This window comes from Drosophila nasuta, unplaced genomic scaffold (genome assembly GCF_023558535.2).
Source record: "Drosophila nasuta strain 15112-1781.00 unplaced genomic scaffold, ASM2355853v1 ctg39_pilon, whole genome shotgun sequence".
Taxonomy (NCBI): Eukaryota; Metazoa; Arthropoda; class Insecta; order Diptera; family Drosophilidae; genus Drosophila; species Drosophila nasuta.
Genome location: NW_026869556.1, coordinates 1 through 144,179, shown reverse-complemented (window position 1 = coordinate 144,179; position 144,179 = coordinate 1). Strand labels below are relative to the sequence as shown.

Below are 144,179 nucleotides of genomic sequence, written 5' to 3'. Positions count from 1 at the left end.
GGACCACTGCTTTAACTGTGGAGGAAGAGGGCACCAGGCCAGGAACTGCAAGGAGGATAAGGCCTGCATGCTGTGCACAAGGAAAGGAGAAAAGGATTGCAAGCACGCAACAAATAGCCCGCTTTGTCCGTTTTTTAAGAAGGCTGTCGCCCAGTCACATAAATGATGCGCATATACCAATTGAATTTGAATCACTGCGCAGCGGCACAGGACCTGCTAGAACAGACTCTTAGGGAAAGGAAAATCGATGTTGCCATCTCTATGCGAACCCTACAGACAGAAATCCCCAATACGTGGGTCGGGGACAGATGTGGTAAGGCAGCGGTGTGGAGTTGCGGAGTCAAAAGCGGTAGCTTTTTGTTCGAGCCAGGATAGGCCCGATCTATTTCTATAGTTGCTATCTGCCTCCATCCATGGATCTACAAAGCTTCAGGGCGGCTACGGATGAACTTGCGGATGACGCGAGGTCAAAGACGCCATGCCTCATTGCAGGGGACTTTAACGCTTGGGCCACGGAGTGGGGGAGCGCGAGGACCAACGACAAAGGTCAAGCTCTGCTGGAGGCGCTGGCGACCCTGGATGTAGTGCTGCTAAACTCTGGCAACCAGTACACGTTCAGTAGGGGTAGTATGGGATCCACCATCGATGTTACTTTCGTAAGTAGCAGCCTTTCACGCAGAGCATCCTGGAAGGTATGCGGTGATTACACGCATAGCGACCACTCTGCGATTATTACGGAGATTGGTGGAAACCTGCTACGGAGAAGCACCCCCAGGAGACTCTCATATAATATGAGGTCCTTCGATAGCGAGGTCTTCAATTATATGATCAGAGAGAGCAGAGCTGGATGGCACGGCGGAGGTTATGGCCAGCAAGGTAATGGCAAGGATAGCGAGTGCTTGCGATGCCTCAATGTCCAGGAGAGTGCAGGAGGAAGTCGTCTTCCGCAAGTCCACTGGTGGAACGACGAGATAGCGGACGCAAGGAGAGAGTGCCTCCGAGCCAGGCGGAACTACCAGCGTGCTGCCCTGGTTCCGAATACGAGTACCGGAGAGGAGTACACAACACAAAGAGACGGATTCTGGCGAAACTTATCAAGGAAAGCAAGAGGGCGTCCTTCCAGCATCTGGTGAACGAGGCGGACAACGACCCGTGGGGTATGGCCTACAAGCTGACGATGAAAGAGGCTGAAAGCGTTTAGGACTCCCAGTCCATCCTGCCCAACCCTCCTTGGCAGGATTGTGCGCGAACTATTCCCACTGCAGAGTAGAGTAGGAAGGCCAAATACGCTACTGCAAGGACATCGTATCAGCTTCCCGCAGTTACTCGGGAAGAGCTCCGGGATGTCGCTAGAGGCATCAAGGTGAACAAGTCGCCCGGCCCCGATGGTATCCCTGGTCTGGCCATCAAAGCCGCCCTGGAGAATTACCCGGAGGACCTGATGAGGCTGTACAATACGTGCCTAGAGGAAGGAGTGTTCCTGCCCGATGGAAAAGCAGGTGCTAATCCCGAAAGGGGAAACCTCCGGAGGAGCCTTCCTCGTACCGACCGATCTGTTTACTAGACACGGCGGGCAAAGCGCTAGAAACGCTAGTACGGGAGCGCCTGGAGGTCGCTATAAACCGTGCAGGGGGCTTATCACCATGGCAGTTTGGGTTCCGGAAGGGTCGCTCTACGATTCAGGCTATCAGCCAAATTATGGACAAGGCGGAGAAGGCAATCGCGGGGAGCGCTGGCTCTGGGGCAGTAAGGAGTACTGCCTCATCACCGCACTGGATATAAGAAATGCCTTTAATTCTGCCAGCTGGCATAGGATCTTGCACGCGCTGCAGCACTTCAATATCCCGAGCTACCTCACCCGGATAATTGCAAGTTACCTTAGCGACAGGAAGCTCTGGTACACGACCAGTACAGGCACTGAGAGCTACGAGGTCACTGGAGGCGTCCCCAGGGATCAGTGCTCGGCCCCACCTTGTGGAACGCTATGTACGACGGAGTCCTCCGCCTAAGGATGCCGGACGGTGTGAATATTGTCGGATTTGCAGACGACATAGCGATCGTGACGGTCGCGAAGCACCTGACGGATATAGAGGCAAAGACGAATACTGCAGTCAAAGCAGTACGGGATTGGCTGGAAGAAGTAGGGCTCCGACTGGCGGAGCATAAAACCGAGGCCGTGTTAGTTACTTCAAGGAAAAGGTGGAGTTTGTTAATATCGTAGTTGGGGATACAACGATACGCTCGCAGGCCACTATGACCTATCTCGGAGTCAAGGTGGACAACAGACTCAACTTTCGAGCACACCTCATGTACGCGGCGAGTAAGGCAGCAACCGCATCCACAGCCTTAGCCCGAATAATGCCGAACACAGGTGGCCCTAGGCAGAAAAGAAGGTTACTGCTCACGAACGTGGTCAGGTCCATCAGCCTTTACGCAGCCCCGATCTGGCTAAAGGGAACGGAGAGCGGCACCTTCCTGAGGCAGATGAACTCGGTGCACCGGATCTGCGCGCTCAGAATGTGTTGCGCATTCCGGACGGTATCGGGAGAAGCTGCAATGGTCCTTGCGGGAACAGCGCCATTCGATCTACAGGCAGCAGAGCGCGCGAAGGCCAGGATAGAGCCAGTATCATACAGGAGTGGCAGGCAAGGTGGAACAGCGGCACGAAAGGTCGGTGGACACATCGCCTGGTACCGGACATTTCAAGGTGGTTAGACAGAGGTCACGGAGAGATGAACTTTACCTAACACAATTACTAAGTGGTCACGGGTGTTTCAAAGGATACCTGCACCGTTTCGGACATGCATCAGATCCTTACTGCGCCCACTGCGAGCCGCAGGTGGTGGAGGATGCAGAGCACGTCTTTCTGCACTGCGGACGCTTCGCAGGTGCTAGAGAAGAACTAGAAGCCCGCCTTGAGGGGCGTGTCGAGACGGAGTCCGTAGTCGAGCACATGATAAGCTCGAGGGAGAAATGGGTGGCGGTGAACACGATGGCAGTGGCTGTAATGAAGCAGCTAAGAAGAGAAGAGAGAGCACGAATCCCAGCCAACCCAGAAGAGGGCCGATAAAGGCCGAACCCTCCCCTGAAGTATTACCTCACGGCAGTTCCGGGGAGTGCGTTAAATGCGGGAGAAACAGGCGTTAGCCTGGTTTCGCAGGACCACTTGAACGTACTGCGGTGCGTCAACGTCCATGAAAACACACAGATACCAAATAATCAGGATGAATCCATCGTTTGAGGCTAGCAACGGAGAGGAGATTGACTTCACCGAAGTTAATCTTCCTCTTATTACCCCTCTTGCTGAGGACATTCAATTCCTCGCCAATGACATGGAGATTGAATCAACAGTGAAATATTTGAATGCAATCAAGAAGAAACAGAAGCTCCCTTTCCGCGCTCTACCAAGGAATACGGAATTCAGAATATATGGAGCGTCTAAGGTTCCTAGTAAATTTAATAGCAATTCGCTAAAATTAACATTGAAAAGTATTTAATTTACCTCCCGAAATGGTATGATGAAGTTAAATCTGTATACATTAAAGAATTAAATACTGGTAATTATACCATAACAAAACAGGATGATGGAGAAATTGTATTCAAATTGAAAATGTAATAAAATATATGCAAAACAATAAATTATATTAACAAAATAAAATAAAAAAAAATTTTAAATGGGGACTGGTAAATTTGGGGAATTTCAGCCTTCTTTTCAACTTTCTTTTCCAGCTTTATTAGTTCTGATACTTATTACAAATAAATGTTATTGAAATATAAATTCGAAATTTTCATTAGGGAATGGGAAATTGGGGAATTTTCAGCTTTCTTTTCAGCCACTTTTCTCCTTTTTACATTGTGTGAATAAATGTAATTGAAAATTTAATTTCATAATTTTAAATGGGGATATGGGAAATTAAAAGAGATCTGTTAACAGAAACCGGATACCTGATCTGTACAACCAGGTCTGTTTAAAAGAACAGCTAGCTGTTCGATACAACCAGGTACCTGATCTCTACAAACAGGTCTGTTTAAAAGAACAGTTACCTGGTCGATACAACCAGGTCTGTTTAAAGAGAATAGCTAGCTGATCTATTTAACAGTCTGATAGCTGATCTGTACAACCAACTCTCTTCATAAAAACATGCTAATGTATCTGTTTATTGGTTATATATGATTATGTTTCGTAAAATAGATCACAGTACACTAATGACCACAAGACTGAAATAATCATTAATCCACTAACAGTTGAATGAGATAAATTTGAAAGAAAATGAATCAAAAAGTTTTAACTCAATTAACTAAAAGCCGAAATGCTCTAAAAAAAATTTTCTGATCTTAAACAACTCAAAAGTCAGAACAGTATTGGTCTGGAGGAAACATTTAAACCTATAACTGAACCACTACATGAACTTGTGAATGATAACAAAAAATTTCAGACATTGAGACCATCAGAGTTTAATAATGTTGAGACTGGAAAAAACTATGCAAAACTACTCCAATCGACCGAGAGAGAAACACACCACCTAACAAGAAAAAGGAAACTCACATTTCACAGTGCTAAGAGTCAATTCTCAAAACCTAAATATGATATTGAGAAGGCATTGAATTGAGGAATGGATAGTGTTAATACTCAAGATGATGATGATGATGATGATAATGATGATGATCAATTCTATTCTCAACCAGCTATAGAAGACACATCGTTTGAAGGCTTATCTCATACCTCGAAATCGTTAGCGAGAGATGGTTCTCCTTATTCATCAACTAAGTTTATGAAACAAATATCCCCACACTTCGCTTCCATTACCGGTTCAAGACTCACCCCATTCATCATTGCCGTTAACGAGTCAAGAGCCCTCTCATTCATCGAACGTGTTATCAATTGAAACAGCTATACATTCAACGTCTTCGATAACGAGTCAATCAATCCAACATGAAGACAACTCAAAAATTTGAATATCAGTGAACTGGCACGGGAAGATCTTTTGATAAGACATATGGTCCATACAAAAATGCAAGTGGACAATTAATGTTGGGGAATTCACACATTAATGTGACTCACAAAAAATTGAATTGGATGATAGAAAAACTGGCGTCTTACAAGTGGATTATATTTATTAATATTCCACCGCCTACCTCAAAATTATAATTCAAATGATCTAGAAATATATAAGGAAATTTTATTGATAACTAATGTGCACCGGAGAAATTTTGATTCCGATGGACAGATCAGAGGAACAAGGGCAAAAGAAATATACAAAAATTATTAAACCACTCTTAACAAAATCACGTACTGCTGAGTCTACACCTAAATTCTCAAAATCAATTGTTTCTGGACTGGTTTCATGTCACTCGCGACGATTAAACCCAGTTATGTTTATTGGGACGATCCAAATGAGTTGGTTGAACGATTACAACTCTTAATTGCCTCTCAAACAGCTGGAAATACTAATGAAATTACATCAATAATTGAAGAATTGAGAGGCTCAAATTATACGCTAAATTCATATATAATTGATTGATAATATTGAAATGAGCTTATAATCATCATGTCTGTTGACAAGTTTGGACGTTATGTAAATGATAAGCAGATCTCTATTCATTTAAAACGACGTGAGAAAATACCAGGACTCTACATTGATAATGATGGAAGTTACAATATACAAGGAAGACGTTTAAAAATGGTCGCTTACCAATTGAGAATGCCGACTTGGCGATAAAAGAATATGTGCACCAAGTTGTAAACGATCTGAGAAATTTTCTAACATCAATGATTTCAAGTCATCAAGAAAGGAATGAGAGATTATTATCCGATAAATTGACTACAGTTGATCAGCGAATAATCAAGACTGAGAAAATTACATCAGATATTCTTGATAAAATTGTACGCTCTCATATTCGAAAGTAATAAATATGTCTAGACGGGGAATAATTAATGAAATACATGCTCCTTCACGTAAGCATTTTCTTAGACGTAGAGTTATAACAAAAGGGATAAACGAATTATGGCAAGCTGACTTGGTTGAAATGGGGAAGTATGCACACTCAAATGGGTATCGCTACATGGTAACAGTGATAGACACATTCTCAAAATTTGGATGGGGAAGCAATAAAGTCTAAAAATGCAAAAGACGTTGCTGAGGCCATGGAGAAAATATTTCGATCAGGGAGAGGATTCCCAAAAATCTTCAAACAGACGATGGAAAAGAGTTCTTAACACCCAATTTAAGATATTAATGAAACGATATGGAATCAACCACTATTCAATATTTAGTAGTCTAAAGGCCTCAATTGTTGAACGATTTAATAGATCATTAAAAGACCTAATGTGGCGTGAATTCAGTTTCAATGGAACATACAAGTGGGTTGATATATTCAAATCACTAATTTCCGTTTACAACAATAGACATCATAGAACTATACGAATGCCACCCGTTAATGTAAACACTAAAATGAGAATCATATTTTGAAAACTGTCTACAACAACATTAAAATGTTTGCGGGAAGCAAATTGAAAATGGGTGATTATGTACGCATCAGCAAGTACAAACACGTATTTGAAAAAGGCTATACTCCTAATTGGACAACTGAAATTTTTAAAATAAGCAAAGTACAAAATACTTACCCAACAACATACTTACTACAAGACTTCAATGGGAATCTAATTCAAGGTGGTTTCTACAAAGAGGAACTGAAAAAACAAGTTTTCCTAACACTTATCTGGTTGAAAAAGTGTTAAAAAAGAAAGGCAATAGAGCTCTAGTGCGCTGGTTGGGTTTCCCAAAACCGAAGACAGCTGGATTCATAAGAATGAAATTTTGTAATATTATAAGATTGAAAACAATTTTGTGTTTTGTATTTTTCTTTTTTTTCTTTTTATTTTATCTTCAAGTTATTTATAATTTTTATTTTTCTTAATTTACTAATATGTACACTTAATTTTAAACATTTTTATTTTTTATTTTATACATTTTAATTTTCAATAAAGTATTGAATTATTAATCTAAACATCTAGTTTTCTTTCTTTCAACCTATCCATTAACATGAAATATAATACTAATTGTCCTTCGTAAATGTTGATCGCACTTTCATTATTATCCAACTTTCTTTTAAGATTATTTATTTTCTTCACACTAGTTTGAGCACTGTGTGACTTGACTCCGCTTCTAGAATTGATATGGAACTCTCAATTTCAAAGGGAATTACTAAATAATGTGCTCTTGCTATAGTTGAAATCTTATCTTCTTCTATTATTCGCTTATCATCCTCACTATCTAATGTAGTTTTTGTTACTTCGACTGTAGTGATTTCATGCCCTCTAGACCTAAACATCTGCATACTAGAACGTTCTTGCTTTCCTGTATACAAAGTATTTGAATAATTTGATAATGAAATGCCCATCAAACAACATGCCTTTACCCCTTATTTTTTATGCATATTTAGTTATCGAAATTTTCATAAGTGTACGCATTGTTATTTTTGAGCGTAAACCAACAAACTCAGTCATTGGTTTACCATGCAACTCATCCTTAAAGAAACCTAATCGTTTCTTATTACATTTCTTAAACTTATACAACTCGGCCAATTCATCTGGATATTCGGATGTATCAAACTTTAACTCCACATCATCCTGAATATCTGCATAAAAATCATTTGTTTTATGCTGTAAATAAATGAATCCGTATCCATATAATTTAATTTGAGTGCTTTCCCAAACTTAGGTTTCATGTAGTCATAATGGAAGTCATACATTTTGTATTTTGACATCTCCAAACTACAAATCCTAAATGAATTGGTTTATCACAAATGTTGTGTAACCTCTTCATTTGAATTGCATACATAGTTTCACTGAACCTTGATGCACTATGAAAATTAGATTTTGATATTAAATCCCTGGCACATAATTTGGGTCGTCCTGACTTCCTATTTACAATTGGATACTCCCACCCGTTATTATCCGTACATCCACCCTTTTTTCACTGTTTTCCATGGTTTTTCGATAAACAGCATTGTTCAATAATTTGAAAAAATCTTTTCAAAATTATTTTTTGGCTCTGGTCCTATGCTCAGTATTTATATCAATATATTTCTTGAGCCAGGCTTTCTGCCTAAATTGAAGGATGGAGTGAATTTTCTTTAATTCCAAGCCATGTCTCATACACTGTTTTAAAGTCTTATAGTATATGATATATTTCTTCTTTTCAGCGAGATCGGCTATTAACTTTTTGTTTTACAAGTGCTTGATGGTAGCTTGTTATCCGGACAGAATGGTAGATCATTATATTCATCATGGATTGAGTAAGGGTAATCTAGATCAACCTCTAGAATATACCCATACTCACTATTTTCATGAATATTTTCTAGATTAAAACTCTTAACCTGATTAGTGTCTAACCATTTGAACTCACCGTAAGGTAGTGGTTCAGACATAGCCCATCCATACAAATTGTTTGCATCTACATACATTAAAAATTCCGATTCTTTAATTCCTTTCTTTAAATCTTTTAAGTATTTGTGGTTTGCTTTTGTATGCCTATGACTACATTGCACCAACCCACCCCGAATTCCACTCTTAAAATATGTAATCATATCATGAGTAACTCGAGTTCAATGGGCGGGGTCAAGATTGTAAATTGAAGAACAAATTGCCCTAAAATTTTGGAAAACGTCTGTTAACAATAAAACATCAGTTTTCAAATACAATTCTAAGTATTCCTTCAATGAACGACAATTAAAATGATACCATACTTGGATGGCATGAGCGTAATCCTCTTCTGAACATTCTGACTCTGTTAAATTACTATAGAACTTGGATCTTGGTGGGAGAGAAGTTTCATCTAGTTTTTCAACAGAATCTAAATATTCGTAGGGAAAACACCTTTCCTGCGAAGTAGTTCAAAATCTGACTTGTTTTTGTACTGTGATTTCAGCACAAATTCTCCTCACTCAAATTCCCGCTAGTGTGTCTAGACTAGAGGGCATGAATCTGATAGTATCCAAAACCTGAATTCTAGCGTATTTTTCCTTAGAGGGAGATATTTAGAAATTGAAATATATAATTCCTTATTCAAAGGAATAACTTTTATTTCCCCTCAATTTCTCCAAGTTCTTTAACAAACAAATGAGAATCGTATTTGGAGAAATTGTGAAAGAATACGGGGATAAAATCACCCGTCTTGTATTTAAGGTTGCATGAATTATGGGCTGCACCTCTATATCTACCTGTAAAATGACAGTGATCTTTCACTCTATCATTATTTAAAATACCCTTACATATGTGGCAAATGGTTGCTTTCCTAAAATTATCTAACTCATTATGACTCATGTGCATTGGAACCACTATTTTCATATGGTTCTCATACAAATCGGACAAATCTGACGTTAAATTTTTAATGAAAGTGAGAGCGACATCACCTCCTGTCTTCGAAACAACTTATCTAAGCCAGAGTCAAATGCACACTTTATGTAGTATGCAAATGCTACTGGCACATGCTTATTAATAATTTTTGTGTTCGCACTTACATCTAATGTTACTGGTTCCAATATGCATTCAAAGTCTGCATACACGACGAACGGAACCTCCAACTGACGGTGATGGTTTTAAAGGTACTCTTCTGATCCTTCCTTGGTCCTCGGTAACCACCCGACGACATCTCAATGTATGTTGAGCCGCCCTCTCCTCACTCGTTGAGTATTGTAAGCATTGATTACAGAACCAACGCTTAACTCGATGTTTACCCAGTTGTTTGGCAAGTAGACTGTGTATGAAAATTGAAATTGTAAGGTGATTGTGATATTTTCAAATTTAATGAATGTACTTACGATGAAATATTTTAATCCACACATAGTGTCCATGAATACCCGCCGTTGGTCCGTCGACGAATAATAAATTAATGTGGATTCTCATTTCCACTCCATCGCAGTAAAGCGGTCCAATTATTTTGTCAGAAACCTCATCATACCCGAAAACATTTAAACTTATGTGAGGGTTTCGTTGAGTGAACTCTTTTATTTTTCGAATTTCCATCGGGAATGCTAATCCATTGAAGTCAATCTTTATGTTGTTCACCTCAATTATTGGGGACGTGATCTCAACACCATAACTATTGCAATGGTATGATCTACTTATTGGTTTGAGGGCCGATATAATTGCCCACTTAAAACAGAAGGCATCTTTGTTATGTACATTAACAACTGCCTTTCTATTTTTTAATTTAAGCGGAAGCTCAAAATGGTTAGATCCTTTTGTCGGATCACATTTGTAAACATTAAGCTCCAGCCTAATAATTCGTGTCAAGGTCCATCCACTATCCTTTTCCTGAAACTCACTCATTTTTGCGTCTATCACATTTTTATGCGATTCAAAGAAGCGGGAGTTATATATGTTTGACATATATATACATGAGTTGTATTTCAATAAATAAGAATGTACACAGTGTCGTAGATTTGAACTGGTTTATTCAGAGAATTGATACAAACTGAAGTTAAGCTGTGCAAGAAGTGCTATTTTATACTTGGATGTTGGCGGCAGCCAAACCGTCTGAGTTGTTTATAATTACGTTAGCATATTCTGACTTTAGAGTGCAAGCTTGGCTGTTTATGTTTACGTTAAAGAAGCTAGCAGTCCCAGTTTGGGTTATTAGTTTATAGTGGAAGCTTGAATGTTCATGTTTACATAATTGACGATCGCAATCCCGATCTAATGGAATGCTTTGTATGTGTTAGTGTTGGGTAAGTGGTAAGTGGTGACAAATGAGATGGGGAAGTGGTAAGTGGTGACAAATGTATAACTCCTCCATCGCCAGAATTTGAATTCTCCTGAATTCTTTTAAAATTAACATGAATATTATTAGGTCTTAATTTTATACACAAGTAAAATATTAATATTAATATAATAATTGCAAAATGTAATTGAAATGCCATAACTTATTTTTTTATGAAATTTTAACTCTGTGATTTCTTGTAAGTTTTCAAAGTTCTGTATTGAGAAGTGTTCAAAGTTTATTGTGTTTTTATAAGATTGGTTCAATAAGTTTGTTGGGTAAAAAATCTATCATAAAATTCTATTTGTTCATTTGCAAAGTTTTCAGATAATATTTGAATTTTACAGTTAACAAATTGTATTAAGTAGTTTCCATTTAATGTAATATTTCTTTGATCGCAATTTTGTTTTAATTTTTCGTTTTTACTGTTTCTTACAATTATTGTTTCATCATCTATTTGTTCTATACTGGATTTATTGTTGAATTTGAATTTACAATTGTTGTTTATTGTGCAGCTTTTACTTAATGTTAGTTCCCTTAAAAATTACATTTTCTTTATAATCGTATATTTTATTACAAATTTGAGTAATCAGTAAATTTTCTTGATCAATTTGAATATTGTTGCTGTTAGGTATTGCAGTTATGAGTTTGATGTCTGTTTTATAAAGTTTTTGGGTAGCTTGATTGCCATGACAATTGCGTTGTTTTTGTATTTTAATATGCCCATTCTGATTAATTTAATTTTATAAAAATCTATTTTAAATTTATTTATTTCGTCTTTTGATAATATTTCTGGTAAAATATATTGTTTTTGCTGATGCAATGGTTTCTTGAATATAATTTAATTTTTCTTCAATATTTTTAAAGTTCTCATTTGATCATTGAATAATATGTTTTTATTGTTTTCTTTTGTTTGGTTATTCATTTTGGCTGAAAGAAGTTCTATCATATTTCTGTCTTGATGGATTATGCCTGCTAGTGTGTTAATAGTATTATTAAATGGTTGTTAATGTGAATTTGTTGGTTTAAGTTAGTGATTGCATTGTGATTATTTTGATCTATTATATTTAAGTGTTCTATAATTTCTTCCCTGTCCTCATTGTTCATAATGCCAAATAGCCATTTATGTACGGTGCCTATTCCATTAAAATACCTCTTTCTGTTCGTGTTGATGGAGTGATAGAACTTACTTTTGCCCTTAGTAATTCTATTTCATCAATTAATGTTTCCTTATTTGCTATTTCGATATTCTTTATATTGTCGTATATTTTATTGATTATTATTGTGATTTGATTAATGTCAATAATGTGCAAAATTATAATAGTTTCATTTACAATTTCTGTAGAATACATATGTATAGGGACATATCCTGCCTCCTCTTGAATTGGGACCACATGCAGTCTAGCATGTGTCATTGATAAAATCATTAAAGTGATTAATAAAATATTCTGAAAGTGCGAGTAAAAGAAAAAATGTATATATATATATGTATTTATTACTAAAACTGTTAATGTATATGTGCATGTATTTTAATTTTCTTCCATTTTTAATGGTCTTTTGATATTACATGGATGAATATCTTCTAGTTTGGCGTATCTAAAATACGGCTCATCTTTATGTCTTAATCTTTTGTAATTTTAATTGGTCCTTCCTCTCTTTTTTCTTCATACTGTTCTCTTTCTTTATTTAGTTTTGTTATGATTTTTTCTTTTGTTAGCGCTTATTATTTCTTTAAGGTCTTGTGAGTTCTTTGTATTTTTAGCTTCGTTTGGGGAGCATTTTATAGTTGTGTGATACCTATTATTGTAAGTGTTGACAGCAATTTGAATTTTGATTCTATCGAGATGTCTTCATCTATGCTATTGACAATTTCTATTAACGTGGAGTGAAGTCTTTCAATGTCTGCGTTACCTGTGTGCGAGTTTGGTTTTGTTAAATGTAACTCGACTTTTTCTTTTATTTAAGAAACTTTGAATCTCTTCTGATCTAAATTCATTATCCATAATAATTTTGTTGGGCTTGCCAAATTTTGTGAATTGCTCTATTATAATTTGCAATTTTGCCCTCCAATTCCTATCTTTTATATTGTATGCAGCTACAAATTCTGTAAGTTTATCTATGATTGTAACAAATGATCGGTGTTTGATATGGAAAATGTCTATATGAATTATTTCATTTTTTTCTTGAGGAGTTTCTGTGATATTGAATTTTGCTTTGATCGGTTTCCTGTCATACTTAATTTCTCTACATTTTGTGCAGTTGGATATAACTAAGTTAATGTACTCTCTAAGTTTTGGATAATAAATTTTGTCTTTCAAACTATAAAATGTCTCGTTCATGCCACTATGTAGGGATTCTTTTGTGTGATATAAAGCTATTTGTTTGTGGAGTTCCTGTTCGTCATTTATGTCTACTGCTCGTTTTGTACATTTTAAGAATTTTATATTTTTCGTGTCTTTAAAACTGTCTATTATAATACATTGTACTTTATAATAAATGGAATCTGGTACTTCTGAATATATGCCAATAGTAGTTCCCCTATTAATATTGTTTAAGAGTTTCTGTTCTATTTCTAAATTGTCGTCTGCTGGATTAATTTCAATAATTTTTCTGCCTTTATTTTTAATTATACTGTCTGTTGCTAAATATGTGATAATGATTTGAGTTTTGAATTTATTAACTATATCATCTGTTATATAAAAATCTATTGGTTCGTTCTCGTTTGCTGAGTGAATTGTGTCTGTCAATGCTAAATTTGATTCATTAATATTTTTTTGTCTATAAGCGGGGCTGTTTCCTGCCTACTGAGGAAATCCGCCACTTTGTTATTTTTCCTTTTAAATATTTGATATCACAATCAAATTCTTGTAGTTTCAATATCCATCTTTGATGTTTGTCCTTGAGGTCTTTCCCTTTGTATTTTTATTTAGATACATAATTGGTTGGTGATCAGTTATAATTGTAAATTGTGTGCCATATAGGTAATGCCTAAAGTAGTCTACGGCATACACAATTGCCAGAAATTCTTTATCTGTCGCGCTGTATTGCTTTTCGTGTTTGTTTAGGGTCCTAGATACGAATGCTATTGGCTGAGTTTGCTGTGATAACACTGCTCCTATTGCAAAATCACTCGCATCTGTCGTTAATGTAAAAGGTTTATCGAATTCTGGGAATTTCAAAATTGGATGTGAGCTTATAAGTTCTTTTAAATTTTCAAAAGAATCTATGAATTCTGGGTCATTTTTGTTAATATTATTTCCTTTTTGTAAATATTTGATCATAGGGTATGCAATTTTTGAGTAATCTTTTATGAACTTTCTATAAAACCAGTCATGCCTAAAAACCTTTTAGTTGTTTTTCTGTTTTGGGATTGGAATAGCTAAAATATCTTGTATCTTTTTGGATTTGGTCGAATTCCGTCTTTACTGAGTACATGTCCTAAAAATTCTGTATCTTGTTTCATAAATGAGCATTTATTTACTTGTATTTTTAATCTGTGTTCTTGGAGTTTTTTAAAATTTTTTCTAAAGCATGTTTGTGTTCTTCGAGCGTTGTTGAGAATATTAAAATGTCGTCTAAGTATACTACACATATTTTGTTTATGTAATCTCTTAAAGCATCATTCATTAATCTTTGAAAAGTTGCTGGTGCGTTTTTAGTCCGAATGGCATTCTAACGTATTCATAAAGTCCTAATGGTGAAACAAACGCTGTCTTCTCTATGTCTTCTTCAGCCATCAAGATTTGATGATAACCTTTTGCTAAGTCCAATGTACTGAAATATTGATCCCTACCAAGTTTGTCTAATATTGAGTCCATGAGAGGTAACGGATATTTGTCTGGTATTGTTACATGATTTAATCGACGATAGTCTACACATAATCTATATTTTTGTACTCCTGAATTATCTATTTTCTTTGGCACCATGCATATAGGTGAGCTGTATTTACTTCTGCTTTTTCTTATTATGCCGTTTCTTTCCATTTCTAAAATTTGTTTTCGAATTTCTTCTTCATATTTTGGAGAACACCTGTAAATTTTCGAATTGATCGGTTGGTCCGTTATTGTTCTTATATTGTGTACCACTGTATTTGTATTTGTCAATTGGTCGCCTTCTTTATAGTATAACTTGTTAAATCTTTTGTTTAGATTGGTAATAATTTCCTTTTCTTCTAAATTTAAATCTGTTAAATTAAAGCTTTCAATTTCACTTACTTCCAAAACACAAAGCCTCTTCAGGATGCTTGGAATGGAATGGAATTTCAGCATCATTTATCAGTTTAATTGTTTTGTTCTTGAAATCAATAAATTGAACGTTTCTTTTGGATGAAGTCCATACCCAATAGAAAATCGTATGATTTATCCAGGGGTAAAGCCACCCATCTTGAACGAACTTGTGGAGAATATTGAAATTCTCTTGGTGCTTCTGTCATAACTAAGTAATTATTAGTTTCAAACTTTGCATTAATTGTATGAATTGTTTTGAATATTTTCAATTATTTTGTAAAAATTTTCCTGTACTCTATTTGTGTTTAATATACTAATTGTGGATCCAGTATCTAACAAAAGTAAATTTACAATCTTCAATTGTTCCTTCTATTAAAATTTTTCTTTCATCCGAGGCTACTGGGTAAAAAATCTTTAGGGATTTCACTTGTTGTACTTTTATTATCCTCATCAATTATATTATCAACACTCATTGCCTCTGGGGATTCTGTCTAACATTTTGACTTTCATTTTTATTGTAATTATTATTTGGATATTGATGTGGATTATTGTTAGTATTCTGATTTTGTTGATTATTGTTATAGTTATGATTGTATTGTGGATTAGTATTGTTATTCCTATTTTGTTGTTGATTGTTATATTGTCTCCTAGTATTTTGACTTTTTGGAAAATTGCCATTATTATTGTTGTTTTATTATTATTGTTGTTGTTATTATTATTATTATTGTTGTTATTATTATTATTTCTTTGATCAATATTGTTACCTGAGTCATTCTCGGTATTTTTACGAATTAACAATCTTTTGATTTAAATTTCCAAAATTTAGACCGATATATTTAGCAATTTCATTTCTAACCATTTGCACTGTTGTTAATGGCATTAGCGAGACTGCCATGGAGCCTGCAGCTAATTCTTTTATTCGTTGAATCAATAGTGAACTTAATATATTTACTAAGCTTTCATTATTTTCAAATACAGCAAAGTCTGTTATTTCTTCCACTATGTACCTTACCTTAATATCTAAATCTTTAATAGATGTCACTCTGAGATTGTTGATCTTCCTAGTCAAACCCATTTGGTCCATTCTTGGCCGGTAATGATGTCGCAATTTCTCCTTACATTCCTCCCACGTTGTCGGTGTATTGATGGTGAGAACTGTTCTTGCCTGTCCTTGAATCTTCGTGTTGAATATAACGCTGAAAACCTGATCCGCATCATCTGCATATTCCTGCATAATCTGGTCCACTGAAGCAATGATTCCATGGAGAGTACCATCTTGTCCAGTAAATGTTGGAAGATATCGAGTTTCCTTTTCAATCTGGTTTCTAGCTCTTGTTCTTGAGTTCACATTTGGTAGTTGCATTTGTTGAACAACAATTTGAGTGAGAGCCTGAATGCAATTCTGCATTTCGTTTATATTTTCGTTTTCCATTTTAAAGTTTATATATTTTTTTATCTTTGATTGTTAAATTGCCACTGGATTGTTTAGTTTTAGTTTAGTTGCACAATTATGACTTTGTCCTTTTATGCCACTATTGTTTTACACTTTTTCACTTTCGGCGATAATTGTTATGCCTTTTCAGCTAAGTTCAAATATCACTTCTTAGTGTGTGTTTTGTTTTTTGTTTTAACTTTTCACTTTCGATAACACTTGTTATGCCTTTTCAGCTAGTTCAAATGTTACTTCTTAGTGTGTTATTAATTCATCCGTCCGTTCAGACCGGCTGCGCCAGTTATATATGTTTGACATATATATACATGAGTTGTATTTCAATAAATAAGAATGTACACAGTGTCGTAGATTTGAACTGGTTTATTCAGAGAATTGATACAAACTGAAGTTAAGCTGTGCAAGAAGTGCTATTTTATACTTGGATGTTGGCGGCAGCCAAACCGTCTGAGTTGTTTATAATTACGTTAGCATATTCTGACTTTAGAGTGCAAGCTTGGTTGTTTATGTTTACGTTAAAGAAGCTAGCAGTCCCAGTTTGGGTTATTAGTTTATAGTGGAAGCTTGAATGTTTATGTTTACATAATTGACGATCGCAATCCCGATCTAATGGAATGCTTTGTATGTGTTAGTGTAAGTGGTAAGTGGTGACAAATGAGATGGGGAAGTGGTAAGTGGTGACAAATGTATAACTCGGGTGAAGTCGGATCCAGTCGTAACTAGAGACATTGTGCTCTGGAACGATTTTATTTCTTGTTGAATATCATACTCTTTTATTAGCATGTACTCAGCAAACAACTCAAAATTGCATTTGGATGATAGGTGGGTAGTCATCACGCATTCCAAGTGAGGGATCAGTGCTAATCCAGCCTCATTTAGGAATTCAATAGGCGTTCTCAAACATGTATTGGAGAATACGTCCCTTGTATCCATTCACAATCTGCTTGATTCTTCCGTCCACCGGACGGATAGACTTGTATTTATGTATCTCGGTGCGAGCGTGGAAATGCCATTGCATACCTGCAGGTAGGTAATGCTGGCAGGAATAGCAATACTCCCCATTGATGGTGTTGGTGGTGTTGTTGAAGTTGTTGGTGTTCTCGGGATTCATGTTGATGTTTTTGTTTATTTTTTATTTTGTTGATTGAATGTAATAAAGTTTATTTTATTTGTAGTATTGTTTTTAAAGTATTTGATTATGTATTGTAAAATTGATTTTTATAATGTTGATTAAGAATAATTTTTGAATTTTACAATTTGTTTAAACAAACTTTCGAAAGTTATTATCAATTTTCACTGCACAATTATAATTTGTTTTCGACGAGGGTTTTATTGTTAATATTGAAGGTTTAAACAATTTTTCACTACACAATTATTCACTTAACAATTTTTAAATATTGTTAACTTTGGAGAATCGCGGAGCCGATGTGTACCTTCGAGTCACAAACTAGAAGTGATTTTAAGGATTTTAGGTTTTGTATGAAAACCGAGGAAAATTGAATAGTGGGCGAATATCTATGGGTATTCATGGTGTGCTACCCTCATTGCATCTTGGTTATAATATTCGGTTTTCTTTTAGATTTTCTATTTTATCTTCAAGTGTCTTGGAAATGGTGTTGTACTCTCGTCTGAATTACATCACGTTCCCATCCTTTTAATGTTCATCACATCTTCCTTCCTCCGCTCCGATTTCGAATACATTCGAATTGACGAGACAAGTGGGCGTCACACCTTCGTCCGTTTTATAGGTAGCGTGGCGTCTACGATCGTTTTACAGCTAGCGATGTGTCACGTGCAAGGCGCCTTCGATCTACGAATCGTTTTCGACTGCGACCTCGACCCCCTCACCGTCTCGTCTCGGGACACACGACCTCGAGAGCGTATCGTAGCACGTGTTCGTTGCACGTTTTCGCCCTCGATCTACGAATCGTTTTCGACTGCGACCTCGACCCCTCACCGTCTCGTCTCGGGACACACGACCTCGAGAGCGTATCGTAGCACGTGTTCGTTGCACGTTTTCGCCCTCGATCTACGAATCGTTTTCGACTGCGACCCCGACCCCGATCCCTCACCGTCTCGTCTCGACCTCGAGAGCGTATCGTAGCACGTGTTCGTCATACGTTTTCGCCCTCGATCTACGAATCGTTTTCGATTGCGACCCTGAGTGCGAGACCGAATGCGGTCATACGTTTTCGCCCTCGATCTACGAATCGTTTTCGATTGCGACCCCGAGTGCGAGACCGAATGCGCCCCCGACCCCGATCCCGATCCTTTCATCGCCCCGTCTCGGGTCGCGTACGATTCGTCACACAAATCCCACACTTGTCATTTCCACAGCTAACCCTAATTAAATTGCATCTTTATTACCTCACACTTGACATTTCAATAGGTGACCCTAATTAAATTGCATCTTTATTACCCCTAAATTGACATTAATGAGATGTGACCCTAATTAGCACTTCCTTGCACAGAAACTTGATTTGTATAGAAACGTGATATTCCAACTACTCTGGCACCCGGCATTTCTTGTTATAGCAGACCAACATATTGCTAAAACAAATATTAATAAACCAATTAAAAAACAAAAAATCAAAATAGGTAAATTATTTGCAAACTAATATGATCTGTACTTACGAAGAGCACAAAACCCAGAGAGTATGCACAGGTCGAGCGAGACGCAAGATAGATAGGCAACTACAACACCAAGAGAGGGAGAGTTAACTATTGTAACAGCGTTGAGCGCAAAAGAATAGCAAGTGAAAAAAGAAGAGCGCGAAAGTAAACAAAAATACAAAAAGCGGCAACGAAAACAGAATTGTTTTGCTAACAAAGCAAAGAAAAGTTTGACCACACAATTTGTTGTTATATTTTCAGAAAAATGATAATATTCTAAATACAAGAAAGCACATAGCGATTTAACGATCTGTAGTTAAACACAAGTGAAAGAGTAAAATTAAGGTTATATTAATTGTAAATAAATATGAAATTAATAAAAATCACAAAGTTTAAGAGGGAAGAAAAAACACGTCCGACTGCGACTGCGAGAGCGAGCGAATTTAAAACGACGTGAGAAAATACCAGGACTCTACATTGATAAAGATGGAAATTACAATATACAAGGAAGACGTTTAAAAATGGTCGCTTACCAATTGAGAATTCCGACTTGGCGATAAAAGAATATGTGGACCAAGTTGTAAACGATCTGAGAAATTTTCTAACATCAATGATTTCAAGTCATCAAGAAAGGAATGAGAGATTATTATCCGATAAATTGTCTATAGTTGATCAGCGAATAATCAAGACTGAGAAAACTACATCAGATATTCTTGATAAAATTGTACGCTCTCATATTCGAAAGTAATAAATATGTCTAGACGGGGAATAATTAATGAAATACATGCTCCTTCACGTAAGCATTTTAAGGAAGTATGCACACTCAAACAATGGGTATCGCTACATGCTAACAGTGATAGACACATTCTCAAAATTTGGGTGGGGAAGCAATAAAGTCTTAAAATGCGAAAGACGTTGTTGAGGCCATGGAGAAAATATTTCAATCAGGGAGAGGATTCCCCAAAAATCTTCAAACAGACGATGGTAAAAAGTTCTTTAACACTCAATTTAAGATACTAATGAAACGATATGGAATCAACCGCTATTCAACATTTAGTAGTCTAAAGGCGTCAATTGTTGAACGATTTAATAGGTCATTAAAAGACCTAATGTGGCGTGAATTCAGTTTCAATGGGACATACAAGTGGATTAATATATTCAAAACACTAATTTCCGTTTACAACAATAGATATCATAGAACTATACGAATGCCACCCGTTAATGTAAACACTAATAATGAGAATCATATTTTGAAAACTGTCTACAACAACATTAAAATGTTTACGGGTAGCAAATTGGAAATGGGTGATTATGTACGCATCAGCAAGTACAAACACGTATTTGAAAAAGGCTATACTCCTAATTGGACAACTGAAATTTTTAAAATAAGCAAAGTACAAAATAGTTACCCAATGCAATGGTCGCAAATGGGAAAAATTGTGCGTAAAATCTCTTTCTCTTAACCTGATTAGTGTCTAACCATTTGAACTCACCGTAAGGTAGTGGTTCAGACATAGCCCATCTATACAAATTGTTTGCATCTACATACATTAAAAATTCCGATTCTTTAATTCCTTTCTTTAAATCTTTTAAGTATTTGTGGTTTGCTTTTGTATGCCTATGACTACATTGCACCAACCCACCCCGAATTCCACTCTTAAAATATGTAATCATATCATGAGTAACTCGAGTTCAATGGGCGGGGTCAAGATTGTAAATTGAAGAACAAATTGCCCTAAAATTTTTGGAAAACGTCTGTTAACAATAAAACATCAGTTTTCAAATACAATTCTAAGTATTCCTTCAATGAACGACAATTAAAATGATACCATACTTGGATGGCATGAGCGTAATCCTCTTCTGAACATTCTGACTCTGTTAAATTACTATAGAACTTGGATCTTGGTGGGAGAGAAGTTTCATCTAGTTTTTCAACAGAATCTAAATATTCGTAGGGAAAACACCTTTCCTGCGAAGTAGTTCAAAATCTGACTTGTTTTGTACTGTGATTTCAGCACAAATTCTCCTCACTCAAATTCCCCGCGAGTGTGTCTAGACTAGAGGGCATGAATCTGATAGTATCCAAAAACCTGAATTCTAGCGTATTTTTCCTTATAGGAGATATTTAGAAATTGAAATATATAATTCCTTATTCAAAGGAATAACTTTTATTTCCCCTCAATTTCTCCAAGTTCTTTAACAAACAAATGAGAATCGTATTTGGAGAAATTGTGAAAGAATACGGGGATAAAATCACCCGTCTTGTATTTAAGGTTGCATGAATTATGGGCTGCACCTCTATATCTACCTGTAAAATGACAGTGATCATTCACTCTATCATTATTTAAAATACCCTTACATATGTGGCAAATGGTTGCTTTCCTAAAATTATCTAACTCATTATGACTCATGTGCATTGGAACCACTATTTTCATATGGTTCTCATACAAATCGGACAAATCTGACGTTAAATTTTTAATGAAAGTGAGAGCGACATCACCTCCTGTCTTCGAAACAAACTTATCTAAGCCAGAGTCAAATGCACACTTTATGTAGTATGCAAATGCTACTGGCACATGCTTATTAATAATTTTGTGTTCGCACTTACATCTAATGTTACTGGTTCCAATATGCATTCAAAGTCTGCATACACGACGAACGGAACCTCCAACTGACGGTGATGGTTTTAAAGGTAATCTTCTGATCCTTCCTTGGTCCTCGGTAACCACCCGACGACATCTCAATGTATGTTGAGCCGCCCTCTCCTCACTCGTTGAGTATTGTAAGCATTGATTACAGAACCAACGCTTAACTCGATGTTTACCCAGTTGTTTGGCAAGTAGACTGTGTATGAAAATTGAAATTGTAAGGTGATTGTGATATTTTCAAATTTAATGAATGTACTTACGATGAAATATTTTTCATCCACACATAGTGTCCATGAATACCCGCCGTTGGTCCGTCGACGAATAATAAATTAATGTGGATTCTCATTTCCACTCCATCGCAGTAAAGCGGTCCAATTATTTTGTCAGAAACCTCATCATACCCGAAAACATTTAAGCTTATGTGAGGGTTTCGTTGAGTGAACTCTTTTATTTTTCAATTTCCATCGGGAATGCTAATCCATTGAAGTCAATCTTTATGTTGTTCACCTCAATTATTGGGGACGTGATCTCAACACCATAACTATTGCAATGGTATGATCTACTTATTGGTTTGAGGGCCGATATAATTGCCCACTTAAAACAGAAGGCATCTTTGTTATGTACATTAACAACTGCCTTTCTATTTTTAATTTAAGCGGAAGCTCAAAATGGTTAGATCCTTTTGTCGGATCACATTTGTAAACATTAAGCTCCAGCCTAATAATTCGTGTCAAGGTCCATCCACTATCCTTTTCCTGAAACTCACTCATTTTTGCGTCTATCACATTTTTATGCGATTCAAAGAAGCGGGTGAAGTCGGATCCAGTCGTAACCAGAGACATTGTGCTCTGGAACGATTTTATTTCGTGTTGAATATCATACTCTTTTATTAGCATGTACTCAGCAAACAACTCAAAATTGCATTTGGATGATAGGTGGGTAATCATCACGCATTCCAAGTGAGGGATCAGTGCTAATCCAGCCTCATTTAGGAATTCAATAGGCATCCTTCGTTCTCAAACATGTATTGGAGAATACGTCCCTTGTATCCATTCACAATCTTCTTGATTCTTCCGTCCACCGGACGGATAGACTTGTATTTATGTATCTCGGTGCGAGCGTGGAAATGCCATTGCATACCTGCAGGTAGGTAATGCTGGCAGGAATAGCAATACTCCCCATTGATGGTGTTGGTGGTGTTGTTGAAGTTGTTGGTGTTCTCGGGATTCATGTTGATGTTTTTGTTTATTTTTTATTTTGTTGATTGAATGTAATAAAGTTTATTTTATTTGTAGTATTGTTTTAAAAGTATTTGATTATGTATTGTAAAATTGATTTTTATAATGTTGATTAATAATAATTTTTGAATTTTACAATTTGTTTAAACAAACTTTCGAAAGTTATTATCAATTTTCACTGCACAATTATAATTTGTTTTCGACGAGGGTTTTATTGTTAATATTGAAGGTTTAAACAATTTTTCACTACACAATTATTCACTTAACAATTTTAAATATTGTTAACTTTGGAGAATCGCGGAGCCGATGTGTATCTTCGAGTCACAAACTAGAAGTGATTTTAAGGATTTTAGGTTTTTGTATGAAAACCGAGGAAAATTGAATAGTGGGCGAATATCTATGGGTATTCATGGTGTGCTACCCTCATTGCATCTTGGTTATAATATTCGGCTTTTCTTTTAGATTTTCTATTTTATCTTCAAGTGTCTTGGAAATGGTGTTGTACTCTCGTCTGAATTACATCACGTTCCCATCCTTTTTAATGTTCATCACATCTTCCTTCCTCCGCTCCGATTTCGAATACATTCGAATTGACGAGACAAGTGGGCGTCACACCTTCGTTCGTTTTATAGGTAGCGTGGCGTCTACGATCGTTTTACAGCTAGCGATGTGTCACGTGCAAGGCGCCTTCGATCTACGAATCGTTTTCGACTGCGACCTCGACCCCTCACCGTCTCGTCTCGGGACACACGACCTCGAGAGCGTATCGTAGCACGTGTTCGTTGCACGTTTCGCCCTCGATCTACGAATCGTTTTCGACTGCGACCTCGACCCCCTCACCGTCTCGTCTCGGGACACACGACCTCGAGAGCGTATCGTAGCACGTGTTCGTTGCACGTTTTCGCCCTCGATCTACGAATCGTTTTCGACTGCGACCCCGACCCCTCACCGTCTCGTCTCGGGACACACGACCTCGAGAGCGTATCGTAGCACGTGTTCGTTGCACGTTTTCGCCCTCGATCTACGAATCGTTTTCGACTGCGACCTCGACCCCCTCACCGTCTCGTCTCGGGACACACGACCTCGAGAGCGTATCGTAGCACGTGTTCGTTGCACGTTTTCGCCCTCGATCTACGAATCGTTTTCGACTGCGATCCCGACCCCGATCCCTCACCGTCTCGTCTCGACCTCGAGAGCGTATCGTAGCACGTGTTCGTCATACGTTTTCGCCCTCGATCTACGAATCGTTTTCGATTGCGACCCTGAGTGCGAGACCGAATGCGGTCATACGTTTTCGCCCTCGATCTACGAATCGTTTTCGATTGCGACCCCGAGTGCGAGACCGAATGCGCCCCGACCCCGATCCCGATCCTTTCATCGCCCCGTCTCGGGTCGCGTACGATTCGTCACACAAATCCCACACTTGTCATTTCCACAGCTAACCCTAAATAAATTGCATCTTTATTACCTCACACTTGACATTTCAATAGGTGACCCTAATTAAATTGCATCTTTATTACCCCTAAATCGACATTAATGAGATGTGACCCTAATTAGCACTTCCTTGCACAGAAACTTGATTTGTATAGAAACGTGATATTCCAACTACTCTGGCACCCGGCATTTCTTGTTATAGCAGACCAACATATTGCTAAAACAAATATTAATAAACCAATTAAAAACAAAAAAAATCAAAATAGGTAAATTATTTGCAAACTAATATGATCTGTACTTACGAAGAGCACAAAACACAGAGATTATGCACAGGTCGAGCGAGACGCAAGATAGATAGGCAACTACAACACCAAGAGAGGGAGAGTTAACTATTGTAACAGCGTTGAGCGCAAAGAATAGCAAGTGAAAAAAGAAGAGCGCGAAAGTAAACAAAAATACAAAAGCGGCAACGAAAACAGAATTGTTTTGCTAACAAAGCAAAGCAAAGTTTGACCACACAATTTGTTGTTATATTTTCAGAAAAATGGTAATATTCTAAATACAAGAAAGCACATAGCGATTTAACGATCTGTAGTTAAACACAAGTGAAAGAGTAAAATTAAGGTTATATTAATTGTAAATAAATATGAAATTAATAAAAAATCACAAAGTTTAAGAGGGAAGAAAAAACACGTCCGACTGCGACTGCGAGAGCGAGCGAATTTAAAACAACGTGAGAAAATACCAGGACTCTACATTGATAAAGATGGAAATTACAATATACAAGGAAGACGTTTAAAAATGGTCGCTTACCAATTGAGAATGCCGACTTGGCGATAAAAGAATATGTGGACCAAGTTGTAAACGATCTGAGAAATTTTCTAACATCAATGATTTCAAGTCATCAAGAAAGGAATGAGAGATTATTATCCGATAAATTGTCTATAGTTGATCAGCGAATAATCAAGACTGAGAAAACTACATCAGATATTCTTGATAAAATTGTACGCTCTCATATTCGAAAGTAATAAATATGTCTAGACGGGGAATAATTAATGAAATACATGCTCCTTCACGTAAGCATTTTTAAGGAAGTATGCACACTCAAACAATGGGTATCGCTACATGCTAACAGTGATAGACACATTCTCAAAATTTGGGTGGGGAAGCAATAAAGTCTTAAAATGCAAAAGACGTTGTTGAGGCCATGGAGAAAATATTTCAATCAGGGAGAGGATTCCCCAAAAATCTTCAAACAGACGATGGTAAAAAGTTCTTTAACACTCAATTTAAGATACTAATGAAACGATATGGAATCAACCGCTATTCAACATTTAGTAGTCTAAAGGCGTCAATTGTTGAACGATTTAATAGGTCATTAAAAGACCTAATGTGGCGTAAATTCAGTTTCAATGGGATATACAAGTGGATTAATATATTCAAAACACTAATTTCCGTTTACAACAATAGATATCATAGAACTATACTAATAATGAGAATCATATTTTGAAAACTGTCTACAACAACATAAAAAATGTTTACGGGTAGCAAATTGGAAATGGGTGATTATGTACGCATCAGCAAGTACAAACACGTATTTGAAAAAGGCTATACTCCTAATTGGACAACTGAAATTTTTAAAATAAGCAAAGTACAAAATAGTTACCCAACAACTGTAATGGTCACAAATGGGAAAAATTGTGCGTAAAATCTCTTTCTCCTTGAGATTTTAAATTTGCCGCTCAAAGTTAGCTGAGACACAAACCATTGGACGATAAAGGGACAATACACCTCTGCAAATTAAATTTCCCTCCGTGGTGAGTTGTCTAGCGAAAGATCGTAGGAGAAGGAGACGAGCTTTGTCACTTTGGCAACGACAGTTCTCATTTTTTCTTATTGGACTACGATCAGAGACGGATGCAAAAATTCTGGGTTGCTGGTGTTTAAAAAAATTTTAAACACATGCATCACCCGAATATAAACGACAAAACTAATCTGTCAATATCATCAGAATCCATTTTTGCAAAATAAAATATCCAACTCGTTACGCTTGATAAGCGAAGGTAATTATTCTATGAAATAATCTGATTTTACATTGGCCCTAATTTCGACTTTTTCTCATGTGTAGATTGGAAAATTCGTCTAAGCCGTCATTGTTTTCTTTAAAATAATACGGATAGACAATAAATTCTACCCTTATAGGGATTTGAATTCCACAAATCCGGCGCATGTTAGTCAGCGGAGGCCGACTATTTCGTGCCGGAAGACTTTTTGTATTTCTGGTCTGCCGCCTGCAGAACCAAAACAGCAACAACAGTGAAGTGCAGTGCATCTCTGGGCAGATCACTCTTGCACCACTGTGCCGAGCCGCGCAAGGCTCTAGTACCTTAATCGCCGCTTCACTTGTTCGCCGCTTCTCATATTCGCCGTTTCTCTTCGTCGCAGCAGCAGCCGCAGCAACCGCAGCAGTTCAGTGCCAGTGCTAGTGTAGTGCAGTTTGTGAATAATATTATGACCAAAATAAGATTGTTAAAAGTTAAAAGGTCATACAATGGTTGTGCGCAGAGGCAATAGTAAAAGGGGTAAAAGTCAAATAAAAAGCAGTAGTTGGAATATCAAGTTACTATCAAATCTAATTCTTGTACAAGGAAGTTAATTAGGGTCACCTGCCATTAATGTCAATTTAGGGGTAATAAAAATGCAATTTAATTAGGGTCACCTATTGAAATGTCAAGTGTGAGGTAATAAAGATGCAATTTAATTAGGGTCACCTGTTGAAATATCAAGTGTGAGGTAATAAAGATGCAATTTAATTAGGGTCACCTGTGGAAATGACAAGTGTGGGATTTGTGTGACGAATCGTACGCGACCCTAGACGGGGCGATGAAAGGATCGGGATCGGGGTCGGGGCGTTTCGTCACACAAATCCTTCGGAGTCGGGGTCGGGGTCGGGGTCGGGGTCGAGGTCGTTTGTCCCGAGACGCCCTCGGGGTCGGGGTCGAGATCGCTTGTCCCGACACGCCCTCGGGGTCGGGATCGCACTCGGGCTCGCACTCGGGGTCGCAGTCGAAAACGATTCGTAGATCGAGGGCGAAAACGTGTGACGAACACGTGCTACGATACGCTCTCGAGGTCGCGTGTCCCGAGACGAGACGGTGAGGGGATCGGGGTCGTGGTCGCAGTCGAAACGATTCGTAGATCGAGGGCGAAAACGTGTGACGAACACGTGCTACGATACGCTCTCGAGGTCGTGTGTCCCGAGACGAGACGGTGAGGGGATCGGGGTCGCAGTCGAAAACGATTCGTAGATCGAGGGCGAAAACGTGTGACGAACACGTGCTACGATACGCTCTCGAGGTCGTGTGTCCCGAGACGAGACGGTGAGGGAATCGGGGTTGCAGTCGATTCGTAGATCGTACTCGAAAACGTGAGACGAAGTCGTCCTACGAAAACGTGATACGCTCTTTAACGAACGTAGCGTACGAACGCGAGAACACCCACCTCGAAAACGTAGGTCGTGGGGCAACGCATCATACTAGATCGAAACGTTACGAAACGAAAGGACGGAAACGTGACGCAGCGCCACATCCAAGACGATCGAATACGTGAACGTTTAACACGAATCAACGTTACGAAACGTGACGAAATATGATCGGAAGCCCAACGCTACCTGAAAACGATCGAAGGCGCCTTGCACGTGACGCATCGCTACCTGTAAACGATCGTAGGCGCCACGCTACCTGTAAAACGAACGAAGGTGTGACGCCCACTTGTCTCGTCAATTCGAATGTATTCGAAATCGGAGCGGAGGAAGGAAGACGTGATGAACGTTAAAAGGATGGGAACGTGATGTAATTCAGAAGAGAGTACAACACCATTTCAAAGACACTTGAAGATAAATAGGAAATCTGAAAGAAAAACCGAATAGTGCTGTAAAAATTCCATTTCCCTTAAAGATATACTATTCTTCTTTGCATGTTCTGTATGTAACATAATTTTATTTCCAAATACATTATTTAAAATCGATTCTCTAAAAGTAACATACATTTTATAAATTTTTTTGATTTTTGTGAGCGAACAGTATAGAAATGACAGGCACATGTATCGACTCCATCCTCCACATCGTTATGAGCCCAACAGCAGGATGCGAAATGTTGACCATGAACATTAGAAACCAATGGTCCATCACATATTCTATTATTAAAATATTTCAATGATTCTGATAAATATTCCATGTGTTCAGGAAAAATGTTATCCTTAAACATTTTCATAAAATTATTTATTCCAGTTATAAGTTGTTCTATCGAAATATGAGTTGTGGAGTTGGTCTTGTTTTCAATCAATATCATTTTAAATTTCTTTCGATCCGTTGACTTGAAGTCTAGTGGTGATAAAAGTGGACGAGGCTCCCGGTTGTAGTAACTCTCTTGGAATTTCATGTACATATCATACAAGGCAGCAAACCGATTTTCATTGAATTTTACATTTAAATCTTCATATAGATAGACTTCAGAATTTAAATACACTTTTGCATTTCTCAAATTGTTTGTAATTAGATTACCATTTAATGTAAACGCAATGACTGCAAACCGTGGACGTTCTCTATTTGCAGCTAGCTTAACGTTCCATACATGATGAGTCCCCTGTACCAACGAGGGATTTATATAACAATCCCAGCTGAGGAATGAAAGTGGAAGTGTAGCTCCACTTTTGACTATATTGAACATTTTAATTTTAGTAGTATCGCTTGGAACAATGTGGGAACTTTCCAACTAATGCTCTGTATAGCAATTTTATGTTCAACACCTCCGACTGTTTTTCAAACATATCATTCATATTTTTAGCTAGCAAGAGAATGAGTTCATGTTTACAATTTAATATAACTTTTATGATCTTCAGCGAATCCCATTAGCATTTTTAGTGGTATTGAAAAGCTGAAATGACCTCCGGAAGATATACTCTCTCCTCCACTCCACCCGGCATTACGATAACATAGAGACTCCTGTCGACCAATAGAAAGAAAGTTTTTCAGAGTAGATGTGATTCCAGTAAACCGTGTTCTATCCAGTTCGCATCCGTTCAATTCATATCTTATTTCATCCAAAAATAGGCCATGCAATTATTTTTAAGCAAGCCGGCAACATCATTTGTTGTACTTGTGCCCGAATTTTGGTTAGTAATTTTACTAAGTGTCCCTTCAAAGTGGAGGAAACTTTCAGACGGCAACACATACAAATCTTGGTTTTGTATTGTAATACGAACTTCATCATTTGTTTTGAAGTTCTGCTGATATGATTAATAAGTGTGATATTCTTTTTTCGTGATACTCTCATCATTGTGAGGTTTATCTTGCACAAAAATTTCATTCATTTGAAATGAAGGTATTAATTTTACTGAATATTAAATCCAAGTGATTTTAAAATCAGTTTATTTTTAATGATACCGTGGATATGATGGTCCTCGAGATGATAATGATGATGGTGTTTTCACTTCACCTTATTATATCCCGGAGGAACATTGATCCCAAATTCATGAAGCACATGATTTGGTCTATTACCCACATATGAGCCACTGATAATGTTGCATTCCAATCTAATTGTATTTACTTTTAAAATATTCACAGGGTTATCTGAGACATAAATTTCAGTATTGTGCGGTTTTCGAATACGTGCACCAAATCCAAATAGCTTTCAAATACTTCGTTCACGATTAAAATATACTGTTTCTTTTTAGTGGTAACTTGAACTTTCAGCGTATTGTTGTTGGTTTCTATTTTTAACACATCATAAGAACCATACCCCTTTAGGACATCAATAATATATGTTGCAATCTCTTCGAGTTCATACGATCCAACAGGTATTTCTATACATTTATTTCCAATATGAAATAGATTGTTCCGTCTATCTACGTTTGGTATAGAATTGTATGTGTGAAAGTCAATGAGAGCACACTCATAATTTCTATTTAATTCAATTTGTGGGAAAAATTTTCGGTTATAACTGATGTGTTTCCATTTAATGCAAATGTTAGTGATGTAGACATTTTGAAGGCTGAGTTTGGACTGTTGTTTAATCATCATATCATTAGTTTTATATTCATATTTTTAAAGTATAATGAATTGATCAAAGCCTTTTCTGTATCGCCCATTTTTATATCATCATCTTTAGAGATTAGTAGAAATCAAAATTTCTCCTCCCAGCATTTTCGTGAAATTTCCATAAATGATTCATAGTCCATGTCACTGTTTACGTGATCTCGATATATATGACGCATGTTCAAATCATCTTGTTTAAACATTATAATAAAATTAGCATTGTCACGTATTAAATGCTTCGGTATATGTGTGTATGTTTGACATAAATACAATGAATCAATATTCTTATGTCTTCCCATACAAAAATAGTTTCGGATATTATCCTGCTTTTCACATGCCACATCATCGAATATCATAATGGAATTATTTTTAGCTTCGTGCGGTGATAACACTGCATCGTTTCCGGAGAATGTAAAATATCCCATTCCTTGAATTGGTTTGATAAGTTTTTCCAAATATTCATATTTGGGTTGGTATAAACTGTTTGAAAATACATAAATATTTTCAAGTTTGAGACCATTGGGACTCTCTATAAGACTAAGCATCACATTGGTTATTCCACAATTTGATGGTCCAACAATTAATGCTCTAATTGTATTGGGTAGCAAAACACTATGTCGAGGTTGTTGATTATTCTCTCCATGTCCACCACCCTCAATGTTTCGTACTAGTATGCTTTTCTTATGTCTTAAAAACGCATGTTAGTGAGAGAAGTACTTCATTCAATGGGAAACGTTTGTTGATTGAGGTTGCTACAAAATGGCCAAACGTTTTTATAATTTAATTAGTTCAAAATCAAAATTCAAACAGGGTAGTGGTCTTTTAAGCAATATAATAGACTCTCTACCTTTTGAGGCTCATATACCTGGATACAATTACTGTGGACCTGGAACAAAGTTAGAGAAACGATTAGCACGTGGTGATCGTGGAATTAATGGTTTGGATGAAGCATGTAGAGAGCATGATATTGCATATTCAAAGAGTAAAGAGTTGAGTGAACATCATAAAGCTGACTCAGTTTTAATTGAAAAGGCTTGTAATCGTGTAAAAGCGTTAGACAGTAGTATTGGAGAGAGCAGCAGCATACTTTGTAACAAACATGATGAAGACGAAGAAAAAATTTGGAATGGGATCAAATCAGGAGAGAAAGAAAAGAGTGAAAACATCATTGACTACAATAATCAAAAAGGCTACAAAGGAATTGAGAAAGAATAAACCGCTTGATATCTTGAGTGCAATAAAAGTTGCACGTAAAGCAGTATCGAACTCGATGGGATGTAGGAAAAATGTTGTTATTCCACGTGTTATAAATTACCCAAGATAGGTGGGTTCTTACCACTTGTCCCAATTTTAACAGCTCTGAGCGCTGTGGGTAGTTTGGCGTCAGGTAGTGCAGCAATAGTAAAATCTATTAACAATGCAAAGATGGCTAAACAACATCTAGAGGAAAACAAGAGGCATAATAAAAAATGGAAACGGTTGCATTGGGAGCTGGCTTGTATTTACAACCATACAAAAATGGATATGGTATATCATTTGCTAGAAATAATCAAAGTCAAAAACGCGTTCAAAAACTAATAGGTAAGCTACCCAAGAGAGCATTATCAAACTTTGATATAATGAAGTTTACTTTAGAAAGATTCCTCATTTTCGAGGTGTTTATATGAAGGATCAATTACCCAAATTTCCACATCATTTCGAGTGTGGAATAATAAATGTAGCAGACTCAATATCGAATGGAACGCATTGGGTAGCATATTACAAGAGAGGATCAGATTCTTATTATTTCGATAGTTTTGGGAATTTACAGCCACCATTAGAAGTAGTCAGATATTTAGGAAAAACATTAAGTACAATTATGAACGTTTTCAAAATTTTGGGACTGTAAACTGTGGACATTTGTGTTTAGAATTTTAATGTGGTGTATGTCGGTGCAAGGGTAGGGAGACACTTATCAGTGGGATGGTTGTCCTTCTCTTGCACTTGAGAAGTCCTACAGGTAGCAACAGGTAGAAAGTCAAGCAATCAAAGGAAAACGTCCTTAGGTAATGAAAACCTTTGAAAACAACAGTGGAAGGGGAAAGTGTCAAGTATAAAATCAGCTAGCCACTCGAAGGAAAATATCATTCGGTCATCAGCACTCATCACTCAACAACACCAGCAGCAGTATCATCACCACCAGGAGCACACACGATCAACACTGAAGAGCAGGAGCAGTAGCAGCACACACACACACACACACACACACACACTCATATCAAATAATCAGGATGAATCCATCGTTTGAGGCTAGCAACGGAGAGGAGATTGATTTCACCGAAGTTAATCTTCCTCTTATTACTCCTCTTGCTGAGGACATTCAATTCCTCGCCAATGAAATGGAGTTTGAATCAACAGTGACTTATTTGAATGCAATCAAGAAGAAAAGAAGCTCCCTTTCCACGCTCTACCAAGGAATACGGAATTCAGAATCTATGGAGCGTCTAAGGTTCCTAGTAAATTTAATAGCAATTCCCTAAAATTAACATTGGAAAAGTATTTAATTTACCTCCCGGCACGCTATGATAAAGTTAAATCTGTATACATTAAAGAATTAAATACTGGTAATTATATTATAACAAAACAGGATGATGGAGAAATTGTATTCAAATTGAAAATGTAATTGAAAAAAAATAAGCAAAACAATAAATTATATTACCAAAATAAAATTAAAAAATTTTTGAATGGGGACTGGTTAATTTGGGGAATTTCAGCTTTCTTTTCCAGCTTTATTACTTCTGATACTTATTACAAATAAATGTTATTGAAATATAAATTCGAAATTTTCATTAGGGAATGGGAAATTGGGAAATTCAGCTTTCTTTTTCAGCCACTTTTCTCCTTTTACATTGTGTGAATAAATGTAATTGAAAATTTAATTTCATCATTTTAAATGGGGATATGGGAAATTGAAAGAGATCTGTTAACAGAAACAGGTCCGTTATCAGAAACGGATACCTGATCTGTACAACCAGGTCTGTTTAAAAGAACAGCTAGCTGTTCGATACAACCAGGTACCTGATCTGTACAACCAGGTCTGTTTAAAAGAACAGTTACCTGGTCGATACAACCAGATACCTTATATATACAACCAGGTCTGTTTAAAAGAACAGCTAGCTGGTCTATTTAACAGTCTGATAGCTGATCTATACAACCAACTCTCTTCATAAAAACATGCTTATGTATCTGTTTATTGGTTATATATGATTATGTTTCGTAAAGTAGATCACAGTACACTAATGACCACAAGACTGAAATAATCATTAATCCACTAACAGTTGAATGAGATAAATTTGAAAGAAAATGAATCAAAAAGTTTTAACTCAATTAACTAAAAGCCGAAATGCTCTAAAAAATTTTCTGATCTTAGACAACTCAAAAGTCAGAACAGTATTGGTCTGGAGGAAACATTTAAACCTATAACTGAACCACTACATGAACTTGTGAATGATAACAAAAAATTTCAGACATTGATACCATCAGAGTTTAATAATGTTGAGACTGGAAAAACTATGCAAAACTAATCTCCAATCGACCGAGAGAGAAACACACCACCTAACAAGAAAAGGAAACTTACATTTCACAGTGCTAAGAGTCAATTCTCAAAACCTAAATATGATATTGAGAAGGCATTGGATTGGGGAATGGATAGTGTTAATCCTCAAGATGATGATGATCAATTCTATTCTCAACCAGCTATAGAAAACACATCGTTTGAAGGCTTACCTCATACCTCGAAATCGTTAGCGAGAGAAGGTTCTCCTTATTCATCAACTAAGTTTATGAAACAAATATCCCCACACTTCGCTTCCATTACCGGTTCAAGACTCACCTCATTCATCATTGCCGTTAACGAGTCAAGAGCCCTCTCATTCATCGAACGTGTTATCAAATGAAACAGCTATACATTCAACGCCTTCGATAACGAGTCAATCAACCCAACATGAAGTCAACTCAAAAATTTGAATATCAGTGAACTGGCACGGGAAGATCTTTTGGATAAGACATATGGTCCATACAAAAATGCAAGTGGACAATTAATGTTGGGGAATTCACACATTAATGTGACTCACAAAAAAATTGAATTGATGATGGACAAAACTGGCGTCTTACAAGTGGATTATATTCATTAATATTCCACCGCCTACCTCAAAATTATAATTCAAATGATCTAGAAATATATAATAAAATTTTATTGATAACTAATGTGCACCGGAGAAATTTTAATTCCGATGGACAGATCAGAGGAACAAGGGCAAAAGAAATATACAAAAATTATTAAACCACTCTTAACAAAATCACGTACTGCTGAGTCTACACCTAAATTCTCAAAATCAATTGTTTCTGGGACTGGATTCATGTCACTCGCGACGAATAAACCCAATTATGTATATTGGGACGATCCAAATGAGTTGGTTGAACGATTACAACTCTTAATTGCCTCTCAAACAGCTGGAAATACGAATCATACTAATGAAATTACATCAATAATTGAAGAATTGAGAGCGGCTCAAATTATACACTAAATTCATATATAATTGATTGATAATATTAAAATGAGCTTATAATCATCATGTCTGTTGACAAGTTTGGACGTTATGTAAATGATAAGCAGATCTCTATTCATTTAAAACGACGTGAGAAAATACCAGGACTCTACATTGATAATGATGGAAGTTACAATATACAAGGAAGAAGTTTAAAATGCCGACTTGGCGATAAAAGAATATGTGGACCAAGTTGTAAACGATCTGAGAAATTTTCTAACATCAATGATTTCAAGTCATCAAGAAAGGAATGAGAGATTATTATCCGATAAATTGACTACAGTTGATCAGCGAATAATCAAGACTGAGAAAACTAAATTAGATATTCTTGATAAAATTGTACGCTCTCATATTCGAAAGTAATAAATATGTCTAGACGGGGAATAATTAATGAAATACATGCTCCTTCACGTAAGCATTTTCTTAGACGTAGAGTCATAACAAAAGGGATAAACGAATTATGGCAAGCTGACTTGGTTGAAATGGGGAAGTATGCACACTCAAACAATGGGTATCGCTACATGCTAACAGTGATAGACACATTCTCAAAATTTGGATGGGGGGAAGCAATAAAGTCTAAAAATGCAAAAGACGTTGCTGAGGCCATGGAGAAAATATTTCAATCAGGAGAGGATTCCCCAAAATCTTCAAACAGACGATGGAAAAGATTTCCTTAACACCCAATTTAAGATATTAATGAAACGATATGGAATCAACCACTATTCAACATTTAGTAGTCTAAAGGCGTCAATTGTTGAACGATTTAATAGGTCATTAAAAGACCTAATGTGGCGTGAATTCAGTTTCAATGGGACATACAAGTGGGTTGATATATTCAAATCACTAATTTCCGTTTACAACAATAGACATCATAGAACTATACGAATGCCACCCGTTAATGTAAACACTAAAAATGAGAAACATATTTTGAAAACTGTCTACAACAACATTAAAATGTTTATGGGTAGCAAATTGAAAATGGGTGATTATGTACGCATCAGCAAGTACAAACACGTATTTGAAAAAGGCTATACTCCTAATTGGACAACTGAAATTTTTAAAATAAGCAAAGTACAAAATACTTACCCAACAACATACTTACTACAAGACTTCAATGGGAATCCAATTCAAGGTGGTTTCTACAAAGAGGAACTGAAAAAAAACAAGTTTTCCTAACACTTATCTGGTTGAAAAAGTGTTAAAAAGAAAGGCAATAGAGCTCTAGTGCGCTGGTTGGGTTTCCCCAAAACCGAAGACAGCTGGATTCATAAGAATGAAATTTTGTAATAATATAAGATTGAAAACAATTTTGTGTTTTGTATTTTTTCTTTTTATTTTATCTTCAAGTTATTTATAATTTTTTATTTTTCTTAATTTACTAATATATACACTTAATTTTAAACATTTTTTATTTTTTATTTTATACATTTTAATTTTCAATAAAGTATTGTTTTATTATTCTTAACATCTAGTTTTCTTTTTTCAACCTATCCATTAACATGAAATGTAATACTAATTGTCCTTCGTAAATGTTGATCGCACTTTCATTATTATCCAACTTTCTTTTAAGATTATTTATTTTGTTCACACTAGTTTGATTACTGTGTGAGTTCTCTAGCGCAAACATTTGGCTGCGCCAAACTCTTGACTCCGCTTCTAGAATTGATATGGAACTCTCAATTTCAAAGGGAATTACTAAATAACGTGCTCTTGCTATAGTTGAAATTCTATCTTCTTCTATTATTCGCTTATCGTCCTCACTATCTAATGTAGTTTTGTTACTTCGTCTGTAGTGATTTCATGCCCTCTAGACCTAAACATCTGCATACTAGAACGTTCTTGCTTTCCTGTATACAAAGTATTTGAATAATTTGATAATGAAATGCCCATCAAACAACATGCCTTTACCCCTTATTTTTTGATGCATATTTCACCAGAGTTATCGAAATTTTCATAAGTGTACGGATACATTTTTGAGCGTAAACCAACAAACTCAGTCATTGGTTTACCATGCAACTCATCCTTAAAGAAACCCAATCGTTTCTTATTACATTTCTTAAACTTATACAACTCGGCCAATTCATCTGGATATTCGGACGTGTCAAACTTTAACTCCACATCATCCCGAATATCTGCATAAAAATCATTTGTTTTATGCTGTAAATAAATGAATCCGTATCCATATAATTTAATTTGAGTGCTTTCCCAAACTTAGGTTTCATGTAGTCATAATGGAAGTCATACATTTTGTATTTTGACATCTCCAACACTACAAATCCTAAATAAATTGGTTTATCACAAATGTTGTGTAACCTCTTCATTTGAATTGCATTTCACTGAACCTTGATGCACTATGAAAATTATATTTTGATATTAAATCCCTGGCTTCCTATTTTCAATTGGATACTCCCACTCCGTTATTATCCGTACATCCACCCTTTTTTCACTGTTTTCCATGGTTTTCTATAAACAGCATTGTTCAATAATTTGAAAAATCTTTTCAAAATTATTTTTGGCTCTGGTCCTATGCTCAGTGTTTATATCAATATATTTCTTGAGCCAGGCTTTCTGCCTAAATTGAAGGATGGAGTGAATTTTTTAATTCCAAGCCATGTCTCATACACTGTTTTAATGTCTTGTAATAGGCCGCTTGTCGTAGTTAAAATTGACTAAGCCTAAAAGTATGCAACATTTTTTCTTCTTTTTCTGCACTCATACATAATTATACCTATTATTTATTTATTTGTTTATTGTCCTAGTTAATTTGTATTATTTAATTTGTTTTGTAGTCTGAGAAAATGGTACTCAATGTCTTGTCATGTTTTGTTCTGAGAAGCGGAGCTTTATTTACAAATGAGACTGAAAGCTCCAAAAATAGCGCCATCTATTGGTGGACCACGATACATGCAAGCATGAATTGCTAGATCAGCTGATCGTGTTAAGTCCAGACCAAAATAGACAAGCGATTACCTTTTTGAGTAAGATTAATTGTCAAATTTCCTAAAAAAGGTTTTTGTTGTTGGTTTTTGGCTGGAAGAAAAATGGTTAGCAGGTTATGTGCAGAACCTAAGTAAAAATAGTGGAAAAGTGCATGTGCTTTAATAGAAAAAAAGTACATCAGTGAAGTGGTTGGTGTAGTAAGATGCTTAAAACGTACTTGTGAGTATACAAAGATACTTCATTGTATAATTGTTATACTGAGTCGTTAATCTGGTCATCTTCTTTTTTACAAAAGTGCACCTTGCCGTCCACTTGTAGCTGTTTGTCCACTAGAGGAATTTGCCAACTGGCGTAAATAAACCAAGTGCCGTTTTCCAGATTAGGGTAAATATTTGTTATACGTATATTTAGTTTTTGTTGTTCTAAGTTTAGTTTTGTCTATATATTTTTAGATTCGGCACCCAGCCATAATTTATATAATAACTCAGTCATAAATTATAGTAACCCAGTATTAATTTATATAACACCCGGTATAAAGCTGAATATAATGACCCAGTCATAATGTATATAAAACCCAGTGTGTAAATTATAATAACCCAGTGGTAGAATTTTAAATTAATTTAAAATTAAACTTCAACACACACAACTGCTTGATTAACGGCCAACCACCAAAAGCTCCAAGTCGCAGCTGTGCTGGACACATCAGCTGTCTGGGCAACGCAAACATATGAGCTGTTGCTAGCTGCATACGCTCATTGAGCACAGGAGAATTGCTTCCCCGCAGGTGGTGTTTCTACTGCAAAACACCTGCGTCCGGCAGCCTTGCGATCTCCGTTGGCTATTTGCTACGCACTTGTGGTGGCATCGAGGCCGAGTATCTGCGTCACCCAGGAGGAAGGCGAACGGCAGCTTATTTTTTTTTTTTTGTTTGTTTGTTTATTATTGTTAATTTACGTTATGTTGTTTAACTATGCATCTATAAGTGATAGTCCATCAATGTTGTAAGTGCAATATGATGTGGCGAGAAAGTTGAACCAACAACTTTTCTGGGTCCTTCATAATACAAGTACCACTGTACTATTATATAAAATAGAAATGGCAATCATTTAAGAAGGCATGTAAGGCAACACCTATAGGCAAAATATCTTTGTAAAATTGTATTTAGTTATAAAATTTAATGTTTTGTATTGCCTGAAAAGCATGTAAAACCATACCTGCATACCCTTGTATGTATGCATGTTTGTTTTGATCGACGCTACCGGTCATAGCAGTCAGCTTTCATGCAGGCGCAAAAGCTCGCAATTATTATTATTCCCCACAGATACACCACAGACAGGCACCAACACAAGGAAAGATCTTTCTGCGTGGGAGTCTCTAATGTATGTAAGTCTGTTTCACTCTAACTAATTAATAATCTATGAGCTAGAGCTAAAGCTTCCCTGTTGATGGTGGTCCATCTGACCATAGCGCTGCTACAGCTGTCTGCAGTCCCAGCGGTCAATGACCTTGCGAGACTGGCAATAGCAAAACATTTCATTGAGTGACAGCCATCAGCTGATCCTCGTTTTTACTTGCATCTAGTGTTTGCCTATATTCGGTGTGATGGTCTAACATTGCATTTCTAAATGAACCCAAAACTAGTTCATTTTATCTAATTTTTTCCTTCTCTTAATTTAATCAACATTGTTGATGCCAGATGACTGCAGGTGTGACCACTCAGGCCAGCTGACAGTGTGGTCGCGATCGAAAGTTATCGATAGCGACAAAGCTAGTATACTGTGCGTGTGACCGTGTCATACGCACAGACACACTGTTCTTGGTTTTCCTCTGAAGATGGTCACCCTGCCTCTTTTAGTGCTTTTCTGCTATTCCGCCTTCTATCTTATGTTTTCAAATCGACTCAAGCAGCACATGTATATTATCAAGTGAATAAATTCCATACAAAGTTACAAGTTGTGATAATTTGAAAAAGTGAAGTGTTATTATTTAACCCAACGTCGCCCCCCTAAACATTTTGGTCCTTCGAGCCGGATTGGATATCGCTCGACCCCAGTAAGCAATTGGTTGACAAGATAAGTAATACACTTTTTTTCCTTCATACATTTGTGCAAGTGTCGTGTTCGCGCCATATTTTTTTTCCTTGTGCCTTATATATATGTGACACAGCATATATATAAGTACATAAGCGTTCGACCGGCATTTTCTCAGCCATCTTTTCTACTTTGTGTATACTTGGCACAGTATATATATATATATATATCCTTATATGTATATGTATGTGTAAGTATCTATAAAGTTTAAAAGAGTTCGCTAATATTTTCCGTTTTTGGCCGCGGTTGTGTGTACTTTGCTATTTCTTTTTCTGTCGTATCGCGTTTGTCTGTTTTCTTTTAACACACTCCTGTGTAGGCAAGCGCTCTTCTATTGGTTATATTCAAATAACAAGAGAGTTGCTCCTCTCATAGCAAACGCGCGTAGATCCACTACACTCCATATATATATATATATATACATATATATATATATATATATACATATATATATATATATACACATATACATACGACATATGTACATCCACACACAACACACATACACACACGTACTTTTCCATACACGACACTTACACACTCCGTATATGGTCCATACATACTGAAGTCCAGTATTATTCATATAATATATATATACTATATACATATACATACAGATACGTATACTGCTTCACATACATATACACTCCGTATATCTTCCTCATATATTGAAACTATACAGTATAATCAAATCCATTGTTGCATATAATATATATATATTATCCATTATTACACATATATATATACACATATATACACACACATATATATATACACATATATACACACAATTATATATATATAATCCATTATTACACATATATATATACACATATATACACACACATATATATATATTATCCATTATTACACATATATACACACATATATACACATATATTATCCATTTCCGTATACGTATATAAGCAGCAGCAATCACACCGAAAAATAAAGATTCACGCTGCTGTTTGTGTTTTTACTTAAACATTTTTGGTTTTTTCCAACAGCGATTTTGTTCCTCGTCTGTTTTCTTGTGTCGGCTTTGCTCACTATCCTGTGACAGCCGAAGTTCCTTTCCATTTGTGCTTGCTTTCGGCTGTCCGCTTTACCGTGAGTCTTTGTTGAGAAAAGACTCTAAAGTGACTGCCGAAGCATAGTATGTCCAAGAGCCAAAAGAGCGAAAAAGACTCAAAACACTCGTTAAAGCTTCCGACCACATCTCCTCGCCTGTCGTCCGCTTCGCCCGCTCCTTCGGGGTCCAAATCCGCCACACCTGCCGCTCAACTCCGAGTAAAGGTCGATCGTCCGTCGCCGTCTGCTTCTGCAAAGACTCCGCTGTTGCGTACATCTTCGACTGCTCTACGTAGTCAGGCAACTACCCGTTCCGTCCAAGCTAAATTTAGCAAAACCCGTGCAATGGCTCTCAGCAACTTCGTCGCCGTCTCTGACAGACTGGTGCACTTCGAGAGTCGGGTCAGAGAGCCTGCAGCCGAAGATGACAATGTACACACGTACGAAATCCGTCGTGACCGGCTGCAAGTCCTCTGGGACAATGTCGCTTACTCCACATGCGCTGATGCACTGCATCAAGACGGCGACAGTGAAGGCACACAGGCGATGGAGGCAAAATACGATCACTGCTATGCAGTGTACGAGCGGTGTCTCGCCCGTGTTAAGGGGCAAATTACCCAGGTTTCCGGGTCCAGCAGGAGTGAAGCATCCCTTCCTCCTGTATACTCCAGTGGCTGCCGGCTCCCTCCAGTCGACACCGAAGTGTTCCGTGGGGATTACTTGCGGTGGCCGACTTTCCGTGACCTTTTCACGGCCATCTATGTCAACAATCCAAGGTTGACTCCGGTCGAGAAACTTTTCCATCTGAATTCGAAGACCGCAGATGAGGCCAATGAAATAGTAACAAAATTTCCGCTGACGAACGATGGGAACGAACGTTTTGAGAACAAGCGCTTGTTAATAACAAGCCAGTTGAAGATCCTGTTTAACCTGTCCACGGTTACCCAAGAGTCGGGAGCAGCTATCAAGGAGCTGCAGAGCACGATTCAGCGTTGCTTGACCGCTCTTGAACATTCAGACATTTCCGTCTGTAGCCCGTTCGCAGATTGCATCCTCGTTTTCCTCTGCTCGTCCAAACTCCCCAAGCTCACACTCTCGTTGTGGGAGCAATCGTTGGTGGACAAAGCGAAAATTCCCGCATGGCAGGATATGAGCACGTTCCTCAATGAGCGCTACCGTACGCTCGAAGCGATTGAGGACGTGAAACAGACTGCCAACTCACAGATCGCGACTGCAGGACCATCCCGTCCGCAGAATTCGAAGCGAGTCAACTGCTTTGAGGCCCGAGTCACTCCGAAAGGCAAATCGTGTGACTTGTGCTCAAAGGAGAATCACCCTGTCCGGGTGTGTCCGCGTTTTTTGCAAATGTCGGTCAACGAGAGAATGACATACATCAAACAGAAAAGTCTCTGCTTAAACTGTTTCGCAAGAGGTCACCAACTCCGAGAGTGTACGAGTGCGCACAATTGCTTTACATGCAAAGGGCGGCACAACACTCTTCTCCATCGGGGTGACAGTGCCCACAATGGTGCCTCTTCATCGTCCAATATACAGTCCACTCCAAATCCAACGGCAACTAATGTGCAGAATTTCTTTGCCAATAATGCTCAGAATGTCCTTCTCGGCACGGCGGTCATCAATGTTTGCCACTTGGGCACTACATATACCGCACGTGCGCTAATTGATTCCGGGTCCGAAGCGACCTTCATTTCTGAGCGTTTGTTCCAACGCATTAAGTTGCCTTTCCAGTCCGTGCGAGCCCAGGTATCCGGGCTGAATCACGCAGTTGCGGCCCAATCGCAGAAGTTATGTCACTTCAGCATTGGTTCTCCGACGAAGCCGAGGCTCCATATCGAGACTTCGGCATTCATAATCCCACAGTTGGCAGGCAAACTGCCCTCCTTCGATATGCCGCGAACTTTCTAAAGGATCTACCAGCGATAGAACTGGCAGATCCACACTTCTACAAGAGCGCTCAGATCGATATACTAATTGGCGCGGATATCCTTCCGTCGGTCATCTTGAGCGGCTCCCGGCCAAACATTTGTGGCTCACTCCTTGGGCAGGAAACCGTGTTTGGCTTGATTCTTACCGGCCCCGTCTCCCAAAGTATGTCGACAACTGTTTCTGCGTTTTCGACAAGAGTCGCCCTCCAAGCAGACGAACAGCTCGACAGCCTACTTTCCAAATTTTGGGAGGTGGAGGATATTCCAGCGAAGCTGATAAAGGAGTCAGACTTCGTTTGCGAAGAAAACTTCGTTAAGACTACTTCTCGTAGCAAATGTGGCAGATATCGGGTGACTCTTCCATTCCGGAAGCCCGATGGCATTGAACTGGGTCATTCCAGATCTATAGCGCTGGCTCAATTCCTCAAGAACGAGAATCGTTTGTCAAGAAACGATTCTCTAAAGGAACAGTACAATGCCGTTCTCCAGGAGTACGTGGACTTGGGTCATATGACACCCATATCGCATCAGGCGATTGGCACGACTTCTAATTTCTACCTGCCTCACCACGCCGTGTTCAAACCAGATAGCACCACAACGAAGGTGCGGGTCGTTTTCAACGCATCTTGTCCATCCTCAAATGGCAAGAGTCTGAATGATATCCTTCATTCAGGGCCCATTCTCCAATCGGATCTCACATTGCAGATCCTCCGATGGCGATACTATCGATATGTGTTCAATGCGGACATAACGAAGATGTATCGCCAAATCCTCATGGACTCAAAGCACACACCGTTCCAACGAATTCTGTTCCGCACGTCGGACGGTGTGATCCGTGACTTTGAGTTGAGCACGGTGACATTCGGTGTCAACTGTGCGCCTTTCCTGGCTCTACGAGTCCTTCAGCAACTTGCTGATGACATACGCTTGGAGTATCCTCTCGCAAGCCGTGTCATTTCCAAGAACATGTACGTGGACGACGTCCTAGCGGGGACACACACAAGAGAAGAGGCCATCCGGACCATTACGGAAGTGTGTGCAGCCCTGGACAGTGCTGGCTTCCCGCATAAGAGCGTGCTGAAGGACATTCCAAAGGACCATCTACTACGAGAAGACTTCCTCGAACTCGAAGACTCTAGTACGGCGAAAACTCTGGGCATCAGGTGGCAAGCTCACGATGACGAGTTCTTCTTCATGCCACCAGAAGTTGCCCATCAGGACTCCTACACGAAGAGGGAAGTGCTCTCGCAAATCGCTAAGCTTTTCGACCCAGCCGGGTGGCTGGCCCCTTTCGTTATCCGAGCCAAGATCTTCATGCAGGAGATCTGGCTGAGAACGCTCGAATGGGACGAGCACCTACCCACGGATCTTTCACTCCAATGGAAGGAGTACCTCCAGAGCTATCCTGCTCTGGGAAAGATCCGGATTCCAAGATGGGTCCAATTCCAGACGCGGGTGAAGGTCCAGTACCACGGATTCTGTGATGCATCAGAAAGGGCGTACGGAGCAGCGATCTATGTCCGTGTGGAGACGGCGAACAAGGTTTCCACACATCTCCTTACTGCGAAGACAAAGGTGGCTCCTGTCAAGTCTCTCTCAGTGCCACGTCTGGAGCTTTGCGGCGCAGTCCTGTTGGCTGAGTTATCTGCAGCCCTCCTCCTGAATCTGCCAGCAGAAAGTTTCCAGACTTTCTTTTGGACTGATTCAACAATTGTTCTCGCCTGGTTGAACAAGCCACCCTGCAGATGGACAACCTTTGTGGCCAACCGCGTGGCCAAGATCGTCCAAGCCAGCGACGCCAAGAACTGGTCGCATGTGCGATCCGAGCACAATCCGGCAGATCTCGCAAGCCGAGGTGTCCTGCCACAAGAATTGATGTGTAATTCTTTGTGGTGGCATGGACCAGAGTGGCTTCATCTCCCGTCGGATCAATGGCCAACATCTCCAAGTCCCATTCCGGAGACTCTGCTGGAGCAACGGGTGAAGTGCAACGTCGCTAAGTTACCTCCTACTCCTGACTTCCTTGTGCACGTCCGCCTATGTCCTCAGATTCATCGATAGGAGTCGGAAGTTGGCAGTTCCAAGCTCTACCGTGGTGCAAGCGGATGAGCTGTCACGGATCCAAGAGCGGCTAATCGTCATGGCTCAACGACAAACTTTCCAACAGGAATACCAATGTCTGCAGTCCAAGCAGCAGGTTCCTTCCTCAAGTTCAATCCGAAACTTGAACCCTTTCCTCGACGGCAAGGGGATTCTACGGGCCTGTGGGCGTCTGAGGGCGTCCCACTCGCTGCGTTATGATGAGAGTCATCCAATCATCCTCTCGTATTCCTCGTCCTTTGCACGTCTACTGGTTCGTTTCACCCATCGTATATCCTTACATGGGGTAACCAAGTCGTCATGCGGCTGATCCGCTCCAGATTCTGGATTCCAAAATTGAAGGTCCTCGTTAAATCCACCATCAACTCCTGCAAGGTTTGCGTCATCTACAAGAAGAGATTGCAGACCCAAATGATGGGGGACTTGCCCAAGGAAAGGGCGTCCTACTCGAGACCTTTCACGCACACTGGAGTCGACTTCGCTGGCCCATTCGAAATAAAGAACTACACTGGCCGAGCCTGCCTCATCACCAAAGGGTACGTCTGCGTCTTCGTGTGCTTCAGCACGAAGGCGATCCACTGGAGGCAACATCGGATCTCACGACGGAGAAATTCCTGGCCGCATTCTCCCGTTTCATCGCACGGCGCGGGTGTCCACACCAAATGTACTCGGACAACGGGAAAACCTTCGTTGGAGCTGACAAGGTGATCTCCAACGACTTCTTGGAAGCGACGAGGGAGTGCATCATCGCACAACACGCCCACAAGAGCCTATCCTGGCACTTCAACCCGCCGGGCGCCCGCATATGGGTGGATTATGGGAAGCCGGAGATAAGAGTTTTAAGGCACTCTTTTACAAGGCGACATCCACCTCGAAATATACGTTCGAAGTGTTGTCCACTCTTCTCGCTAAAATCGAAGCCTGCCTGAATTCGAGGCCGATTTCCCTATGTCCGAGGATCCGTCGGATTTACTAGCGCTCACTCCTGGCCATTTCCTCATAGGTGGCCCTCTTATTTCGGTGTTGGAACCACCAATTAACCAACCGGCCACCTCCATCCTCAATCGATGGCAGCGACTGAAGGCTCTTCACCAACAATTTTGTTTCCGTTGGAAAGATGAGTACCTGAAGGAGCTGCACAAACGGAACGAAATGGCAATCCCTACCCGGAACCTTCGGATCGGTGACATGGTCGTCATAAAGGAAGACAACCTCCCTCTAACGAGTGGCGCCTAGGACGGGTGCTGACGACGTGTCCAGGCACCGACGCCAAGGTCCGAGTGGTAGATGTGCTCACGGCGCGGGGTACCATCCGAAGACCCGTTGCCAAACTTATTCTACTCCCGATGGACAGCAAGACTGACCCTCCACGTCAGAAGGACTGAAGGACGAATAACATCCTATCCTGTACTCTTATTCGTCGTCCTGTGTTGTCCTATGCTGTCCTGTTCCGTGTGTCATTGACACTGCAAAGAGGCTATTACAATAATCGTTTGTTTTTTGTTTTCGTTTCATGTAGTATGCCGTCACACACATCCACCCACCAGAACCGCCCCGCTGGCACCAACTCGTTCCGGTGTCGCGCGTGCCGTGGATCCACCCACTCCGGAAGTGTCAGCGATTCCTGAGGCTGACAGCGGAGAACGGTTGAGAGCAGTACTCATCAACAAGTACTGCTCTAACTGTCTGGCCCACCAGCACTCCGGGCAATCCTGCCGCAGCGCGGAAGGTGCAGGGTGTGTCGGGGATCACCACACACTGCTGCACTTCAAGGAGGCACGCAGCGCTCACCCCAACCGTCAGCGACGAGGCGAAGACCAACCGGTCTCCATCCGGTCCCGAACCCCAACAAGGCCACGCTCGCCAAGGCCGCGCTCGCCAAGGCCGCGCTCGCCACGGCCACGCTCGCCACAGTCACGCTCCCGCTCGCCGTCACCCCATCGACCGGCCTCGCCGACGTCCGAGGAGGCCTTCCCGACGTCGCTCGCATCCTTGCTGTAGGACAAGGCTGTGAGCATACTTCCGACGGCCAACATCCTGTTCGACACCGGATGCAAGACATTTGAGATGCGAGCGCTGATCGACCCGTGCGCGGCGACCAGCCGTATCAGCGCATCTTTGGCAACAGCCTACCGGCTATCCGTCACCCGCGTTGGTACGGAAGGCGTCTGCACGGCGATCATCCGCTTTTCTGCTATTCCGCCTTCTATCATATGTTTTCAAATCGACTCAAGCAGCACATGTATATTTTCAAGTGAATAAATTCCATACAAAGTTACAAGTTGTGATAATTTGAAAAAGTGAAGTGTTATTATTTAACCCAACGTCGCCCCCTACACAAACATTTAAATGCTAAAATTGTTATTTATATTATAATTATGCTAGAACAAATTTTATATTTATAGGTTAATTATTTTTAGTATTTCTTTATTTATTTGTTCCTTTTGGCCTTATTTAATTAATTCCGCCTCATACACACTTACTATGTTTGTCCGTTAATTTATTTATTTATTTATTTTTCTTGTCATTTCGTTTGTAATGTTAAAATTCAAATCACTTTTCTTATATGTTAATAAATTAAGTATGTCCGCTTAATTGTTCACTTTTATTTGGAACCATGCCTAACCAAGCAGGAGTAGGTTAGCCGAACCACTGTCTTTTAGGGATCCTGCCAACTTTTAGTTTTTGGCAATGAATGCAGGATCATGGTAGGGTGGGCGTCTGCACACAATAATAGCTGTGTTGCATGAGAGAGTGGCTCCGTCTTCTTTGTTAACCTACTTTCCTCTCCTTCCGTTTCTTTTCTCTTTCACTATTGTTTATTGTAACTGTTTGAAATTAACGAATTAACGTAAGCAACAAAATGATAATCTGGTAACTCTAAGTTAAGCATATATTAATCTGGCATCCTTGTATTGTATTTCACCATAGACATAGAATGTTGTGAAATAAAGAGTAGTTCGCTTTGAGCCGTGAAGTCGTAAAGAACACAGCAAATGAATTGGCTGTATAATAAACATTTATTATTATTTCCGCGTAACTAACTCTTGTCTATTTATTTGCACTACTGCGATCTGATCGTTGGACCAAATTCCAACAGGTTATGGGCCCAGAATCCCTAGTGCAGGTAAATAGGACAGAAAGTGTTGTGAACAATAAGCCGTGAAAAATGGCAAGTGCGTTTATTAAAATAGAGCCGCTAAACGCGGAGAACTATGACACGTGGAAATTGCAGATGAGTGCCATACTCGTGAAGAGCGATCTATGGGCATATGTAAACGGCTCAAAATTGTGCCCAGATGCGGAGGCTGAGCAAGAAGCTTGGAAAAAGCAAGATGAGAAAGCTCGTGCAGACATCCTATTGTCAATCAGCCCATCTGAATTGGCCTTAATTGAAAACTGTGAATCGGCAAGAGAATATTGGTTGAAACTGCAAGAAACGTTTCAATCGAAGGGACCAGTGCGAAAAGCCAGTTTGCTCAAACGTGTAGCTTTGTCCCGTATGAGTGAAGGTAGTGATGCGCGACAACATATAAATGATTTCTTTGATGCAGTAAAGAAATTGAAAGAAATTGGTGTAGCCATTGGCGACGATCTCCTCGCGATTCTTCTGTTATATAGTTTGCCGGATTCCTATGAAACATTTCGATGAGCAATAGAGACACGCGATGAATTGCCAAACCCTGATATTCTGCGTGTGAAAATATTAGAAGAAGCAGAAGCGCGCAAAGGCAAAAGTGAGCGCGAAGAACAAAGTGCGTTGTATGCAAGTCGCCGAAAAGGCGGCGGTAAAGCAGAAAAAGAACAAAGAGAAACGAGAAAATGTTATACATGCAATAAAATCGGTCATCTCGCGCGCGACTGTCGAAGTAAATCGAAACCAAATGAGAAGAACGGGCAAACCGAAAGTAAAGCACATAATAAAAAGGAAGCGCTAAATATATGTGAAAATGTGTACAACATAGAAGGAAAAGTAATATGTGGTGCCTAGACAGCGGTTGTACGGCACACATGAGTTCTAATAAGAATATGTTCGAGAACGTTGAAGAAACTGTGAAAACATTGCATTTGGCAAATAACAATACAGCAACGGTGAAAGCTGTCGGTGACGTAAATATCGAAGTTAAAGAGAAGCAAAAGAACCATGAGATCATACTGAAAAAGTCTTGTATGTATCTGAGCTACGGCAAAATCTGCTGTCGGTTTCCCAAATCACGGACAAAGGTTATGAAGTGCATTTTCGTAAAAATGAAGCAGTTATTATGAAAAATAATAAAGAAGTGTGGCTTCGTGCAAAAAGATACGGAAACCTGTATTATTTGAATGCCAAAGAACATGAAGCAAACAATATAAATGACAAAGAAAGTGACATAAATATCTGGCATAGCCGTATGGGCCATTTAAATGAATGTGATCTAAGGGGCATGTCAAAGACTGGTAAAGTGCACGGAATGATTATTGGCGAGAACGCAAAGATGTCGAAGTGTGAGATTTGCATAAGCGAAAAGCAGACAGCAAACCACTACAAGAACGCGAAGGAGAAGAGGTCAAAGCAGCCATTGGAAATCGTCCACAGTGATGTGTGTGGACCAATGCGAACTCAATCGTTAAGCGGAAATAAGTATTTCGTAACGTTTATAGATGATTATTCTCGTTATTGCTCGATTTATTTTCTGAAACAAAAATCAGAAGTATTCGAAGCATTTAAATCTTATAAATCTTCTGCTGAGAATATTACAGGCCGCAAAATCAAAAATCTGCAATCCGATAATGGCACGGAATTTCGAAACAAATATTTCGATGATTTTTTGAAGAAGCATGGTATTGGCCGGCGGTTGACTGCTCCTTATACGCCGCAACAAAACGGTATAGCTGAAAGACTAAACAGGACATTAGTAGAGATGGCCAGGTGTATGATGAAACAATCAGGAGCACCACCTTCGTTCTGGGCGGAAGCGATCAACACGGCATCGTATATCCGGAATAGATGTCCTACGAAAGCGTTATCTGGAGACGTTCCATATACTTACTGGACTGAAAAAGTCCCGACAGTGGCATATATGCGAACATTTGGCACAAAGGCCTACGCTTTGATAAAAGGAAAAAACAAGGGAAAGTTCGAGTCGCGATCAGAAGAATGTATACTACTGGGATATGCTACAGAATCGAAAGCCTATCGATTGTATTCCCCCCAGCGACGCACGATTATAATCAGCAATGACGTCAAATTTATGAATGTTTCAGGATTCAAGAGTGCATTTGACGAGTTCTATGATGAACCAGAAGACTGCATCGATATGCAGCTGGACAGTATCGCAAACGAACCGGAAGACAGTTCATCGAGTGACGAGGGCACAGCCGAAGAGGCAATTCAGCCGGTGAGACATGGTAGAGGCCGTCCCAAGACGATAAGGACTGGTAAGCGCGGAAGACCCCGCAAAGTCTATCAGCAAAGAATCGAGGTTCCCGAAAATAGTCAAGAAGACCAGGATGTAAATGAAGCATCATCCGAGGATGCATTTGAAGAGTGCGAAATGGCATTCGCTGTAACATCAAATGATCCTTTGACTATTACAGAAGCACAAAATAGTGACAACGCTGATAACTGGATAAGAGCTATGGAAGACGAATTCATGGCACAAATTCTCAACAAGACCTGGCAAATTGTTGAACGACCAAAGGAACGCAAAGTAATTGGAAACAAGATGGTTTTCCAAACAAAAGATGACGGCAGCGTATCAGGCAAGAAGAAGGCCCGCTTAGTCGCAAAAGGTTATGCGCAGAAGCCCGGAGAGGATTTTCATGAAACGTATTCGCCTGTGGCGCGATTCACGTCCGTGAGATTGCTAGCTGCTTTATCAGCAGAACTTGATATGGAAATCCACCAAATGGACGTGGTCACAGCATACCTTAACGGAGAGCTGGAAGAGAAAGTTTACATGAACATCCCGGAGAACTTCAATGAGTTTATGGAAAAGCTAAAATCTGGTAGCCCAATTGGATCTAAACAACAACGTCCTGACGATGAGTACGTGAAAGCAGCCAAGGAATGGCGAAAAGCCTTAAAAGTAATTCGAGATCCAGTGTGCTTATTGAAGCGAGCACTATATGGACTACGGCAATCCGGATTACGTTGGTATTGTAAACTTACAAAGAAGTTACAAGAAATCGGACTAGAACCCACTGAGCAGGATCCATGTTTATTTGTTAAACGACAAGACGAAAAACTTCTAATAGTCACGATCTACGTGGACGATTTGCTACTCGCCTCAAATCATCCAGTATGGCTACAGCAAACGAAGGCACATCTCAGCAAGGCATTTAAGATGAAGGATTTCGGTGCAGTGAAAACGTGCTTGGGTATCGAATTCAAACAAGACAAGAAGAAACGTGAAGTTTTCATTTCTCAAGAAAAGTATATCAAGGCTGTACTTAAGAGATTTGGAATGAGTGATTGTAAACCGGCGATATCACCCATTGAATCAAAGTCAACATTGCGAAGACCAGAGCATCCAAGCGAAGACGAAATGAAAAGTATCCTTATCAAAACTTAATTGGATCTTTAATGTTTCTTGCAGTTACATCACGACCAGATATAGCATATGCGGTAAATTTTATGAGTCAGTTCAACTCATGTTACACGATCGACCACTGGAAAGCAGCGAAACGTATCCTTCGGTACCTAAGCGGTACAATGACGGTTGGACTTCTCTTCAAGCAGACGGGAGATGATCTATATGGTGTGGTCGACGCTGATTGGGGAGGAAACTTGACAGATCGACGTTCCTACTCCGGTCAAGCATTTGTATTGGCAGGCGCCGCCATAAGTTGGGAGGCGCGCAAGCAACGTACCGTCGCATTATCAAGCACGGAATCGGAGTACTTAGCCATGTCCGAGGCAGTGAAAGAGGCTTTATACTTGAAAGCTCTTTTGAACAGGATTGGCCTAAAGTTTAAGTGCGTGAGCATCTTCAATGACAATCAAAGCGCTCAGCACTTGGTCAAAGGTTTTGGATTCCATCCTCGCACAAAACACATAGACGTGCGGCACCACTTTATCCAGGAGATGCATAAGAGTGGCGACATTTCTGTGGAGTATATGCAGACAGAGCGTATGCCTGCAGATGTTCTAACGAAAGGCCTAGGCGGCCAAAAGCACAATGAATGTAGTGCATCATTAGGATTAATAAGTATTTAAGATTACCATTTTGAGGGGTGTGTTTGAAATTAACGAATTAACGTAAGCAACAAAATGATAATCTGGTAACTCTAAGTTAAGCATATATTAATCTGGCATCCTTGTATTGTATTTCACCATAGACATAGAATGTTGTGAAATTAAGTAGTTCGCTTTGAGCCGTGAAGTCGTAAAGAACACAGCAAATGAATTGGCTGTATAATAAACATTTATTATAATTTCCGCGTAACTAACTCTTGTCTATTTATTTGCACTACTGCGATCTGATCGTTGGACCAAATTCCAACAGTAACCTTCCCATTACACTCCTTATTTTCTGTCTTTCCTTATGTACGCGAATTTTAAATGTATTATTGTTATAAGTGGTGCGTCCTATTAGTTGGCCCTTTCCTTGAACCCCATGCTATCTGAGCAAAGCCCGGAGAAGCCAGCGCGTACTAGGTTAGTCTCTTTGTGTCTATTTCATTAGCAAGAAAGTAATACCTCGTAAAATCAGGACAAAAGAACTTAACCAAGACGGTAGTGGTTGACGTTTTCGAAAATAATTGCTTCAAAATGGCTTTATACTCAAACGGTCGAACTGTCTACTGTCGTTTATATGCTATCGTATTTCTTAAGGTGTAGGGCTTACTTTGAAAAGTTCGTGGACCAGATCTGCCTCTTGCGGTAAGCAAAACACCTAATGAAAACGGTCGAAATAAAGTAGTACTACAAAATTAATTCAGCAATTGACAGCTAAACTGATTGACTGGGGTTGCATAGTCCCGTGGTGGCGCAAGTCAGCTTAGTGTGTTTAGTATTGTTTATTGTCCGTCTTTAGCAATCATAGAAGTTTAAAATGTAGTAATACTAATTAGGCGATATATAATCGACTGAGTATGGTTTGCATGCGCTATTATGCTATACTTAGTTTTGAAATAATTGCTCTTAAAGTTGGTATTATTAACATAAAGGAGCTTTATGAATGCTTATATTTTCCCCAATTTCTTTTCTTCCCTTTAGTGGCTGTTAAGGCATTCACATTTCAATTAGTGTTTGAAACGGATCGTGGCTCAGAGCTGCTTTCTCCTCACACTAATTGAAGGTATGCTTATCTAGCAACTAGTCCTATCCATTCAGGTGGGTTAATAGGAAAATCTGGAGGCTAACTTACACTCTGTGAAGTTTTGCATGGTTTCAAATATCTTATGAATCGTGTTTGATTATCAGTTTTGTTAAAATTTGTATTTGTATTATTATTTATTTATCTATTTAATTGTTCAGTTATTTTTGTGTGTTAATTATTATTTGGTATTTGTTATTTATTTATTTATTTCATTTTTCTCTTATTTATTTAAGTCTTTATTTATTTATATATTATTTTTCCCAATTATTATTATTTATTTACACAGTTGTTTGGCGTAGAAAAATTTTTCCTTCATTAGCAGAAATTCTGAAGATTAGGTCTTACATATCATGCCAGGCCCAGTGTGTCGAACTGTATTAATAAGATCTTCTATGAATCTTGCTGAAGAGCTGGAAGCAGCCAGTTCAAGTGCAAATATGAGAACTAGAGGGCAAGCGAAAGCCGCGGTGTCGGTCGCATCGGCAAATTGCAATGTAGAAAATTCTACTGATATTGGTAGAAGATCTAGCTCGCAGCCAAGGCAGCCGACGCTAAGTTCACAAGCTCCGCAACCGGTTGTAGTTCAGAGTCCAATAGCTCAGCCAGCAGCAAGTGCTGTTGGCCAAGAAATACAACAGACAATTGCGGCTGCGATATCAGCAGCATTAGTGCAGCAGACGCAGTTACTATCGCAGGTGATGGAAAATGGTTTTCAGAGATTAGTTCAGCAACAGCTAGCTGTCAATTCTGAACCAATTCAATCTATTCCAAGACCTTCTCCACCAAGTCCACAGCATCAAAGCTTTGAAGAGTTGTTTGGATTGCCAAATCGGCTAGAAACGAATCCGTTGGTAAATCCGAGAGCGCCGCAAGTTGGTCCCAACTCTTCGCCATTGGGTTCTCAGCTGAGTAGTAGTCTGCGACCCGACAGAATTAGCCAGATTATTGCTAATTGGAAGCTGAGGTACTCTGGACATTCGTCTATGTCGATAGAAGACTTTCTATATCGAGTAGAGTCATTGACTCGACAAACTTTGGACGGAGACTTTGAGTTGGTAGCAAGATATGCGAGTAACTTGTTTGAGGGTAGAGGGAGTGAATTTTTCTGGAGGTACCACAAAAGTGTGACAGAAGTTCGTTGGGCAGATTTATGCAAGGCATTGAAAAATCAGTTTACGGATGGCAGAACCGATTGGGAGATTCGAACAGCTATTTCGCAACGAAAGCAGAAAGCCAACGAATCGCTCGATCAGTTCTACGAAGCCATTGTGGCATTAGTAGATTGTTTGAACAGCCCAATGAGTGAGCAGTCCATACTGGAGGTCTTGCGAGCCAATTTGCTCTCTGATATTCAGCACGAATTATTGTATGTGCCAATATTCAGCGTTGAGCAGTTGCGTCACACTGTTCGTACGCGAGAGAGGTTTTGAAAACCATTTCAATGCCATGAACCGTTCCCAGAGGTTTACCGAGACGGCATGTAAGTGAAGTCACGGTACAAGCCACAATGGATGAAGAGGATGATGTTGAAGAGCCAGAGAATCTGGAGGTGGATGCTCTAACACTTTCTTGTTGGAATTGTGGGAAGAGTGGACATCGATACCAAGATTGCGTAGCAGAACGTAAAGTGTTTTGCTACGGTTGTGGTAAGCGTGACACGTATCGACCCAGTTGCACGAAGTGTGCAATTCCAAAAACCCGTATGGGCATGCACCGTTGACAAGTGCACGCAAACTAGTCTCGAAGGGTACCAACACGGAGTAAAGAAGATATAAATGTATCGAAAATAATACCAGAAGTTCAAGTAAACCCGGCTAGATCCAATATTTCAGATTTAGATAATGTTTATAGTTCTTGTATTCGTAATAAGCAGAGGAAGGGGAACTATATACGAATTAAAAATGAGGCAAAAAGAGCTTTGTTAGCGTCAATAGTAGACATCGCGGATGATCTTCGTCCTTATGCCCAAGTCAATATACTAGGCAAATTGATAACGGGGTTAATGGACACTGGCGCTAGTATTAACTGCATTGGTGGGAAGTTAGCAGAAGAAATATTAACTAATAATACCGAATATACGCGGTTGTCATCAGCTGTAAAACTGCTGATGGAAATAGGCAACGAATTTGTGGCAAGTTGGTTATTCCTGTCCAGTTTAAGGGCAAGACACATTCACAACGATTTTATACCGTACCGACTTTGTCGTAAGACTTGTATTTAGGTATTGAGTTTTGGAGATTTCGAGCTATTGCCAATGTTTTTGATGCACCAGGCTCACACTAACAGCATTGCCTCAATTACATTTAATGATCCGCAGCAACTCGAGTTGACATCTGCGCAAAAACGGAACTTATCACTGTTATCAACCAGTTCCCTTCATTTGCAGAAAAGGGGTTAGGAAAGACCAATTGGCTAACACACGATATTGAGGTGACGGACCGCAAACCCATAAAGCAGCGGCATTATGCAGTGTCACCAGCGGTGGAAAAGTTGATGTACCACGAACTCGATCGAATGTTAGCGTTAGGAGTAATTGAAGAGTCCGATAGCCTTTGGTCGGCACCCGTGGTGTTGGTTCAAAACCTGGGAAAGTTCGTCTTTGTTTGGATAGTCGTAAAGTGAATGAGGTGACCATTAAGAACGCTTATCCGATGCCGTTAATAAATGGAATATTAAGTCGATTGCCAAAAGCTGAATTCATATCAAGCATTGACTTGAAAGATGCGTACTGGCAAATTCCATTGTCACCCAATGCACGACAGAAGACGGCGTTTACTGTCCCCGGTAGACCATTATACCAATATACAGTCATGCCCTTCGGCCTTACGAATGCGCCACAAACAATGACCAAACTTATGGACAAAGTCATTCCACCGGAATTGCGAAATGAAATTTTCGTATATTTTGATGACTTGTTGGTAATTTCCGACACGTTTGAAAAGCATTTAGTGGTCCTTAAACAACTTGCAGATCGTCTAACACTGGCAGGTCTCACCATCAATGTTGAGAAGAGCAAATTTTGCTTGCGAGAGGTGAAGTACTTGGGGCATGTCATAGGTCAAGGTACGATACAGACTGACCCTGACAAGGTAACAGCCATCCAAGAGTTTCCCGTGCCGAAATCGATAAAGCAAGTGCGACGATTTTTGGGAACAACAGGCTGGTATCACAAGTTTATTCATAACTATGCTGGTATTGCGGCTCCGATATCTGATACGTTAAAGCAGAAGCGCAAGTTTGTGTGGTCAGATGAAGCGCAGAAGGCATTTGAATTACTTAAAGATCTGATGTGTAAAGCACCAGTGCTGCATAGTCCAGATTTCTCCAAACCCTTTGCAATCCATTGTGATGCAAGTCACACAGGTGTTGGAGGGTGCTGATGCAAAAAGATAGCGAAAGTAATGATGTACCAATTGCGTTTATGTCACGAAAATTGAATAAGTGCCAACGCAACTATTCGGTTACGGAGAAGGAGTGTTTAGCAGCTGTAATGTGCGTAAAGAAATTTCGTGCGTATGTAGAGGGTCACGAGTTTTCGATCCACACCGACCATGCGTCATTAAAATGGTTAATGTCGCAAGCTGATTTAAGCTCGAGGTTGGCAAGGTGGGCACTTAAGTTGCAAGCCTTCTCTTTTAAGATCGTGCATAGGAAGGCAGTCAGAACATTGTACCTGATGCTCTTTCTCGCACTTACACCGAGGACTTATCTTCGCTAAGTGTTGATAAGGTAGTAGATACTACCTCAATCCATTTCAAGTCGGCAGAGTATGTAGAGCTAAAAGAGAAAGTTAAGGCCCAGCTATCTCAAATGCCTGACTTAAAGATAGTAGACCAAATCATTTACCGCCGTTCCGAACATGTGTCGGCAGAACAAGTTGCTGATGACTTATGTTGGAAAGTTTGGATTCAAAAGATCTCATCGCTGAGGTGCTAAGAGAATGTCATACTTCTCCACTCTCCGCACATAATGGAATCACCAAAACCTTAGAACGTGCGAGGCGATTTTACTATTGGCCGAATATGCTAAGTGACATAAAAGCTTTTGTCAGCAATTGTGATATCTGCAAAGTCACAAAGCATTCAAATCAGCCATTGCGACCGCCTTTAAGCCATAATGAAGAAACTTGTAGAATTTTTCAAAAACTATATGTGGACTTTTTAGGGCCTTATCCGCGTAGTCGTTCTGGCCATATTGGCATTTTTGTTGTGGTAGATCATCTGTCTAAGTATCCATTTTGCACCCCGTGAAAAATTCACAGCGGAGGCTGTAGTGCGGTTCTTAGAAGAGAACATATTTCATTGTTTCGGTGTCCCAGAGGTTGTTGTATCTGATAATGGAGTTCAATTCAAGTCGGATAAATTCAATGAATTGCTCCAAAAATACGAGGTACACCATCGTTATACGGCTGTTTACGCGCCGCAAGCGAATGCTTCAGAGCGTGTCAATCGATCAGTGCTTGCTGCTATTAAGGCGTATATTAAGCCTGATCAGACAGATTGGGATGAGTCGCTGAGCTTTATTGCTTGTGCACTTCGATCCGCGACACATTCGGCCGTGCGATCAAGTCCGTATAGAGTGACCTTTGGGCAACATATGGTTACTAATGGGAAAACTTATGCGCTTCTGAGAAGCTTGGATCACCTGGAAGACAGAACTACTCAGTTTAGTAGAGACGACTCAATTGAACTTATTCGTGCGGCTGCAAGGACTGGTATACTACAACAGCAGATACGCAACGAAAAGTTTATAATACACGTAGTCGAGAGGTCAACTACACTGTAGGGCAGGAAGTGTATAGACGGAACTTCCAACAAAGCAATTTTGTGAAAGGTTTCAGTGCTAAATTAGCTCCAACGTTTGTAAAATCGCGAGTCAGACGCAAGTTAGGTTCCGCATATTATGAGTTGGAGGATTTACAAGGCAAGTTCATAGGCAAATTCCATGCGAAGGACATTAAGCAATAAGCGCTTGTCTTCGCATAATGACTATTAAGCTACCTCCAAGCGGGTATCCCACTTTGTCGTTACAACGACTAAGTGTGATTTTACCAGGGGATGTGTAATAGGCCGCTTGTCGTAGTTGAAATTGACTAAGCCTAAAAGTATGCAACATTTTTCTTCTTTTCTGCTCTCATACATAATTATACCTATTATTTATTATATTATTTATTTATTTGTTTATTGTCCTAGTTAATTTGTATTATTTAATTTGTTTTGTAGTCTGAGAAAATGGTACTCAATGCCTTGTCATGTTTTGTTCTGAGAAGCGGAGCTTTATTTACAAATGAGACTGAAAGCTCCAAAAATAGCGCCATCTATTGGTGGACCACGATACATGCAAGCATGAATTGCTAGATCAGCTGATCGTGTTAAGTCCAGACCAAAATAGACAAGCGATTAGCTGTTTGAGTAAGATTAATTGTCAAATTTCCGAAAAAAGGTTTTTGTTGTTGGTTTTTGGCTGGAAGAAAAATGGTTAGCAGGTTATGTGCAGAACCTAAGTAAAAAAAATAGTGGAAAAGTGCATGTGCTTTAATAGAAAAAACGTACATCAGTGAAGTGGTTGGTGTAGTAAGATGCTTAAAACGTACTTGTGAGTATACAAAGATACTTCATTGTATAATTTTTATACTGAGTCGTTAATCTGGTCATCTTCTTTTTTACAAAAGTGCACCTTGCCGTCCACTTGTAGCTGTTTGTCCACTAGAGGAATTTTCCAACTGGCGTAAATAAACCAAGTGCCGTTTTCCAGATTAGGGTAAATATTTGTTATACGTATATTTAGTTTTTGTTGTTCTAAGTTTAGTTTTGTCTATATATTTTTAGATTCGGCACCCAGCCATAATTTATATAATAACTCAGTCATAAATTATAGTAACCCAGTATTAATTTATATAACACCCGGTATAAAGCTGAATATAATGACCCAGTCATAATGTATATAAAACCCAGTGTATAAATTATAATAACCCAGTGGTAGAATTTTAAATTAATTTAAAATGAAACTTCAACACACACAACTGCTTGATTAACGGCCAACCACCAAAAGCTCCAAGTCGCAGCTGTGCTGGACACATCAGCTGTCTGGGCAACGCAAACATATGAGCTGTTGCTAGCTGCATACGCTCATTGAGCACAGGAGAATTGCTTCCCCGCAGGTGGTGTTTCTACTGCAAAACACCTGCGTCCGGCAGCCTTGCGATCTCCGTTGGCTATTTGCTCCGCACTTGTGGTGGCATCGAGGCCGAGTATCTGCGTCACCCAGGAGGAAGGCGAACGGCAGCTTATTTTTTTTTTTGTTTGTTTATTATTGTTAATTTACGTTATGTTGTTTAACTATGCATCTATAAGTGATAGTCCATCAATGTTGTAAGTGTAATATGATGTGGCGAGAAAGTTGAACCAACAACTTTTCTGGGTCCTTCATAATACAAGTACCACTGTACTATTGTATAAAATAGAAATGGCAATCATTTAAGAAGGCATGTAAGGCAACACCTATAGGCAAAATATCTTTGTAAAATTGTATTTAGTTATAAAATTTAATGTTTTTGTATTGCCTGAAAAGCATGTAAAACCATACCTGCATACACTTGTATGTATGCATGTTTGTTTTGATCGACGCTACCGGTCATAGCAGTCAGCTTTCATGCAGGCGCAAAAGCTCGCAATTATTATTATTCCCCACAGATACACCACAGACAGGCACCAACACAAGGAAAGATCTTCCTGCGTGGGAGTCTCTAATGTATGTAAGTCTGTTTCACTCTAACTAATTAATAATCTATGAGCTAGAGCTAAAGCTTCCCTGTTGCTGGTGGTCCATCTGGCCATAGCGCTGCTACAGCTGTCTGCAGTCCCAGCGGTCAATGACCTTGCGAGACTGGCAAAACATTTCATTGAGTGACAGCCATCAGCTGATCCTCGTTTTTACTTGCATCTAGTGTTTGCCTATATTCGGTGTGATGGTCTAACATTGCATTTCTAAATGAACCCAAAACTAGTTCATTTTAGCTAATTTTTTTTTTCCTTCTCTTAATTTAATCAACATTTAAATGCTAAAATTTTTATTTATATTATAATTATGCTAGAACATATTTAATATTTATAGGTCAATTATTTTTAGTATTTATTTATTTATTTTTCCTTTTTGGCCTTATTTAATTAATTCTGCCTCATACACACTTACTATGTTTGTCCGTTAATTTATTTATTTATTTATTTTTCTTGTCATTTCGTTTGTAATGTTAAAATTCAAATCACTTTTCTTATATGTTAATAAATTAAGTATGTCCGCTTAATTGTTCACTTTTATTTGGAACCATGCCTAACCAAGCAGGAGTAGGTTAGCCGAACCACTGTCTTTTAGGGATCGTGCCAACTTTTAGTTTTGGCAATGAATGCAGGATCATGGTAGGGTGGGCGTCTGCACACAATAACAGCTGTGTTGCATGAGAGAGTGGCTCCGTCTTCTTTGTTAACCTACCTTCCTCTCCTTCCCTTTCTTTTCTCTTTCACTATTGTTTATTGTAACCTTCCCATTGCACTCCTTCTTTTCTGTCTTTCCTTATGTACGCGAATTTTAAATGTATTATTGTTATAAGTGGTGCGTCCTATTAGTTGGCCCTTTCCTTGAACCCCATGCTATCTGAGCAAAGCCCGGAGAAGCCAGCGCGTACGCCACACTAGTAAACCTTTCACCAGCACCAGACGAAGACCTCCTTAGTGATTCGTTACAGTCTTATAGTATATGATATAATTCTTCTTTTCAGCGAGATCGGCTATTAACTTTGGAGTTTTACAAGTGCTTGATGGTAGCTTGTTATCCGGACAGAATGGTAGATCATTATGTTCATCATGGATTGAGTAAGGGTAATCTGATCAACCTCTAGAATATACCCATACTCACTATTTTCATGAATATTTTCTAGATTAAAACTCTTAACCTGATTCGTGTCTAACCATTTGAACTCACCGTAAGGTAGTGGTTCAGACATAGCCCATCCATACAAATTGTTTGCATCCACATACATTAAAAATTCAGATTCTTTAGTAGGATCGAAATCTTTTAAGTATTTGTGGTTTGCTTTTGTATGCCTATGACTACATTGCACCAACCCACCCCGAATTCCACTCTTAAAATATGTAATCATATCAATGTCAGTGAGTAACTCGAGTTCAATCTCTGTGGTTTTAACATAGAATCCCGACAATCCTGGTGTAGTGTAATAATGGGCGGGGTCAAGATTGTAAATTGAAGAACAAATTGCCCTAAAATTTTGGAAAACGTCTGTTAACAATAAAACATCAGTTTTCAAATACAATTCTAAGTATTCCTTCAATGAACGACATTTAAAATGATACCATACTTGGATGGCATGAGCATAATCCTCTTCTGAACATTCTGATTCTGTTAAATTACTATAGAACTTGGATCTTGGTGGGAGAAGTTTCATCTAGTTTTTCAACAGAATCTAAATATTCGTATGGGAAAACTCCTTTCCTGCGAAGTAATTCAAAATCTGACTTGTTATTGTACTGTGATTTCAGCACATTGAAATTCTCCTCACTCAAATTCCCCGCGAGTGTGTCTAGACTAGAGGGCATGAATCTGATAGTATCCAAAAACCTGATTTCTAGCGTTTTTTCCTTAGAGGGAGATATTTAGGTTGCATGAATTATGGGCTGCACCTCTATATCTACCTGTAAAATGACAGTGATCTTTCACTCTATCATTATTTAAAATACCCTTACATATGTGGCAAATGGTTGCTTTCCTAAAATTATCTAACTCATTATGACTCATGTGCATTGGAACCGCTATTTTCATATGGTTCTCATACAAATCGGACAAATCTGACGTTAAATTTTTAATGAAAGTGCGAGCGACATCACCACCTGTCTTCGAAACAAACTTATCTAAGCCAGATTCAAATGCACACTTTATGTAGTATGCAAATGCTACTGGCACATGCTTATTAATAATTTTTGTGTTTGCACTTACATCTAATGTTACTGGTTCCAATATGCATTCAAAGTCTGCATACACGACGAACGGAACCTCCAACTGACGGTGATGGTTTTAAAGGTAATCTTCTAATCCTTCCTTGGTCCCTCGGTAACCACCCGACTACATCTCAATGTATGTTGAGCCGCCCTCTCCTCACTCGTTGAGTATTGTAAGCATTGATTACAGAACCAACGCTTAACTCGATGTTTAACCAGTTGTTTGGCAAGTAGACTGTGTATGAAAATTGAAATTGTAAGGTGATTGTGATATTTTCAAATTTAATGAATGTACTTACGATGAAATATTTTTAATCCACACATAGTGTCCATGAATACCCGCCGTTGGTCCGTCGACGAATAATAAATTAATGTGGATTCTCATTTCCACTCCATCGCAGTAAAAGCGGTCAATTATTTTGTCAGATTCCTCATCATACCCGAAAACATTTAAACTTATGTGAGGGTTTCGTTGAGTGAACTCTTTTATTTTTCGAATTTCCATCGGGAATGCTAATCCATTGAAGTCAATCTTTATGTTGTTCACCTCAATTATTGGGGACGTGATCTCAACACCATAACTATTGCAATGGTATGATCTACTTATTGGTTTGAGGGCCGATATAATTGCCCACTTAAAACAGAAGGCATCTTTGTTATGTACATTAACAACTGCCTTTCTATTTTTAATTTAAGCGGAAGCTCAAAATGGTTAGATCCTTTTGTCGGATCACATTTGTAAACATTAAGCTCCAGCCTAATAATTCGTGTCAAGGTCCATCCACTATCCTTTTCCTGAAACTCACTCATTTTTGCGTCTATCACATTTTTATGCGATTCAAAGAAGCGGGTGAAGTCGGATCAGTCGTAACCAGAGACATTGTGCTCTGGAACGATTTTATTTCTTGTTGAATATCATACTCTTTTATTAGCATGTACTCAGCAAACAACTCAAAATTGCATTTGGATGATAGGTGGGTAGTCATCACGCATTCCAAGTGAGGGATCAGTGCTAATCCAGCCTCATTTAGAATTCAATAGGCATCCTTCGTTCTCAAACATGTATTGGAGAATACGTCCCTTGTATCCATTCACAATCTGCTTGATTCTTCCGTCCACCGGACGGATAGACTTGTATTTATGTATCTCGGTGCGAGCGTGGAAATGCCATTGCATACCTGCAGGTAGGTAATGCTGGCAGGAACAGCAATACTCCCCATTGATGGTGTTGTTGAAGTTGTTGGTGTTCTCGGGATTCATGTTGATGTTTTTGTTTATTTTTTTTATTTTGTTGGTTGAATGTAATAAAGTTTATTTTATTTGTAGTATTGTTTTAAAGTATTTGATTATGTATTGTAAAATTGATTTTTATAATGTTGATTAAGAATAATTTTTGAATTTTACAATTTGTTTAAACAAACTTTCGAAAGTTATTATCAATTTTCACTGCACAATTATAATTTGTTTTCGACGAGGGTTTTATTGTTAATATTGAAGGTTTAAACAATTTTCACTTCACAATTATTCACTTAACAATTTTTAAATATTGTTAACTTTGGAGAATCGCGGAGCCGACGAGTCTTCGAGTCACAAACTAGAAGTGATTTTAAGGATTTTAGGTTTTGGACGAAAACCGAGGAAAATTGAATAGTGGGCGAATATCGATGGGTATTCATGGTGTGCTACCCTCATTGCATCTTGGTTATAATATTCGGCTTTTCTTTTAGATTTTCTATTTTATCTTCAAGTGTCTTGGAAATGGTGTTGTACTCTCTTCTGAATTACATCACGTTCCCATCCTTTTTAACGTTCATCACGTCTTCCTTCCTCCGCTCCGATTTCGAATACATTCGAATTGACGAGACAAAGTGGGCGTCACACCTTCGTTCGTTTTACAGGTAGCGTGGCGCCTACGATCGTTTTACAGGTAGCGATGCGTCACGTGTAAGGCGCCTTCGATCGTTTTTCAGGTAGCGTTGGGCTTCCGAGTATATTTCATCACGTTTCGTAACGTTGATTCGTGTTAGACGTTCACGTATTCGATCGTCTTGGATGTGGCGCTGCGTCACGTTTCCGTCCTTTCGTTTCGTAACGTTTCGATCTAGTATGATGCGTTGCCCCACGACCTACGTTTTCGAGGTGGGTGTTCTCGCGTTCGTACGCTACGTTCGTTAAAGAGCGTATCACGTTTTCGTAGGACGACTTCGTCTCATGTTTTCGAGTACGATCTACGAATCGACTGCGACCCCGACCCCGATCCCATAACCGTCTCGTCTCGACCTCGAGAGCGTATCGTAGCACGTGTTCGTCACACGTTTTCGCCCTCGATCTACGAATCGTTTTCGACTGCGACCCCGAGTGCGAGCCCGAGTGCGACCCCGACCCCGAGGGCATGTCGGGACAAGCGATCTCGACCCCGACCCCGAGGGCATGTCGGGACAAGCGATCTCGACCCCGACCCCGAGGGCGTCTCGGGACAAGCGACCTCGACCCCGACCCCGACTCCGAAGGATTTTGTGTGACGAAACGCCCCCGACCCCGATCCCGATCATTTCATCGCCCCGTCTCGGGTCGCGTACGATTTGTCACACAAATTCCACACTTGTCATTTCCACAGGTGACCCTAATTGAATTGCATTTTTATTACCCCTAAATTGACATTAATGACAGGTGACCCTAATTAACTTCCTTGTACAATAATTAGGTTTGGATAGTAACTTGATATTCCAACTACTAAAAGCAAAAGATTTAAATTTGCCTTTAAAATCAAATAATTTAGTTGCCATACATATAAATTTAGAAGTCATTAAAAGATAACGAAAAGAAAAAGAAATATCAATTGTGATTTGGCACTTATTTTTTGCGCTATTTTTTGCTTTGTTATATTTGCTATTATTGCCCTAGGCATTTGTGGATCTCGCAATAGCCGTTTTTCCAAGGAAAGGAATCGTCGTGTCGCAAGATCACGACTCTCCCCAGGGCTGAAGCATTATCCATGAATTGGAGACTAACAATCGGTTTCTTATCAATTGCAGTCTGAATGTGCTGGAGAAAGTGCCTTTCACATTGTTTCTCTAGTGGTGATAGACATGGTGTATCGGTTGAGAATGAATCCAGTACCCAAAATTTCGTAATTTGTTGGTCTACCATATCTTCTTCCGTTAGAGCTGCACAAGTAGTTGATCTTGATGAATTATGTTTTAATTTTCCAGCCACAATCCATCCTAGTTTGGTGTTCTGTAATCTTGGCAGTCCTTACCCAACGATAAATGCTTGTCCTGCATTATGTCGTAGTAGTGTTCTGCTCCTAAGAGCAGATCAATCTTTCCTGCTTGTCAAAGTTAGGATCTGCCAATTCAATATGCTTTGGAAGTTTCCAACGAGCAATATCAATTGACTGTCCTGGCTGATCTGCAACAATGTGAGGCAATACAATAGCCTCCAATCGAGAGTTGAAATTGTTATGCTGTGATTTGAGCATAACATTAACACGTGCCTTCGATGTTTGTGTTCGTTCACCAATTCCATTTATTTGTAGCTCTGATTTTTAACGTTGAGAGCTAATATATTTAATGCTCTTTCAGAGATTACATTGACTTGTGAACCTGAGTCAAGTAAGGCTCTGAACTCTGAATAACTCAAGAAGTGGCTAAAAGTACATGATTGGTTTGTACTCCACTTGCTGATGCTGCTGTTTTGGATTCAGGCTTCGATTCCAAATGTAGAAGATTGTTATGCCTTTTATCGCATTTAAAACAATTTTTCTTCTGACATTCCTTTGCTGAATGATCGCGTTTGAAACATTTTACGCATAACTTGTTCCCTTGAATCCAATTTAATCGTTCAGCTGTTGTTTTCTTCAAAAACTCGTTGCACTTGTACATAATGTGATTGGGTTTGTTACAGAAATAGCATGTATATTCTGTACCAATCTGACCGCATGTGCCTTTTTGGTGTGATTTATCTTATCACTGCCGGTGTAAGGAACCGAGGTTCCAAGAAGGTCAAAACTGATCCAGTTTCTGCAGCTTCTTTGAGTCTACAACTGACTGCTCATATAACATATGAGTTTGACGATCAATTTCCTTGTCAAACTACATAACAGTATTGGATCCCAGTTTTCAGTTTGAATTCCAACGTTATTTAGTGCAGATAATGTTTCTTTGATATTATCATGCATTGCCTTTATAGACTTGGCATCATTTGTTATTGATGGTTGGTCTAATATTTTTGTATTAATGCGTTACTTAGCACTCTTTTGTTGCTAAAACGCTCTTGTAGCATATTCCAGGCTGTTGCATAATTTCCTTCGGTTAAGGATAGATGGCGTATTAAACGCTCAGCATCTCCAGTGATGTTAGTTTTAAGTACCACATCTTTTGAATGATGGGTAATGATGCTTCATGAATCATTTTCTTGAAGATGTGGTAGTTAATAAAACAACACGAATTGTAGCTTAGCGTCCGATTTATTCTGCTGCTCGATCAAGACTGACCGCGTAGCTTAATTATGTATAACATAGAATGTGAAATAGAAAGAGAGAAATGATAAAGAGAGCCAATATCGAGAGAGAGTTCGGATAGCCGAGAGAGCGTTAAGTGTGTATGTGAGTGTAGGCACACGTCCTACTACAACTCGGCCATCCTGCGAACTAGATCTCCTGATCTTGACTTTACAAAGTATGTTTATATAAATAACAAGTAAGAAAGTTACAGTCGAGTGTACTCGACTGTGAGATACCACTACCATTTTGAATAAAAGAAATGTTTATTTTATTGCGGTATTTTCTCAAAATATACCGAATATACTGTAAAAATACTAAAATATACCAAATGGTATATGGTATTGGTATATCGACATAGTACCACATTCAAAATATACCATAGACGGCACAATATACCAGATTGTCAGCCAAGGCAACTAAGACCCTAGTAAGTAGGCGTTTTTGCCCATACAAAGTATTTCTTTAATAACTTCGACAATTTTTATCTGATCGGAACCAAATTTTCAGGAATCATAACTACTATAGTAGATATTGTATATACCAAAATTCGCAACTCTAGCTTTAAAATTACGCTTGTTATTCGATTTTTTGATTTGCGGGGGCGGAAGTGGGCGTGGCAAAATTTGAAACAAACTTGATCTGCGTGCAAACATAACAAATGCTGTCGAAAAATTATAGCTCTATCTCTTATAGTCTCTGAGATCCAGTGTTTCATACGGACAGACGGACAGACGGACAGACACACAGACGGACAGACGGACATGGCTAGATCGTCTCGGCTGTTGACGCTGATCAAGAATATATATACTTTATAGGGTCTGAGATGCCTCCTTCTACCTGTTACATACATTTCCTGCCGGCACAAAGTTATAATACCCTTCTACCCTATGGGTAGCGGGTATAAAAATAAATCTTAACTAATACTTTTACTATTATTTCGTACAGTAACCCATTTTTAAACATTTTTACTTATTATTCAATTCTTGCCTGATTAAATTATCGAAAAGTTCCTTCCACGTAAACATGGAAGTAGCCATTTTATACCCGCTACCCATAGGGTAGAAGGGTATTATAACTTTGTGCCGGCAGGAAATGTATGTAACAGGTAGAAGGAGGCATCTCCGACCCTATAAAGTATATATATTCTTGATCAGCGTCAACAGCCGAGACGATATAGCCATGTCCGTCTGTCCGTCTGTGTGTCTGTCCGTCTGTCCATCTGTCCGTATGAAACACTGGATCTCAGAGACTATAAGAGATAGAGCTATAATTTTTTTTCGACAGCATTTGTTATGTTTGCACGCAGATCAAGTTTGTTTCAAATTTTTGCCACGCCCACTTCCGCCCCCAAATCAAAAATCGAATAACAAGCGTAATTTTAAAGCTAGAGTTCCGAATTTTGGTATATACAATAATAACTATAGTATTTATGATTTCTGAAATTTTGGTTGCGATCAGATAAAAATTGTCGAAGTTATTAAAGAAATACTTTGTATGGGCAAAAACGCCTACTTACTAGGGTCTTAGTTGCTTTGGCTGACAATCTGGTATATTGTGCTGTCTATGGTATATTTTGAATACGGTACTATGTCGATATACCAAATATACCATTCGGTATATTTTTAGTATTTTTGCAGTATATTTGGTATATTTTGAGAAAATACCGCAAAATATATTTCTTTTATTCAAAATGGGTAGCGGGTATCTCACAGTCGAGTACACTCGACTGTAGCTTTCTTACTTGTTCAAATCTAATTTTGTGAATGTTTGTTGTTCTTAACTATTTTCTCATCCGAAGAAACTCCAAAATTTCTTCTTACACTTTCCGCTTCAACTAATAATTCCATAACAGTTTTTTTTTCATTTAATATATCGCCTTAATAAATTGATCCTCTAATAGTTGTGATTTAGCATAAACATTTCCTAACAGTTGTGATTCACTATCATCGTCTCTTAATAGTTGTGATTTACCATAACAATCTCGTAACAGTTGTGATTTAGCATAACAATCTCGTAACAGTTGTGATTTAGCATAACAATCTCGTAACAGATGTGATTTAGCATAACAATCTCGTAACAGTTGTGATTTAGCATAACAATCTCGTAACAGTTGTGGTTTACCAAAAATATTTCCTAACAGTTTGTTTTCATTATTCGTTCTGTTATTGTTAACAGTCTGTGCTCCTAACAGATGTTGCCTAATAATCTATGTTCCTAACAGTTGTTGCTTGACAGTTTATGTCCCTAACTGTTGTTGCCTGACAGTTTATATTCCTAACAGTTGTTGCCCAACAATCTATGTTCCTAACAGTTGTTGCATGACAGTCTATGTTCCTAACAGTTGTTGCTTAACAGTCTGTGTTCCTAACAGATGTTGCCTAATAATCTATGTTCCTAACAGATGTTGCCTAATAATCTATGTTCCTAACAGTTGTTGCATGGTGATAAAGCGATCTTCTCCCAAATGTGTGCACATGATTTTCCGTCGACCTCCAGCGTAGCTTCCTTTGCGAGTGCGAGCGAGACCGCTGATCCACATTTTACTTCGTTTAGCACAATTCTTCTCTTCTCCAGTACTGTCCGTTACATTGCCAGTGCTGCCCATAGCTTGAAATACAGAACTGCTGATGTTGTTGTTGTCGTTGCTGTTGCCCAAATTCGCGACTTCTGGCGCCGAATGCTGTGCAGCTGCGCGCAAAAACTGTATGGCACCGTTGTTGTTTGTGTCGATCCCGTTGCTGTCGTTGTCGCCGACCGCTGTGCAGCTGTGCGCAAAAACTGTGTGGCGCCGTTGTTGTTGTCTATTTCTGATGTAGACATCTGATGTGCAGCTGCGTTGTTCTGTGAATTTCGCAATTCCTCTTTGCTTAAACGTAATTCTTCTTGCAGCTTTTCAATGGTGTTTAACAAATCCTGGTGAACACCCCCTCCTCTGTCAGAATTTTCACGAACATTTTGAGTCTGATCATGACGCTCGTTGTTGTTATGCAATTCCTTTTCTTGGCCAGACAAAATATTGGCCAAACTTAATAAATCGTTGCTTCCTGCTGGTACTCTTTTAAACATCTCTGGTGAAACATCGAGCAACCGTTTTATTAATTTCGCTTTGCTGCCTGTCGTTAGCCACTTTTTAACTGGGCCGTAGTGTATTTGTCAAATGTAGACGTGTTCAAGTTTTTTTTTTTTCTTCATGGCCGATCCCACTTCTGAAATTGTGGTAGTTAATAAAACAACACGAATTGTAGCTTAGCGTCCGACTTATTCTGCTGCTTGATCAAGACTGACCGCGTAGCTTAGTTATGTATAACATAGAATGTGAAATAGAAAGAGAGAAATGATAAAGAGAGCCAATATCGAGAGAGAGTTCGCATAGCCGAGAGAGTGTTAAGTTAGAGTATGTGAGTGTAGGCACACGTCCTACTACAAAGATGTCATGAAATTGTTGCCATTTTAAATAATCCCCATCAAATTTGGGAATTTCAACCTTCGGCAACGCCAATGAGGCATGCATTTGGGGTATGTTGACACGACGGGAGATACTTTCTTCACATGTCATAGTTTGGACTCCTATGACGGCGTCTTCAGCTGCTAAATATCTCCGGTCGCTATATCCAAGTTTTGCAGGATCCTCAAATTTTTATAGATTTCTATGTGGATCGTTGTTATCTTATTCCAATACTGATTTATGATTGGCATAAATCCTTGACGTGTTTCATTCGTCATTTTGTTTATGATGCGTTCCAAGCTATCCAGCAGAACCCTTTGTTTGTAGTGGTCGCTTGACCGCCAACATTTATTTGGTGGGCCTAAAAGTAGGCAAAGGTTTTTTGCCAAGTAGGAAAAATGCCAGCGCCACGGCACTAGATGTAGAAAATAGTAGTTAATGTAATATATTTATTAAAGTTATGTTTATGTATGTTAATAATCCAATTTTGTTAGTTAAATGTTAAATGTATAATAATTGTTTAATGTTAGTAGAAACTTTTAGGATAATTGTATTTTGTTGGCACAAATTTATTAGCGCCATCTGTGTGTGGGGCTTGGCAACAACAAAAAGATTTTTGCGATAGATGCATCTTGAGGCAGTGAATGTCAAAGAATGGGAAGTTAAGAATGCATCAAAGATTAACGCCCTATTGACAAGCCAGTTTTTTGCTGATTCGTGTTGGTCATGCAATCTCGCAAAGTCATGTTTCTGAATTGGTCGTGACAAGTCGCATCAGAAAAAAAAGAACAATATTTATAAATTGAGAATAAAGTGCGACGGACGTTAACGTAACGACCCAACATAAATATTCAGTTAACTAAAAGTGCATAGTGCGAGTAAGGAAATTGTGTGAAAACACCCCTTTTTCGGTCAGCTGCCGAAGGCCAACAGGCGGAGACAAAATTTGGAGATTTTATGGTGCCGTCCAAAAGGCAGGGTAACTATTGCACTATTGCAGATATAAAGCTTACATGTATTCATGATCTGAATTCTCTTTCACAATCAGACGGCACGTAGTTCCATATTGTACTTTTGGATGTTGTTGGTGCTTACGAAGTTAAGCCACCAAGCAAAGCTCATCCACTCCGCTTCGACAGCCGGCAGAACAAAGCTTGTAGTAAAGCTTTGTAAGCTTCTGCACGACTGCTGCGAAAGCTGCAGCAGATCAGCTCATAGCTGCAAGCGGAGTCAGCACTGCAATTGGGCACAAATTTGAGGAGCGATTTGCAGCGCTACCGCACCGCCGCCCCGCAATTTGCATTGGGAGTTGTCCCTAAGAGGGAAAGCAAGGAGAACGGCAACATTACCCCAGATGTGGTATATGCGCAAGTGACCGTGCGACCACCAGAGGAAATGTCTCCGAAGATGATCGTGCCATAGATGATTGTGTTGCTCAGTATATGTATTCCGACATTGTTCATTTTGGGCCTTCTGCCACTTAGTTAGTGCTTCTCTGTATTATATTTTGTTCATTTGAAGTCTTGTTTGCGTGCATATATATATGTTGAATGGAAGAAAAACTGTGATGTAAATTTACATATGATTTTGTGGTATCATATACTATGTATCAAATGTAAATGAACTTCATTAGTTACCATAAGTCGTTCTACATATGTCTTGTTCGTAAATACTTCCGCTTTCTGTCATGAATTTGCAATTTTAAAATTACATTTATAATTGTTTACAAAGTAAACAATGGAACATCTGGCATAAAAGCTCAGATCAACATTTGAGTAGAAAGCTTTTGGTTAGGGCTTTAAATTTTTGATCCACAGCTGCAACCACAACAACATAACAACACACACACACACACATATCACCGGCTGTGAAAGATCTTTCGTCGCTGGAGAATGCTGTAAGTGAACTTTTGTTTATATCTACGTAGCTTTTTCTCATATTGTTCGCTACAGAGCTTTTTGTATTGCATCTGTTGAATGCAAAAGTTAAAGACCAAACGAAGTTTATTTTTATTTGTTTTGCTGGCAGCTTCATTTCGCTGCGCCTGAGAAGCCTTAAGTTTCTTAGTGCTGGGCTTTTGCCGATGGTCCATTGCCATATAAAGATATGGATTCTAATTAAATAGTTTTATAGTACATAAAAACTATCTATTAATTTAGCGATCCATATAAAAATTGCAATATGAAATATTAACTAACTATTTCTATTAATCATATTTATTTCTATTTATCTATTTATTTAGTTTTTAAGTATTTATGAAATAGATTTAAATTAGCTTTTAATATTTCAACGTCGTATTTTCATATTCCGTCCATGTTTTCTTTTGTTGCCTTATGTGCTTTTTCTTTATGTTTCTTAATTTAAATAAATTTGTTATAATGTTTAGTATGTGCGAGTAAGCTCTTCAAATTTGGAACCATGCAGCATTTGTATGGGGAGGGTTGAGTAACGAGGAGCTTCTCCAAGGGATCCTGTCATTTAAATTGATTTTACATTGGCCTTGCAGGATCATGGTAGGGTGGGCGTCTGCACCAATGTGTGCACCGTAAAGGAGAAGTGCTCCAAGTCGAAGGTAGATCCCTAACTTGTCTTTCCTCCAGTTTTCTTCTAACTCTTTACCTCTTTTGTTTACAGTCCTTGTATGTCTTTTCCCCGTTTTCCCTCCCTTAAGTACACGAATTTATTAATAGTATAATTAACCTACGGAAGCACGTAGCGGAAAGGATTTTTTCTCTTTAGCCCACTCCCATCCGACCAGACAACAGCCGTAGCGATCGCGTACCCCTTTCGTATCGTTACAAGTACACCAGCTTCTAAAACGAACAAGCTTCGTTACACGTTACAGTTTAATTATATTAATTGGCGCCCAAACGTGAGGCCAGGTTAGCGTAATTGTTTTATTGTACTGTTGTATGTTAGCTAGCCTGTCTTCGAAAAATATTTTCGAAATATTTTGTATTGGTGCTTATGTGGAGTCTTAGCTGGAGCCAAGTTTTCTTGCGGATAAAACTGCAACTTGCCGCTAGATAGAAACATAGCAGTCAATTCAAAGTAAACAATGGAGTTCGTCCGCTTTCTGATTCTGTGTTGATCACTACACACGAGCATGGTCGTTATCTTTTGAGTGGATACGAGTGTAAGTGGTAGTGATGCAACCAAAATCGATCGGTGGTTGAACATTGTTTCTAAATATTTGCTTGGAACGAGTAAGTGGTTCCGAACTACTTAACTTGCCGCTATATTTGGAGCAGTGTTTCGAATTTCCTATTTCTTTTGTTTCAAATATCTTTCTTGTTGATTCTGTGTTGATCACTATACACGAGCATGGTCGTTATCTTCTGCGTGGATACGAGTGTAAGTGGTAGTGAAGCAGCCAAAATCGATCTATATTTGGAACAATGTTTCGAATTTCCTATTTCTTTTGTTTCCAATACCTACTTTTTGATTCTGTGTTGATCACTATACACGAACATGGTCGTTATCTTCTGCGTGGATACGAGTGTAAGTGATAGTGATGCAACCAAAATCTACCTGTGTTTGGAACAATGCTTCGAATTTCCTATTTTTTCTTCTTTTTTCGATATCTGCTTTTTGATTCTGTGTTGATCACTACACACGAGCATGGTCGTTATCTTCTGCGTGGATACGAGTGTAAGTGGTAGTGATACAACCAAAATCTATCTGTAGGTGGACATTGGTTCTAAATATTCGCTTGGAACAAGTAAGTGGTTTCGAACTACTTAACTTGCCGCTATATTTGGAACTATGTTTTTCGAATTCCTATTTTCATTGTTTTCAATATATACTTCTTTATTGTGTTAATCACTATACACGAGCATGGTCGTTATCTTCTGCGTGGATACGAGTGTAAGTGGTAGTGAAGCAGCCAAAATCGATGTGTATTTGGAACAATGTTTCGAATTTCCTATTCTTTTCTTTTTCTCAATATCTATTTTTTTCTGTGTTAATCAATACACACGAGCATGGTCGATATCTTTTGCGTGGATACGAGTGTAAGTGGTAGTGATGTAACCAAAATCTATCTATGTTTTCGAATTTCCTATTTTCTTTTTCTCAATATCTATTTTTTCTGTGTTAATCAATACACACGAACATGGTCGTTATCTTTTACGTGGGTACGAGTGTAAGTGGTAGCGATGCAACAAACCCTATCTGTATTTGGATATTGTTTCTAGATATTCGCTTGAAACGACTAAGTGGTTTCGAACTACTTAACTTGCCGCTATATCTGGAGCAATTTTTCAGATTCCCTATTTTCTTTGTTTTCAATATCTACTTTCGACTATTAGTTAGCAACTCTTCCTTCGATAAGTGTTGCATGGTTCCAAATTTATTTATGTTATATTGGTATCTTTTTGAGTTTGATTGCATTTACTGTTTATTTATTATTATTACTATTATTATTATTACTGTCATTATTGCTTTGTGTTTCATACGTTTTTTGTTTAGTTAGCAATTTATAAATATCCAAAATGGCCAGACCCGTTAGTGGAAAGTCTAATCTACTATATCAGAGAATGGCGGGAGAAACTTTCTGTGGTGTATGCTCGAAAGAAGTAGAGTATCCAGCTCAACTTCTAACAACGAGTTGCAATCACTATTTTCATCATATGTGTTTCAGTACTGCGACTGAAAATAACGAAGTCTGCCCAAGTTGTAAGACTGTGTTAAGCAAATCCATGAGTTTGGCAGAAGAACTAAGTGCACTTCAGAGTTCAGAAGAACAAACGCTATCAAAGTTCAAAAGCCAGGCAGTAGCGCAAAATCTGTTAATCACAGGCTCTAGCAATATTGCACCGACTTGTATGCCCGACTTGTATGCCCGAGCACCAGTTGTGCCACCAATGGTTAGTTTGCAGCAGAGTATTGCGGAGGACGTAGCAACTCAGCATCCGCAGGACTTGTCGAAGGCGAGTGAAGGTGGCTTTCACAAGTTGTCAGTTAAGTCAGCGGCTCAAGTTGAAAGCTATAGAGTTGACTCTGCTCCTAGGCAATTGTCTTCAGCCAGGCAACGGCAGCATCAATCGATTGAGGAGCTTTTGTGTGCGTTACGATCCAGCAGGCAGTTAGCAGAAAATGTCAGTCCATATTGTGTTGCATTTGGACAACACATGATTCTTAATGGCAATACCTATCCACTTCTAAGAAATTTAGAACTTCTAGAAAACCATACAGCTAGTTTTCATCGAGCGGATTCCGTTGATATAATAAGGCAAACGGCTCAACAGAGCATAAAACGGAAGCACGAAGAAAAGAAGAGCAGTACAATCTTAGAAGTCGAGAAGTAGATTTTAGAATTGGTCCAGAAGTTGATGGGCGAAGGTTTCAACAAAATAATTTTGAAAAAGGCTTTAATGCGCATCTAGCTCTAACATTTGTAAAATCTCGTATTAAGCGTAAGCTTTGCAATAGTTATTACGAGTTAGAAGATACCCAAGGGCGATTCATTGGAAAATATCATGCTAAAGATATAAAACAATGAATCGGGTAGCCAGGAAATTCGTCCAAGCGAGTATCACTTTTGGAGTGATGACCCCAAAGTGTGATTTTGGCAGGGGGATTGTAGTGGTCGCTTGACCGCCAACATTTATTTGGTGGGCCTAAAAGTAGGCAAAAGGTTTTTTGCCAAGTAGGAAAAATGCCAGCGCCACGGCACTAGATGTAGAAAATAGTAGTTAATGTAATATATTTATTAAAGTTATGTTTATGTATGTTAATAATCCAATTTTTGTTAGTTAAATGTTAAATGTATAATAATTGTTTAATGTTAGTAGAAACTTTTAGGATAATTGTATTTTGTTGGCACAAATTTATTAGCGCCATCTGTGTGTGGGGCTTGGCAACAACAAAAAGATTTTTGCGATAGATGCATCTTGAGGCAGTGAATGTCAAAGAATGGGAAGTTAAGAATGCATCAAAGATTAACGCCCTATTGACAAGCCAGTTTTTGCTGATTCGTGTTGGTCATGCAATCTCGCAAAGTCATGTTTCTGAATTGGTCGTGACAAGTCGCATCAGAAAAAAAGAACAATATTTATAAATTGAGAATAAAGTGCGACGGACGTTAACGTAACGACCCAACATAAATATTCAGTTAACTAAAAAGTGCATAGTGCGAGTAAGGAAATTGTGTGAAAACACCCCTTTTTCGGTCAGCTGCCGAAGGCCAACAGGCGGAGACAAAATTTGGAGATTTTATGGTGCCGTCCAAAAGGCAGGGTAACTATTGCACTATTGCAGATATAAAGCTTACATGTATTCATGATCTGAATTCTCTTTCACAATCAGACGGCACGTAGTTCCATATTGTACTTTTGGATGTTGTTGGTGCTTACGAAGTTAAGCCACCAAGCAAAGCTCATCCACTCCGCTTCGACAGCCGGCAGAACAAAGCTTGTAGTAAAGCTTTGTAAGCTTCTGCACGACTGCTGCGAAAGCTGCAGAAGATCAGCTCATAGCTGCAAGCGGGAGTCAGCACTGCAATTGGGCACAAATTTGGAGGAGCGATTTGCAGCGCAGTATATGTATTCCGACATTGTTCATTTTGGGCCTTCTGCAACTTAGTTAGTGCTTCTCTGTATTATATTTTGTTCATTTGAAGTCTTGTTTGCGTGCATATATATATGTTGAATGGAAGAAAACTGTGATGTGAATGTACATATGATTTTGTGGTATCATATACTATGTGTCAAATGTAAATGAACTTCATTAGTTACCATAAGTCGTTCTACATATGTCTTGTTCGTAAATACTTCCGTTTTCTGTCATGAATTTGCAATTTTAAAATTACATTTATAATTGTTTACAAAGTAAACAATGGAACATCTGGCATAAAAGCTCAGATCAACATTTGAGTAGAAAGCTTTTGGTTAGGGCTTTAAATTTTTGATCCACAGCTGCAACCACAACAACATAACAACACACACACACACACATATCACCGGCTGTGAAAGATCTTTCGTCGCTGGAGAATGCTGTAAGTGAACTTTTTGTTTATATCTACGTAGCTTTTTCTCATATTGTTCGCTACAGAGCTTTTTGTATTGCATCTGTTGAATGCAAAAGTTAAAGACCAAACGAAGTTTATTTTTATTTGTTTTGCTGGCAGCTTCATTTCGCTGCGCCTGAGAAGCCTTAAGTTTCTTAGTGCTGGGCTTTTGCCGATGGTCCATTGCCATATAAAGATATGGATTCCTAATTAAATAGTTTTATACTAAAACTATCTATTAATTTAGCGATCCATATAAAATTGCAATATGAAATATTAACTAACTATTTCTATTAATCATATTTATTTCTATTTATCTATTTATTTAGTTTTTAAGTATTTATGAAATAGATTTAAATTAGCTTTAATATTTCAACGTCGTATTTTCATATTCCGTCCATGTTTTCTTTTGTTGCCTTATGTGCTTTTTTCTTTATGTTTCTTAATTTAAATAAATTTGTTATAATGTTTAGTATGTGCGAGTAAGCTCTTCAAATTTGGAACCATGCAGCATTTGTATGGGGAGGGTTGAGTAACGAGGAGCTTCTCCAAGGGATCCTGTCATTTAAATTGATTTTTACATTGGCCTTGCAGGATCATGGTAGGGTGGGCGTCTGCACCAATGTGTGCACCGTAAAGGAGAAGTGCTCCAAGTCGAAGGTAGATCCCTAACTTGTCTTTCCTCCAGTTTTCTTCTAACTCTTTACCTCTTTTGTTTACAGTCCTTGTATGTCTTTTCCCCGTTTTCCCTCCCTTAAGTACGCGAATTTATTAATAGTATAATTAACCTACGGAAGCACGTAGCGGAAAGGATTTTTCTCTTTAGCCCACTCCCATCCGACCAGACAACAGCCGTAGCGATCGCGTACTTCTTTCGTATGTTACAAGTACACCAGCTTCTAAAACGAACAAGCTTCGTTACACGTTACATGTTCACGAATCATTGGCTCCAGTTCTGATTCTTCTTCACTGGAAGTAACCGATCCAGTATCCATTTGTATTGTGGATAATTGTTTATTAAATTCTCTTTTGTAGGATACAGCCAAATCCCTTATTTGATTGATGTAACGAATCACTAGTGTAATGTTCGTCTGGTGCTGGTGTTGGGTTTATTAGCGTGGCGTACGCGATGGCTTCTCCGGGCTTTGCTCAGAGAAGGAGGAGTGCAATGGGAAGGTTACATGAAACAATAGTGAAAGAGAAGAGAAAGGGAAGGAGAGGAAGGTAGGTTAACAAAGAAGACGGAGCCACTCTCTCATGCAACACAGCTGTTATTGTGTGCAGACGCCCACCCTACCATGATCCTGCATTCATTGCCAAAAACTAAAAGTTGGCAGGATCCCTAAAAGACAGTGGTTCGGCTAATCTACTCCTGCTTGGTTAGGCATGGTTCCAAATAAAAGTGAACAATTAAGCGGACATACTTAATTTATTAACATATGACAACAATAATCTGAATATTAATAACATTATGAAATGACAAAAAAAAATGACAAGAAAAATAAATAAATAAATAATTTAACGGATAAACATAGTAAGTGTGTATGAGGCAGAATTAATTAAATAAGGCCAAAAAGAAAAAAATAAATAAATAAATACTAAAAATAATTAACCTATAAATATTGTTGAAAAATACGTATGTAAATACATACAAGTGCAAGAATTATATTGATATTCGCGCATTACATATATTGTGTATGTATTGGTGGAAAGGGATCTCAAGAGGCAACGGCAACGGAGCCTTCTGGTCGTCCCTCTCACACATTCCTTCACTTCTGTGCACGCGTCCAATTAGCGCCACTTTAGTTTCGTCAGCGAGTTTGTGCGGTTCATTAAACTAAAAATCAAAGTGTTCTTATATATCTGGTTGCTTGTGGGGACAATAAATTAACAGATTTCTATAGGTTATGGGCCCAGACACAATTGCAACGGATTAATAATAGGAATGCTTTGATTGTTTAAAATAAAAAGAAAATAAAAGTGAATAAAAAGTGAAAGCATATATGTGAATATTTGTGTATATATGTATGCATTCACATGCATATGTACTACGTTTGCAGTCAGCATCGAAATATAATTGCTGAAAGTGTTTGAATATTGTGTGATAGAAATTGCACAATATAACTTATTAATTTCACAATATATGACGCTGCGACCAATTCGCCGCATAAAATTTTTCCACATATTTCCAGGAAGAAGCCAAGACGAATCGCCGCATAAAGATTAAAAAAAACACGTGATTTGAATTTCACCATAAGTTCTCTTCTTGCACTTTTGTGCTACCGTTTTCGTGTTGCTGAACTGTGCTGCTAGACTTTGTTACTAAACTGTGTTGCTGGACTGTGTTGCTAGACTGTGTTGTGTTGCTAAAAGGTTGTTTGCTAGGAAGCGTTGCTGTGTTGGAAAACGATGGATAAGGGTAAAAGAAAAATAAAACCATTTGATGGTGAAAAGTACTCTATTTGAAAGTTCAGAGTTAGAGCTCTTTTGGAGGAGCATGATTTGTTGAAAGTAATTGATGAAATAAATTTCGAAGTGAACGAAGAAAACAAAAAGGCTGAAAGAGCTGCAAAAACTTGATCATTGAGTATTTAAGTGATTCGTTTTTAGCTTTTGCTAGCAATGACGATGGAGCCAGGCAGATTTTTGAGAATTTAGATGCCATTTACGAAAGAAAGAGCCTAGCATCGCAACTATCACTTCGTAAGAAACTTTTGGGGCTTAAGTTAAAAGGTGATGCTTCACTCCTTAATCACTTCTATTTCTTCGATGACCTGATAACAGAACTCATCGCATCAGGAGCAAAGCTAGACGAAATGGATAAAATTTCCCATCTACTCTTCTCTTCCACCCAGTTACGATGGAGTTATAACTGCGATTGAGACTTTACCTGAAAGTAACTTAACCTTAGCTTATGTAAAAACACGACTTCTTGATCAGGAGATAAAGCTTCAGAATTTGAGCAAGGATACTAGCCACAAAGTGCTGCAGGCAATAGGCAAAAAGGAGTGTAAAGATAAGTCTAACAATAAAGTAGGTGCGAAATTTGGAAAGAAATCAGTAAAACCCTTTGTTAAGCCAAAACCAAATGCTTTTATTGCGGAAAACCAGGTCATTTCAAGAAGGACTGCTTCTTTTTAAAAGACAGGAAATCACAATTCAATTGAAAGTGGTGGAAAGGAAAGGCAGGCTCAAATGGCAACGGCAACAACAGCAGCAACAACAGCAGCGGCAGCAGTGGTGGCACAGCCGGAGCGTAGTTTCGCTTTTATGATGACAAATGCAACATCAAGCCCGAGCACGGATGAGGTTGAGTTTATCCTCAGGAGCATCGGATCATCTCATAAATGACGCAGCTTTATTCTCCGACTATGAGCGTTTGCAATCGAATGTGGCTATAGAGATTGCCAAACGCGGAGAATATATTCATGCTACAGCCAAAGGAGTGCTTAATCTCACCAGCACTGGAAACCAAATCACCCTACAAAACGTACTGTATTGTAAGGATATTCCTCACAATCTGCTCTCGGTCAAAAGATGCAGGATGCCGGGATGACCATAGAGTTCAACCCTGAAGGCATAAGAGTTTCGAAAAACGGAGTATTGGTTTTGCTGGATTCTGTGAGTACAATGTACCAATAATAAAATTTAAATTGAATACGTCTAGAATCCCAAATAGTGCTGAGTATCGATTGTGGCATGAACGATTGGGCCATATAAGTGTAGGAAATTTTTGGAAATAAAACGAAAAGGTCTCTTTGAAGATAATAATCTTTTAAACAATGTTGAGTCAAATCATGAAGTATATGAAGCTTGTGTAAGTGGCAAGCAGTCTAGATTAAAATTTGAAAAATTTAAGAACAAAGACAATATCCAACGACCACTATTTGTAATCCACTCTGATGTTTGTGGTCCAATTACACCACAAACTATAGATAATAAAAACTATTATGTAGTTTTTATTGATCAGTATACACATTACTGTGTGACGTATTTGGTAACATATAAGTCGGATGTTTTTTCTTTTCAAAGATTTTGTGGCTAAAAGTGAGGCTCATTTTAACTTAAAAGTTGTTAACTTGTATATTGATAATGGTAGGGAATACCTTTCTAATCAAATGCGTGATTTCTGTGTTGAAAAAGGCATCAGCTATCATTTGACGGTTCCTCATACTCCACAATTAAATGGTGTATCAGAACGGATGATTCGACAATCACCGAGAAGGCTCGCTCTATGATTTCTTGTGCTAAACTTGATAAATGTTTTTGGGTGAGGCTGTTTTAACGGCAACATACTTAATTAACAGATCCCCAAGCAGAGCTTTGCAGAATATAAGTAAAACACCGTATGAAATGTGGCATAATAAAAAGCCTGTATTAAAGTATCTCAAGATATTTGGTTCGACAGTGTATGCACTAAATAAAGTGAGAAAACGAAAGTTTGATGAAAAGTCAATCAAAACTATACTTGTCGGATATGAACCAAATGGGTATAAATTGTGGAATGAGGAATCAAGGAAATTTATGACAGCTAGAGATGTTGTGGTGGATGAGATTAACATGTTAAAATCTAGAGTTTTACATGGAGAAGAATCTGTGGTTCAAAGTAATAATGTTGAACCAAATATTGACTCTTTAAATAGAGAAAGTGAAGAGTTGGATTTTCCTTTGGAGGAAGAGATTGAATCTGTTGATTCTGGATTAAATTTACAACTCAATGAAAATTCCACAAATCTTGAGAATGCCGATCCAGTTGTAACTGGTGATAAATTAAAAGAAATTGAAAATGATGAAGAAATCAGACGCAGTGAAAGACTTAGAGGTATCCCAAAATTATCATATCGATTCTTAGAGAAATGTCTTATGAATACTCAAATATGCTTGAATGATATTCCAGTTAATTTTGACGAAATTAACTTTCGTGATGACAGATCTCTATGGGAAGAAGCCATAAAAGATGAACTCAACTCCCATTTTGAAAATAACACTTGGTCCTTAGTGCAAAAGCCAAACAATAAAAACATAGTTGATTGTAAGTGGGTATTTAGTATAAAACAAGATGAGTTCGGAAACTTAGTGAAATACAAAGCAAGGCTTGTAGCGCGGGGTTTCACTCAAGAGTATATGACTGACTATGATGAGACATTTGCACCAGTTGCACGAATCTCAAGTTTCAGATTTCTGTTAGCTCTTTCAAATCAATATGATTTACTTGTCCATCATATGGACGTTAAAACTGCATTTCTAAATGGAACTCTAAAGGATGAAATCTACATGAATATTCCAAAAGGCTTAAACCAATTTTCTGAGAATCAAGTTTGTAAACTAAATAAAGCTATATATGGTCTTAAGCAAGCCGCTAGATGCTGGTTTGAAGTCTTTGAAAATGTATTGAAAAATGTTGGATTTGAAAACCTAGCAGTTGACCGTTTACATTTTAAATAAGGGAGATATTTCAAGGAATATATATATTTTGTTATATGTTGACGATGTGGTAATTGCTACAAAGGAATCTGAAACTATGTCTAATTTTAAATCGTACCTTCAAGATAAATTTAAGATGACTGATTTACGAGAAATTCGTCATTTTATTGGTATAAAATTGATAACAAACAGTCAGATATGTCTTAGCCAGTCAGCATACATCATAAATGTTTTGAGAAAATATAATATGGAGGATTGTAGATATACAAACAACAACAATTATGAACTATGGCAATGCCTGAAAAGAGTTCTTAGATATCTGAAGGGCTCTGTTGATTTGAAGCTCACATTCAAGAAAAATGTTGATTTTAAAAATATTCTGATAGGATATGTAGACTCTGACTGGGCCGGGAATGAAACGGACAGAAGAAGTACTACTGGATACCTATTTAAGATGTTTGAGAGCTGTCTGATTTCATGGAGCACCATGAAGCAAAATCTGTAGCTGCATCATGTACTGAGGCAGAATACATGGCCTTATTTGAAGGTGTTAGAGAAGCCCTATGGCTTAAGTCTTTAATAAAAAGAAATTAATCTAGAATTAAATGGTCCAATAGTTATTTTTGAAGATAACCAAGGCTGTATTAGTATTGCCAACAATCCTACCTGCCACAAAAGAACGAAGCACATAGACATTAAATATCATTTTACTAGGGAACAAATTGAAAAGAAACTAATTTCTGTAAAGTATATTTCCACAGATCTCCAACTCGCTGACATCTTGACGAAGCCGTTACCATCCGCCAGATTCAGTATTTTGAGAGCCCAGATGGGACTTTTTGAATAACAGCAAACCTAACCGAAACTGTTGTCATGGACTAAATATTAATTTAAAAAAGGGTCCACTTACTTTAGTATTGAATACCTACGAATAGCTTTAAGCAACTGAAGTTCCTTAATCCAATAATCTTGAATATTTGAATATTTGTATATTTTGTTTTACACTATGTAAACTTAATTTTTGGTTATTTTTATTTGTATAGATCTGGTTGGGTTTTACTGGGTTTCCCCAACTCTTTGCAGCAAATGCTGGATCTAATTGTAATCCCCAGAAGAAGAAAAAGAAAAAAAAGAAAAGAAACTATATGAACAAACTAATTAAAATAAATAAGCAAAATACTCGTCTGTCAACTATTCTTTATATATCAATGTAACTCTTGAGGTGGCGTGTTGAAAAATACGTATGTAAATAGATACAAGTGCAAGAATTATATTGATATTCGCGCATTACATATATTGTGTATGTATTGGTGGAAAGGGATCTCAAGAGGCAACGGCAACGGAGCCTTCTGGTCGTCCCTCTCACACATTCCTTCACTTTTGTGCACGCGTCTAATAAGCGTCACTTTAGTTTCGTCAGCGAGTTTGTGCGGTTCATTAAACTTAAACTCAAAGTGTTCTTATTTATCTGGTTGCTTGGGGACAATAAATTAACAGATTTCTATAAATATAAAATATGTTCTAGCATAATTATAATATAAATATTTATTTTAGCATTTAAATGTTGTATAAATTAAGAGAAGGAAAAAATTAGCTAAAATGAACTAGTTTTGGTTCATTTAGAAATGCAATGTTAGACCATCACACCGAATATAGGCAATCACTAGATGCAAGTAAAATGAGGATCAGCTGATGGCTGTCACTCAATGAAATGTTTTGCTATTGCCAGTCTCGCAAGGTCACTGACCGCTGGGACTGCAGACAGCTGTAGCAGCGCTATGGTCAGATGGACCACCAGCAAAGGGAAGCTTTAGCTGTAGCTCATGTATTATTAATTAGTTAGAGACTCCCACGCAGAAAGATCTTTCCTTGTGTTGGTGCCTGTCTGTGGTGTATCTGTGGGGAATAATAATAATTGCGAGCTTTTGCGCCTGCATGAAATCTGCTTGCTATGACCGGTAGCGTCGATCAAAACAAACATGCATACATACAAATGTATGCAAGTATGGTTTTACATGCTTTTCAGGCAATACAAAACATTAATTTTTGTAACTAAATTCAATTTTACAAAGATATTTTGCCTATAGGTGTTGCCTTACATGCCTTCTTAAATGATTGCCATTTCTATTTTATACAATAGTACAGTGGTACTTGCATTATGAAGGACCCAGAAAAGTTGTTGGTTCAACTTTCTCGCCACATCATATTACACTTACAACATTGATGGACTATCACTTATAGATGCATAGTTAAACCACATAACGTAAATTAACAATATTAAACAAACAAACAAAAAAAATAAGCTGCCGTTCGCCTTCCTCCTGGGTGACGCAGGTACTCGGCCTCGATGCCACCACAAGTGCGGAGCAAATAGCCAACGGAGATCGCAAGGCTGCCGGACGCAGGTGTTTTGCAGTAGAAACACCACCTGCTGGGAAGCAATTCTCCTGTGCTCAATGAGCGTCTGCAGCCAGCAACAGCTCATATGTTTGCGTTGCCCAGACAGCTGATGTGTCCAGCACAGTTGCGACTTGGAGCTTTTGGTGGTTGGCCGTTAATCAAGCAGTTGTGTGTGTTGAAGTTTCATTTTAAATTAATTTAAAATTCTACCACTGGGTTATTATAATTTACACACTGGGTTATTATAATTTACACACTGGGTTTTATATACATTATGACTGGTCATTATATTCAGCTTTATACCGGGTGTTATATAAATTAATACTGGGTTATTATAATTTATGACTGAGGGCCGAATCTAAAAATAAATAGACAAAACTAAACTTAGAACAACAAAAAAACTAAATATACGTATAACAAATATTTACCCTAATCTGGAAAACGGCACTTGGTTTATTTACGCCAGTTGGCAAATTCCTCTAGTGGACAAACAGCTACAAGTGGACGGCAAGGTGCACTTTTTGTAAAAAGAAGATGACCAGATCAACGACTCAGTATAACAATTATACAATGAAATATCTTTGTATACTCACAAGTACGTTTTAAGCATCTGTCTACACCAACCACTTCACTGATGTACTTTTTTTTTTTTTATTTACATGCACATGCACTTCTCCACTATTTTTTACTTAGGTTCTGCACATAACCTGCTAACCATTTTTCTTCCAGCCAAAACCAACAACAAAAACCTCAAAACTCAAAAGGTAATCGCTTGTCTATTGTGGTCTGGACTTAACACGAGCAGCTGATCTAGCAATTCATGCTTGCATGTATCGGGGTTCACCAATAGATGGCGCTATTTTTGAGCTTTCAGTCTCATTTGTAAATAAAGCTCCGCTTCTCAGAACAAAACATGACAAGACATTGAGTACCATTTTCTCAGACTACAAATTATTTTATACAACTAAACAAATTAAATAATACAAATTAAATACGACAATACACATATAAATAAATAATATATTAAATAATAGATAGAAATAGGTATGTGTGCAGAAAAAGAAAAAAAATGTTGCATACTTTTAGGCTTGGGGAATTTTAACTTCGACAAGCGGCCTATTACACATCCCCTGGCAAAATCACACTTAGTCGTTGTAACGACAAAGTGGGATACCCGCTTGGGGTAGCTTAATTGCAATGGTGCGAGGATAAGCGATTATTGCTTAAGGTCCTTCGCATGAAATTTGCCAGTTCTGTTTGTTGCTCCGATATCAACTCGAGTTGCTGCGAATTATCAAAGGCAATTGAGGCAATGCTGTCAGTGTCAGCCGGGTGCATCAAACATATTGGCAATAGCTTGAAATCTCTCCAAAACTCAATACCCAAATATACAATACAATATACAATATACAAAAGTCGGTACGATATAAAATCGTTGTGGTTGTATCTTGCCTTTAAATTGACAGGAACACTCAACTTCCACAAATTCGCTGCCTATTTCCATCAGCAGTTTTCACAGATGACAATAGTTGCGTATATTCGTTGTTGTTTGCTAGTATTTCCTCAGCTAACTTCCCACCAATGCAGTTAATAGTAGCACCAGTGTCCATTAACCCAGTAATCGTTTTGCCTAGCATCTCGACTTGGGCATAAGGAGGAGGATCCACTATTGACGCTAATACAGCTCTGTTTTCCTCCTTATTGCTTATTATGCAATTCCCTTCCGCTGTTTATTGCGAATTGCAAACAATCTCTACATCCAAACTAATAGATCTGGCCGAGTTTATTTGAATTTCCGAAACTTTGTTGGATAAACTGTTATCATCATTTACTCGGGGTTGGTACCCTTTGAGACTTGTTTGCGTGCACTTGTTAACGGTGCACGCACCTACAGGTTTGGTTGGAATTGCACACTTCGTGCAACTGGGTCGATAAGTGTCACGCTTACCACAACCGTAAAAAATACTTTACGTACGGCTACACAATCTTGGTATCTATGACTACTTTTCCCACAATTCCAACATGAAAGTGTTAGAGCATCCACCTCCAGATTCTCTGGCTCTTCAACATCATCCTCTTCATCCATTGTGGCTTGTACCGTGACTTCACTTACATGCCGTCTCGGTAAACCTCTGGGAACGGTTGTGGCATTGAAATGGTTTTCAAAACCTATCTCGCGTATGAACAGTGTGATGCAACTGCTCAACGCTGAATATTGGCACATACAATAATTTGTGCTGAATATCCGAGAGCAAATTGGCTCGCAAGACTTCCAGCATGGACTGCTCACTCATTGGGCTGTTCAAACAATCTACTAATGCCACAATGGCTTCGTAGAACTGATCGAACGATTCGTTGATTTCTGCTTTCGTTGCGAAATAGCTGCTCGAATCTCCAAATCGGTTCTACCATCCGTAAACTGATTTTTCAATGCCTTGCATAAATCTGCCCAACGAACTTCTGTCACACTTTGTGGTACCTCCAGAAAAATTCACTTCCTCTACCCTCAAACAAGTTACTCGCATATCTTGCTACCAACTCAAAGTCTCCGTTCAGAGTTTGTCGAGTCAATGACTCTACTCGATATAGAAAGTCTTCTATCGACATAGACGAATGTCCAGAGTACCTCAGCTTCCAATTAGCAATAATCTGGCTAATTCTGTCGGGTCGTAGAGTATTACTCAGTTGAGAACCCGGTGGCGAAGAGTTGGCACCAACTTGGGGCGCTCTCGGATTTACCAACGGATTCGTATCTAGCCGATTTGGTAATCCAAACAACTCCTCAAAGCTTGATGCTGTGGACTTGGTGAAGAAGGTCTAGGAACGGATTGAAATTGTTCATTATGTGCAGCTAGTTGTTGCTGAGCTACTCTGAAACCCATTCTCCAGCACCTGCGATAGTATCTGCGTCTGCTGTACCAATGCTGCTGATATCGCAGCCGCAATTACCTGTTGTATTTCTTGGCCAACAGCACTTGCCGCTGGCTGAGCTATTGGACTCTGAACTACAACCGGTTGCGGAGCTTGTGGAATTGGAGTCGGCTGCCTTGGGTGCGAGCTGGACCTACTACCAGTAGCATTTCCTACATTGGCATTTGCCGATGCGACCGTCGCCGTGGCTTTCGCTTGCCCTCTAGTTCTCATAGTGGCACTTGAACTGGCTGCTTCCAATTCTTCAGCAAGATTCACAGAAGATCTTGTTAACACAGTTCGGCACACTGGACACAAATTCCTATTGTCAGTGCGAGTATTAAAGCAGGCGTGGTGAAAATAATGATTGCACCTTGTAGCTAACAATTGCGCAGGATGTTCGACCTCCTGAGTGCAAACACAACAAATGGTTTCACCTTGAATTATGGGACCTGGCATGATATGTAAGACCTAATCATCAGAATTTCTGCTAATGAAGGAAAAAAATTTTCTACGCCAAACAACTGTATAAATAAATAATAATAATAGGGAAAAAAAATTATACAAATAAATAAAGATTTAAATAAATAAGAGAAAAATGAAATAAATAAATAAATAAACAAATACCAAATAATAATTAACACACAAAAATAACTGAACAATTAAATAGATAAATAAATAATAATACAAATACAAATTTTAACAAAACTGATAATCAAACACGATTCATAAGATATTTGGAAACCATGCAAAACTTCACAGAGTGTAAGTTAGCCTCCAGATTTTCCTATTAACCCACCTGAATGGATAGGACTAGTTGCTAGATAAGCATACCTTCAATTAGTATGACGAGAAAGCAGCTCTGAGCCACGATCCGTTTCAAACACTAATTGAAATGTGAATGCCTTAACAGCCACTAAAAGGGAAGAAAAGAAGTTGGGGAAAATATAAGCATTCATAAAGCTCCTTCATGTTAATAATACCAACTTTAAGAGCAATTATTTCAAAACCAAGTATAGCGTAATAGCGCATGCAAACCATACTCGGTCGATAATAGATCGCCTAATTAGTAATATTACATTGTAAACTTTATGATTGATGAAGACGGACAATAAACAATACTAAACACATTAAGCTGACTTGCGCCACCACGGGACTATGCAACCCCAGTCAATGAGTTTAGCTGTCAATTGCTGAATTAATTTTGTAGTACTAATTTATTTCCATCGTTTTCTTAGGTGTTTGCTTACCGCAAGAGGCAGATCTGGTCCACGAACTTTTCAAAGTAAGCTCTAAACCTAAAGAACTACGCTAGCATATAAACGACAGTAGACAGTTTGACCGTTTGAGTATAAAGCCATTTTGAAGCTATTATGTTCGAAAACGTCAACCACTACCGTCTTGGTTAAGTTGTTTTGTCCTGATTTTACGAGGTATTACTTTCTCGCTAATAAAATAGACACAAAGAGACTAACCTAGTACACAAATATGTATAAAGACAAACAAAAAGACTTGAATCACCAGATGTTATTGATTCTAGAGCATATATAATATTTTTAAAGGCCATGTTTAGATTCTATACAAAAACAGGCCACACGATTGGGCGCCAAAATATATTATTAAATTATAGTTATATCTGTAACGAATCACTAGTGTAATGTCTTCGTCTGGTGCTGGTGTTGGGTTTATTAGCGTGGCGTACGCGCTGGCTTCTCCGGGCTTTGCTCAGATAGCATGGGGTTCAAGGAAAAGGCCAACTAATAGGACGCACCACGTATAATAATAATACATTTAAAATTCGCGTACATATGGGAAGACAGGGAGAAGGAGTGCAATGGGAAGGTTACATGAAACAATAGTGAAAGAGAAGAGAAAGGGAAGGAGAGGAAGGTAGGTTAACAAAGAAGACGGAGCCACTCTCTCATGCAACACAGCTGTTGTATTGTGTACAGACGCCCACCCTACCATGATCCTGCATTCATTGCCAAAAACTAAAAGTTGGCAGGATCCCTAAAAGACAGTGGTTCGGCTAATCTACTCCTGCTTGGTTAGGCATGGTTCCAAATAAAAGTAAACAATTAAGCGGACATACTTAATTTATTAACATATGACAACAATAATCTGAATATTAATAACATTATGAAATGATTAAAAAAAAAATGACAAGAAAAATAAATAAATAAATAATTTAACGGACAAACATAGTAAGTGTGTATGAGGCAGAATTAATTAAATAAGGCCAAAGAGAAAAAAATAAATAAATAAATACTAAAAATAAATAAAATAATAATAATAACAAGTAAAGCTACAGTCGAGTGTACTCGACTGTGAGATACCACTACCCATTTTGAATAAAAATAATATATTTTGCGGTAATATTCTCAAAATATACCAAATATACTGCAAAAATACTAAAAATATACCAAATGGTATATGTGGTATATCGATATAGTACCGCATTCAAAATATACCATAGACGGCACAATATACCAGATTTTCAGCCAAAGCAACTCACACCCCTAGTAAGTAGGCGTTTTTGCCCATACAAAAGTATTTCTTTAATTACTTCCACAATTTTTCTGATCGCAACCAAATTTGCAGAGATCATAACTACTATAGTTATTACTGTATATACCAAAATTCGCAACTCTAGCTTTAAAATTACGCTTGTTATTCGATTTTTTGATTTGCAGGGGCGGAAGTGGGCGTGGCAAAAATTTGAAACAAACTTGATCTGCGTGCAAACATAACAAATGCTGTCGAAAAAATTATAGCTCTATCTCTTATAGTCTCTGAGATCTAGGTGTTCATACGGACAGACGGACAGACGGACAGACGGACAGACGGACGGACGGACAGACGGACAGACGGACATGGCTGTATCGTCTCGGCTGTTGACGCTGATCAAGAATATATATACTTTATAGGGTCGGAGATGCATCCTTCTACCTGTTACATACATTTCCTGCCGGCACAAAGTTATAATACCCTTCTACCCTATGGGTAGCGGGTATAAAATAAATATAAAATATGTTCTAGCATAATTATAATATAAATAATTATTTTGCATTTAAATGTTGTATAAATTAAGAGAAGGAAAAAAAATTAGCTAAAATGAACTAGTTTTGGTTCATTTAGAAATGCAATGTTAGACCATCACACCGAATATAGGCAATCACTAGATGCAAGTAAAAATGAGGATCAGCTGATGGCTGTCACTCAATGAAATGTTTTGCTATTGCCAGTCTCGCAAGGTCACTGACCGCTGGGACTGCAGACAGCTGTAGCAGCGCTATGGTCAGATGGACCACCAGCAAAGGGAAGCTTTAGCTGTAGCTCATGTATTATTAATCAGTTAGAGTGAAACAGACTTACATACATTAGAGACTCCACGCAGAAAGATCTTTCCTTGTGTTGGTGCCTGTCTGTGGTGTATCTGTGGGGAATAATAATAATTGCGAGCTTTTGCGCCTGCATGAAAGCTGCTTGCTATGACCGGTAGCGTCGATCAAAACAAACATGCATACATACAAATGTATGCAAGTATGGTTTTACATGCTTTTCAGGCAATAGAAAAACATTAATTTTATAACTAAATTCAATTTTACAAAGATATTTTGCCTATAGGTGTTGCCTTACATGCCTTCTTAAATGAGTGTCATTTCTATTTTATACAATAGTACAGTGGTACTTGTATTATGAAGGACCCAGAAAAGTTGTTGGTTCAACTTTCTCGCCACATCATATTACACTTACAACATTGATGGACTATCACTTATAGATGCTGGGAATTGCTGGGAAGCAATTCTCCTGTGCTCAATGAGCGTCTGCAGCTAGCAACAGCTCATATGTTTGCGTTGCCCAGACAGCTGATGTGTCCAGCACAGCTGCGACTTGGAGCTTTTGGTGGTTGGCCGTTAATCAAGCAGTTGTGTGTGTTGAAGTTTCATTTTAAATTAATTTAAAATTCTACCACTGGGTTATTATAATTTACACACTGGGTTATTATAATTTACACACTGGGTTTTATATACATTATGACTGGGTCATTATATTCAGCTTTATACCGGGTGTTATATAAATTAATACTGGGTTATTATAATTTATGACTGAGGGCCGAATCTAAAAATAAATAGACAAAACTAAACTTAGAACAACAAAAAACTAAATATACGTATAACAAATATTTACCTAATCTGGAAAACGGCACTTGGTTTATTTACGCCAGTTGGCAAATTCCTCTAGTGGACAAACAGCTACAAGTGGACGGCAAGGTGCACTTTTGTAAAAAAGAAGATGACCAGATCAACGACTCAGTATAACAATTATACAATGAAGTATCTTTGTATACTCACAAGTACGTTTTAAGCATCTGTCTACACCAACCACTTCACTGATGTACTTTTTTCTTTTTTTCTTATTACATGCACATGCACTTCTCCACTATTTTTTTTACTTAGGTTCTGCACATAACCTGCTAACCATTTTTCTTCCAGCCAAAACCAACAACAAAAACCTCAAAAACTCAAAAAGGTAATCGCTTGTCTATTGTGGTCTGGACTTAACACGAGCAGCTGATCTAGCAATTCATGCTTGCATGTATCGTGGTCCACCAATAGATGGCGCTATTTTTGGAGCTTTCAGTCTCATTTGTAAATAAAGCTCCGCTTCTCAGAACAAAACATGACAAGACATTGAGTACCATTTTCTCAGACTACAAATTATTTTATACAACTAAACAAATTAAATAATACAAATTAAATACGACAATACACATATAAATAAATAATATATTAAATAATAGATAGAAATAGGTATGTGTGCAGAAAAAGAAAAAAAAATGTTGCACACTTTTTAGGCTTAGGGAATTTCAACTTCGACAAGCGGCCTATTACATTGAAGTAGTCATTTTTAAAGTAATTGTGCTCAATTTTAGCAACTTCTGATTTACTTTTTATATTTAAATCCTCTTTAGAAAATGTTTCCCACAGCTTAACTAACTTCTCAATGCGTTTTTGGAAGTAGTCATGCTGTTGTTTTCGCTCAGGCGAGTCCTTTTGTAATTCTTTATTACGTTTTGGATCTCTTCGCCTGTTATTAATTGCCTGTCCAGCAATGCGCTGATATTCGATGATGCCATTTTTATTTAAAGTAATACCTGACCCGATGGAGGTATTTTGTTTTGTCGCTTTGACAGGTTGTGCCTCTACTCACAACCAAATAGGCGGTCAAGGTATACTTTTAAATATTACGGCTATGGAGCTTGATTTTCTCCTACTTTGTTGCTGCCAAGTTGACTATCCAGTGATGTCCAAGATCGCCAAGTTGATCAGTTGTTGGTTTTGCAATTGGTCGCCCAGTTGACCAATTATACGTGTAGGATTCTCCAAATTAATCCTGTGTCCAGAAGTCGGGGTCACCAAATGTTAATAATGTAGCTGAGCACCATAAAAGTACCACGTCACGTCTACTCAGGAAAACACCTGTGACGGCAGAAATCCACACATTTGTTGATGCCTCGGAGAAAGCATATGGAGCTGCTGTATATATTCGAGCAACATATAAGGACAAGCGAAGAACGATCCAGTTATTATGTGCAAAATCTCACTTAGCACCAATAAATACAATAACTCTACCACGACTGGAACTTAAGGCTGCTGTATTAGGAGCACAGTTGACCTCCAAAATAAAGGAAGATTTGGGCATGAAAAATGCATCCACATACTACTGGTCTGATTCACGGATGGTACTGTCATGGATTAATTGCTCAGCATCCATTCGAGACAAATTCGTTGCCACTAGAGTTGCAACAATACATGAGCTATCCATACCAAAACAGTGGAGACATGTTGCATCAGAACACAATGCAGCAGATGTCTTCTCAGAGAAATGACGGCTTCAAAATAGGCGAAACATGCCATGTGGTTCTACGGCCTATGTTTCTACATGGATCATCATCCACGTGGCCGGCTCCTTTATTGCTACCAACGAGGAATTAATAATTATGAATCCGCCAAAGGTTAGTCAATTATCCGTGATGACTATCACAAAAGAGGAGGACATAATATACACAATACAACATAATAATTCATTTAACAAGCTACTCAGAGTAATAGCTTACATGATGCGCTTCCGACGTAAGAAGAAATACATAAGCCACACCATTGAGTTTGAAGAAATAATGGAAGCCCGAAAAATTGTTTTCCGCAACATTCAAAATATCGACTTCAAAGATGACATCAAATGGCAAATGGAGACACTAAAGGCAGTTCAATCAACTCACTATCACCATTCTTAGATCAGAATGGAATTTTGAGTGTAGGAGGTCGACTGGAGGCGGCAAATATATCATTCGACTCCAAACATCCGATACTTCTGCCACACCACGACCATGTTGTGAAGATTATTCTTGTGCAAATACACAAGGACAACATGCATTGCGGACCTCAGGCTCTGTTGACTACATCAAGGCAGCAATTCTGGATCCTTAAAGGAAAAACTATGGCTAGGAGCACGGTAAAAGACTGTGTCAAGTGCACTAAAGCTAAGCCAAAATTAATGGAGCAGATCATGGGAAATCTGCCACCAGTTAGGGTAACGCAAGCTCGACCATTTTTCAACTCTGGCGTCAATTATTGTGGACCATTTAAAATCCACTACAAAGTGAGAGGAAAGAAGCCTAGCACAGCTTACATTGCCATATTCTGCTGTTTCGCGACTAAAGCTGTACATCTAGAGCTGGTTAGCGATCTCACAACAGAGGCATTCTTGGCAGCACTTCGACGTTTCATTGCTCGGCGAGGGAAATGCCAAACTCTTCACTGCGACAACGCAACAAATTTTGTGGGAGCAAAAACAAGTTGCAGGAGTTACAGGAGGCTATATTCTCCGATAATGCGAAACCCAAATTCTCCAGGAGTGCAACAACAAGGGAGTTCAATTTAAATTCATCCCACCTCGTGCACCACACTTCGGAGGATTATGGGAAGCTGCAGTAAAGTCGGCAAAACATTTATTATATTTAATGTGACGACAGCCGATCTTGCTTATGAAGAACTGGAAACAGTTATAGTCGAAATAGAGGCCATATTGAACTCTCGACCATTAACACCACTGTCCGATGACCCAAATGACGTTACAGCACTAACGCCTGGACACTTCCTAATTGGAGAGCCGCTAACTGCACAAGCTGATTGTGAACCATTGCAGCAACCAAAAACGCTAGGTAATCGATGGCAGGCCGTTTCAAAACTGAAACATGCATTCTGGAAACAATGGTCGCAGGAGTATCTACAAAAGTTGCAGCAACGTCAAAAATGGAGAAGATCCTCAGCAAACATAAAGGAAGGCACTTTAGTAATAATAAACGAAAACAATGTTCCGGTATTACAATGGCCCATGGGAAGAATTGATCGAGTCTTCTACGGGAAGGACAACTTTGCACGAGTGGTTGAAGTTAAAACGACCAAAAAGGGATCTTTAAACGTGAGATTCAAATGTTGCTCCACTCTTTTAATGAAGAAGAACCCACTGACAAACATCCAATTGAAGAAGATGAAGTGGAAGAAGAAAACAAAAAAATTTGGTTATACCGAACTACTGCATCTTCAACGGGATCTTGTACCAAACCGAAGACACAGACTACCACATAGACTTGAGACGATCAAGCATCACCACATCGCAATGTACATCGGACTAACATTCATCATAATAATATTGACCATTCACTGGGTAAGAAAATGGTACAAGAGAGACAAGAGACCACAGCAAGTCCAGATACCAGCGGTGGCAATGAGGAAAACTGATACGACCTCGAGTCTGCCGTTCATCATTAACATCGAGGATTGTTGAAAGGCACCGCTGCGTATCTACGACTTCACACCATCTGTCAGCACGCATCATTTGACCTGCATGCGTCATAAACTTAAGCGATATAAGATAAGGTTATCCTACTTTACAACTGTCCTGACTAATAAACTATAGAGATAACTATTGATTATCAGGCTACCCATTGTAAACTATAAACAGATAAGAATTAGACCTAAACAAACATTAGTTCTTAAGATATTGTATATATAAAACCCTGCATATTCCACAATAAAATCAGTACTTATCGAAAACTCGTGGTATTCACTTCTCCGAGCTCAATTTGCTTCAAGTACAGATTGCGGCAACGAAATTGTTACTGGTATCAAGAACCGGTGGCAGACAAAAACAAACTTTTCAGCTAACATTATTAACATTTTGGTAACCCCGACCTTGGAAAAACGGCTATTGCGAGATCCACAAACTAGTTATGTGGATTTCATGAAAGAATATGAAGCTCTTGGGCATATGAAGGAGATGCACACAAATGAAATAACAAAAGCACGGTACTTCATACCACATCACTGTGTGCTCAAACCTGAAAGTGCAACAACCAAATTAAGAGTGGTTTTCGATGCATCTGCAGTTACTTCGTCAGGAAAATCGCACAACTGCACAAAGGACCTACGGTGCAAAACTCTATATTTTCAATTTTGCTGCGATTTAGGACTCACAAATATGTTTTCACGGCGGACATAGAAAATGTACCGTCAAATCTGGATAAATCCGAGGACCAATATTTCCAAACAATTGTTTGGCGCAATAATCCATCTGAGGATTTGCAATACTACAGATTAAAAACGGTTACCTATGGAACAAAATGCTTGCAGCACATAGCACAAAAAGGCAGAAAGGAATACTCTAATGGTGCTGCCGCATTAGAAAACGACTTCTATGTAGACGATTGCAGAGGCAACAACAGCTTAACAAACTTCTGCAAAATTCTGGATTCAAGTTAAGAAAATGGTGTACCAACAAATTCCAAGTTCTACAAGGAGTTCCGAGGGAAGACATCACTTCAAATGTACAACTGGAGGAGACTTCATATGAGGACTACACGATTAAGACCCTCGGAATCACCTGGACACCAACGATAGATCACCTTTGTGGGAAAAACGGAGATAGCAACAAAGGTCAACATATCAAGACGAGATGTTGTGTCTGAAATCTTTAGGATATTTGATCCTTTTGGTTTATTTTCCCCAGTTGTAATGAAAGCAAAAATTTTCATGCAACACCTCACAAAGGAGGGTTATGAGTACAAAGACGATCTGCCGGCTCATCTTCAAGAGGAATGGAAACGCTACAGGGAGGAGCTAAAGGTTCTGAACACCATAAAAGTACCACGTCACGTCTACTCAGGAAAAACACCTGTGACGGCAGAAATCCACACATTTGTTGATGCCTCGGAGAAAGCATATGGAGCTGCTGTATATATTCGAGCAACATAAAAGGACAAGCGAAGAACGATCCAGTTATTATGTGCAAAATCTCACTTAGCACCAATAAATACAATAACTCTACCACGACTGGAACTTAAGGCTGCTGTATTAGGAGCACAGTTGACCTCCAAAATAAAGGAAGATTTGGGCATGAAAAATGCATCCACATACTACTGGTCTGATTCACGGATGGTACTGTCATGGATTAATTGCTCAGCATCCATTCGAGACAAATTCGTTGCCACTAGAGTTGCAACAATACATGAGCTATCCATACCAAAACAGTGGAGACATGTTGCATCAGAACACAATGCAGCAGATGTCCTCTCCAGAGGAATGACGGCTTCAAAATTCGCGGAACATACGATGTGGTTCTACGGCCCTATGTTCCTACATCGTACAGCATTAAAGGGTATATCCGACGTGAAACATCATAATTAAAAATATATAAATAAATAAATAATGAAAATATCATCTCATAACATAATAACCAACTACAAATAAAGAAAACACTGTGTAGCCAAAAACAACAATGATTATAACAATGTGAGTGTGTGTGAACAAACAAACAAAAGTATATACCCTATAAGGTATATAAACAATCATTAGTATCATCATCATCATCACCAACAGCAACAACATCATGAAGGCCTTCGTCGTGGAGTTCTGTCTGGTAAGTTAAAAGTCCGAGTGTCCGAATAAAAATACATAAAAGAAGTTCTGATAACATAAATATTCGTACATATGTAATTACATACATACATACATACATATGTTGGTGCCTGTTCGGCCACGCAGCAGCTGCCCACAGTTTTGCTTGCATTGTATTTTTCATACTTCTTCGCAGTTGCGAAAGCTCCCAAACAGCATATGAGCTGTCGGCTGATGCCCTAACTTTTGGGTCAGGCCTATACCTTTTATAACCGATTTGCTTCCGCCCTATACTGTTACTATTATTATTGTTTGTTGGTACAGCACAGTGGTTTAAATATGATTTACAATTAAATAAATGAACATCAAAATTAAATATGATAAATAAAATAGAAAAAATAAATAAATAAAAAAAATATTAAATATGAACTAAAACAAATAAATAAAAAGTCAATATTAAATTATGATAAAAATTTAAATATATAAAAAATTAAATAAAAAAAAGATGATTTAAAATTAAATAAATAAAAGTCACTATTAAATTTGGATAAATAAAATATAAAAATGAAAAAAAAAATAAAATAATAAAAATTAAAAATAAAATAATAAAAATTAAATAAAAATAGGATTTAAAAATAGATAAATAAAAATTAAAAATAAATAAATATTTAAAAATAATTAAATAAAAAAAAATTCAAAATGATTTAATAATAAATACAGCATAAATAAAAAGTGGTTGAGATAATAAAATAAAAAAACAAAATAAATAAATAATAAAAATACAAAAATGATTTGAAGTAAAGAAAAATTTAAATCTTATAGTAAAATTGAAAGAAAAACCTATCAGTAAATTTGGGTATTTATAACAACCTCATGAATCTGTTTTGCTAAAGCGCGCATCCAAAAATAGTTGCCAAAATTTGTTTGATTATTAATTATTGTTTGTTTATTAAATATTATTAGTTTTACATCTTCTTCTTTCTTAGTTTTTATTGGTAAACGAGTAGTAGCAGTTACAAAAAATGAATATTTTATTGAATTAAAATAACTGCCCTATAAACAAAAAATGGAAATAATAATTCCGTTATAATTATACTTATTTTTGAGTAAATGGTTTTGTTTTTGTTTACAAATAAATACTGATGTTTTAATTTGAGTCATTGGACTTTAAAAATGAAATTCTAAGTTTGTTCTGATTTCCGGAACATGGGAGCATAAAGTAAAGGGGAGTTGTAATAGATTTGGGGTCATAAAAAGCAGCTCTTCTTATGACCATGGTTGGGTGGGTATAAACCAGGGTGTGGCAGTTAATATCTTATAAGACAACCCCTGCTTTTCTTAAATTTTGTCCGAATTTCAACAGTGTGCCTGCATTTGTTTTATTTTGATTAGATATTGATAGTACTCCGATCGAGTTGTAATGTAGATTCGAGTCGGATTAAGATTATTGACAAGAGGATCGACTCAGGTGTTGTTTTTTAGAATCAGGGGGACTCTATAATAATAAAGTTTTCGTGGCTTCGTGTAAAGAATAGCAAAACCCACCCCACAATCCCGAAAGAGCTAAAGGTTCAATGGGTCCCGCTCCGCTAAATGCTTGCACGCGAGATGGTCGTGAATGATATTTGCAACCGTCTTCTCACATCCGGGGCTGACTATTCAGAAGAATTTTTGGCGACCAAACGTGGGTCTGGCAACGCCATCCTAAATGGTTAGCGGCCCAACGTGAGACTGGCAACGTCACACAACATACTTACTACAAGACTTCAATGAGAATCCAATTCAAGGTGGTTTCTACAAAGAGGAACTGAAAAAACAAGTTTTCCTAACACTTATCTTGTTGAAAAAGTGTTAAGAAAGAAAAAGCAATAGATCTCTCGTGCGCTGATTGGGTTTTCCCAAAACCGAAGACAGCTGGATTCATAAGAATGAAATTTTGTAATAACAAACACAGTCATTGGTTTACCATGCAACTCATCCTTAAAGAAACCCAATCGTTTCTTATTACATTTTCAAACTTATACAACTCGGCCGATTCATCTCGATATTCGTACGTGTCAAACTTTAACTCCACATCATTCCGAATATCTGCATAAAATCATTTGTTTTATGGTGTAAATAATTGAATCCGTATCCATACAATTTAATTTGAGTGCTTTCCCAAACTTAGGTTTCATGTAGTCATAATGGAAGTTACACATTTTGCATTTTGACATCTCCAGCACTACAAATCCTAAATAAATTGGTTTATCACTAATGTTGTGTAACCTCTTCATTTGAATTGCATACATAGTTTCACTGAACCTTGATGCACTTTGAAAAGATTTTGATATTAAATCCCTGGCACATAATTTGGGTCGCCCTGACTTCCTATTTTCAATTGGATACTCCCACTCCGTTATTATTCGTACATCCACCCATTTTTCACTGTTTTCCATGGTTTTCCATAAACTGCATAATTAATAATTTCAAAAATGTTTTCAAAATTATTGTTGGCGCTGGTCCTATGCTCAGTGTTTATATCAATATATTTCTTGAGCCAGGCTTTCTGCCTAAATTGGAGGATGGAGTGAATTTTTTAATCCCAAGCCATGTCTCATACACTGTTTTAAAGTCTTATAGTATATGATATAATTCTTCTTTTCAGCGAGAGCGGCTATCAACTTTAGAGTTTTACAAGTGCTTGATGGTAGCTTGTTATCTGGACAGAATGGTAGATCATTATGTTCATCGTGGATTGAGTAAGGGTAATCTAGATCAACCTCTAGAATATACCCATACTCACTATTTTCATGAATATTTTCTAGATTAAAACTATTAACCTGATTCGTGTCTAACCATTTGAACTCACCGTAAGGTAGTGGTTCAGACATAGCCCAACCATACAAATTGTTTGCATCCACATACATTAAAATTCCGATTCTTTAGTAGGATCGAAATCTTTTAGGTATTTGTGGTTTGCTTTTGTATGCCTATGACTACATTGCACCAACCCACCCCGAATTCCACTCTTAAAATATGTAATCATATCAATGTCAGTGAGTAACTCGAGTTCGATCTCTGTGGTTTTAGCATAGCATCCCGACAACCCTGGTGTAGTGTAATAATGGGCGGGTCAAGATTGTAAATTGAAGAACAAATTGTCCTAAAATTTTGGAAAACGTCTGTCAACAATAAAACATCAGTTTTCAAATACAATTCTAAGTATTTCTTCAATGAACGACAATTAAAATGATACCGTACTTGGATGGCATGAGCGTAATCCTCTTCTGAACATTCTGACTCTGTTAAATTACTATAGAACTTGGACCTTGGTGGGAGAGAAGTTTCATCTAGTTTTCAACAGAATCTAAATATTCGTAGGGGAAAACACCTTTCCTACGATGTAGTTCAAAATCTGAGTTGTTTGTGTACTGTGATTTCAGCACATTGAAAAACCTGATTTCTAGCGTATTTTTCCGAAGAAGGAGATATTTAGAAATTTATATATATCCTTATTCAAAGGAATAACTTTTATTTCCCTACCAATTTCTACAAGTTCTTTAACAAACAAATAAGAATCATATTTGGAGAAATTGTTTAAAGAATACGGGGTAAAATCACCCGTCTTGTATTTAAGGTTACAGGAATTATGGGCTGCACCCCTATATCTACCTGTAAAATGACAGTGATCTTTCACTCTATCATTATTTAAAATACACTTACATATGTGACAAATGGTCGCTTTCCTAAAATTATCTAACTCATTATGTCTCATGTGCATTAGAACCACTATTTTCATGTGGTTCTCATACAAATCGGACAAGTCTGACGTTAAATTTTTAATGAAAGTGCGAGCGACATCACCTCCTGTCTTCGAAACAAACTTATCTAAGCCAGAGTCAAATGCACATTTTATGTAGTATGCAAATGCTACTGGCACATGCTTATTAATAATTTTGGTGTTTGCACTTACATCTAATGTTACTGGTTCCAATATGCATTCAAAGTCTGCATACACGACGAACGGAACCTCCAACTGACGGTGATGGTTTTAAAGATAATCTTCTGATCCTTCCTTGGTCCCTCGGTAACCACCCGACTGCATCTCAATGTATGCTGAGCTGCCCTCTCCTCACTCGTTGAGTATTGTAAGCATTGATTACAGAACCAACGCTTAATTCGCTGCTTAGCCAGTTGTTTGCCAAGTAGACTGTGTATGAAAATTGAAATTGTAAGGTGATTGTAATATTTACAAATTTGTTGAATGTACTTACGATGAAATATTTTTTATCCACATGCTGGCAGGAATAGCAATACTCCCCATTGATGGTGTTGGTGGTGTTGTTGAAGTTGTTGGTGCTCTCGGGATTCATAGTTGAGGTTTTTGTTTTGTTGGTTGAATGTAATAAAGTTTGTTTATTGTAGTATTGGTTTTAAATTATTTGTTTGATTAAACAAATTTGATTACGACGATGTTGATATTGTTTGTTAATAATCAAATCAAAGTTATTAACAATTTTCACTGCACAATAATAATTTGATTTCGACGAGGGTTTTATTGTTAATGTTGAAGTTATAAACAATTTTCACTGCATAGTTATACACTTAACAATTTTTAAATATTGTTAACTTTGGAGAATCGCGGAGACGATGTGTATGTTCGAGTCACAAAACTAGAAGTGATTTTAAGGACTTTAGGTTTCTGGATGAAGACCGAGGAAAATTTAATATTGGTCGAATGTCGGTGTGTATTCATGGTGTGTTGCCCTCATTGTACTGCGTTACCGACCTTTTTCGCACATTCGTCACGTCTTGGTTAAAATATTCGGCTTTTCTTTCAGATTTCATCACGTGTTCCTTCCTCCCTCCGATTTCTAATACATTCGAATTGACGAGACAAGTGGGCGTCACGCCTTCGATCGTTTTACAGGTAGCGTTGAGTTATCGAACATATTTCATTACATTTCGTAACGTTGATTCGTGTTAGACGTTCACATATTCGATCGTTTTAGATGTCCACGTTTCCGTCCTTTCGTTTCGTAACGTTGACGTATTCCATCGTCTTGGATGATGAGTTGCCTCACGACCTACATACGTTTTCGAGGTGGGTGTTCGCGGGTTCGTACGCTACGTTCGTTAATGATAAGAGCGTATCACGTTTTCGTAGGACGTCTTCGTCTCACGTTTTCGAGTACGATCTACGAATCGTATTTCGACTGCGACCCCGACCCCGATCCCTCACCGTCCCGTCTCGGGACATGCGACCTCGACCTCGACTCTGACTACGTTTTCGGGGATAACGTTCACGTGTTCGATCGTTTTCGACTGCGACCCCGAGTGCGACCCCGAACCAGACCCGAGGGCGTCTCGGGACAAGCGAGCTCGACCACGACCCCGACTCCGAAGGATCGATAACGGATTTATGTGACGTAACGCCCCGACCCCGATCCCGATCCTTTCATCGCCCCGTCTCGGTCACGTACGATTCGTCACACAAATCCCACACTTTACATTTCCACATGTGATCCTGTGAATGTACTTACGATGAAATATTTTTATCCACACATAGTGTCCATGATTACCCGCCGTTGGTCCGTCGACGAATAATAAATTAATGTGGATTCACATTTCCATTCCATCGCAGTAAAGCGGTCAATTATTTTTCAGATTCCTCATCATACCGGAAAACGTTTAAACTTAAGTGAGGGTTTCGTTGAGTGAACTCTTTTATTTTTCGAATTTCCATCGGGAATGTTAATCCATTGAAGTCAATCTTTACGTTGTTCACCTCAATTATTGGGGACGTGATCTCAACACCATAACTATTGCAATGGTGTGATCTACTTATTGGTTTGAGGGCCGATAAAATTGCCCACTTAAAACAGAAGTCATCTTTATTATGTACATTAACAACTGCCTTTCTAATTTTTAATTTAAGCGGATGCTCAAAATGATTAGATCCTTTTGTCGGATCACGACCCCGACTCTGAAGGATCGATAACGGATTTATGTGACGAAACGTCCCCGACCCTGATCCCGATCCTTTCATCGCCCCGTCTCGGTCACGTACGATTCGTCACACAAATCCCACACTTGACATTTCCACAGGTGACCCTAATTAAATTGCATCTTTATTACCTCACACTTGACATTTCCATAGGTGATCCTAATTAAATTGCATTTTTATTACCCCACACTTGACATTTCCACAGGTGACCCTAATTAAATTGCATTTTTATTACCCCACACTTGACATTAATGACAGGTGACCCTAATTAATACTTCCTTGCATAAGAATTAGATTTGTATAGAAACTTGATATTCCAACTACTTACTATATGATATATATATATATATATATATAATTAAATGTTCGCGGTTCACGAACAGTAAAAAAAATAAAACAACAAGGATTTATTTTTACTTACTTAGTAGACTACTTTATTGTTATTTATAAGCTCGCGGGCTACGCGTCTTAGGCGAGGAAAGTGTCTTTAAAAACTAAACTCACAATATGCTGAGCTTTAACATGAAACCTCTTACTGCGACTTAAAGCTAACATACGTGTGATGTTTGGTGTTTGTGCTAGTGCATTAATGCTCAGTCCTCAAGTTGCAAGTGGAAAATTTTAATTGACTTTGAACTTTTGAAAGTGGCATGATAGCCAATGTAATGGGATCTTTTGTTTGTGAGAATTGGTCCCCGTCGCGACAATGTTTATGTTTACAATATGATTTGTGGGAAAGAATTTGGAAGAATAGGGGAATTAATTATGGAGGTGGATATATTACTCCCCAACCTACAGAGGTTAGCTTGTCGTCAAGCGTTTAGTTCAGGGTACATTAGTGGGACTGGAATTTTAATATTATGGGTTTCAGCATTAGCACGTAAGCGTGCTTGAAGGCACGTATTACGTTTTTGTCCTTAACTAATAAACTAACAGCTTTTCAGTCGTTTAAATAATTTTAGACGGTTGATAAAAGCACACCAAGTTATGAGTCTCAGCTTTGAAAACTCTTCGAAGCTTTTAACGTGACTTATATTTCGGTATGCACAAGCCATATGTTTTTCGCGCGTAAAATTTGGTTTGCCTTATGTTGTGTTTTGCTGTGCAAATAAATTTGAATATATAAAACCTATCCAGCTCTTAATATTTTTGTCTTGAAAGGTAAGTTAATTTACGATTAAAATTAAGTTGCAGATTTGCAAACGTCGTGTTGAAACGGCGTTGAAAACCAAATCGAGTGTACATATTGTCGGGTCGCGATGAATGTGTGCATGTGTGTGCATGTGAACAATAGCTACAATAGAAAAAGCTATAGTTGATAGAGGACAGACATATATGCTGCGAAGCAGTGAAACAGTGAAGATAGAAGAAGTGAAAATCAATTCGGTGGAACTTGTGAGAAATAGCTAAGAGAGTCGTAGTTACTCCCGCCGTTGACCCGCGCTTACTTGAATTTCTTCACTTTGACATTCAGAGCACTGGGCAGAAATCACATTGTGTCAACACCCGCTAGGGCCATCACAATGCTTTGTTTTAATTAGACAGTCGGATTCCCCAAGTCCGTGCCAGTTCTGAATTGATTGTTAATTGATAATCGTTATAATTTAAAAGAACTAGCTGGTTGCCCAACTAGTATTCTTAAAAATTTTAGCAAGAAAGTTCCACAATTGGCTACGTAACTAAACTATCCGGGGAACAAGAAACTACCATAAATGATAGAAACTCTATTTACCCAGAACGAGCACATAAGCCATGTTATTGTTTCCCAATCAAGCCCGACTATCTCAATCTTCAGAGCCAATCCTTATCCCGAAGTTACGGATCTAATTTGCCGACTTCCCTTACCTACATTATTCTATCGACTAGAGACTCTTCACCTTGGAGACCAGCTGCGGATATTGGTACGGCCTGTTGAGAAGTTTGCGTGTCCCCACCATACATTTTCAAGGTCCGAGGAGAAAATATCGACACAACAGTATATGTCATGCTCTTCTAGCCCATCTACCATATCTCTCTGCGAAAGACTTCCATGGTAGTACGGCTATAAAACAGAAAAGAAAACTCTTCCGATATCTCTCGACGGCTTCTTTATGGTCGTTCCTGTTGCCAGGATGAGCACGAGGCCCATATTTAATAACAAACGGATACTCAACAGGTTACGGAATTGGAACCGTATTCCCTTTCGTTCAAAATTATTCAAGTTTTTTAATTATGACAAAATATAAATTTTAGTTACTTTTTTTTACTTGAAAATTTTCGGCTTTCGCCTTGAACTTAGGACCGACTAACTCGTGATCAACCACTGTTCACACGAAACCCTTCTCCACTTCAGTCCTCCAAGGTCTCATTCGATTATTTGCTACTACCACCAAGATCTGTACCAATGACGGCTCCATGCAGGCTTACGCCAAACACTTCTAAGCACACCATTGTACCTTCCTACTCACTAAAGTTTCAAAATTTATATTACAAGTAATATAAATCATCTACTTTAGCGGTAATGTATAGGTATACAACTTAAGCGCCATCCATTTTAAGGGCTAGTTGCTTCGGCAGGTGAGTTGTTACACACTCCTTAGCGGATTTCGACTTCCATGATCACCGTCCTGCTGTTTTAAGCAACCAACGCCTTTCATGGTTTCTGAATGAGTTGTTAATTTGGGCACCGTAACATTACGTTTGGTTCATCCCACAGCGCCAGTTCTGCTTACCAAAAGTGGCCCACTGGGCACATTATATCATAACCCTAAACTTCATATCAAGAAAGTTAAGGTTCTTACCCATTTAAAGTTTGAGAATAGGTTAAGATCGTAAGATTATTTTATACAACAGTTAAATGCACCAGCTATCCTGAGGGAAACTTCGGAAGGAACCAGCTACTAGATGGTTCGATTGGTCTTTCGCCCCTATACTCAATTCTGACAATCGATTTGCACGTCAGAACTGTTTCGGTCTTTCGGGTCACAGCATATATGCTCAAGGTACGTTCCAGTTAGAGGCATAAATAATATAAATATTATTATACATAACTATATAGAACGCCCCGGGATTGCGTTAATCAACTATAAATAGTTAAAAAACTAATCCCAATAATAGTCAAGTTAATTACGCTATTAGGTTTATATCCCAATAACTTGCACATATGTTAGACTCCTTGGTCCGTGTTTCAAGACGGGTCCCGAAGGTATCCTGAATCTTTCGCATTGTTAATCATACAAGTTCTTATAATAAACATAAAAATCAATGATAATAATGCCATTATATAATTCCGAAAAATTAACGCACTGTACTCATATAATCTATCAGCACTTTATCAAATTTTTGAAATTTATTTTATGTTTTTATGCTCGCTCTCGCATTCGCAGTCAGACGTGTTTTTTTCTTCCCTCTTAAATTTGTGATTTTTCATTAAATTTTATTTACTATTAATATAACATTAATTTTACTCTCTCACTTGGTTTTAACTAGAGATCGTTAAATCGCTGTGTGCTTTCGTGTATTTAGTAAATTATTATCATTTTCTGAAAATATAACAACAAATTGTGTGGTCAAACTTTGCTTTGCTTCGTTAGCAAAACAATTCTGTTTTCGTTGTCGCTGCACTTTGTTTTGTATTTTTGTTTACTTTCGCGCTCTTCTTTTTATACCCGCTACCCATAGGGTAGAAGGGTATTATAACTTTGTGCCGACAGGAAATGTATGTAACAGGTAAAGGAGGCATCTCCGACCCTATAAAGTATATATATTCATGATCAGCGTCAACAGCCGAGACGATCTAGCCATGTCCGTCTGTCCGTCTGTGTGTCTGTGTGTCTGTGTGTCTGTGTGTCCGTCCGTCTGTCCGTATGAACACCTAGATCTCAGAGACTACGAGAGATAGAGCTATAATTTTTTTTCGACAGCATTTGTTATGTTTGCACGTAGATCAAGTTTGTTTCAAATTTTTGCCACGCCCACTTCCGCCCCGCAAATCAAAAATCGAATAACAAGCGTAATTTTAAAGCTAGAGTTGCAAATTTTGGTATATATAATAATAACTATAGTAGTTATGATTCCTGAAAAATTGGTTGCGATCAGATAAAAATTGTCGAAGTTATAAAAGAAATACTTTTGTATGGGCAAAAACGCCTACTTATAAGGGTCTTAGTTACTTTGGCTGACAATCTGGTATATTGAGCCGTCTATGGTATATTTTGAATGCGGTACTATATTGATATACCAAACATATCATTTGGTATATTTTTAGTATTTTTTAAGTATTTTCGGTATATTTTCAAAATGATACCGCAATATTTTGCCTTTATTAAAAATGGGTAGCGGGTATCTCACAGTCGAGCACACTCGACTGTAACTTTCTTACTTGTTTCACTTGCTTTTCTTTGCGCTCAACGCTGTTAAAATAGTTAACTCTCCCTCTCTTGGTGTTGTTGTTGGCTATCGTCTATCTTGCGTCTCGCTCGACCCGCGCTTTACTCTCAGTGCTTGTGCTTTGTGCTCTCAACGCTCTTTAGAATAGTAACTCTCCCTCTCTTGGTGTTGTAGTTGCCTATCGTTCTATCTTGCGTCTCGCTCGACCTGTGCATACTCTCTGTGTTTTGTGCTCTTCGTAAGTACAGATCATATTAGTTTGCAAATAATTTACTTATTTTGATTTATTTCTTTTTTGTTTTTAATTTTTTAATTGGTTTAATAATCTTTGTTTTAGCAATATGTTAACCTGCTATAACAAGAAATGCCGGGTACCAGTTGGTGCCAAAATGGGTTTTGTTTGTTGCTGTGTAATATGCACATATGTCATACATATCGGGTATACACTGTGATTACCATTTGTATCGAGTGTACACTGTGTTTGGCACTTATGTGGCGGCAACACTTTGTGCAGCCACATACAAATCATAATAAACAATAACAAAATCAAGTGAGCGCGTAACATGATCCGCCGCTTGTGCGAATTCGGCTAAGTCAGCATATGCACGCTGACCGCCAGTGCCCTATGCATAAGTGCATAATACACTCTCTCACTCTAAAGAATTTATGTAAGACAAAAGCATGCTTGTCCATTGACATATAAGTATATACATATAAGTAATATATAATGCAGCCGCGCCGCTGCCGGCTGAACCGGCAGCGCAGTGCGCGCTGAACTTATGTACTTAGGGTAAGAGAACATTTAACTCAAAATAAAAGAACATTATTAAAACCAAACCAAAACTGCACTGACGTGCATGTGTTAATTCAATTAAACTTAAAAAGCTAAAGAATTCTTCCACCAACTATTGGCAAATATAACATGGCGACCGTGACAGCGGTCTTGGATTAAGACAGCAGCGACATCTGCAACAACAACGGAGACATCTGCAACAGGAACAGCAATTCGGCAACAACAAAGGCAACATTGGCAAAAAAAAACTGAAAAGAAAACTGATGGACAACAAAGGAAATAGAATCTGAGTGAGTAAGAGTTGAGTAATGGGCAAGCAGCGCGGTGGTTTAAAACCACAAGATTAATAAAAGAATAGCCAAGCTAAAGTGGCTAATCTATAAACAATCGCCACCGCCTGCATGGTCAACAGCACAGAAACTACAAACTGAGCTGGACCATAAGGGTCCAGACCCTAAGGGTTAAAAAGCCTCTCACTCAAACTCTCACTCTGACAATAACAAACAAATAAGAAATTTACTGAAAGCCAATCCCGCCCACATACCAGCAGTTGTGCCAAAAGTTCAAAAAGATGTCCTGTTGACTGCGAGGGACCGCTCTACTCCCCACATTGCGTTGCGACGTGCAACCAACAACAACAACAACAACGACAACAACAATAGCCTGTGCCAGCCCAGCACCGGCAACGCCACGCGCATCACGCTGGCCAACAACAACCAAATAGAAGAAACAACAAGCGAATAGAGGAAGCAACAAGCCTGTGCCAACCCAGCACCGGCAACGCCACGCACGTCAAGCTGGCCGAGGAACCGACAGTGCCACAGAGGGCACAGAAGCTGGCAGCACTACAAAGAGTGCAGGAATCAACGAATGCCGACTATAGAATATAATATAATATAATTGATTAAGATAAAAACAATTGTATAATCGTGCGAAACACCTTTTGCTCGATAGTAGTGCAGCCCGTATAGCTGTACGAAAAATTAGGTAGGAAACTGTTAATCTAAATGAGAATTTCCAATTAAAAAGTAGGAATAACAATAACATGAAAAAAAAAAACAGAATTTTTTTATTTAAAAAATTCCTAAGAAAAATTAATGTCTATAGAGACAAATAGAATAAGTAAATATTCAGAAGAAGACCCATATAAAAATATAGTTGAATTAAAAGAAATTAATAATTCAACTAGTATGGGTTAGTAGACGTTAAGACAGTGGATTCCACTGCTAACGTGATAAACAAAGTCGAACCAAACAATGTAGATTTGGAGTTCGTCAACATTATGCTATTAATCATTGTAATAATAATGTGTGCTAATTGCTTTTATAGATTGTATAAATTGCATAATAAATGTTTAAAAAAGATATGCGAGCCAAGCAAATGACTTGGACAGAATATAAAAAAAGCAAGGCACATATTATAACTATAAATGAAGTTAAATATAATGAAATATAATTAAGCGAACGAACAAAAATGAAGAAAATCGTAAAATGATTAATGATTACTAATAAAGAAAAATGAATTGAAAAATTGAATTATATATATATATGATCAAGAACAAATAATCTCACCAATAGAGTAAAACACACAATCATAATAGGTAGTATTTTGAAATATGAGCCGGAGTTTTAAGAGACTCTCGGCCATATGTACAGACACTCTCGTGTCAATTAATGAAGTAAAATAACAATACTCCAAAAAAGCTATGAGTAAATTAGCAAAGAGAAGTTTAAAGAAAGTCTTGTTAAGAGACCCAGATCTAGTCAAAAGATTTAATTTCATCGTGTCATATAGTCCCACGTATATATGTAATTTCGAAAGTATATATATGAGGACATATGACCTAGATTTCTCCCCATTTATTGGCCTATCTAATAAAGAAAAGGCTCAATTATTAAAGTTAATACCTGGCATAGAAATTATGACGGTATTTAACGAGAAATCTGAGGAAATTAACTACGAGGTATTCAAATACTAAACCTCGTATAGGAACCACTTACTAGCCCATATTATGGAATGGTCAGAACTTTCTGAACGAATCCATAATATAAAAATCAGATTTGAAAAAGCATACAAATGCTTAGCTCAGAATAGACCAACTCACAGAGACACAGTAGATAGACACGCAATAACCCTAAACGACTGCTTTAATGAAGCACGAATATTAATCTATAATCATAAAGACGTATTAACCGATCAACATTGGTCAGAAACGTCAAGGTTATTGACAAGATTAAGAAATAATCTCCAAAGTATAAAGGAGAAACATAATCTTAATCTAACTGTGCCGTCTATTCTGAATACACCAGTAAAATTTGAGGCTAGTACAGAGGAAGATATACAAGTCCAAGAACAAGACTTGGCAAATCTTACCATCCCGGCCATTCTAATGTCAACTGTAGATTCTGATTCTGATACACATTCAAGTGTAATAGAAATCAAAACAGTCACAATGGCACAATCCAATATCGAATTCATTAATACAGCATCAAAGCTTATACCATTTTTCGATGGTAAAGCGGAAAACTTAACAAGTTTTCTTGATGCGTTAAACATTGTCGATGCAATAAAAGGCGAACACGAACAATTAGCTGTGTCAATGATAAAGACCAAGCTAAAAGGTGTTGCCAGAAATTTAGTCGGAAATGAAACAACTATATCAGAAATCATTTCCGGACTACAGAGCAATGTCAAAGGCGAAACTGTAGAAGTATTATCAGCTAAACTGATGAATCTACAGCAACGCAACAAAACTGCTAACCAATACACAGCAGAGGTTGAGCAGATGACAAAAGCTTTAGAAAGTGCATACATAACGGACGGCCTACCACTTGCGTTAGCCAGAAGTTATTCTACACAGTCTGCAGTTAAGGCAATGACAAAGAATTGCGCAATTGATAAGGTAAAACTTATCATGCAGGCTGGCACCTTCAACACCATGAATGAAGCTGTATCGAAATTTGTAAACAGTTGCACAGAAGCAACTGGACAGCAAAATACAGTCCTTTATTTTAGAAATTCTTCACAGCGTGGTGGAAACCGCGGACGTGGAGGTTTCAGAGGAAACTCGCGTAGTCGTAATTACAATTACAACAACTACAACGGTTCCAATTATAACAATAATGGACGAGGCCAAAATAGAGGAAACTCTAGAGGCCGTGGCAACTCGAATAGAGGCCACAATAATAATAATTCAAACTCTAATGTGAGGGTTGCTCAGAGTAATTCGGGAAACCCTCACCCTTCAGATATTCAAAGCCAATAAATGGCACCATAAAAAGCATCAACCTAGATCTGAGTATTTTTGTAAAAATTAATAATCAAAAAACAGGTAAAAACTTACGCTGTTAATAGACACTGGTGCAGATATATCTATATTAAAAGAAAATATAGATATATTCGATAATGTGAACAAAGAGGTCACTACCCACATATCGGGTATAGGCGAAGGAACAATAATTTCAAAAGGCTTAGCCTTCGTAGAACTCAAACATCAAATTACATAATTCCTCATGACTTTCATTTAGTCGATAAAAATTTCCCAATACCTAGTGATGGCATACTAGGCATAGATTTTATAAAAGAATACAATTGCCAAATAGATTTCAATGAAAGTGGCGACTCCTATTTCTTCGTCCAAATAACTTAAATTATCCGATTAGACTGGAAATATTCCATACTTGTGTCAATAATGCCACAGTACTTCCAGCTCGGTCCGAAGTCGTCCGTAAAATACAAATTCCTTCAATTACTAATCACATCTTGATACCAAATCAAGAAATTGAAGAAGGAATTTATATCGCAAACACCTTGTCCGATCATAATCATACTTATGTCCGAATTTTAAACACGACAAACTCCAATAGAATCGTTAATTTAAATAAAATCACATATGAAAAATTAAACGATTACGAAATATTAAAGAACTCTAACGAAGATAGAAGCAATTTAGTCATGAAACAGTTAATCAAAAATTTTCCACCATTGTTCAAAAGCCAATTAAAAGACCTTTGCACCAGATATACAGATATATTCGGACTAGAAACCGAATCAATTACTACAAATAATTTTTATAAACAGAGACTTAGATTAAAGGATGATGAGCCCATATATATTAAGAATTATAGAAGTCCTCATAGCCAAGTACAAGAAATACAAGCCCAAGTACAAAAATTAATAAATGATAAAATAGTTGAACCTTCAGTGTCAGAATACAATAGCCCTCTACTTTTAGTCCCGAAGAAATCTCTTCCGGGCTCAGAAAATAAAAAATGGCGATTAGTAATTGACTATCGTCAAATAAATAAAAAGCTATTGTCTGATAAATTTCCACTACCTAGGATAGATGATATTCTAGATCAACTAGGTAAAGCAAAGTACTTTTCATGTCTTGACTTAATGTCAGGATTTCATCAAATTGAACTTGAAAAAAGTTCAAGAAACATAACGTCATTTTCAACGAGCAATGGCTCATATCGCTTCACGCGATTACCTTTTGGCTTAAAAATAGCCCCAAACTCATTCCAAAGAATGATGACAATAGCATTCTCTGGTTTACAACCATCCCAAGCATTCCTTTATATGGATGATCTAATAGTAATAGGTTGTTCCGAGAAACATATGGTCAAAAATTTAACTGATGTTTTTGACAAATGTAGAGAATACAATCTAAAGCTACATCCAGAAAAATGTTCATTTTTCATGCATGAAGTCACATTTTTGGGACACAAGTGCACTGATAAAGGAATCTTGCCAGATGATAAAAATATGAAGCCATTAAAAACTATCCTGTCCCACATGATGCGGATAGTGCAAGACGCTTCGTTGCATTTTGCAACTATTATCGACGTTTTATTAAAAACTTTGCTGATTATTCACGTCACATAACAAGATTATGTAAAAAGGCGTGCAATTTGAATGGACATCAGAATGTCAGAATGCTTTCGATCATTTAAAAAGGCATTGATGCATCCAACCTTGTTACAATATCCAGATTTCACTAAGGAATTCTATATAATAACAGATGCAAGTAAGCAAGCGTGTGGAGCGGTTTTAACTCAAAACCAAAACGGACTCCAACTTCCCATTGCATACGCATCAAGATCCTTTACCAAAGGAGAAAGTAACAAGAGTACTACTGAACAGGAACTAGCAGCTATTCACTGGGCGATAACACATTTTCGACCATATATTTATGGTAATCATTTCACAGTAAGAACGGATCATAGACCTCTTACGTACCTATTCTCAATGATCAATCCGAGTTCTAAACTCACTCGTATGAGGCTTGAATTAGAGGAATATAATTTTACGGTTGAATATCTGAAGGGCAAAGATAATCATGTAGCGGATGCGTTATCAAGAATAACCATCCAAGAATTTAAAGACATACAAAATAAAATCCTGAAAGTCACTACCGGGTACCAAAGTAGACAGAATTTCTGCGCAGAAAATGAAAAGTAGAATTGCCAAGGCAATCTACAGAAAAGCTTCTCAGCCCAACGTATACAACGTCATAAACAATGACGAAATACGAAAAGTAGTGACCTTGCATATAAAAGATTCGCTATGTTTCTTTAAACATGGTAAGAAAATTATTGCAAGAATAGATATTGGTGACATATATACAAATGGAAATATTGATTTAGGTCAACTATTTCCAAGGCTCGAGAAAGAAGCCGGTATATTACAAATAAGCCAATTAAAAATAGCACCGTGGGAAAATATCTTTGAGAAAATTTCAATAGATAATTTCAAAATAATGGGCAATGAAAAATTGAATACATTAAGAGTAGCGCTACTCAACCCGGTGACTACAATAAATACAAATAAAGAGAAAGAAGCTATACTGTCTACACTACATGACGATCCAATACAAGGAGGTCACACAGGCATTACAAAACCTTGGCCAAGGTAAAAGACATTATTACTGGAAAGGTATGACTCGTGATATAACACAGCACATCCAGAAATGTCAAAAATGCCAAAAATCAAAAACAGTTAAACATAATAAGACCCCACTAACCATTACTGAAACACCAGTACAAGCTTTTGACAGAGTTATAGTGGATACAATTGGTCCATTACCAAAGTCAGAGCATGGAAATGAATATGCAGTCACACTTATATGTGATTTGACTAAATATTTAGTAGCTATACCAGTTGCAAACAAAAGTGCAACAACAATAGCAAAAGCAATATTTGAATCTTTTATTCTCAAGTACGGTCCAATGAAGACGTTCATTTCGGACATGGGAACGGAATATAAGAATTCAATTATAAATGACTTGTGCAAGTACTTAAAGATTAATAATATAACATCTACTGCACACCACCACCAGACCGTTGGAACAGTCGAAAGAAGTCACAGAACTTTCAATGAATATATACGATCTTATATATCAGCTGATAAAACTGATTGGGACGTATGAACACCTAGATCTCAGAGACTACGAGAGATAGAGCTATAATTTTTTCGACAGCATTTGTTATGTTTTGCACGTAGATCAAGTTTGTTTCAAATTTTTGCCACGCCCACTTCCGCCCCGCAAATCAAAAAATCGAATAACAAGCGTAATTTTAAAGCTAGAGTTGCAAATTTTGGTATATATAATAATAACTATAGTAGTTATGATTCCTGAAAAATTGGTTGCGATCAGATAAAAATTGTCGAAGTTATAAAAAGAAATACTTTTGTATGGGCAAAAACGCCTACTTATAAGGGTCTTAGTTACTTTGGCTGACAATCTGGTATATTGAGCCGTCTATGGTATATTTTGAATGCGGTACTATATTGATATACCAAACATATCATTTGGTATATTTTTAGTATTTTTAAAGTATTTTCGGTATATTTTCAAAATGATACCGCAATATTTTGCCTTTATTAAAATGGGTAGCGGGTATCTCACAGTCGAGCACACTCGACTGTAACTTTCTTACTTGTTTCACTTGCTTTTCTTTGCGCTCAACGCTGTTACAATAGTTAACTCTCCCTCTCTTGGTGTTGTTGTTGGCTATCGTCTATCTTGCGTCTCGCTCGACCCGCGCTTTACTCTCAGTGCTTGTGCTTTGTGCTCTCAACGCTCTTTAGAATAGTAACTCTCCCTCTCTTGGTGTTGTAGTTGCCTATCGTTCTATCTTGCGTCTCGCTCGACCTGTGCATACTCTCTGTGTTTTGTGCTCTTCGTAAGTACAGATCATATTAGTTTGCAAATAATTTACTTATTTTGATTTATTTCTTTTTTGTTTTTAATTTTTAATTGGTTTAATAATCTTTGTTTTAGCAATATGTTAACCTGCTATAACAAGAAATGCCGGGTACCAGTTGGTGCCAAAATGGGTTTTGTTTGTTGCTGTGTAATATGTACATATGTCATACATATCGGGTATACACTGTGATTACCATTTGTATCGAGTGTACACTGTGTTTGGCACTTATGTGGCGGCAACACTTTGTGCAGCCACATACAAATCATAATAAACAATAACAAAATCAAGTGAGCGCGTAACATGATCCGCCGCTTGTGCGAATTCGGCTAAGTCAGCATATGCACGCTGACCGCCAGTGCCCTATGCATAAGTGCATAATACACTCTCTCACTCTAAAGAATTTATGTAAGACAAAAGCATGCTTGTCCATTGACATATAAGTATATACATATAAGTAATATATAATGCAGCCGCGCCGCTGCCGGCTGAACCGGCAGCGCAGTGCGCGCTGAACTTATGTACTTAGGGTAAGAGAACATTTAACTCAAAATAAAAGAACATTATTAAAACCAAACCAAAACTGCACTGACGTGCATGTGTTAATTCAATTAAACTTAAAAAGCTAAAGAATTCTTCCACCAACTATTGGCAAATATAACATGGCGACCGTGACAGGACTCGAACCTGCAATCTTCGGATCTTTTATTCTCAAGTACGGTCCAATGAAGACGTTCATTTCGGACATGGGAACGGAATATAAGAATTCAATTATAAATGACTTGTGCAAGTACTTAAAGATTAATAATATAACATCTACTGCACACCACCACCAGACCGTTGGAACAGTCGAAAGAAGTCACAGAACTTTCAATGAATATATACGATCTTATATATCAGCTGATAAAACTGATTGGGACGTATGGATTCAATATTTCGTATACTGTTTCAACACGACCCCTCTATGGCACATAACTATTGTCCATATGAGTTAGTTTTTGGAAAATTGCATAATTTACCAAATGATTTTAGTACTATAAATAGAATAGATCCTTTATATAACATAGATGATTACGCTAAAGAAGTTAAGTTTAGGTTAGAATCAGCCTATAAAAGAGCAAGAATAATGCTCGACAAATACAAAACTAAGAATAAAAGAAATTTATGACAAAAGGCTGTAGATTTCGAACTACAAATAGGAGATAAAGTTATATTAAAAAACGAAACTGGCCATAAATTGGACCCAGTATATTTAGGACCCTATACAGTAGTTAAAATAGAAGACAGAGATAACGTAGTAATTAAAGGCGAGAAAAATAAGACCCAAAAGGTCCATAAGGATAGGTTAAAAATTTTCAATTAAAAAAATTTAAAAAAGGAACTTGGCCTGATCAACCAAAACACAAAAAAATATATATATATAATTACTTTATTATTTACATTAAAAATATATATAATCGCGTTTTAAACTAAAAATCATATTTTATATTTCAATTTCAATTAAAAAAACGATAAAGTAAAATCCTTTTCAAAATTTCAATTTTAAATTTGTAAACATTTAAAACAATAAATTAAAATAACTTCATTATATTACGTTATTTTCAAAAGGAAGGAGATGTAATATGCACATATGTCATACATATCGGGTATACACTGTGATTACCATTTGTATCGAGTGTACACTGTGTTTGGCACTTATGTGGCGGCAACACTTTGTGCAGCCACATACAAATCATAATAAACAATAACAAAATCAAGTGAGCGCGTAACATGATCCGCCGCTTGTGCGAATTCGGCTAAGTCAGCATATGCACGCTGACCGCCAGTGCCCTATGCATAAGTGCATAATACACTCTCTCACTCTAAAGAATTTATGTAAGACAAAAGCATGCTTGTCCATTGACATATTTCAATTAAACTTAAAAAGCTAAAGAATTCTTCCACCAACTATTGGCAAATATAACAGCTGGTTATGCGACAATGTTGCACATGAAAAAATGTGCTGGCTTTAACGGCCGTATAGTGGATTTGATTTCGGCCAAGTCTGGATTGAGATGGACTTGTGAACATTGTAGGGACTCTGAACGCGATATTGCTGGGTTTATACGGCAGACGCGAACTGGTTTTAAAGATATATTGGCGGGCTTTAAAAAACTCTCCGATAGCTTTTCTGCTTTGGATTCTGGGTTTAAGAGTATGAAGCTCTTGACCGAGTCTCCGAAGCGTAAAAAGGCCAATACGCGTCTGTCGATTACCCCAATCGAGCTTTCTGTCCCAGTTGATGTTCCAAGCTTATCTGTACCACCTGCTGGGGAATTAATGTCGTTTAGTTCTCCGTCCCCTCAACCTTCGGTAGCTCTGGATGTTCCAGATCATGACATTACGTCTTTAAGATTGGAGTCTCCTGCTCCGGCTTCGATTTTGTTGTCGACTGAGATGGAGACAGTTGAAGAAATTCAACCATCACCATCCTCTGTTGAGATTGTTAGTGCTGTAACGATAGAAGACTCGCCTCCAGCTCCTACCTCAGTTGTCCGCAACACTTTAGTTGCAGTGCCACCTCTTAAGCAGATTTTCGTTTCAAGGCTTTCCCCTGATACGACATCTGATGATGTTCGGGCTTATATTAAGTCAAATCTCAAGCCAGGGTTAAAGTAGATAAATTTAATTTCTCGTATGAACGGGAGATTTCGTCTTTTAAAATAAGTGTTCCGGTTGAACAATTTAGCATGATGTGCAGTAAAGAGTTTTGGCCGGAACACCTATTAGTTAAAGAATTTGTTGCGAAAAGAAAAATCGGTCTCCGGTTTCTCTTCCTAGTAGTGGCAAGAATTCGATTTCAAAGCCTTCCTCTATGTCTGTCAGATCAAAAACTAACATCCTCTTTACTTCTTGGCTATCAGAATGTAAGAGGTATTTGTAGTAAACTTACTGACTTATATTTAAATAGTGTATCTTTCCCTTTCAATGTCATTGCCTTTACCGAAACTTGGTTAAAAAATGACATCCTTGATACGGAAATCTTTTCTAGTAGATTTTCCGTATACAGACGTGACCGCAAGGTACGTCGCGGTGGTGGGGTTTTAATTGCAGTAGATGCTCAATTAAATTCAGAGTTGATTGAGCACACTTCTGATATTGAGCTAGTGGCTGTTAGATTATCCTTTGGTAGTTTTAACATTTGTATTTCTTGCTCATATATCCCCCCTGCTTCAGATGATGCTTTATATTTAGCTCATTTTTCTATTATTAATAACATTTCTAATATGCTTTCTAATCGTGATCATTTTATAGTCCTTGGTGATTTTAATATTGCTGGGGTGTCATGGCATTCCGCCGAGAATCTAAATGGACTTTGCCCTCTGTATCCCATGTTTTTATTGATAGTCTCTTCGGGGTATCATTGTCTCAGATTAATGGTATTCCAAATTGCTTAAACAGGTCTCTAGACCTTATTTTTGTTTTAGACCCAGATTCATGCTCTCTATCGAGAATATCTCCTATATCTTCCCCTGAAGACCCTTACCATCCCACTTTAGAAATTATGTTGGAGCTCCCATTTATTGCGTCAGAGTCGAGTGTACGTTGTGGTGAGCTTTCTCGTTGTTTTCGGAAAACCGATTTTGAGAAAATTTGCTCTACTTATATCTCAAACTGACTGGTCCCAACTTTCTTTGTCTACAAACTTGGATAGAGCGGTTGAATTTTTCTATTCTACTCTAAACTCGCTATTTGATGCTTGTGTTCCATCAAGTATTCCACATTTGTCTGATAAACCCTTATGGTTGTAATAGGCCGCTTGTCGTATCTGAAATTGGCTAAGCCTAAAAGTATGCAACATTTTTTTTCGTTCTTTTCTATACACATACATATTTCTACCTATTATTTATTATATTATTTATTTATATGTTTATTGTACTAGTTAATTTGTATTATTTAATTTGTTTCGTTGTATAACATAATTTGTAGTCTGAGAAAATGGTACTCAATGTCTTGTCGTGTTTTGTGCTTAGAAGCGGAGCTTTATTTACAAATGATACTGAAAGCTCCAGAAATAGCGCCATCTATTGGTGGACCACGATACATGCAAGCATTAATTGCTAGATCAGCTGATCGTGTGAAGTCCAGACCAAAATAGACAAGCGATTACCTTTTGAGTAGGATTAATTGTCAAATTTCCGAAAAAGGTTTTGTTGTTGGTTTTGGCTGGAAGAAAATGGTTGGCAGGTTATGTGCCGAACCTGAAAAATGTGTACAAGTGCATGTGACTAAAAAGTATATATCTCAGTGAAGTGGTTGGCGAAGCCTGATGCAGATATCTTACTTGTAAGTATACAATGATACTGCAATGTATAATTGTTATACTGATATATTAATGGTATTTGTTCTCGCAAAAGTGCACCTTTGCCGTCAACCCAACACATGCAATAGATGGTTGTCCACTGCAGGAGTTTGTCCTCCCATACCAAGTGCCGTTTTCCAGATTAGGGTAAATATTTGTTGAACGTATGTTTAGTTTTTCGTTGTTCTAAGTTTAGTTTTGTCTATTTATTTTTAGATTCGGCACTTAGTCATATTATATATAAAACCTGGTATTAAACTGACTCTAATGACCCATTCATATTTTATATAAACCCAGCCATATTTTATATAATAGCCCAGCGGTAGAATTTTAAATTAATTTAAACTGCAACTTCAACAGACACAACTGCTTGATTAACGGCCAACCACCCAAAGCTCCACGTCGCAGCTGTGCTGGCCAGATCAGCTGTCTGGACAACACAAACAGTTGAGCGGTTGTTAGCTTCAGACGCTCATTGAGCATCAGGAGAATTGCAGGCTGTGATTCCACTGCCGAAAGCACCTGCGTCTGCCAGCCGTGCGTTCTTCGTTTACTGGTTGTTCCGCACTTGTGGTGGCTTCGAGGCCGAGTATATGCGACACCCAGGAGAAAGGCGAACAGCTGGATAGCAGCTTATGTTTTTTTGTTTGTTGATTCTTGTTAGGTTACGTTGTTCTGTCCCAATTATGCATCTATAAGTGATAGTCCATCAATGTTGTAAGTGTATTATGATGTGGCGAGAAAATTGAAACAACAACTTTTCTTGGGCACTCATAATGCAAGTACCACGGTATTGCTGTATAAAGTAACAACTGCAATCAGTTAAGAATGCATATAAGGCACCATATATAGGCAAAATATCTTTTAAAAATTGTATTTAGTTGTAAAATTTCTTGTGCCTGTATTGCCTGCAAAGAATTGCCCTAGCAGCTCATAGCAGCCAGCTTTTACGCTTGCGCAAAAGCTTTATTGTTATTGTTTATCCACAGCTTCACCACAGACAGTCACTAACACAAGGAAAGATCTTTCTGCGTGGGAGTCGCCGAATGTATGTAAGTCTGTTTCACTCTTACTAATTGATTAGATACATATGAGTTAGAGCTTTTGGTGCATCTCACCATAGCGCTGCTACAGCTGCTACTGCAGTCCCAGCGGTCAATGACCTTGTAAGGCTGGCCATATACCTGACTGCATTGAGTGACAGCCATCAGCTGATCCTCATCCAATTGCTTGCGCAGAGTTTTTTCTTTTATGTTTAAATAGATAAATAATGTTTGCCTATATGCATTGTGTTTTCCATCATTCTCAGTGAATTCAGTTTATTTGCAAAATTCTTAAATTATTAGTAAATTTCAAAAACCAAAAATAATTATTTATATTATATTTATGTTAGATCATATTTTATATTTATAGGTTAATTATTTTTTTTTTTTTTATTTATTTATTTTTTTTTTTTGCCTTATTTTAATTACGCCTCATACACACTTACTATGTTTGTCCGTTAATTTATTTATTTATTTATTTTTCTTGTCATTTCGTTTGTAATGTTAAAATTCAAATCACTTTTCTTATATGTTAATAAATTAAGTATGTCCGCTTAATTGTTCACTTTTATTTGGAACCATGCATAACCAAGCAGGAGTAGGTTAGCCGAACCACTGTCTTTTAGGGATCCTGCCAACTTTTAATTTTGGCATTTGAATGCAGGATCACGGTAGGGTGGGCGTCTGCACACAATAACAGCTGTGTTGCGTTAGAGAGTGGCTCCGTCTTCTTTGTTAACCTACCTTCCTCTCCTTCCCTTTCTCTTCTCTTTCACTATTGTTTCATGTAACCTGCCCATTGCACTCCTTCTTTTCTGTCTTCCCTTATGTACGCGAATTTTAAATGTATTATTGTTATAAATGGTGCGTCCTATTAGTTGGCCCTTTCCTTGAACCCCATGCTATCTGAGCAAAGCCCGGAGAAGCCAGCGCGTACGCCACACTAGTAAACCTTCCACCAGCACCAGACGAATATTACACTAGTGATTCGTTACAGATATAATTATAATTTAATAAAATATTTTGGCGCCCAATCGTGTGGCCTGTTTTTGGATAGAATCTAAACATGGCCTTTAAAATATTATATATGCTCTAGAATCAATAACATCCAGTGATTCAAGTCTTTTGTTTGTCTTTATTCATATTTGTGTACTAGGTTAGTCTCTTTGTGTCTATTTTATTAGCGAGAAAGTAATACCTCGTAAAATCAAGACAAAAGAACTTAACCAAAGAACAAAAGAACTTAAACTTCCCTTTTAGTGGCTGTTAAGGCATTCACATTTCAGTTAGTGTTTGAAACGGATCGTGGCTCAGAGCTGCTTTCTCGTCATACTAATTGAAGGTATGCTTATCTAGCAACTAGTCCTATCCTTTTCCATTCATTCCTATTCTTTTCTTCTTTTTCGATATCTGCTTTTTGATTCTGTGTTGATCACTACACACGAGCATGGTCGTTATCTTCTGCGTGGATACGAGTGTAAGTGGTAGTGATGCAACCAAAATCTATCTGTAGGTGGACATTGGTTCTAAATATTCGCTTGGAACAAGTAAGTGGTTTCGAACTACTTAACTTGCCGCTATATTTGGAACTATGTTTTTCGAATTCCTATTTTCATTGGTTTCGATATATACTTCTTTTTGTGTTAATCACTATACACGAGCATGGTCGTTATCTTATGCGTGGATACGAGTGTAAGTGATAGTGATGCAGCCAAAATCGATCTGTATCTGGAACAATGTTTCGAATTTCCTCTTTTCTTTTTCAATATCTTTTTTTTTCTGGGTTAATCACTACACATGAGCATGGTCGTTATCTTCTGCGTGGATACGAGTGTAAGTGGTAGTGATGCAACCAAAACCTATCTGTGTTCTTAAATTTCCTATTTCCTTTTTCATCCATATCTGTTTTCGACTATTAGTTAGCAACTCTTCTTTCGATAAGTGTTGCATGGTTCCAAATTTATTCATGGTATATTGGTTTATATTTTTGAGTTTGATTTCGATTATTGTTTGTTTATTTAATATTGTTTTGTGTTTCATACGTTTTTTTTTTGTTTAGTTTGCAATTTATAAATACTCAATTTCGCCAAGATGTTTGATGCACCCGGCTCAGACTGACAGCGTTGCCTCAATTACCTTTGACAATTCGCAGCAACTCGAGTTGACATCGGAGCAACAAACAGAACTGGCAAATTTCATACGAAGGACCTTAGGCAATAATCGTTTATCTTGCATCATTGCAGTTAAGCTACCTCCAAGCGGGTATCCCACTTTGTCGTTACAACGACTAAGTGTGATTTTGCCAGGGGGATGTGTAATAGGCCGCTTGTCGTATCTGAAATTGGCTAAGCCTAAAAGTATGCAACATTTTTTTTCGTTCTTTTTCTATACACATACATATTTCTACCTATTATTTATTATATTATTTATTTATATGTTTATTGTACTAGTTAATTTGTATTATTTAATTTGTTTCGTTGTATAACATAATTTGTAGTCTGAGAAAATGGTACTCAATGTCTTGTCGTGTTTTGTGCTTAGAAGCGGAGCTTTATTTACAAATGATACTGAAAGCTCCAGAAATAGCGCCATCTATTGGTGGACCACGATACATGCAAGCATTAATTGCAAGATCAGCTGATCGTGTGAAGTCCAGACCAAAATAGACAAGCGATTACCTTTTTGAGTAGGATTAATTGTCAAATTTCCGAAAAAAAAGGTTTTTGTTGTTGGTTTTGGCTGGAAGAAAAATGGTTGGCAGGTTATGTGCCGAACCTGAAAAAATGTGTACAAGTGCATGTGACTAAAAAGTATATATCTCAGTGAAGTGGTTGGCGAAGCCTGATGCAGATATCTTACTTGTAAGTATACAATGATACTGCAATGTATAATTGTTATACTGATATATTAATGGTATTTGTTCTCGCAAAAGTGCACCTTTGCCGTCAACCCAACACATGCAATAGATGGTTGTCCACTGCAGGAGTTTGTCCTCCCATACCAAGTGCCGTTTTCCAGATTAGGGTAAATATTTGTTGAACGTATGTTTAGTTTTTCGTTGTTCTAAGTTTAGTTTTGTCTATTTATTTTTAGATTCGGCACTTAGTCATATTTTATATAAAACCTGGTATTAAACTGACTCTAATGACCCAGTCATATTTTATATAAACCCAGCCATATTTTATATAATAGCCCAGCGGTAGAATTTTAAATTAATTTAAACTGCAACTTCAACAGACACAACTGCTTGATTAACGGCCAACCACCCAAAGCTCCACGTCGCAGCTGTGCTGGCCAGATCAGCTGTCTGGACAACACAAACAGTTGAGCGGTTGTTAGCTTCAGACGCTCATTGAGCATCAGGAGAATTGCAGGCTGTGATTCCACTGCCGAAAGCACCTGCGTCTGCCAGCCGTGCGTTCTTCGTTTACTGGTTGTTCCGCACTTGTGGTGGCTTCGAGGCCGAGTATATGCGACACCCAGGAGAAAGGCGAACAGCTGGATAGCAGCTTATGTTTTTTTGTTTGTTGATTCTTGTTAGGTTACGTTGTTCTGTCCCAATTATGCATCTATAAGTGATAGTCCATCAATGTTGTAAGTGTATTATGATGTGGCGAGAAAATTGAAACAACAACTTTTCTTGGGCACTCATAATGCAAGTACCACGGTATTGCTGTATAAAGTAACAACTGCAATCAGTTAAGAATGCATATAAGGCACCATATATAGGCAAAATATCTTTTAAAAATTGTATTTAGTTGTAAAATTTCTTGTGCCTGTATTGCCTGCAAAGAATTGCCCTAGCAGCTCATAGCAGCCAGCTTTTACGCTTGCGCAAAAGCTTTATTGTTATTGTTTATCCACAGCTTCACCACAGACAGTCACTAACACAAGGAAAGATCTTTCTGCGTGGGAGTCGCCGAATGTATGTAAGTCTGTTTCACTCTTACTAATTGATTAGATACATATGAGTTAGAGCTTTTGGTGCATCTCACCATAGCGCTGCTACAGCTGCTACTGCAGTCCCAGCGGTCAATGACCTTGTAAGGCTGGCCATATACCTGACTGCATTGAGTGACAGCCATCAGCTGATCCTCATCCAATTGCTTGCGCAGAGTTTTTCTTTTATGTTTAAATAGATAAATAATGTTTGCCTATATGCATTGTGTTTTCCATCATTCTCAGTGAATTCAGTTTATTTGCAAAATTCTTAAATTATTAGTAAATTTCAAAACCAAAAATAATTATTTATATTATATTTATGTTAGATCATATTTTATATTTATAGGTTAATTATTTTTTGTTTTTCTTTATTTATTTTTTTCTTTTTGCCTTATTTTAATTACGCCTCATACACACTTACTATGTTTGTCCGTTAATTTATTTATTTATTTATTTTTCTTGTCATTTCGTTTGTAATGTTAAAATTCAAATCACTTTTCTTATATGTTAATAAATTAAGTATGTCCGCTTAATTGTTCACTTTTATTTGGAACCATGCATAACCAAGCAGGAGTAGGTTAGCCGAACCACTGTCTTTTAGGGATCCTGCCAACTTTTAATTTTTGGCATTTGAATGCAGGATCACGGTAGGGTGGGCGTCTGCACACAATAACAGCTGTGTTGCGTTAGAGAGTGGCTCCGTCTTCTTTGTTAACCTACCTTCCTCTCCTTCCCTTTCTCTTCTCTTTCACTATTGTTTCATGTAACCTGCCCATTGCACTCCTTCTTTTCTGTCTTCCCTTATGTACGCGAATTTTAAATGTATTATTATTATAAGTGGTGCGTCCTATTAGTTGGCCCTTTCCTTGAACCCCATGCTATCTGAGCAAAGCCCGGAGAAGCCAGCGCGTACGCCACACTAGTAAACCTTCCACCAGCACCAGACGAATATTACACTAGTGATTCGTTACATGGTTTACTAAGAAATTATCGAATTTAAAAAATCGTAAGTCGAGATTTTACAAAAATTCAAGGGAACTGGCTCTTCTTTTGATTTTCTCCGTTATTCTGTTGCTCAAGCTGCTTTTCGCACTCATAACAATGAGTGTTATAATAATTATTGAGTAGGTGCAGAATAAGATTTCAGCGTGATCTAAAGCGATTTTACGACTTTGTTAACTCGAATCGTAGATCCGCGTCATCACCAGCATATATGTCTTTGGAGAATATGACAGTACCTAATGGTCATGATGTTGCCGATTTATTTGCGGACTTTTTCCAAACGACATATTCTGTCCCAATTTCTCAAAATTCCTTTTTATCCTTATCAGTTAAATTCATCTAATTGTAGTTTTGGTCCTTTAATTACTGAAAGCTCTATTTTAACGGAACTATTGGCTATAAAACCTGTTTTTCGGCTGGTCGGATGGAGTACCTAGTTGTGTGCTAAGGTATTGTGCTGGTAGTATCTGTAAACCGCTTTTAAATTGTTTGAATTATCCGTTAACTTATGTTCTTTTCCTAAAATCTGGAAAAAATCATACATTATACCTATCCTAAAAAAAGGGAGCAAATCTAAAGTTCAAAATTATCGTGGTATATCTAAATTGTCTGCGATTCCGAAAGCATTTGAAAAAATTATAACTTCTCAACTGCAACATCTGTGTAAATCTATAATTTCACCTTACCAACATGGGTTTGTGAAGTCTAGATCCACTTCTACTAACTTATTGGAGTTCTCTTCTATTGTAATTAAAGGATTCGAGAATAAAATGCAAACGGATGTCATTTACACTGATTTTAGTAAGTCTTTTGACTCTGTTAATCATCACCTCTTACTGTATAAGCTTAATGTTTTAGGGTTTCCTCATAGCCTAATTGAGTGGATATCCTCATACCTTTCCAACAGAATTCAGAATGTTTATTATAATGGTTTTGTATCTAAATGTGTTCAAGTCACTTCTGGTGTGCCCCAGGGCAGTCATTTGGGTCCTCTATTGTTCACTTTGTTCATAAATGATCTTCCTTCTGTTATTGTGCATTCCCGTGTACTTATGTACGCCGATGACGTTAAGCTTTGCCTGACATTTAATAATAGTCTTGAGAGCTCACTGTTACAATGTGATCTTAATCGTCTAGAATCTTGGTGCAGAGTAAATATGTTACATCTCAACTGCAATAAGTTTAAGTTTATGACCTTTTGTAGGGGTTCTTCTCAGTTAAATAACTATGTGTTATATGATACTCCTCTTGAGCGAATTGAAGGTGTGAATGACTTAGGGGTTCTGCTTGATGCAAAACTAAAATTCGATAAACATATTCTGTCTGCTGTAAATAGGGCCATGGGTGTTTTGGGATTTATAAAACGCTGGTCGAAAGAGTTCAATGATCCCTACATCACTAAGACTTTATACGTCTCACTGGTTCATCCTATCCTTGAGTACGGATCTCTTGTCTGGAATCCCCAGTATAGGGTTTATCAAGATAGGATTGAATCGGTGCAGAAACAATTCTTATTATTTGCTCTTCGTAGCTTAAATTGGAATCCTAATATTAGATTACCACCGTATCGCAGTAGACTTTTATTACTAAACCTTCCTTCTCTTTCTGACCGTAGAACTATGCAAAGTGTTGTTTTATACAGAGACTAATTAATGGTGAAATAGACTCTTTGGAGCTGTTAAGTCAAATTAGTTTTGCAGTTCCTGTCAGGATCACTAGGAATTTTCTTCCTCTTCTCATTTCACGTAGATCTACTAACTTTGCTTGCCATAATCCCTTCCGTATTCTGTGTGTGAACTATAATAATCTCAATAACGTAGTTTGCTCTAGTAAATCTATTCCTTTGCTTAAAACCTTATTATTAGCTTATTTATTGAGTATTTAATTGTTATTTATTTTATTATACATTTATTCTAACATATTTTTAATCTAATTTAATTAGCTGTCCTGCGTCTTTTAATATTTATTCGCGGTTTTCGTTTAATGCATGCTGTTTACAAATTTATTTTGTTTTGTCCGCGCGTCAACAAGCCCGTGCTTGGTATCGCTGGGCCACTTGATGGTACTGCCGTTAGTACGTCAACGTCCAAATAAATAAATAAAATGCAAGCACTCTAATTTAAATAAACTCTTATCAAAATTGTTTGATAAATTCCATACATGCTAATAGATTACAATGTCCTTATATGGAAAAAATGCACACTATCGTTATAATATTGATTAAATATTACAATTATAATGATGAATTTTCCATAACGGAAATTCAGGTTCATCGGGCTTAACCTCTAAGCAGTTTCACGTACTATTTAACTCTCTATTCAGAGTTCTTTTCAACTTTCCCTCACGGTACTTGTTTACTATCGGTCTCATGGTTATATTTAATTTTAGATGGAGTTTACCACCCACTTAGTGCTGCACTATCAAGCAACACGACTCTTTGGAAACATCATCTAATAATCATTAACGTTATACGGGCCTGGCACCCTCTATGGGTAAATGGCCACATTTAAGAAGGACTTAAATCGTTAATTTCTTATACTAGAATATTGACGTTCCATACACTGCATCTCACATTTGCCATATAGACAAAGTGACTTAGTGCTGAACTGATTTCTTTTCGCTCGCCGCTACTAAGAAAATCCTTGTTTGTTTCTTTTCCTCCCCTAATTAATATGCTTAAATTCAGGGGTAGTCCCATATGAGTTGAGGTTGTTTAATTACACTTATAGACAATTTTCTGCCTATTTTGAAATATACTATCTTTTTTTTGAAGGTCCATAATTTTCACAAAATTATTCTTTATATTATATTCGTTAATAAGAGGCAATTCTAGTTTATAAAATAATATATTTTATGCTAGACATTCCTCAGTATTATTTGAAATGAATAAAGAACATATAATTCTTCAAATTTCTCATGCAACAGAGTTTTAGTATTTTCATTTATTAATTCATATTATGAATATCTTAAGCGAGAACTTTTAGATTCACACTTATATTATCCAATAATAAACAATGTGCTTAAAATTCCGAAAAATTTTAAACAACTTATTTAGCATAGTCTTACAACCCTCAACCATATGTAGTCCAAGCAGCACTAAAAATTAATTAAAGTACATAACAGCATGGACTGCGATATGCGTTCATAATGTCGATGTTCATGTGTCCTGCAGTTCACACGATGACGCACAGTTTGCTGCGTTCTTCATCGAACTATGAGCCGAGTGATCCACCGCTTAGAGTGATACAATTTTTTTATTTCATTACGTCAATAATATTTTTATTGAAAGAAATTAAAATACACCATTTTACTGGCATATATCAATTCCTTCAATAAAATTTTTTTTTTTATACCTAAATAAATGTTGCGAAATGTCTTAGTTTTACATAATCGATAATAATAAGATATATGACAAGTATATTTTAGCTAAATTTATTTATTATGATCAACATATGTAAAGCGTTAACCTGCAAACAGGTACAACATTGTTTTTCTTTAGGTGTTGCGAACCAATGTATGCGCACTGGAATATGCACAATACATTTTGCAACGCATGTATATTATGGTACATATACACGCAGTTTTTTATTTTATCCAAAACACATAAAACACTCTTAATACAGTATATAATAATAATAATACATAACAAACGGTTTTTAGCTAATTTAAATTATTATATGTTGCATAATTGTATCTCATATGATTGAATAAAATATTTATATTTATTAGTTACTTAATTTATTAAATATTGCAATTCCTAAAAAGAGAAAACAAATTTAATTTATTAACGGTTAGATGCATTAAAACAATAATGATCCTTCCGCAGGTTCACCTACGGAAACCTTGTTACGACTTTTACTTCCTCTAAATAATCAAGTTCAATCAACTTTTGCGAAACAACCGCAACACATAAGGCGTCACAGTGATCACGTCCGGAGACCTCACTAAATAATTCAATCGGTAGTAGCGACGGGCGGTGTGCACAAAGGGCAGGGACGTAATCAATGCGAGTTAATGACTCACACTTACTGGGAATTCCAAGTTCATGTGAACAGTTTCAGTTCACAATCCCAATCATGAAAGTGGTTCAGCGGTTTACCCGGACCTCTCGGTCTAGGAAATACACGTTGATACTTTCATTGTAGCGCGAGTTATACATTTGTCACCACTTACCACTTCCCATCTCATTTGTCACCACTTACCACTTACCCAACACTAACACATACAAAGCATTCCATTAGATCGGGATTGCGATCGTCAATTATGTAAACATAAACATTCAAGCTTCCACTATAAACTAATAACCCAAACTGGGACTGCTAGCTTCTTAAACATAAACAACCAAGCTTGCAATCTCTTGCAACTGAAACTAATAACGAATCTCAACCCAAGTCCCAATATAAACACTAACCACAACTCCAAAGTCAGAATATGCTAACGTAATTATAAACAACTCAGACGGTTTGGCTGCCGCCAACATCCAAGTATATAATAGCACTTCTTGCACAGCTTGACTTCAGTTTGTATCAATTCTCTGAATAAACCAGTTCAAATCTACAACATTGTGTACATTCTTATTTATTGAAATACAACTCATATATATTTTCAAATATATATAACTGGCGCAACCGGTCTGAACGGACGGATAAATTAATAACACACTAAGAAGTAACATTTGAACTAGCTGAAAAGGCATAACAAGTGTTATCGAAAGTGAAAAAGTTAAAACAAAAACAAAACACACACTAAGAAGTGATATTTGAACTTAGCTGAAAAGGCATAACAATTATCGCCAAAAGTGAAAAAGTGTAAAACAATAGTGGCATAAAAGGGACAAAGTCATAATTGTGCAACTAAACTAAAAACTAAACAATCCAGTGGCAATTTAACAATCAAAGATAAAAAAAATATATAAACTTTAAAATGGAAAACGAAAATATAAACGAAATGCAGCATTGCATTCAGGCTCTCACTCAAATTGTTGTTCAACAAATGCAACTACCAAATGTGAACTCAAAAACAAGAGCTAGAAACCAGATTGAAAAGGAAACTCGATATCTTCCAACATTTACTGGACAAGATGGTACTCTCCATGGATTCATTGCTTCAGTGGACCAGATTATGCAGGAATATGCAGATGATGCGGATCAGGTTTTCAGCGTTATATTCAACACGAAGATTCAAGGACAGGCAAGAACAGTTCTCACCATCAACACACCGACAACGTGGGAGGAATGTAAGGAGAAATTGCGACATCATTACCGGCCAAGAATGGACCAAATGGGTTTGACTAGGAAAATCAACAATCTCAGAGTGACATCTATTAAAGATTTAGATATTAAGGTAAGGTACATAGTGGAAGAAATAACAGACTTTGCTGTATTTGAAAATAATGAAAGCTTAGTAAATATATTAAGTTCACTATTGATTCAACGAATAAAAGAATTAGCTGCAGGCTCCATGGCAGTCTCGCTAATGCCATTAACAACAGTGCAAATGGTTAGAAATGAAATTGCTAAATATATCGGTCTAAATTTTGGAAATTTAAATCAAAGATTGTTAATTCGTAAAAATACCGAGAATGACTCAGGTAACAATATTGATCAAAGAAATAATAATAATAACAACAATAATAATAATAATAACAACAATAATAATAATAAAAACAATAATAATGGCAATTTTCCAAAAGACAAAATACTAGGAGACAATATAACAATCAACAACAAAATAGGAATAACAATACTAATTACAATCATAACAGTAATCAACAAAATCAGAATACTAACAATAATCCACATCAATATCCAAACTTTAATAATAATTACAATAAAAATGAAAGTCAAAATGTTAGACAGAATCCCCAGAGGCAATGAGTGTTGATAATATAATTGATGAGGATAATAAAAGTACAACAAGTGAAATCCCTAAAGATTTTTTTACCCAGTAGCCTCGGATGAAAGAAAAATTTTAATAGAAGGAACAATTGAAGATTGTAAATTTACTTTTTGTTAGATACTGGATCCACAATTAGTATATTAAACACAAATAGAGTGCAGGAAAATTTTAAAAAATAATTGAAAAATATTCAAAAACAATTCATACAATTAATGCAAAGTTTGAAACTAATAATTACTTAGTTATGACAGAAGCACCAAAAGAATTTCAATATTCTCCACAAGTTCGTTCAAGATGGGTGGCTTTACCCTGGATAAATCATATGATTTTCTATTGGGTATGGACTTCATCCAAAGAAACGTGCAATTTATTGATTTCAAGAAGAAAACAATTAAACTGATAAATTATGCTGAAATTCCATTCCATTCCAAGCATCCTGAAGAGGCATGTGTTTTGGAAGTAAGTGAAATTGAAAGCTTTTAATTTAACAGATTTAAATTTAGAAGAAAGGAAATTATTACCAATCTAAACAAAAGATTTAACAAGTTATAATATAAAGAAGGCGACCAATTGACAAATACAAATACAGTGGTACACAATATAAGAACAAAATATGAAGAAGAAATTCGAAAACAAATTTTAGAAATGGAAAGAAACGGCATAATAAGAAAAAGCAGAAGTAAATACAGCTCACCTAAATGCATGGTGCCAAAGAAAATAGATAATTCAGGAGTACAAAAATATAGATTATGTGTAGACTATCGTCGATTAAATCATGTAACAATACCAGACAAATATCCGTTACCTCTCATGGACTCAATATTAGACAAACTTGGTAGGGCTCAATATTTCAGTACATTGGACTTAGCAAAAGGTTATCATCAAATCTTGATGGCTGAAGAAGACATAGAGAAGACAGCATTTGTTTCACTATTAGGACTTTATGAATACGTTAGAATGCCATTCGGACTAAAAAACGCACCAGCAACTTTTCAAAGATTAATGAATGATGTTTTAAGAGATTACATAAACAAAATATGTGTAGTCTACTTAGACGATATTTTAATATTCTCAACAACGCTCGAAGAACACAAACATGCTTTAGAAAAAATTTTTAAAAACTCCAAGAACACAGATTTAAAATACAAGTAAATAAATGCTCATTTATGAAACAAGATACAGAATTTTTAGGACATGTACTCAGTAAAGACGGAATTCGACCAAATCCAATCCCAAAACAAAAACAACTAAAAGGTTTTTAGGCATGACTGGTTTTATAGAAAGTTCATAAAAGATTACTCAAAAATTGCATACCCTATGATCAAATATTTACAAAAAGGAAATAATATTAATAAAAATGACCCAGAATTTATAGATTCTTTTGAAAATTTAAAAGAACTTATAAGCTCACATCCAATTTTGAAATTCCCAGAATTCGATAAACCTTTTACATTAACGACAGATGCGAGTGATTTTGCAATAGGAGCAGTGTTATCACAGCAAACTCAGCCAATAGCATTCGTATCTAGGACCCTAAACAAACACGAAAAGCAATACAGCGCGACAGATAAAGAATTTCTGGCAATTGTGTATGCCGTAGACTACTTTAGGCATTACCTATATGGCACACAATTTACAATTATAACTGATCACCAACCAATTATGTATCTAAATAAAAAATACAAAGGAAAGACCTCAAGGACAAACATCAAAGGTGGATATTGAAACTACAAGAATTTGATTGTCATATCAAATATTTAGGCAGGAAACAGCCCCGATTATAGACAAAAGAAAATATTAATGAATCAAATTTAGCATTGACAGACACAATTCACTCAGCAAACGAGAACGAACCAATAGATTTTTATATAACAGATGATATAGTTAATAAATTCAAAACTCAAATCATTATCACATATTTAGCAACAGACAGTATAATTAAAAATAAAGGCAGAAAAATTATTGAAATTAATCCAGCAGACGACAATTTAGAAATAGAACAGAAACTCTTAAACAATATTAATAGGGAACTATTGGCATATATTCAGAAGTACCAGATTCCATTTACTATAAAAGTACAATGTATTATAATAGACAGTTTTAAAGACACGAAAAATATAAAATTCTTAAAATGTACAAAACGAGCAGTAGACATAAATGACGAACAGGAACTCCACAAACAAATAGCTTTATATCACACAAAAGAATCCCTACATAGTGGCATGAACGAGAAAGACAAAATTTATTATCCAAAACTTAGAGAGCACATTAACTTAGTTATATCCAACTGCACAAAATGTAGAGAAATTAAGTATGACAGGAAACCGATCAAAGCAAAATTCAATATCACAGAAACTCCTCAAGAGAAAAATTAAATAATTCATATAGACATTTTCCATATCAAACACCGATCATTTGTTACAATCATAGATAAACTTACAAAATTTGTAGCTGCATACAATATAAAAGATAGGAATTGAGGGAAAAATTGCAAATTATAATAGAGCAATTCACAAAATTTGGCAAGCCCAACAAAATTATTATGGATAATGAATTCAGATCAGAACAGATTCAAAGTTTCTTAAATAAAGAAAAAGTCGAGTTACATTTAACAAAACCAAACTCGCACACAGGTAACGCAGACATTGAAAGACTTCACTCCACGTTAATAGAAATTGTCAATAGCATAGATGAAGACATCTCGATAGAATCAAAAATTCAAATTGCTGTTAACACTTACAATAATAGGTATCACACAACTATAAAATGCTCCCCAAACGAAGCTAAAAAATACAAGGAACTCACAAGACCTTAAAGAAATAATAAGCGCTAACAAAGAAAAATCATAACAAAACTAAATGAAGAAAGAGAACAGTATGAAGAAAAAGAGAGGAAGGACCAATTAAAAATTACAAAAGATTAAGACATAAAGATGAGCCGTATTTTAGATACGCCAAACTAGAAAGATATTCATCCATGTAATATCAAAAGACCATTAAAAATGGAACAAAATTAAAATACATGCACATATACATTAACAGTTTTAGTAATAAATACATATATATATATATATATACATTTTTTCTTTTACTCGCACTTTCAGAATATTTTATTAATCACTTTAATGATTTTATCAATGACACATGCTAGACTGCATGTGGTCCCAATTCAAGAGGAGGCAGGATATGTCCCTATACATATGTATTCTACAGAAATTGTAAATGAAACTATTATAATTTTGCACATTATTGACATTATAGAAATCTATTAATTTATTGTCCCCACAAGCAACCAGATAAATAAGAACACTTTGATTTTAAGTTTTATGAACCGCACAAACTCGCTGACGAAACTAAAGTGACGCTAATTAGACGCGTGCACAAAAAGTGAAGGAATGTGTGAGAGGACGACCAGAAGGCTCGGTTGCCGTTGCCTCTTGAGATCCCTTTCCACCAATACATACACAATATATGTAATGCGCGAATATCAATATAATTCTTGCACTTGTATGTATTTACATACGTATTTTTCAACACGCCACCTCAAGAGTTACATTGATATATAAAGAATAGTTGACAGACGAGTATTGTGCTTATTTATTTTAATTAGTTTGTTCATATAGTTTCTTTTCTTTTTTTTTTTTTTTCTTCTTCTGGGGATTACAATTAGATCCAGCATTTGCTGCAAAGAGTTGGGGAAACCCAGTAAAACCCAACCAGATCTATACAAATAAAAATAACCAAAAATTAAGTTTACATAGTGAAAAACAAAAAATATACAAGTATTCAAGATTATTGATTAAGGAACTTCAGTTGCTTAAAGCTATTCGTAGTTATTCAATACTAAAGTAAGTGGACCCTTTTTTTAAATTAATATTTAGTCCATGACAACAGTTTCGGTTAGGTTTGCTGTTATTCAAAAGTCCCATCTGGGCTCTCAAAATACTGAATCTGGCGGATGGTAACGGCTTCGTCAAGATGTCAGCAAGTTGGAGATCTGTGGAAATATACTTTACAGAAATTAGTTTCTTTTCAATTTGTTCCCTAGTTAAATGATATTTAATGTCTATGTGCTTCGTTCTTTTGTGGCAGGTAGGATTGTTGGCAATACTAATACAGCCTTGGTTATCTTCAAAAATAACTATTGGACCATTTAAATCTAGATTAATTTCTTTTATTAAAGACTTAAGCCATAGGGCTTCTCTAACACCTTCAAATAAGGCCATGTATTCTGCCTCAGTAGATGATGCAGCAACAGATTTTGCTTCATGGTGCTCCATGAAATCAGACAGCTCTCAAACATCTTAAATAGGTATCCAGTAGTACTTCTTCTGTCCGTTTCATTCCCGGCCCAGTCAGAGTCTACATATCCTATCAGAATATTTTTAAAATCAACATTTTTCTTGAATGTGAGCTTCAAATCAACAGAGCCCTTCAGATATCTAAGAACTCTTTTCAGGCATTGCCATAGTTCCTTATTGTTGTTGTTTGTATATCTACTCAGAATACTTATTGAAGTGCTTAAATCTGGTCGTGTACATAACATAATGTACATCAAACAGCCAATCAAATTTCTACTTGGTGCATCATATGATTCCTCTGATTGAAGAGCCTCATAGTCTAATTTGCTTTGAAGTGGGTGCTAACTGCATTACAATCCTCCATATTATATTTTCTCAAAACATTTATGATGTATGCTGACTGGCTAAGACATATCTGACTGTTTGTTCTATCAATTTTTATACCAATAAAATGACGAATTTCTCGTAAATCAGTCATCTTAAATTTATCTTGAAGGTACGATTTAAAATTAGACATAGTTTCAGATTCCTTTGTAGCAATTACCACATCGTCAACATATAACAAAATATATATATTCCTTGAAATATCTCCCTTATTTAAAATGTAAATACAACGATCAACTGCTAGATTTTCAAATCCAACATTTTTCAATACATTTTCAAAGACTTCAAACCAGCATCTAGCGGCTTGCTTAAGACCATATATAGCTTTATTTAGTTTACAAACTTGATTCTCAGAAAATTGGTTTAAGCCTTTTGGGATATTCATGTAGATTTCATCCTTTAGAGTTCCATTTAGAAATGCAGTTTTAACGTCCATATGATGGACAAGTAAATCATATTGATTTGAAAGAGCTAACAGAAATCTGAAACTTGAGATTCGTGCAACTGGTGCAAATGTCTCATCATAGTCAGTCATATACTCTTGAGTAAAACCCCGCGCTACAAGCCTTGCTTTGTATTTCACTAAGTTTCCAAACTCATCTTGTTTTATACTAAATACCCACTTACAATCAACTATGTTTTTATTGTTTGGCTTTTGCACTAAGGACCAAGTATTATTTTCAAAATGGGAGTTGAGTTCATCTTTTATGGCTTCTTCCCATAGAGATCTGTCATCACGAAACTTAATTTCGTCAAAATTAACTGGAATATCATTCAAGCATATTTGAGTATTCATAAGACATTTCTCTAAGAATCGATATGATAATTTTGGTTTACCTCTAAGTCTTTCACTGCGTCTGATTTCTTCATCATTTTCAATTTCTTTTTAATTTATCACCAGTTACAACTGGATCGGCATTCTCAAGATTTGTGGAATTTTCATTGAGTTGTAAATTTAATCCAGAATCAACAGATTCAATCTCTTCCTCCAAAGGAAAATCCAACTCTTCACTTTCTCTATTTAAAGAGTCAATATTTGGTTCAACATAATTACTTTGAACCACAGATTCTTCTCCATGTAAAACTCTAGATTTTAACATGTTAATCTCATCCACCACAACATCTCTAGCTGACATAAATTTCCTTGATTCCTCATTCCACAATTTATACCCATTTGGTTCATACCCGACAAGTATAGTTTTGATTGACTTTTCATCAAACTTTCGTTTTCTCACTTTATTTAGTGCATACACTGTCGAACCAAATATCTTGAGATACTTTAATACAGGCTTTTTATTATGCCACATTTCATACGGTGTTTTACTTATATTCTGCAACGCTCTGCTTGGGGATCTGTTAATTAAGTATGTTGCCGTTAAAACAGCCTCACCCCCAAAAACATTTATCAAGTTTAGCACAAGAAATCATAGAGCGAGCCTTCTCGGTGATTGTCCGAATCATCCGTTCTGATACACCATTTAATTGTGGAGTATGAGGAACCGTCAAATGATAGCTGATGCCTTTTTCAACACAGAAATCACGCATTTGATTAGAAAGGTATTCCCTACCATTATCAATATACAAGTTAACAACTTTTAAGTTAAAATGAGCCTCACTTTTAGCCACAAAATCTTTGAAAAAAAAAAACATCCGACTTATATGTTACCAAATACGTCACACAGTAATGTGTATACTGATCAATAAAAACTACATAATAGTTTTTATTATCTATAGTTGTGGTGTAATTGGACCACAAACATCAGAGTGGATTACAAATAGTGGTCGTTGGATATTGTCTTTGTTCTTAAATTTTTCAAATTTTAATCTAGACTGCTTGCCACTTACACAAGCTTCACTTACTTCATGATTTGACTCAACATTGTTTAAAAGATTATTATCTTCAAAGAGACCTTTTCGTTTTATTTCCAAAAATTTTCCTACACTTATATGGCCCAATCGTTCATGCCACAATCGATACTCAGCACTATTTGGGATTCTAGACGTAAATACCTTACTGTTCAATTTAAATTTTATTATTGGAACATTGTACTCACAGAATCCAGCAAAACCAATATTCCGTTTTTCGAAACTCTTATGCCTTCAGGGTTGAACTCTATGGTCATCCCGGCATCCTGTATCTTTTGACCGAGAGCAGATTGTGAGGAATATCCTTACAATACAGTACGTTTTGTAGGGTGATTTGGTTTCCAGTGCTGGTGAGATTAAGCACTCCTTTGGCTGTAGCATGAATATATTCTCCGCGTTTGGCAATCTCTATAGCCACATTCGATTGCAAACGCTCATAGTCGGAGAATAAAGCTACGTCATTTATGAGATGATCCGATGCTCCTGAGTCTAGGATAAACTCAACCTCATCCGTGCTCGGGCTTGATGTTGCATTTGTCATCATAAAAGCGAAACTACGCTCCGGCTGTGCCACCACTGCTGCCGCTGCTGTTGTTGCTGCTGTTGTTGTTGCTGCCATTTGAGCCTGCCTTTCCTTTCCACCACTTTCAATTGAATTGTGATTTCCTGTCTTTTAAAAAGAAGCAGTCCTTCTTGAAATGACCTGGTTTTCCGCAATAAAAGCATTTGGTTTTGGCTTAACAAAAGGGTTTGGCTGGTTTCTTTCCAAATTTCGCACCTACTTTATTGTTAGACTTATCTTTAAAGTCCTTTTTGCCTATTGTCTGCAGCACTTTGTGGCTAGTATCCTTGCTCAAATTCTGAAGCTTTATCTCCTGATCAAGAAGTCGTGTTTTTACATAAGCTAAGGTTAAGTTACTTTCAGGTAAAGTCTCAATCGCAGTTATAACTCCATTGTAACTGGGTGGAAGAGAAAGAGTAGATGGGAAATTTTATCCATTTCGTCTAGCTTTGCTCCTGATGCGATGAGTTCTGTTATAAGGTCATCGAAGAAATAGAAGTGATTAAGGAGTGGAGCATCACCTTTTAACTTAAGCCCCAAAAGTTTCTTACGAAGTGATAGTTGCGATGCTAGGCTCTTTCTTTCATAAATGGCATCTAAATTCGCAAAAATCTGCCTAGCTCCATCGTCATTGCTAGCAAAAGATAAAACGAATCACTTAAATACTCAATGATCAAGTTTTTGCAGCTCTTTCAGCCTTTTGTTTTCTTCGTTCACTTCGAAATTTATCTCATCAATTACTTTCAACAAATCATGCTCCTCCAAAAGAGCTCTAACTCTGAACTTCCAAATAGAGTACTTTTCACCATCAAATGGTTTTATGTTTCTTTTACCCTTATCCATCGTTTTCCAACACAGCAACGCTTCCTAGCAAACAACCTTTTAGCAACACAACACAGTCTAGCAACACAGTCCAGCAACACAGTTTAGCAACAAAGTCTAGCAGCACAGTTCAGCAACACGAAAACGGTAGCACAAAAGTGCAAGAAGAGAACTTATGGTGAAATTCAAATCACGTGTTTTTTTTTTAATCTTTATGCGGCGATTCGTCTTGGCTTCTTCCTGGAAATATGTGAAAAATTTTATGCGGCGAATTGGTCGCAGCGTCATATATTGTGAAATTAATAAGTTATATTGTGCAATTTCTATCACACAATATTCAAACACTTTCAGCAATTATATTTCGATGCTGACTGCAAACGTAGTACATATGCATGTGAATGCATACATATATACACACAAATATTCACATATATGCTTTCACTTTTTATTCACTTTTATTTTCTTTTTATTTTAAACAATCAAAGCATTCCTATTATTAATCCGTTGCAATTGTGTCTGGGCCCATAACCTATAGAAATCTATTAATTTATTGTCCCCACAAGCAACCAGAACACTTTGATTTTAAGTTTTATGAACCGCACAAACTCGCTGACGAAACTAAAGTGACGCTAATTAGACGCGTGCACAAAAGTGAAGGAATGTGTGAGAGGACGACCAGAAGGCTCGGTTGCCGTTGCCTCTTGAGATCCCTTTCCACCAATACATACACAATATATGTAATGCGCGAATATCAATATAATTCTTGCACTTGTATGTATTTACATACGTATTTTTCAACAGACATTAATCAAATCACTATAATAATAAATAAAATATACGACAATATAAAGAATATCGAAATAGCAAATAAGGAAACATTAATTGATGAAATAGAATTACTAAAGGCAAAAGTAAGTTCTATCACTCCATCAACACGAACAGAAAGAGGTATTTTTAATGGAATAGGCACCGTACATAAATGGCTATTTGGCCTTATGAACAATGAGGACAGGGAAGAAATTATAGAACACTTAAATATAATAGATCAAAATAATCACAATGCAATCACTAACTTAAACTAACAAATTCACATTAACAACCATTTTAATAATACTATTAACACACTAGCAGGCATAATCCATCAAGACAGAAATATGATAGAACTTCTTTCAGCCAAAATGAATAACCAAACAAAAGAAACAATAAAAACATATTATTCAATGATCAAATGAGAACTTTAAAAATTATTGAAGAAAAAATTAAATTATATTCAAGAAACCATTGCATCAGCAAAAACAATATATTTTTACCAGAAATATTATCAAAAGACGAAATAAATAAATTTAAAATAGATTTTTATAAAATTAAATTAATCAGAATGGGCATATTAAAATACAAAAACAACGCAATTGTCATGGCAATCAAGCTACCCAAAACTTTGTAAAAACAGACATCAAACTCATAACTGCAATACCTAACAGCAACAATATTCAAATTGATCAAGAAAATTTACTAATTACTCAAATTTGTAATAAAATATACGATTATAAAGAAAATGTAATTTTAAGGGAACTAACATTAAGTAAAAGCTGCACAATAAACAACAATTGTAAATTCAAATTCAACAATAAATCCAGTATAGAACAAATAGATGATGAAACAATAATTGTATGAAACAGTAAAACGAAAAATTAAAACAAAATTGCGATCAAAGAAATATTACATTAAATGGAAACTACTTAATACAATTTGTTAACTGTAAAATTCAATATTATCTGAAAACTTAGTAATTGAACAAATAGAATTTTATGATAGATTTTTACCCAACAAACTTATTGAACCAATCTTATAAAAACACAATAAACTTTGAACACTTCTCAATACAGAACTTTGAAAACTTAAAAGAAATCACAGAGTTAAAATTTCATAAAAAATAAGTTATGGCATTTCAATTACATTTGCAATTATTATATTAATATTAATATTTTACTTGTGTATAAAATTAAGACCTAATAATATTCATGTTAATTTTAAAAGAATTCAAATTCACTTACCCAACACTAACACATACAAAGCATTCCATTAGATCGGGATTGCGATCGTCAATTATGTAAACATAAACATTCAAGCTTCCACTATAAACTAATAACCCAAACTGGGACTGCTAGCTTCTTTTAACGTAAACATAAACAACCAAGCTTGCAATCTCTTGCAACTGAAACTAATAACGAATCTCAACCCAAGTCCCAATATAAACACTAACCACAACTCCAAAGTCAGAATATGCTAACGTAATTATAAACAACTCAGACGGTTTGGCTGCCGCCAACATCCAAGTATATAATAGCACTTCTTGCACAGCTTGACTTCAGTTTGTATCAATTCTCTGAATAAACCAGTTCAAATCTACAACACTGTGTACATTCTTATTTATTGAAATACAACTCATGTATATATATGTCAAATATATATAACTCGCGCGTGCAGCCCACGACATCTAAGGGCATCACAGACCTGTTATTGCTCAATCTCATTATTGCTAGACGCAATTTGTCCATTTAAGAAGCTAGTGTCCTTATAATGGGACAAACCAACACTCAACTTATATAAACACATTCAAACACAATAAACATTTTACTGCCACCATGAATGAAGGCTATATAAGCTTCAACACCATAATCCTGAAGATATCTATTTAATATATTTGAGTCTCGTTCGTTATCGGAATTAACCAGACAAATCACTCCACGAACTAAGAACGGCCATGCACCACCACCCATAGATTCGAGAAAGAGCTATCAATCTGTCTTACACACTTATGTTCGGACCTGGTAAGTTTTCCCGTGTTGAGTCAAATTAAGCCGCAGGCTCCACTCCTGGTAGTGCCCTTCCGTCAATTCCTTTAAGTTTCAGCTTTGCAACCATACTTCCCGGATCCCAAAAGCTTTGGTTTCCGGGAAGCGATTGAGAGAGCCATAAAAGTAGCTTCACCCAATTGCTAGCTGGCATCGTTTATGGTTAGAACTAGGGCGGTATCTGATCGCCTTCGAACCTCTAACTTTCGTTCTTGATTAATGAAAACATCTTTTGGCAAATGCTTTCGCTTAAGTTAGTCTTACGACGGTCCAAGAATTTCACCTCTCGCGTCGTAATACTAATACTAATGCCCCAAACTGCTTCTATTAATTATTACCTCTTGATCTGAAAACCAATGAAAGCAGAACAGAGGTCTTATTTCATTATCCCATGCACAGAATATTCAGGCATTTGAAGCCTGAACCGGAAGTAATTGTACCGGCCCACAATAACACTCGATGAATGCAGGTTTTAAATAGGAGGTACATATAAAAAGTACAAGTACCTAATTATATATAAGAACTCGACCGGTAATACGCATACATACATAAAGGTATAGTACTTAACTACAATTGTAAGTTGCACTACCCCCTATGAAGCACAAGTTCAACTACGTACGTTTTAACCGCAACAACTTTAATA

At 37.4% G+C, this 144,179-nt stretch overlaps 3 protein-coding genes, 1 long non-coding RNA gene and 1 pseudogene across 4 annotated transcripts; 3 read left to right on the top strand and 2 right to left on the bottom strand.

Moving 5' to 3' along the window:
* The first annotated feature begins 41,498 nt into the window (after positions 1-41,498).
* On the top strand, positions 41,499-46,435 carry LOC132797951 (uncharacterized). Its single transcript, XM_060809697.1, has 6 exons — positions 41,499-42,917; positions 42,974-45,084; positions 45,149-45,485; positions 45,542-45,670; positions 45,763-46,008; positions 46,136-46,435. Exons 1-6 carry the CDS (start codon positions 41,499-41,501, stop codon positions 46,433-46,435), a joined length of 4,542 nt encoding a protein of 1,513 aa, XP_060665680.1.
* Positions 46,436-82,007: 35,572 nt separating this feature from the next.
* On the top strand, positions 82,008-88,369 carry LOC132797950 (uncharacterized). The gene is made up of 3 exons (XM_060809696.1): positions 82,008-82,290; positions 82,366-82,500; positions 88,182-88,369. The coding sequence occupies exons 1-3, from the start codon at positions 82,029-82,031 to the stop codon at positions 88,367-88,369; spliced, it is 585 nt and encodes a 194-aa protein (XP_060665679.1). The 5' UTR covers positions 82,008-82,028.
* A 36,227-nt stretch (positions 88,370-124,596) lies between these two features.
* Positions 124,597-125,197, top strand: LOC132797953 (uncharacterized). The gene is made up of 3 exons (XR_009633838.1): positions 124,597-124,766; positions 124,838-124,929; positions 124,999-125,197. It is a non-coding gene; the product is annotated as an uncharacterized LOC132797953 (long non-coding RNA).
* A 4,717-nt stretch (positions 125,198-129,914) lies between these two features.
* LOC132797954 (5.8S ribosomal RNA) lies at positions 129,915-130,092 on the bottom strand (annotated as a pseudogene).
* Positions 130,093-136,171: 6,079 nt separating this feature from the next.
* On the bottom strand, positions 136,172-138,531 carry LOC132797949 (uncharacterized). The gene is made up of 4 exons (XM_060809695.1): positions 138,486-138,531; positions 138,269-138,313; positions 138,059-138,193; positions 136,172-136,743 (listed from the first exon to the last, which is right to left on the bottom strand). Exons 1-4 carry the CDS (start codon positions 138,529-138,531, stop codon positions 136,580-136,582), a joined length of 390 nt encoding a protein of 129 aa, XP_060665678.1. The 3' UTR covers positions 136,172-136,579.
* Between the last annotated feature and the right edge of the window lie 5,648 nt (positions 138,532-144,179).

Excerpts from the sequence above, each read along its gene's own strand:
- LOC132797951 (XM_060809697.1), top strand. The coding sequence starts at position 41,499 with ATGGCTCTCAGCAACTTCGTCGCCGTCTCTGACAGACTGGTGCACTTC. Across the intron at positions 42,918-42,973 it reads TCCAGTCCGTGCGAGCCCAG|CATTGGTTCTCCGACGAAGC; the intron begins GTATCCGGGCTG and ends ATGTCACTTCAG. Across the intron at positions 45,486-45,541 it reads ATCGTATATCCTTACATGGG|GTCCTCGTTAAATCCACCAT; the intron begins GTAACCAAGTCG and ends CCAAAATTGAAG.
- LOC132797950 (XM_060809696.1), top strand. The coding sequence starts at position 82,029 with ATGTTAAAATCTAGAGTTTTACATGGAGAAGAATCTGTGGTTCAAAGT. Across the intron at positions 82,291-82,365 it reads ACGCAGTGAAAGACTTAGAG|TTAATTTTGACGAAATTAAC; the intron begins GTATCCCAAAAT and ends ATGATATTCCAG. Across the intron at positions 82,501-88,181 it reads CAATAAAAACATAGTTGATT|CACCTGCGATAGTATCTGCG; the intron begins GTAAGTGGGTAT and ends CCCATTCTCCAG.
- LOC132797949 (XM_060809695.1), bottom strand. The coding sequence starts at position 138,531 with ATGTTAAAATCTAGAGTTTTACATGGAGAAGAATCTGTGGTTCAAA. Across the intron at positions 138,314-138,485 it reads AGAAGAATCTGTGGTTCAAA|AAATTGAAAATGATGAAGAA; the intron begins GTAATTATGTTG and ends TAAATTAAAAAG. Across the intron at positions 136,744-138,058 it reads CAATAAAAACATAGTTGATT|ATCTCCAACTTGCTGACATC; the intron begins GTAAGTGGGTAT and ends ATATTTCCACAG.